The following is a 115,792-nucleotide window of genomic DNA, read 5'->3' as shown; positions in this document are numbered from 1 at the left end:
AAACACATGAACACCAAAGGCGATAAGGTATGTCTATAACAGAAAAAAGAAAATATTTTAACTTATTATAACTATTATATTTATATATTATAACTTTGTTACACTCTTTACTAATTTTATTTGGCATTTCTTTGCAGCAATTTCTAAATACTCATCAACTGAACTACGTGCCATAATTGTTCTACTTGGGAGTGTGAGTGAATAGTGACACTTCTCAGCTCACCAAATTTCTTGGTTAAGGGGCTACTAATATGGGGATTTAGATTTAAAATGTAAAAGGAGCATGTTGACGGCTTCCTTAATTAATCAGACTGGTGCACGGCTTAAAGTTGAGAGTGGCTACTCAGCATAGAAATGAATCATTCGCATTTGGACAGATTTCAAATAAACAAACACTATGGGTGGAGCATGCAGAGCATTTGAAGGCTGTTAATGTACAAAATGAGTCCACAGACTCTGCAGACGTTCATTGTAGCTCTTTTTGTGGGAAGCTGTTGTGATGTGTCTAATGAGTCTTGGCACACTGGTGAATTGTGGTAATGGATTGTTCGAAGGGTGAACAACGCAGCAGCTTTAACCCTGCCCACACTAACAGGATTTGGATGGTTAGTGAGAATGGAATTAGCTAATCAAGGAGAACATGTCGTCCCAAAGCCTCATCCAATCAGCACCTTATGTTCTGCTTAATGGGATCCAATTGAAGGGTAGCCCACTTTGTCTGGGGCCACCAGGGACATCCAGCTCGAGACAGATTGCAAAACTCAGAGAGACTCGGTGTCAGTATTCAGAAGCATTTCACAAGGAAATGTCGAAGCTTTCGTGGGAGTTGAAGTGTCTGTGGCACAGAACAGGTTTTTCTTACACTGATTTTGATCCAACCGTGCCTCCGTGTTTACCTTCACAGTGACCTTACATGCTGCCCTCTGGCTGCCATGTTTTTCAAAAAGAGCTGCACTTGCAGTTTGTTCATTTCAACGGTGTTACCAACAGAGCCGGATCGTCCAAAGTGCTTCTTTCCCTCAAATTATTACATTTTAAAGTTGTTAAGTACAAAAACTAGAGTTATATAAAAGCAAGATATATCCATGCTGCTTTATGAGTGATCATTTCTAAAACTGTCAAAGTAACTTCTAAGTTTCATAATCTCATTTATTGCTGCACAGTACACAGAAAACAAAGCATTGAATAATTGGTTTAAAAGCTGTGTAGTTTTTAACTGTAGTTTTTTTTTATTACACTTGAAAATAAGCTGCATATCATGTTCTCGTGCAAAGTATTAAGTTGTAATGTTTAAGCCAATAAGACTGATACAAAAAACTAATTACTATGAATAGACATTGGAACTGAATCAACATTATGGTAATTCCCATAATAAGCATTTCTGATTACCATTAAAAACTGTACTGCTAAGTCACACATATAACTATTTACAGATAAGGATGTATTGATTATACGAGCTCATTAAAAGTGATAGTATATTTCTGTTTGTTACATGAAATCATTGATTTTAACTCTGGTTTTTACTTGTTATTAGACTAGAATTTATTTTGTCCATCTTTTGTCCATCTTTAATTCACAATTTATACAAAAAACACATACAATATACTTAGACTACCCAAGAGAAATCAGTAAATTGTACAAAAAACATGAATAAAACTATATGCACCCAAAAGAGTCAGAACCAAAAATTAGTAAGTACATAGCTGCCTTTGATTTCTCATGTATTCCACATATATACACAAGGATGTAGGGACGTGGAGGTGTGTTTTATTTATTTCTATGTCAGATTATCTCTCTCCCCAGGGTCTCTTTGAGACTACCTCATTGCTCCCACATAAGCTCTTTCCCTAAACTTAATCAGAGAGGTTTAGGGGGGTGATTGGATTAGCGTAAGCCATTAGCAGTAGTTAATGGTATTTCCTGGTGTTGATAAGTAATACTGAATAATTGCCCAGGCCCAGCAGACAGCTGACACCAGCTCACAGCGACAGGTGGTCCCTGCTGAAGTCATTGCTCGCCACAACAAGCAGGGACAGATCAGCGCAGTCAGTGTGGCTGCGATTTAGACATAAGGAGGAACATTTTAAAAAGTTTTGGGGGAGCAGGATGTTGTTCTGTGAGGAATAACCTTCAGGCATCAGAAGTGAATCCTCATTCGGAAGGTAAGACATTTATGAGATATATGTTTGTTTTTGGAAAGAGGGGGAGAAAATACTTTCATAACAATTTGTAAGCCCACATGTAAACCTAGCTACTGGCAGGTTATGTGTTGTTTCATCTTTCTTTGAGTAAATTCTGGGAAAAAAGCAAGACAAAATATATTTTTTTCTCCATTTTCTGGAGAAAAAGGGCTGTAAGTTCTGACTGCTTTCTGATAATGTACATGTTGATCTTTTAGTCTTGTTTGCATCACTAGCTTCATGTGCTCAAGTTCATATCAGAGACATTTAGTTTACATTTAGAAAACCATAAAATACTGATTTTTGTTGACTGCAGTAGTTCTGAAATATTGTTTAATATTGATTCAGATTTGCATCACTAAAAAGCATCAGCACGTGTCATTTTGATTTCCTGCACCTTTTGTGCCCTTTAGATGAAGCAGAAAAAGGTTTCAGATTATTTTATTATGTTCGCTCTGTTTGTGCTTCGAACAAACTGCTCCGTTATGGGATTAAGAGAGTCCACACGGACATGGATGAAATTTAGAGAACGTGTGATGTGAAACCTCAGGCTAATCTTGCCTTCACAAGAAAGGAGGGATCTGGTGGAGGAGCTCATCAGAAACAGCAAAGAAATGTTTCCTCGCTAAACCCGCATCATGTGTGCCTGAAATTTAAACGCAGGAAAAGACACGATGAACACTCAACAACTCATCTCACACCATGTCAAAGATGTTGCCTGTAGGTCATTTTTGAAGATCATAAAAGTGGTTACAAGTCCCAGGATGGGAAGAAAAGAAAATCCAGTTGAAAGTTTAATTTTACTTTGAGTAGGCTTTTGTTTTTTACTCTATTTCTTTGTTAAGCTCATATAAATGAAGATCTCTTCTTTTTTTTTGTGATACCACAGCATGTAAAGCATGTCTGCTTTTCTGTTTGGTGTTTGTGTTCAGTGCAGATATGCTGAAAATCACAGCGCCACTAATCTTGTGTCCTTGGAATAAATGGATCCTAAATTAATTAAATGGATTGGCACACTGAATATTCAGCAGGATTACCATCAATAATGCAATCTACTGTAATAAGATATTGTCATTTCCTTGAGGTTTTTAGGGCAAATTGCCCAAGGGTTATTTCCTTTTCAATGCTCTTTATCTGATTTTAACGGAAGCCCTCTTTTAAAACAGAAGGTGGGATGCTCTGTAAAATAGAATATGAGAAAAAAAAAGCAACAATCAAATGTTGAAAGTGAAAAAAATGAAAAAGTTGTTTTTGTTTTGCTTGGATGCCAGCAACAGTTCCAAAATAATATGTAGTGTTCCACAGAGGCTGAGTCTCACCACTCTGTGAGTAAATAGTTGAACAATTTAAGGGACATTTCTTTGTGCAAAACTGCAAATAATATGGGGATTTCATCAACTATAATACTCAATATCATTAAAACCTATTCCACAAATGTATGTAAACGTACCACAATGCAAAAGCAAAACAAATTATCGTTGTTGTTTTTTTAAATTTATTTCAGCAAGACAATCCCAGATGATATTTCTAACGGATTACAATGTTTTCATCCAGTGAAAACATGAAACGCATATGAGCTGCTAATATCAAACATCAACAAATGGGAAAACATTTTACTCTCCAAACTATTACAGTCAGTTTCCTTAGTTGAAAAACACTTACAAAGTGTTGTTTAAAAGCTGGTTATCTCTGAATGGGACTTCCAGATTCCAGTGTGTTGCTTACTTGTAAGTCTGCCCGATGAATGTTAAAGAACAAGGGATGCAACACAGCAGTAAACATGCCCCAGTCCCCATTTTTTATGAAATATGTTTTTGGCATCAAAGTATGAATGAGCATTTATTCAAATACAGGTAAATAAAGACAATTAAACATTTCCTTTCAACATTTCATACCTGTTCCTAGTACTATTACTAATTAAATGTACTTTTATTTATTTATTTATTTTCAATAATATGCAAATCTGTTTAACTGTCGCCTCACAGCAAAAGGGTTCTGGGTTCGATCCCCACCCAGGCCTATTTATTTCAATTTCAAACACCATCCCATCTCTGTTGGGCTGTATTCTCAGTATATAACAGTAACTGCTAGCTTAATTGAGCACAGTTTAGTCATACAGCTAAGAGTCAAAATTTTATGATCCACAGTTGTTATGTTGTGTTTTAAGTTTTAATGTTATGCTGCCGAGCTGTTTTAGTTTGCTCAAATGTCTGCTCTTAAGTCTTGCGTAAATCATCGTCTGTGTATCTGTCTCTGTCTCAATAATCTGTTCCCTTTGTGCACAGCTTGGCTCATCAGCACCGACACATGCATCAGCACACCCGGCAGCATGTCTTCACTCCCATCCTGCACCAACCCGCGGCCATCCCACCGGTCATGATGGGAACCCAGGACAGAAACGTAAGGATATGCGTCGTCCACTGTATCTCTGCCCATTCTTTGCCCCTCACTGCCACTCAGCAGTCATTTACCTTTTGCAACAGCTCAACATGCATCCTCCCAGACAAACACCCAGGGCCTATTTTTCTCCCATCAACGCCATTCACAGAGCGACGCAGAAGTCCTTCAGATCAATAGTGAGTCCTGCAGCGATCAAAAGACACCAGTCAGTCTGTCAACACAGTGAATACAGTGTGTTTTCTTTTGAAACTAAAAGCTTGCACCCAGAGGATGACTCCAGATACTCTGAATCTTTGATTGCTTTTATAAACAGTAGATTATAGAATATTCAAAGCCTTCATACTGTTACAGTATGAAACATTATTCTTAAATCGCTTCTTTTTTTGCTCAACCTCAGCCTATCTTTATGGGTTTTGAAAATCCCAGTGTAAAAAACAGTGGTAGTATAATTATTATTTTTTTTTTATGATCTTTTTTTCTTTTCAGACACAAGGGAGATGGGGTGCAATGCATGTCTGTATTGCATGGAGGATTTACTACCACCAACAACTCGAGGTTTAACTTGATCTAAAAAAAACATATATATATATATTTTACCCACATTATTCAGTATTCTCAGAGAATATAGTTTATTTTTCCTCTTTGAAATTAAGTGTGAAATGAGTAAATCATGAGACTGTTTTTATATGATAAGAAATGTTTTTATAGTTCTTATTCAAATGTTTAATTGAGTGCTATTTGCTTCCATGTATTCAGTTTTACTTGTATACACAGAAGGTCTAATCAGGCACCGCCCACCATTACATATGAAGTTAGATTCAATTAGAATTCAAGTTTTAAAACTTCCAAGAAATTACTACACCCGTTTAGATTCTTTTCATAATAATAGCGGTGTACTGTGTAGCAGTGTACTGTCTATGCTGTTTACTACACAACTGCTGCATTGTATCGCTTATTGCACCATTGAGCTTTTTTTGTTGTTGTTCGCTTGTATAGATAAACTTTTGTAAACTGTATTTGATGATCGATTTAACAGAAAATGAAACAAAACCCCAAAAGTCTTCAACAAGAGCTGTTACCTGAGTGTTCAACCACAAGTCTACCTGACTCGGTGCAGCCCAAAGAGTCACACCAACCCTGCTGCTCATCTTTAGGTGAGTATGAGTGTAAGAAATGCCTTTTATTCCAGCTGCGCATACTGTATGTGTTAAGGTTTACTTCTCTCTATTCAGACTCTCCATGTGAGGTCTCACCATTCCGAAACACTGGTGACAGGAGTGAATCTGGAAACATGCCGGCGAATATGAGTGAAAACAGAAGCTGTCCCTCTGATCATCAACCATCTTCATCAGCATCCTGCGACAGCCATGCAGCACCGTTAGGGGATGTGGACCGACCTGCAAAGCGGCTCTTGAAGAAGAAAGTTGACGGGAAAGAGAGAGACATAAGCAACCAAACGGACGTAACAAAAGATTTACCCTTTAGGGACAAATCCTGGCATCCACAGGTGATTCCTGAACTTGATGGAGGACGCATTGGCTCACTCGGCAGGAAGAGGAAGCTTGAGGATGACGGCTTTCTTCAAGTGAAGAGGGTGAAGCAGGAAACCGAAGATAACCAGAGTGATTCTTCTTTGACTTTACACTCTGACCCATCCTCATTAATCGCACCTCACGCACATCCATCCTCACATACCGTACAAGCGCACGATAAGAATATAAGTAGTTTATGTGTCTCAAATCCTAACGGTTGTACATGTACTATCTCTCATCCAGGCACAGAGTTGCATCCCTACCAAACTCTGTCACGGGATCCCACTTGGAGCAGCGGGCTGGATTTCCATTTTAGACAAAAAGCCCTTAAAGGTTATTTCTGTAACTCTTTTTACGGTTTCTTTGCACCACCTCTTTATTTCCCCCTTGCACTGAGGCAGCAGGAGACGGTTCGCCACAGACGGACACAGACACTCCCGTTTTTTTTACCACCACTGCAGATGTCAACTCCCTCATCCTGGCCTCTTAGTAACATCCTATCTGGACCTCTAGAGTCTCCAGAGTCTGCCTGATGAGAAAAAAAAAACGATGAGCAGATACTCCAAATAACAACAGCCACTCATTTATTCTCAAGTTTGTGGATCATTTCCGTGGCTTTTGATTATCTGCTCACATTATTCTTGTGTGAGGGGATTTTCTTATTAGGCGTCAGCCGTCTACAAGTTTAAGAGAAAATTCTGACTTAATCTGTGACCGTCAGCATTTTCTTAATGTTATTATGGTCTACATCACCAGTTATTTATCTTTTTAAAAACCACGAGGTTCATTTAATAAATCACGGTCCCAGTTATAGCTCGATAGTTGATAAATCTCTTTAATTGTAAATCTGAGACTTCTGAAGTCACAAACTTAATTTTACTGTAGCTGCTTCCACTTATGAGTTTAATGTTGGATTGAGTTATAAATGAGTCATGGACAAGACAACCAAAACTAGTGGTCGGGGTGTTCTGATTACAACATTTTGGTAGATGATTAGTCAGAAAAACTAGTGCTATTATTATTTCGTTATTACACAATAAACCAACTGATCATTTAACATTTAACCTAACACTTCATAAGAATAAAAGCCATTTAATGGAAATTAATACAGGAATACAGGGTGTGACAATATGATGCAATTAAAAAGGCATCAACTCTGTCAGATGGTGGAAGACTAAGTGGATTTTATAAGATTCATCCAGCTGATTTAACCGCAGGATGAACGGGTGGACAAATACATTAATGATCATTGAGCAAATCATGACAAAGGGCCTACCAAAGAGGGTTGGGGAGGCGGCGTTTTCAATTCTCACTCCAAACTTCATTGGAAAAAAACTGTTTCATGATTTCTCTGCAAACCATTAACTGGTGGTACTTCAGCAGGGAACTTTCCAAGTAATAAGAAAAATGTAATGTTCTTCATGTGCAACTCTAGTAAGGTTTTCTCATCTCCAACGACACTGAAAACAGTAAAAATGAAATGTTCCTTTTGCTATTCTTGATTTAAGACTGTAGGGGAAAGCCTTTAGCACAGTTTTAGCTCATTTGTTTCCTTCAGGCCAGTGAGCCGCAGGACTGCTGACGGGTGCCCGATTTCAAATTCAAATTCCCCACCTTCAAGGTGCATGGAGCGCAGTCCAGTTTGTCTATTTGCAATGGCTAAATGTCAAAGTGCTCACAATCTTTCCTTACCTGTTGATGGTAGACCATTTGATCAAAAAAATACAATAAAATACTGGATAAATTTAAACTTTGACCTGGTAATAGGACTTAATCAATCCATATTTATTTCTTTTGTCTGGACCAGAACCTGGCTTGTATAAAAAAAAGCAGGAAACAAAAAGACTGACAAGGAATGTTATGTAGAAAAACCATTTATCTAAAATGTACAACATTCAAATGTAGCAATATTTCAAGGCTACAATAAAATAAACATCCTCTGAAATCCTCTGAGGAGCAACGTCTCGCTTGTTCTGTAGTGCTCTGAAGTCCTCCCACGAAAGCTTTGTAGGATAGAACGTCCCCTGAGCAACTCATCAGCACCAGACGGGGCATTTTTCAACTAAATAGTGCAGCACAGTTCCCCACTGCACAGCTCTTTAACACATACAAATATATACAAACAAAAAAAAAAAAAAGCCCAATCTTTATTTCTATACGTGCACTTCAAATGCACACTCATTCCTTAATCATGAACGCAATATGCGAAGCATCTGCACAAATAAGTTACCTGCGATTTTTGCTCTAAAGTGTGTGTTGCGGTTTCTCCAAAAGAGTTAGTGAGAGCCGCAGAGACGAGTGTGGTTTACAAAACCAGTGCAGTAATGACCTCAATGGAACAGAAACACTGCAGGAAGCTGAAGATACGCCGAGATCCAAAAGTGGCGGCTGGTACGCCGCACTTGCTGTAGTGATTGGCCATTGCTGTCAGATCGCCGCCGCCTCAGAACGTCAAATGGCTGCATGTGTCGCCTCTACAGCAGCGAGTCGCTGTTCTAGGATGGAGGGCTGCTTGGATCTAAACGTGACAACTTTCCAACACCAAGAGCTCCTCAACTGATTCATATATCAATTTTACTGACTACAGTGCAATAAAATATGCTCGGATTAATTTTTTAAAACAGATATACCTGAAATAAAAGAAGTACTCTTGTAATTCTGTTGTTGAACGATGTGCGTTTAAATTGCCCGACTTTAAAATACTTTAATAAATCACTGTCAGTGCCTAAAATACTTGAATATCCTTATTTATTTTAGATATTCTATCAAAGGTGAGGTTAGCCGAGGCAAAGAGAGATTGAGCAGTCCAATAAATTATTTGAAAATGATAGAATATATTTATAAATAGAAATTTGACAACTATTTCTCTTGATGACAGTGGCTAACCAGTATCAGTCGGTGGAAAGTGATCTGGGTCAGTGTATCACAAGCAGCGAAACATCTTTAAAGCAGGGGTACACTACCGTATAAACGTAACATGACATAGACCACTTTTTGTTTTATGCGCCACAGGAAAGCTTTGGGGAGAAGAACATCTATCCGAGTTACGTCTTTAGCTCCACTGCAAAATACACAAAAAAAAAAAAATAAAATAAATTGCGGCTATGCTGAGATTTGACCCGGTGCACAATCAAACCACGTCCATGCCAAGGCCCCTCGCGACCTCCGTCAGAGCCTGGACAGCTCCAGAAGTCCCACCTCCATCGCAGTCGTCCTGGGACAGTCCTCCAGGCTCGTCCTCAATGTGAGGAATGGTGCTCATCACGCAGTAAACTGGAGAGTCGCTGCCTCTGGGGCTGTGCTGAGAAGACATGTCCTCCCCTCCGGAGAGGTCTGAGGAGTACGAGGAGGAAGAGCTGGAAGAGGGTGAGGAGGATCCCGTGGGGGAGCTTCGGCCGCTCTCTGGTGTGGCGGCAGCCCTCTTGTTCCGACTGCTGGTTCTCTGACTTTGTCGAAGGCTTTGTGGCTTTTTGGCCATGTTCTTCATGATCTCCTTCGTCACCTCAACAGTCTCAAAGCGAACCATGTTTACTTTTAGGAAGCCGTCTACGTCCTTCCTGTATCTGTGAGGAAAGAACCCAAGCAACCACTTTCACTTTCACTCTTTACTCATTTTAGAATTTAATTCTATCGACCCAGGGAAGCCGAAAAACAATGTGGAGATCAAAATGGCTGTTTTAATGGTAATTGGCTATCAAAATAAGTGACTCACCTGAAGCGGGAATGTCCAGAGGGCCATTTTAGCTCATGTTTCTTACGGAGGTGAAGTGTGAGAGTGTAACACCAAGAGAAGACCTTTTCACAGATGTGGCATTTATATTTTGACATCCCCCCAACCTGTTGGAAAATAATGAGTAATGTTAATAAAATAATATACAAGGTTCCCATATGTTTTCTAAATCAAAATTCGATATTTTTCCGGCCTCAAATTTCAAGAATCTGTCAATTTTTCATCCATCTTCAAGATCCGACAACAAGTATCTAATGGCGCATTTCCACTAGCTCGGCACGGCTCGGTTTGGTTGTGTTTCCACACTTGTTGTGTATCACTTCGTGCCTCCTCGACGTGGGCGGGGTCGTCGTAACACGGCTGCACAACCAGAACAACAATAACAACATACGAGGAGGATAGCATGGAGGAGATCGAGGCGCTCGTGTTGCTGCTCACCCTGTGGCTTTTTGTCGCACAAAAGGCAAGACAAGAGAGCAGAAACAGAAATGGTTTTCCAGTTTCTTTTCCTTTTTCCACACGAATCAAAACAAAATAAACAAAACGAGACCTATACTCTTCAAAACTTCAAAGCAACCCTGAATCTCATGAGTAAGCCTCATTAATCACGCCAGGTTGTAATGATGGTCTGAATGTGGTCGGTTGGTGCTTACAAACCTCGTGGGCTCTCTTGAAGTGGTGGCTCATGGTTTGGAATGTGTGACATGAATAATCGCATCCCTCCACTGTACAGTGATACACGGTGCCCTCGTTGTGAACCTCGGTATGTTTTTGAAGATCACGCTGGTTCTTAAATCTGTCATTTTAAAAAACAATTGAGAGTAATAAATCACAACTGACATGATGGGAAACTATTTAGGGCTGACTGGAGTATTTTGTGGTGGGTGTGTAAATAGTTCTGTATGTTATGAAGGTTTTTCTTAAATATACATGAAAACTAGAAGGTACTTTGAGAGTATCCTCTGTCAATGTTAATGCCTTATTTTTAATAATAAACTGGATCCGCAACAACATTCTTCTCTTATTGATATTCCACCTTTTTAACACAAACAAAGAGTAATGGACACAGAACTCACAGATTTGATTGCCCACTGTTGTTCTGGAAACATCAACATATATGATGCTGCAATTTAGAGATGAATGCTGAACTGAAATAGCTGCAAATTCACTTTTTAATGGAAAACTGATGGAAAAACTAAGTTGAAAGAGATTTACGTTCAAATTTTCTGACAGTACAGTAAATGTATCACACATAATCATCTGTTTATAAGGCTTACCTTTTGTCACAGAAGTCACACGGGAATGGTCGCTCATCACAGTGGCGGAACCGAATGTGGATCTTCAGGGCTGCCAAAGTGGTGCAGGTCATATCACAGAAGGGACACTTCACTTGATTCACTGGAAGTAAAATCAATAAAGCTAGAATGACTGACAGCTAGTCAACAGATGATTAGCTTGTGTCATAATTAATTCCAGCATCCATCACTTTTATACTTCTTCTCAACAAGTGCTCAACTGTATATAACTTTAAACTGAGATGTTCCAAAAAAAAAAGAAATTAATTTGTGGATGACAGCCAAGTTGTATGATGAGCGGCCACTAAACGGTCTTTAAGGTGGGACTTGAAATTTGAAACTTCCTTAATAAACACCCTCAATCAAATAACTAAAATACAGTATATATTTAGAACTTTCACTGGTTTTCCTCTACTTTTTCCTCTACCTTATATCCTAAATGATTAATGTCAAAGTTAAAACACTTGAGTAGACAAAATTTCAAATGTCAATTGTCTCATAATCAGATACAGCTGAAAACTGGGCGGTTATTACCATGCTGACGAATGTGATCCCTCAAAAGCCTCTCACTGGAAAAGGCTTTGCCACAATGTTCACACACCAGCGACTCTGTTGGGAGCACCAGTACGTACAGGAATTTTAGAATACATCAGATTTAGAACACCAACATCTCATATAGGATTTCCCACGGCAAAATCCATCTCACCTATCGGCTCAGCCTGTCGGTGGAGGTGGTCAAACAGTTTTGTGTTGCTGGAGAACATGCTGCCACATGTAGGACAGGCTACAAGTCTCTCCTGAGTGTGACTCCGCATGTGCTCCCTCAACCGGTACCTGATCTTGAAGAAGGCGTCGCAGCCTGTGAGAGAAACACGAAGCGTTACCCAGTGTGAGAGCAAACGCAGCAGGACAAACATCTGGTCATGTCCTTCACAGCCATACCTGCCCAGTTGCAGAAGAGTGCCTGCTGCTGCTGTGAAAGAGACTGCTGCTCAGCACTTTCCACATGGTTGTTCACATGACGGTAGAACCACTCAGGATTATTGAATGTACTCTGCAGAAAGAGAACAAATGAATCCCCAAATAACAGTGTTGTTATTAACCTTTAAATAACCAATGAATTACTTAAAGTGAAAATGCCTACATCACAATGCTCCCACTGGCAAACGTATCCATCTGATCCTTCTGGCACCAGGTTGCTGCTGTGCATGCCTTGGTTGCAGCTGGGCAGGGTAGGACGGGACTTCAGCAGCTGTGACCCGACAAACTTAAGCTTACCGTGGAAGTTGTGGAAATAAGCATGCATCTCCAGCTCTGTGGGGCTGCCCATGGACAGAAATTCACATCCATTCCAGAGACATGCATATTCATCTAAATAAGGAGAGGACATTAGTGTTATAACAAATTGTCTGAAATATTTTGATACAGTACTGCTTTCCTGACTCACCCAGCTCCTCCAGAGTGTCTTTGTCTCCCAGGTAGTCCTTTAGATGCAGGGACATGTGATCACTCAGCTCCTCCATGGTGTGGCCCTTGAAGCTGCACGAATCCCACTCACACACCACCTCAAATTTGTCTAATCTCTTCGTTGTCATCATGGTGGTATGTGAAGTGTTCAGCTGCTGCTGCTGCTCACACCCAGTCCTGAGCAACTGAACACAAAAACACAGAGCTACAAAAGTTTTAACTCTGAGCTACAACGTACTGTTAGTTAGTGTTATAACCAACATGGGCTAAAGTTAGCCGAAATGATTATATAGCATAGTCTTGTGTATAAAGTTCATATTTTGGCTAACTGTTTCGCTACCGCTCAAATTGTCGTATTTGTGTACTGTTAGTCGGACTTTTCCTAAATATGACACATTTCTGTCATTTTAACCACCAATTTATAAACACACATTAATGTAACTAAATATCCCGCAATGTTCTTGAACATGTCTCTTACAAATACTAACGTTACTGCAGTTCTATCCTCTGGGTTTGTTTTTCATCTCCTTCCCTCCTCTGAGCTTGTCTGGTTTTGTTTATTTCCGGTTTGAGCGTCAAAACGGAAGTTCTTCTTCTTCGTCTGTTAAGAGCAGCAAACTGAGTTCACCGCCAGCTTCTCTCTCAGTAAACTAAAGATCGCATTTACCGATAATAGAGCTACTTTCACTGTACAATAGTTCGTTACGGTAAATTATTTTTGTAATTAACGGTAAAACTAAAAAAAGTAAATTAAATGAATGTAATGCAAAATGTGAACATTTACCCAAGAGAATTATTTTCCAAAAATAACATTTTTGAGAGTTGACTTTCAATTCAGCCCAAGAAAAAGTGGCAAGTTGGATGCTGTCACAAAAGCCAAAGGGTTTAACTAACTGTCACTTGAAAAATCCTATGCCTACATTATCAATTCTAGGGTCACACACTCAAACATACAGATGGTTTAAAAGTCACCAATTTAGTCACCAGTTACTTTAATATGCATGTGTTTGGGTCCAAAGAAAAGAGGAAGCTACTGTAAACAAAAGTAAAAGGATTTGAAGAAGTTTATTCTTTATCTTAAATAGTGCGTGTTAACGGATACACCCCTGCTAAATCATACTACAGAGTTCGATGAGTTCTGGGGTTGATGAGGAACTGTTCATTGATTATTCCCACAATCTAAGCTTGGCATTTTAAACCCATTCTCATTTCTTATATAAAAGTAAGTAATCTGTGGTAAAGAGACTGGCGTACAGCCTTGTCCTTTTCACATAAAATAGTTATAACAATGACAGCGCATCCTGAGTTGGTATGTCAGAAATTTCAGAAGTTTTGCACTGTAGAAACAAAGCTTACAGACATTAGCTTAAACGTTTGAACCGTGAGTCCATGACCTCATCCAAACAATGAGCATAGACTCCTTACACAGTGAGATATTAAAAAAAAACATACTGCAAAAGTGTCATCTTTAAATTTCTAATAAGCAGTTCATTCCAAAATGAACTCATTTTATAGTTACATTTCACTGTAAGCTGGAAGACATTTACCAATGAAAAAGAAAAAAGTGATGTTATCTAAACTCTGAACTGGAGTCTATTTGATGGTCAGACATGTATACCCAAACAGTGTTGATTTTTATTCTCATGGAGTTTGTTCCAAAGACCTGAACTTGCTGTGTAAAGCAAATGGAGAAAACCCACACAGGCACTGGCATCTGTAGTTACAACTTTATTTATATAAAAAAAAAAACATTCAACTTTTTGGCATTGCTGACAACCTCTAACTCTTTGCGTGTTTGTTTATTGGTTTATTACCAATCAGTGAAACTTTGAGGGTTTTATCGGGTTTTTGTTGCATTCCTGTGAAATTCCTGTGTTTGGTCAAGTCTGTGCCGTCTAACAATGCCAAGATGGCACCAACATTATGCAAGGGATTTCATAATAAAGAGGGCCGGATTTACTTACTCAGTTCAACCTTTTATGGCAATGCTAGTGTTACAACAGTCCTTTGCCAATCAAAAACAGCTTCAGCAGATCCCTGCAGTGTTTTCAGATATATGTGAGGTAGAGAACCGTAGCATCGCTCTGAAGCCCACTCTCTTGTTTGTAATGTTGTAACATTTTTTTTGTTTTGTATCGCAAGATTTCCGATTTTATCAACAGTAGTAAGAGTGGCTATTATTGTCCAAAGAAGTTACATATCTCACCAGCCTGAGAGTATCTCAGATGCTTACAAAAAATGAACGGTAGGAAACTTAAGCTGCTTTGCTCAGGCTACGGCCACTTTTAAATCAAGATTCACATGATGCTGTGAGTCTGCGACAGATCATCCCCACTAGAGGTCAGAATTTGCTGACAATCAGTGCCTCGTGAGAGAAGCTTGTCCATGAAGGTGTGTGTCTTCTAATGTGAGGTCGGTGAAAAGCACGTAAAGTCACACTTCATACACAAATATCGACAAGCAGGTGTGCACAATTGCTGTTCCTATTATTGTGCGCATCCCATCCATGCATTAGGGTGTCCATGGACTGACTGGTGGACAAACTGGAGTCTCTCGTCTGTGATGTTTATGGGCTGAATGCTCAGATGCTGTTTCCACATTCCCAAATTAACATAAAAGGCTTTTTTTGGTTTGTTTGTCTTGTACACTTGCTGGTAGTTATTCCTTTAAAATGACCAAGACGTTCATCAAATTTACACAACACATTCCTACACAGTGAAATAAATGCGTAATTCCATCTTATGAACACAAACTAAGATGAGTCCCTAAGCAGACAGACAAGTCTTTTAGACACGAACTTCAGCACGTGCAGTGCCATTGCTGAGCTCTCATTCAATATTTTATGCTTGTCTGCAAATACAAGGGCCCATAACCACTGAATTATTCATGCACGTTTATGTCTGGATGACTGATTCACAGAAGAGCGACCACCAGCATCCAAAGAATGAAAAAAAAAAAGGGTTATGTTTCCATTTTAGATTTTCTCTTGGTTCTGTACTATTTTATATATTTTTACACTATACTACCAACTATTTATCATTTGTTTTTGTGGGGTTTGCATCTCTTGTCTAAACTGGGAAGAATAATGAGAATGATGTCTTACTTAAAACCTTCAAGTGGATGTAACAGTTTTGAGGATAGAAACTTCTTAATTTTTCACAATGTAAAGTGAATACAACAAAAGATAATAGACCACTTGAGACTGATTTTCCAGATTTAATTGCCCCAAATTGAACAAAACAGAAGCCATAAATACCATAAGATAGTCATTTGTTCTCTTTATTTTTGCAGTTTAGTCCAAATATGTTTCAATAATAATACAGTTATTAAAAGTCAGCTGTGAACCTTTTTTTAAATTGTATTTCATTCGAAGTATAAATGCCACCTTTTTCTCTGAGTAAATATGGAACCATCACTGTGAGAGCATTTCACTTTAAAATTAATTTAAATGGCTTAAAAAAGGAAAATGTTTCACATTTATTTTCTGCTTTAAACTCACCTTGTGCTGGATTCTCTTTTTTCACAATAGTAATTACTCATTTCTGGACAATGACAAAGCAGAAAGAGATTTTTAGAGTGTTTTTGCTGATTCGTTAAAAATGAAAAAGAATTGCACCAGCTACTGAGCCCTGTTGAATCCTTCTTCTGTTAGTGATCCTCGTGCTGCTCTTAACAAGAGTCCACCTGTGCTTAACTAAATTTCCAACAACTAATAAGGAAGACACACACACATGTTTCCTGGGTCTCACAATTGATGTCAGAGTGAAATCTAAATCATGACGTAAGGAGAATGGTCAGGAGGCTTGCTATATGAGATTGTGTCTGGGAGAGGCCAGAGGATTAGGAAATTTGTCAAAACCACAGCAGCCTCCATTGTTCTTTAATTGCCGTAGTCGCCTTAACGTTACTGCCCAGATTTAGGCATACTGAGTAATGAGGGATGAAAGCATGGGCGGAGTTTGAAATTCTTGCCAGGGAGGTAAAAAAAAAAATATGAGATATTTTTTTTGTGCCCCTCACCACCGCCCTAAACACAACACAAGCGATCTGTATTATCTCCTTGCCCTGCGGTACAGTTGACTGGAGCTGCCTGAGAGCTAGCTGAGAGTTAGCTGAGAGCTAGCTGAGAGTTAGCTGAGAGCTAGCTGAGAGTTAGCTGAGAGCTAGCTGAGAGTTAGCTGAGAGCTAGCTGAGAGCTAGCTGCTGCTGCCTCTGTTACTCCGTCATTATAAGTGCTCGTTGTTGCAGTAGTTGAGCTACTTTTCTCACTTACTGTATCAGTTGGTGCATTAGAACGTTTTAAAAACTTCCTCATATCCATATCGTTTTATTTTTATAGTTAGTAGATTAGTAGGATTATCACATAATGACTAGGCTTGCAGCATGGCTACAGGAGAGATGTATGAATAGAAGAAGAATAGAAAAATACTTTATTTATCCCCCAATGGGGGAAATTCAAATTCGTCAAGTAGCTCAACATTTTTTTTAAATATTTACAATGATTGAATTAACAACAATAAAACAACAATAATAATAGCACTGCACTACTAACTAAATAATAATAAATAACTAAATGGCAAAATAAACAAATAAATAAAAATCAATCAATTTGAGAGGAACTCAGCAGTCACTGTTAAAAAGCCTTATGGCTGGGGGAACAAAGGACCTTCTGAACCTCTCAGTCCTGCAGCACAGAGAGATGAGCCTCTCACTGCAGCTGCTCCTCTGTCCTGTCAGGATGCTGTGGAGAGGATGTTTATTATTCTCCATCACAGAATCTAACTTCCTCCTCATCCGTTTCTCCACCACAGCACCGAGAGGGTCCAGCCTTCTGCCTACAACAGAACCAGCCTTTTTTACCAGTTTGTCCAGGCGCCTACAGTTTGAATGAAAGGATAGTCATGACTTGAGCGCCAACATTTTGTATTTTCAATGGTAAAATGAATTCTGATATATTTACTGTCACTGTGTGTGTTTTATGTCACTTGTAAATATTTATATATTTTTTAAAATATTTTTTCGAATTAATTTGGGAATACAGTAATAAACTCTTTTGACCAACGGGGGTGGGGGGTAATGCCCTCCCGCAAACTCCACCGATGGATGAAAGGCCTTGATGCAACCATCACACATGCAACCAACAAATAATGGTCACCATGAATTAGATACAGACTTCCTTGAGGAGCAACCATCAGTGTAGCACTCCACTCATCAAACCTTTAAGGTGCTGTCCTGACAGAGGTCACTATTTACTAAGAATTTACCATGAAGCACATGAATGACTCTCACACAATGAAAAGAGAAATTCTGTGATCTCATGGAAGAAAGTCTGAACTTATTGGCCACTCTTCTTAACGACGAGGGTGAAGGAAACTGAGCATCATCTCACTGATTCCATACCTACAGTAAAACATGGCAGCAGTCAATGGAGCAGCATCAGGAAAAGTCTGCAAAAATCTTGGGGTAGTGCAGCCACACACTGGACCTGAGCCCTGTTGTGTTGGTGGAACCAAACTACCAGTCTGTTGTAGTGAAGTCAAAATGTCGAAGCTGTTCCTCGTCTATTGTCACGAGCAATGGATTGTGACTGAAAGAATGAAATTGTAAATGTAAGAGGCCAAAATGAGTTTCCTCTAAAGGGTGTCTGAGCTGACCCTTCAGGGTCGGGTGAGAAGCTCAGAGAGGGGCTCAGAGAAGAGTCACTTCTCCTCTACATCGAAAGGAGCCAGTTGAGGTGTTTCCAGCATCTGGTCAGGATGGCTTCTGCATTCATCCCAGGGAAGGTGTTTCAGACATGTCCTGCAGGGAGGAGGCCTCCTCAGGGCAGGCCCTTCTCTCAGTTGGTTTGGGAATGTTCCTCCAAAAGAGCTGAAGGAAGTGGCCGGGGAGAAGGGAATCTGAGGATCTTTGTTTGGAATGCTGTCAAACTGAAAGGGTCAGAAATAAGTGGGAGAAATGGATAGATTCATAATGATCTTGGATGACTAAACAAAAAAGCTGAGAGAAAGAGAGAGTGTGAGAAACGAGTGAGAACTGTGTTTTAAAATGATTCTGAAAATGTGGAAAGATCTGAATTTATTTTTATTTTTTCCAGAATGATGGTCATTGTAAAATCATGACTGTGAACATTTAAGTGAGATTTTGGGCGTCACTTTGCCAAATAATAAAGAAGCAGTAAGTAATAACACAGGAGTCAGAAGCGCCATTTTTAATAAGTTCATTCAGAGCAAGCCGGGAATACAAGCACAATATCACAACACATTTGCAGCGGTATGACACTGTCATATCATCACTTCACTCTGGTCTGAAGCCACACGCAGTCCAAACCAGACAGCATATAGGATGAGAGATATAGCACCAAGGTGTTGGGAGTGCATAGCAGCACCTGTAGTGGTTGGGTCGGATTTTGTCCAGGCAGCAGGCTGAAGAGGTCAGACACACAAAAAAAGCTTCCCTGCTCACACACTCACACAGAGAGGCAGGCTCATGGTGGCTAGCACTCGACTGGGTCCCTCACACAGCGCAGTCACGAAGGCCGCCGAGGGTTTCATAGAGTAGATGACAACCAGAAAGAGAAGGCTGGGCTGACATTTCAGCTTGAAGCGCCTCATGTCATGCTCCCCATGAAAACGTGATTTCATTCAGCAGCATTTTAAAGAGCTAAACTTTAAGTCCTGGCCCTTTCCCTATCCTTCAACACCTGGAGAGATCAGCCCATTCAGAGCAAACATTGTTGAGTAAATATAGTAGGTCTCTCCTTTTATGCCTACATGAATCGTTTTCTAATTATTTAGCACAACTACGGCATTACAGCTCAAAGTAGAGAAGGGAAACAATGCCACAATATGCTGTTGTTAGAAAAACTGCAGTACTCATGTTAAATGAAAGGATTTAGACGGCAATAAATATGTTTGAGTGAAACCATATTGCTGGTGTGTTTATTTTACAGCTTTGAAAGCTACTAGACGATGATTTTAATTATTATGTACCTTTTGGAGTGATCAGAATCTAGTTCTACACATGCATTATATTTGAAAAGATCTTCCTTTACATTTATCTTTACCTGCTCAATTTACAAGCTAGAACGTGACTGTGACATACAGTCTGCTAAAATGGCGCTACTCAGCCAAAATCGGGGTCTTGCATGCAAGCTGTAGCAATTACATTACAGTTCATTTGGTTTCTTAGCAACCTAACTGATGAAACCAGATATCATCCAGAACAATGAAATGAAAACCAGGACTATACAGCGGAGGCACTGTAATTAGGAAACCATAAAACTGAGTTACTTGCGAAAAAACCCCTCATGTGAAAACAGTCTCAGAGAAAAAGCATCTCCTCAACCTTTTAACAATCATCTTTAATACTGATCTCAGTCGTCATCCACTCAGAAAAAGGTATAAATGCCCTTTCATACACATATTGCATGTGTACCGATGGCTCCTTTTAACGTCTGATGTCAAATCGAACTCATATGTGCAAATTATGTGCTCAATAATATAAAGCGGTTCTATACAAAGGAATCACATACTTCCATACACATTCACATACTCACACGCATAGTTTACAGTGAAATTATTTGCATTATTCTAAAAGCTCGACATCAGTGCCCATTCAAAGGTGAAATAAGTATGACAGGACAACAGGTGAAGAGATAAACCAAAGGGAAGAGATTTGCCTAATTCATCACGTAGCCTGTCATCACACATAAAAGGGAACCTTTTCTACTGTTTTGCTTCAGCTAGTCTGTTGCTGATCTCTTTGCTCTTCTTCGTCACAACTCCCTCTGGTTTGGGTTCTGGTGGACACACAGAAGGTTTCTTCTTGGCTGACTGAGAACTAGAAATCTGCTTCTCTTTGGCTTTTTTCATCATCTTCCCTGTTGTGGTGGTTGGTGTCTTTTTTGGTTTGGTGCGAGACACTGGTTTATCCGCCTGCAAGAGAGAAGAAGTGATCGCAGTGAGATTAAACTGATGGTACAGCAGCAGTTTGATATTTGGGGAAATGCATCAATTAGCTTCCTTCCTCAGAGGATGAGAAGATCAATATGACTCTCATGTGTCTCTCCACCAAACTGAGGCTGCAGCCAGCTGCTAATTGGCTTAGCTTAACACAAAAGCTGGGAACCGGGACAGCTAGCCTGGTTCTGTGCAGAGATACTGTATTACAAGGTAGTTTTGTGATGGGTTGGGGACAGAGAGTCTTAGCACAACTATGGGAGGTTACAACATGGTTCTCTTTTCATCAAATAATTGATTCCCATTTTGTTAAAGTTGGTGCTTTCCTTTGGCATTGATGCTGACGTGCTAGCCATGGTAACAAGAGACGGCAACAACAAGCGACGAAAGTCTCTTAGTTTTCCAGTTGAAAGCACAGTATTGATTGGGAGAATGTCGTCTTCTTAGTTTTGTTTTTAAACCTAAATACAGACTTGGTTTTAAGCATGAACACTACGTGGTTAGATTTAGGAATAAATTGCAGTTTGGTTTCAAATATATCATTTGAAATGTTAACCTTGGATGTAGACAAATGATACTAAATGTTGCCCAATTCATTACAGTCTCGATGTGTACAGACAAAGCGTCGGCATGTTCGGGGTTGGGACTGAGAACAGACTGAGTCTTGTTCAAAGCTAAGATAATCCGCTGCTGGCTGCAGCTTTACATTCAACAGGAGAGTGGAAAGGTTTCAATTTGTCTGTCTTGACAAGAAAATGAATAAGTACATTTCTCAAAATGTACCAAAAAAAGACTCTTCATCGAGTTAAAGTCTATTCTAGCATGCAATACATACCTTCTTTTTTTTTTTTTTTTAAATCCTGCCACTTGAAATAATGCCAGGCAAATGACACCATATGGTACAGGTGATCTTTACATATATACATATATATGGTTAGTGCAATGACAAGAAATGATAAAAAAAAATAATAATTTGTGCCTTTTCTTCGAAAGAACATAGAAACTTCTCCTTAAAATCAACTTTTATAGAAAACAGCACACAGAGTAGAGTATATATTAGTACATGGTGTTAGTTTTATGCTTTTAAAGGACAAAATATTTAGTTTCAGTCATTATTAGTGGTGGCAAAACTTCGAGGCTTGACAAGCAGACTTGCAGGTGGATGATTTTTGGTTGAAAGACCAACTGCAAAAATGCGTGCGCTGAGATGAATGTGGCCTTAAGCGAGGCACTTAACTCCTATCTGCTCTTCAAGAGTTGCCACAGCAATAACAGACTGATGGAGGAGCTCCTCGTTGCTATAAATAGGTAGGTGCGCAGCAACAAAGTTGCAAAACATGCTCAACTTTTGCTGAATAAATAAACCATGAATACTCACACGTTGCAAGAGATGGCTGTTTCTGACAGTAATAATGAAGGGCTCTATTTCTGTGATTTAAGGAGCCGTGGTGCAAATAAAGTAGAGTGTAGAGCACAGCAAATTTTCTTTAGAAGCCGGAAAATAACCTAAAAGCACTGCACTCCGTGTTATGGTGTTCAAAACACAATTCATGATTCAACTTTTGAAACAGATTCTTGTTGCTGTGGACCTTGAAGAGTAAAAAGAAATCATCTTGACAGCTTGAGTTGCAAACTGTTACAACACAAATCGGACAAAAGCTCAACAGATAGTATCTGCAAATACCCAAAATGGTTTCCACTACAGTGCCTCGCAGTTATATATATATATATATATATATATATATATATATATATATATATATATATATATATATATTATATGCAAGTCATGGTCATTCATTTGGAGTGGAGCAAAGCACTTTGCTCAATGTAATTTGTAATTTGCACCGTCACCAAAATAGAGCCTCAAACAAATGGGGAGATGATTTTATTTATTTTTTCCCCACCAGGAAACTGGAAAAACGCAGGAGCCATTTAACCTTCCATCCTCCTTCATGAACTCATGTTTATGACTCATGTCAGTTGCTAAAGCTACAAAGGCAGTGCAGGCTGAGAGGTGGGCAGAGAGTGAACACGTGGTCATAATTCTGGGAGAGTTGCATCTAGCAGCTGGGTGATACGTGTGACTACGGCTTGCCAAGATGCATACTGCGTGTCTGTGTGTGAACAGTATGCACATTCGTCTGATCAGTCTGAGGTCAGCCTCCATGCCTTCCAGAAGAAACAGAGAACACACCTGACTACAGCTGGTTTAGAACAGAGCTGCTCTCAGTCTGAGAAGTCCTACAAGAACGAGAGAGGGAGTGGCCACATGAACACAACACTGTAGATACACGATTGACCATTTAAAACCATTTGTTTCTACACTGTTGACTTCATGTAAGCAGACATAAATGTGTGTTAAGATGATCTTAATTTGATCTCGATATTGCTGGGATCCAAAAATGGGATCCTACTTTATATCTCAAACAGAGGGATTCAGTACAGTACACCGAATTGTGTCGTCATTGTTAGTTTTAACAGTTTACCGGCGGATTTATCTACATAACAGCGTCATAAGGATGGTACAGGCTGGAGCTGTCATGATATCAGATCTTTATAATACGATTATTATGGGCAAAAGCATTCACGATGACAATATCATCATGATATCAACAGAATACTTGAAAAACACATATTTATATGTATATATGTACTGCTTGAAAAATTATTCACCTTTTCCTTTTAAATTTTCAACTCTTCTTCTTTTAGTTAAATAAATTACACTTGAATAAGGAGGTAAAGAACTCTGAAAATGATCCAAAATTGAAATCAATAATATTTTTTTTTATCGGCTGTGATCAAATTATGATATCACCATGAGTGTATTCATATTACAAATGCAATACACACCATCTAATATCATGATTATTGGCAATACTAGGCAATATCAGAACCGGGGCTGTCGCTATACACCAGTCTTCAGGATAAAGATATTAAAAGAGGGAAATATTGATAATAAACACATGATAATATCTCGATTTGATCTCTGCTAATAAAACCAGAACATAACTGAATGCAGACTGGTTTGAGTACATTTTCTAAGATTTGTTACCTCATATTTTGCGAGTAATTTAACTGCCTAAAAAAGACACAAATAAAAACCCCAAAAGTAATTTTTTTTTTTGTCTTTTACAATTCTCCGTTGATATCACCATAATATCGTTATCATGAATGCTTTTGTGGCCACAATAATGGTGTGGTGAAAATCTGATGTTGTGACAGCCCTAATCAGGAAAACTCCAGTTATCATTTAAAAAAAAAAAAAAAAGCCTTATATTGAGATCTAGGATACAGCGGGGTTAATATAGTTTTAGAAATGACAATAACGAAGGCACTGTATGTCAGTCTTCATGCTTAGTGGAAATAATTGAATACAGAATAGAAGTAGCAGTAGTATTTAGCAGACATGGACAAAGATCCATGGATCTCTCACCTTGGCCGGCTCCTTGCCAGGCTCGCTGTACAGGCTGCGTATCCTCCTGCGTTCCAGCAGCTTGTTGTCAGTCGACTGAGCCTTCACCTGCTCCCCCTTGAACGTGGCACTGTAGCTGGTTTCCCGACTTGTTTCCTCCCCAGGCGGTTTATACTGAGATGGAGCTTTGATAGCCTTCACCGGTTTCACGTCCTTATATGCCTTGAACTCAGTTCTAAAACAACACAAGGGCAAATCAAATATCCTGAAGTCTGCAGCATGTGCTTGTGCTCTTTAATGATTTTATGAGAGAAGACCAAGCATCCTCATACTGGAGAAGATGGAAACAATCGATGACATCAACGATCCATGTCAGCTCTAACAGGTTTTGTGTTACAGAAATGGTTAAAAATGCATGCTCTCTATGTGGTTATTGAAGGGCATACTGGACATAATGAGCAGCTCTTTAAATTTGGTTTTCATACTCGCAGTTGTCCACTTACATGTACACACACACACACACACACTAAACTGATTATTTAACTAAATGAGAGTTCATGTTGGCCACCGGCAGGAGAGTCCTCAGAACGTATCTGCACATCTAAAGCACAGTACTTGTTTCATAGGCAATTTCTCCTCATTGTAGTCAGTTCTTTTCTGGAATTTTGTCAGAATTACATTTTCAAATAGATCTCCAAAGTTCTGCAAGAGTCCTTCTAGATTCACATGGGCAGGAAGAAGGCTGAAATCTATGTTCAAGAACAAAAAAAAAGAAACTTGCATGAGTTCTGTTGTACCAACAGGCCACAGAGAGATGATTTAACAATCCGCTGTAAATGTGCATATTCATCGCTCCCGCAGCTGTTCCTGAAATATTGACGGATTTGTGTATTATTGTTGGTGTACCGTCAAGAATTTGTTGTGCTTCCCTGTTTTATCAGTTTAAAGTAGTATTACAGTGTGTAATGCTTCAGTGCTTGAATAGCAGGTCAGCTTTAAAAAGTATTTATGTCTCTAGCTGAAGGCACTACCTCTTTTAACCTAAATGTTACAGGGGAGCCAGAGTGAGGCTTTTAACTTCCATGAGTCCCGTATACAATGTGTCAGGAGGAAACTCCTGTTAGAAACCATGTTAAGAAGACACACATTATTACATTCAAACCCTTTCACTGACATCACTCATTCATGGCTGCAGCATTGATTTGGTAGTAAGACCAGAGAGGATAAGGCAGGGGGAAAAAAATCAATGTTGCAGCCCTTATCTGTGGCACTATGATACTTGTTTATCTGGATAGGTTGTAATAAGAGACTGTGTGATCCCAAATATCATCTGATGGTCTTCAAGTGATGCTTTGACGCCAGAGGCTGCCTCTGTGGGCTGCTGTTTCAAAGCCCCGTTGTTGCTATATAAATAAATAGCTAACATTCAGATGGGTTTGAGTTACAGCTACATGCTCACCCTCATACTTACCTGTAGCTGCTGGAAGTCGACATAACCTCCTTTATCTGTCTGTTGAGAGCGTCTGCAGCAGCTCTGCCTTTCCGCTGCTCTGCGCTCGCATCTGCGGACATCTGTCCCTCCGTCTTCTCACCTGCCTTCCTCTCTGCCGACTTTTCCCTCGTCACCCCTCTCTTCACCGCCACATCCTTAGACTCTTTCTCCTGCATTTTCTCTTCGATCTCGCTCTTCTCGACGCCGCTCTCGGCCTCGGCGGCCGGATGCTCCACCTTACCACTAGTGGTGGCGGTGGGACTAGGTTTGGGGATCCATGGGTGGTCGTGCTTCTTGGGTATAGGCCACGGTTTATAGTCCTTCTGATACTGAGTTTTGGAGATGAACGCGGCCGGTGGCGGCTGGTACTCGTTTCTGGGTTTGCAGCTGGGCTCGGGGCGCACTCTCCAAGCCTTGAAGTCTTGGCGCATGACGGACGCAGAGCCATCTTTGCCCGCTGCGGCACCCGTCGCGGGCGGTGCCTTCTCAGCCTCCTGTCCGTCGGGATGATGCTGGGTTTCTATGGCAATGGCACCGGCCTTCTTCTGTTTGGGCTGCAGGTGATGGGGCAGGTGCTGCAAGTCGGCCACATCGGAGTATTTGGTGAAAACCAAAGGCACCGCGATGTCACCTTTATCCAGCTCGGTCCAAAAGCGGTTGATGCAGCAAGCACGGGTAATGCAAGGCCATGCCATAATGTTCAATTCTACGAGGCTGATTGAGAAATACGCACAACAAAAAAAGGAGACTCAAATTCGGGTATAAACGTCGTACTTACGACGTGAAACCTCTCAGATTTGGTCCGGTCAGTATTAGTCCTCGGTTATGCAGTTCTGTTGTACAGATCTGATCTTTGCAGAGACTTAAGGGAAAGGAGCCTGGACGCCTCCCTCTGTCTCCTCCTGCAGGGGACTTGGTCTCATAGAGGCTTTAATACTTTGGGGCTCGCCGTGGAGCGCACATTGCTGTCTGGTTGCGCATCAAAGCGACCCCACCCACTCTAGTGTGATGCCCCGGGTATGCACTGTGTGTTTGCATGTTGAACTATCCTGAGCTCGTCAGCATCTGGCCAGCAGAGAGGGAGGAGACAGTTATTAACCCCGTGCTGCCATGTCAGAAACTTGAAACTACAGCAGATCCAGCAGGCCACTGGTTCTTTTTGGAGGAAATGGCCACAGAAAAAAAAATAAATAAATAAAAAAAAATCAAGCTTTGTCACACGGCAAGCTGAGATTTCCTGATGTCCGTGCTTAACTCAGTCCACGTTTCTAAAGCAGCAAGCAGATGGATTTTGAAAAATGAAAGGAAAACAGGGATATTTCAGATTTTAAAACGTATTTTCTGTTCTTTATAAAGTGTTTTATTGAAGCAAACTGAAACAGCACAATCTGGGTGGCATCAGTAAAATACACAACAATTACTGCTACATCTAGAATATAACCAAGTTCCCTGTTAATGCACACAATGAAGCAATCGTATAACTTTATTTAACATAAAAATTGGATTTTCCTGACCTTTGATACAATTCATTTAGATGCTAAGTGAACATACTTCGAACATACTTGCTCTTTGAAGAGTCCAAATGATGTCAAACTAGGAAATTCTTGAAAAAAAAAGGCTTTAATTAAAAGCTTTCATGCAGAGATGCGGTTGACATGGATGTAACCACTCCCTCTGGTCTCATCACTTGCCTCATAGCAGATGGCACAGCTCCATTTAGATCAACAAAGCTATCTGCCTCCATCATGTGGTTCGATTTAAAAGCACACACTGAAAACAAGCCAACAGTTCAGAGGAACAAAATCAATCGACCAAATGTAACAAATACAAAGAGAGAAGAAAAAAAAAAAAAAAAAATCAGGTAACAATATACTGTTTTTTTTTTTTTAAATACTACAGCTTAATAACAGGAGAATATTCTGATAACAAAACGTGACGCAGAACTTTCAATATTCAAAGAACTCGTCCTTGATACTGTCACAACATTTTAGGGTTTTCTGAATGCCAAACACCAACTGACATCTTTATTAAAATGATCAGTGCTTATTTCTATGTGTTGTTCACAAAGCGTCTCCAAGTGATCCGCACTATTCTGCACATATGAAGCTTCACTTTTTTAATTCAATTTTGTCCCAAAGCAGTCATTTCTGCTAACTGTCAGATCACTTTGTCACATCTTACTCTGCTATTTCCTCAGCCTCAGCCTCAGCCTCAGCCTCAGTTTCAGCCTCAGCTTCAGTTTCAGCCTCAGCCTCAGCCTCAGCCTCAGCCTCAGCCTCAGCCTCAGCCTCAGCCTCAGCCTCAGCCTCAGCCTCAGCCTCGTCCTCTGGGTAGAGCCGGCAGTATTTGTCCACCATGACATCCAGGTCATGTTTGACATGAGTGTTAATGTGGAGCACTGCAAGACTTTTGTTCCACTGCTTTGCAGGCATGCTGTCAAGATAAGCCTGCAGCCGTTCGCTTGCCGTGTCACTTTTGCCATCTTCTAGTTTGAGCACCGGCAGGGCTGAGAGCACTTTGAGGAAGGAGTTGACGTTGGGAAAGAACTTGACATCTGGGAGCTGCAAGGTTTCGTGGATGGTGGTGGGCAGGCGTACCTCTTTTCCTCTGTGCTTCCACTTGATTCTCCAGCAGTGCAGCTCAGCAGGAAGTGTGTCAGGGTTGGGGAGGTCACTGCGGTAAACTTCCGCATAGTTCTCCTCGGTGGTGTTGAACTTCATTTGTCCCATGACAGCTGGAACCAGTGACAGGCACTTAAGAGCTTTGAGGTTGGTGTCGGAGAACATGTCCTCCACCTCCTGCATGATGCCACGGATCACAGGTATGGTCACATACTCCTTGTAATACGGCTCTGCTTGGATTTCCCCCACGTCAGCCGCTCGCTGTTTTCGGAGGAAAAGCCTTGGGACCGACACAGGAATCTCCATCAGGGTGGCCACGCTCACGGCCTCCTCGTACCAGAATTCATGGTAGACATCAATGTTGTCGTTGACTTCATTTAGGGAATGCAGGACGGCTGTCAGACTGTTGGCAGCAGAAAACACATCGAGTGTTTCCCCTTGTAGATTTTTTCCAAAAGCTCTGGTGAATGTAAGAACATTCTTTAAGATGACAACGGTGACAACGACCTCGAAGTCAGCGAGAATTTCTGCTATTGAATAGGCGTCTGCTGTGACAGAACTGTTAAACTGTCCGCTGTCATTTTCCCAAATGCTGTCCATGCAAAGCAGCAATGTGGGCAATATGTCCAGCAGCACATCGAAGACGTTGTGCTGCCCCGTCCACCCTGAGCCACAGGCTTCTTTTAGTGCAGTTCCTTTCTCCTCATTCTTCTGGTAGTGAGTCAAGACGGCTTTCTCTAGTTCAGCCTGAGTCAATGGGCGTTTAAAGAAAGCGCCAATCTTCCTCAGAGTTTCCATGACGACCTGGACATTGGGAAAAGGTAGGTTGTTGGCCAGGTGGATGTTCAACGACATGTGAGAGCAGGGCATGTGCAGTGCGAGTGGATACTTCTCCATGAGTAGTACTGCCACAGCTTTCATCTTGGTGGTGGAACTCCCGGTGGCCTTGTGGGCCTGACCGCGGCAGTCCTCCATGCTGAGCCCCCAGCGGTCAGTCAGCTGGGCCTCAAGCCTCTCTACCAGTCCAGACTCATCTCCATCCCCAAATGAAACAAAGTCCAAAAACTCCTCCCTCAGGACGTTCTTCTGATTCACAAAGCGTAAAAACAGAGGAAGGTGTTTCTCCAAGGCAAACTCAACGAGGTCGCCTGTCACCAGGGAGAAGAAGCGACTTTCCCTCACCTCCATGAGCATCTCTTCTCTCACCGTGTTCTCACAAACGTCCAGCAGCTGACTTTGCTGGGTCACAGAAAGGTACTCTGTGTTTACAGCCGTCGCCTCAAACCGCTTCCTCAAAGCCTCATCTCCAGCATTCATGTAGTAATCTAGGAGGGCCTGGAAGTTGTTGGACTTGAACTCTGTGTCAGATACTTTGTCAGTCGCAAAGGGGATTCCCTGTTTTGCCAACATGACCAGAATTTCAAACGAGGACTTCAAGTAATCACGATACTCCTTCTCTTCTGTGGACAGTTGAGGTTCATCGTCAGTGGCGTTTGTGCCATCTTCATCTGTTTTGGTGACAAGTTGTTCAGTAGAAGATGCCACTGGGAAAGAGAAGAGACAAGACAGGAGCATAGACTGTTCTAAGTAAAAATTAACATTCAAGCGACCAACTATACAAACATATTTCCAAATAGCTTACATCTTCTTTCTCTCATCTTCTTTATATCCTCTTCAGTCTAAAATAAAAAGTTGCAGTTAAGTGTTAAAGTTTAAACAACCACGGCATGCAGTCTCAAGAGTCATTATGTATTTTTCTTACAAGTTCTTTAATCCGCTTGCGATGTCGGGTGTGAGGATTTTTTAGATGGCTTGTTAGATCAAATATGGTTGGGATAGCTGTATCCTTCAATACAGTCCTGTAGGGACTCTGAAAGGAAACATACTCATTAACAACATTCATAAGGGACACCTTTTTTTTTTTTCTTCCTGTGAAACATGTTGACAGAGAACTTGACCAACAATAAAGTGATACTCACAGTTTTACACACCATGGCTGGGTCAAAGTGTTTGGCACATAATCTGTAATGCTTATTCAACTGATCAGATGTTTTGGCCTCTAGATCTGCCCTGCGGCAGTTCTCTACCCAGATTCTACATCTAGAAAAATAAACAAGGAGCACATAAACTGGCTTTAATTGACATTTATGAAACTGTAACCGTATACATACAGGTAAAATATCATTGGAGATATACGGCAATACGAGTACAAAACCTGGTTCTACATTCATTACTGTCCCTCTACTCTACATAATAGAAAATGGTGCTAAATATTTGCTTTATGTGGCTAAATCAAAATGTAAAAGTAGCTAGACTGTATTGACTTGTCTGAGCAAATCCACTAATCTAACAGCCCTTAAATGTTCTATGTACAGAGATTTACACAATTAAGCATAATATTTTTTAACGAATATGCTTACATATGTATTTGAATTTTTTTTATCCAATCCTAAACTTAAAATGCAAATATTTGTCTGTTTTATGTGGGTTATCGCTTCGTTTAATGCTGTTATAATTTCTCAGTCATTTAAGCTCAACTTCAGCAACAAAATCACATGGAGTTAAGTACACAGATGTGACTACTTGAAGTTCTTCAACCCGAGCAACGTTATATAAGCTGCCTTACCTTTCTGGGTCCCTTGGAAAGCGAAAGAAAGCCAAATCTGACTGAGTACTCTTCCGTGTACAATTTGGAGCCGCGCAAAAATTCGGCATGCTTCAGGCTAAGTAGTTAGCTTAGCTAACTCGGCTGGCTATTATCATATGTGGACTTGTATAATTTCTTTTATAATTTCTTTTATGAAGTGAAGTCAACCTTAGCTACTGCTAAAAGAATAAAAATCAATATTATTCAGTCAAAAAGTGTCAGGTAACTGTTTCGTAAAGAACTCTAACCTAACTCTGACTCTAAAAACAATAAACGCACACAACGGTTTAATATCAGCTAGTTCATTTTCCAACTGGATGTCCCGCCCACGACGCACCTGATTGGACCAACCTTAACTCCCAGGCATAACTATTGGTCGCTGGATTTGCTCTATAAACCACTCAAATGAGAGCTAACAAGTTTTCTTCTTTATTGTCGAATGTAGTGACCGTAATGTCTTTGCACCACTCTGTGTCTTTGCGCACACTACTGCCACCCACTGACCAATACATGACATCACTTGAGCCACCGACAAGCGGTTACCGAGGAAGACGTTTCATATTCAATATTCAATATTCAACATCAATTGAATTGTTGTTGTCTGTATGAAGCTGTTATTTGTGGAATGGCTGCTTTTTAATGACTCAAAACTCAAGCTGGAATGAAAATAACGTTGGATGCGTGTTCGACTGGTCAATTTTCTCCAGCCCTCGCAGTCGGTACTTTATAGTGAAAGTATTTACTAGAGTAAAGTCTTCAAAATCTTCAAATAACTCATAATACGTAGAGCAAAGTGTAATGACTAACAAAATTGATTACCGTGTAATGACCACTGAATTTAAAAAACGACAATATGTCGAATGTGTACATGGCTCGTTGGTCTAGGGGTATGATTCTCGCTTAGGGTGCGAGAGGTCCCGGGTTCAAATCCCGGACGAGCCCACTCTTTTTCATATTTCTGTATTGAACTGGATATATTGGTGTGTACATAGCACAATACTGAAGCTAGATCATATTAGCTTTGTTTGAGATTAGAATTGTCCTATAATCATAACTGCAACCGTAATTAATTTATTCACCAGATTTAAAATTATACACATTTTAAATCCACGATGTCAATATGTTTGCCAACAAATCTAACGGTTTTAGATTGTAGGATATACGTCAAAGAGAAAAGATTTTGGGCTCGTCCGGGATTTGAACCCGGGACCTCTCGCACCCGAAGCGAGAATCATACCCCTAGACCAACGAGCCGGGGCATTAACACGGAGTCCACTCTCTTTTATAAAAGCTGCCATATGGATGGTCACGCCTACTGTGTTCTCACAGTTACAAATGATAACGTACGATTATGCATATATCATTTTTTTAAACGGACATGCTCAACTTACGTACACATAATCAGTAGAGGAAACAATAAAGACACACAGAACACTTCAGTTAACTTCTTTTTATATATCATACATAAGACTGTCTTAATATAATACAAAGGGCATTGTCATAAACACAGCAAAGTCTTGACTAGATCTTACAATCTGTGGATACATGGACTTATCCTTTCCCCCATGCTGTTCAATTCTATAGTGCATGTTGCATGTACAAAAAAAGTGAAAAAATGTGAAATCAAAAATGAAAAGGATCAATCCAAATTAAATAAAAAGGATTTCAACTTCTGTTGGGTGTTCAGATATGTCAACAAGTATATGTTTGTGTATAACCCACAAACTCAACAGGTTTATGAAAGATGGAACCATTTTTCAACCATGTGCTTCTCATATAACCAAAAAGTAAGGTTTGTGATGTACATGCACTTACAATATACCCTGTGAAAATTATTAAGGTTTGAAGATCTAGCTTTCCCTGTTTGATTCAAACCCTACCTCATAGTGTTGTCCTGATGTAGTCAAGTACCTTTGCCAAAAGGCAAGGTTTTGCCACTAAGAAAACAGGAGTTCCTGCCCACTGAATGGTCACCAAATTGACAAACATAATCAACATACCAGCAGGAGCAAGGTAGTGAGTTCTATACTTCCTTTATTAAAAAAATATAAATATATACATAAATTCTATTTCAACTATTAAAAAGGGGCTGCATTTCATGACAACTGCTCTAAATAAGAGGTCAATCAGCATGATCTGAAATAGGCGCACACTTACGAGTCACTGCAGTCAATTTTTTTCTTTTTCAGTCTTTATTTTTGGAATGTTTAGTACCAGTATGAGAGCCAGTAATAAAGCCACTGACAAGTTCTAAATGTCTCAAATTCAGCGGGGGTATGAAAAATGATTGCAAATTTGCAATTAACCTTGACATCCAGATAAAACCCCAATCTCAATATAGGTAGCTTTACATTTGTGTTTGTGGAAATGCTGAGTATGACTGCTTGCGATGGTCTCTCCTACAAAATGACGACAGCATGACCTTTGGCCTGCCCTCAATTTGCGAGGTGGCTGTGGGCAGGTTTTCTTCTTTTTTTTCCCCATTATTTTTTCCTCCAATTTCAAAGCTGGTAAAATGAGCAACAGAAGAAAGAAAGCACTTCAAAATCCCTGATATAAAAAGAAAAAAAAAGAAAGGAAAAAAAAAAACGAAAAAGAAAAAAAAACAGAAAAAAAAATCTGGTAACTGACTAATGTTTTGAAGACATGCATGTCTGCCTAGGCAAAGCAATGTGATTGTGGGCTGACAGACACCCTTTTCCCTTTGAATAGGACAACAATCGTGGGGATCTGACCTACCAAATCAGGACTATATCATTCAACACAAACTGATTTGCCACAATTATCCTTACCCTGGCAAGATAATGACAGTCTTGCTTCGTGGCAGGAACTAGCCAAGTTGACCAAATGATGTATGAAAGGCAGCAACACCCTTTGAAATAGTATGATGGGGGCAAAAGAAAAAACGACGACACAGAAATAGAACGCATTAGTCTCCTTTTTTTTGTGTGTGTGTGTGTGTTTTTGTTTTAAACCATCAGCCTCTATCTTGCTACTCCGGAGCCTGCAGAGTAACTACCAAATTCTCTAACATACCAAAGTTTTAAAAGACTCCCAAAATAATCTACCAATTAATATGGAAACAGTTTTGGTAAAACGTTGCAAACAAATCTGGCAAGAATACACAATAGCCAACGGTCTCGACAACGGTCTCCAGTTTTGCTAAAGTAATATATTGCAGCTGTTTGAGTTGACGTTAAAATAAGATCTTGATAAACTTTGCGTCAAAGTGGTGAACTGCTACATTATTGGTTACAGACACCTATATGCTATAAAACAACTGCTTTGGTATAAAAACATATCCAAAGGGAAAATAAATTCTTGTAAAATTCACAGCATAATTTGAGGAGAAAAAAGGCAGTCACTTAACTCGTTTTTTTTCTTCAGTTTCCATGTTTTGGATGGAGAGACTTGTGCAGGTGGTTCTGATGAGGAACTACATGCAAAGGGGGGGGGGGACCCAAAACAAAACAAAAACATAAAAAGGGTAGACTCTGGAATAGATAGTTTTTTCCACTGCAAAATCCTTAACCAGTGAATTTCAAGGAAGTAATGTTTAGGAGGTTGTTGTGTACAATAAGACCCTGTTATGTGGGGCCCTGCTGAAGACGAAATCTTTGTCGAGAAAGGCCTCAAATTACCATTCTTATTTACCTTTTCTAAGTTGTTTTAATTTCCTTAAAGAATTAAGGGCTGTCTAGAGAGAAAAATAGAGAAAAGCCATCTTAATTCAAATGATAATGTCCAGCTCCATCCCATTCCAAGTCCATGAGTCATAAGGCCAAAGGGTTATCTAGAACCAGCCACTGACTGTCTTCCTTTCACTGGGCTGGATCCTTCAGTCTCCCATGCCCGTCGCTGCTCTCGCCTGTGCCGGGCCCGGTAGCAGCTTGCAGGACTACGGGGCCTCGAGGCCTGAGGGGTGGTGCTTCCCTCTCCTTTCCCCCCCGATTGGTGTCAGTATCCACCTGCGGGGGTCTCTTCTCCACCCGGCCAGCACACGCATAGGGACTCCACTGCTATGTGCTCCCCTTTAACAGAGTCACACAATACCGACCAACAACAAGAAATATCACCGCAAAGACTTCCCCTCATTGTCAAGCTACAGGATTTACAAGCAGCTTTTATGTGAAATTTCACTTAAAAAAAGGGCAAAAATAATTAACAACCAGTGGAACAGTAATGTCAGGCAATCCACGGTTTGGACCGTAAGAGGACGCCAAGCATTTCATCACCAACAGCTAGCTGCGAAACAGCTTCAAACTTTGCTCTGAAATGCTCCTTAAAAGATTTTGCCACATAATACCATATGGTGATTATTTGGTGGTTACATGAAACTGGTGAAATGGTAAGATGGGATGTCTCAATCTCACTATGGTTATTCCGCAGTATTATTTTGTGCCTAATGATTGCAAAAGAAAAACTGATGAAAATTACATATATACTTTTTAACAAAGGTTTTTCTCTGTAGTAGCGGTTCAGTGATATCTCCCTTCTGACGTGAGCAGCTTTTGTTCTCAACACACCTTGTAGTAAAAAACACCACCTTAAAAATGACGCACAGGGGGAACACACAGCCAAATGTCAGTGCAGTCACGAGCTGGCCATAGAACTCTGCTGCACACACACTCCAGTCATTGGAGACTCCTCCCGGTCCATGCCTTGCCTCATGCCTAGGTGGCCTTCCGCTAGGTAGTGGGCAGGCCCTGTGTTCGTGCCCATGGAGAATGCAGGGTGCGCTGCCATGCCAGTCTCCTGCCGTGGGTTCGAGAAGGCACCTAGCCCCATGCTCAGCCCACCATTCTGACCAAAGTCAAGGGCTCCAGCGGGCAAATGGCGGAGCTGGTAGGCCTGGTTGCCATGGTTCCCAGTGGAAGAGGACGATGTAGAGGAAGAGGAGGCAGAGGAAGACAGGGAGGTCATGGACAGATGGCCATGAACCACCTCCATGGAGTCCTGTGTCGAGGAGCTGTGTGTCGGGGAGGTGTAGTGGCGTGGGCGTGGACGAGTAGCCATCATCTGCCCGTGGTGGTGATGAGCATGTGAGTGAGGATGCAGGGCCTTGGGGTGCTGAGGGGGAACATGGAAGGTGGTCTCCTGGACTGGGTGGGTCTCTCCAGTGACTGCCTCTGGTCCAACGCCACCTCCCCACACCAGAGGGGGTGGGTAAGGCTGTCTTGCCTGTAAAGCAAACGCACGACTCAGTTGTGAAAAACAGCTGAACCATTTGAAATTAATTAAGTTGGCACTGCCTGAACGTTCTGAGGTGCAAAACGCAGTGGATTTGCTCTGCTTACTTTTCACATTTTGTGAAATTAAGTTTAAAGGTTCACAATTAAACAAAAAAGATCAACTTCTCATCATTACAGGCCTGATGCAGACACTTGATGACCTCAATATTATAGCTTTATAGCAACACAGCAATGGGTTGAGGTTGAAGGTAAAATCTATGTTTTAAGTGAGTTAACAGTCAAATTTATTGACAAGAAAAGATTTAAAATAAAGTTTAAAAGCCAAACAAAAGAAACGTAAAAAGACTTTCTAATAAAAGACCAATTTTAATTTCCCCCAACTCATTATCTTTATTTGGTGTCAGATCAAACTTGAGATCTTTTGATGGTAACTTGCTGACCTGTGGACAGAGGCTGTCACCATCGATGGCAGGCATGGTCGTGCCAAAGTGTCCTCCACTGTGCAAGTGGTGATGGGTAGGGTCTGATCTTGCTCTGCCACTGGTACTTGTCCCAGATGATCCTCCTAGGTATTAAACAGTAATATTAAAAAATAAATCTTCAACAGCTACATATCAAATGTCACAAAAGGAAGACCTAATGTTTATCGTCAGACATCACAGTGGATTTTAATGGCCAATAACTATTGTGGTCAATAATTTGGACCCTTAAATTATGATGTCATAACATATCGTTTTTATATTATCTTGAAACCAAACAAATGACATACTGTTGTGTATTATGTCTTCAGCAGCTCAGGAGTAAAAACTGACCATTACCTGAACTAGAGGAGGTGCTGGAGGTGGTTCCTGAAGACTGGGATTGCTCTAATGCGGGGCTTGTAGATACACTACTGCTTGTATTGGTCCCCTCGTCCGCAGTCTTCTTAAAGAAGCTGTGCTGCAGGGCATAGTAGGGCTGGATGCGGCTCTTAGGGTCATAGTCCAACATCCGGAGGATCAGGTCCTTGAACTTCAAGTAGTCAGCAACAGCATGGCCAGACTCCCCTGCCCGCCGGCCACCCGGACCCCCTGTCTCCACACCCAGGATGGAGTGGAGCTTCCGTGAAGCTGGAGGCTTATACTGTTTAGAGTACACAGACATTAAAAGATTAACTTGCATTTCCCTTCTTTATCACAATGTGTATGTCACCGTTTCACAATAATCACCAGTCAGTCGGCGTCAAAACACTGAGCTCACCCTTTTGCCATCTTTGGTCTTCTTTACACTCCATGTACCATCCGAAAGCTTCTCGAAGAACTTCCTGGCTTTTGGGGCTAGGTCCATTATGTGATTGGGCGGGATACCAAGAACCTCAACTATTTTGTTCATCTGGTCCACCTAAGAAAAATGTTCAACCCCATTACTTAACCTAACAGCTTGGGATTATATAACTGAATTCTCATTACATAAGAATTCAATGTTAACTTTATTTGAAAGCTTGTTATCAAGTTAAAACTGTTGCCATTTGATATTCTCAATCAAAATGACACTCCAGAACACAAGTAGTGTTTCAGATTGTTATACCTCATTGGCGCCGCTAAAGAGAGGTTCTCCAGTGTGCATCTCAACCAAGATGCAACCCAAGGACCACATGTCGATAGCCAGGTCATAGGGCATTCCCAGCAGCACCTCTGGGGATCGGTAGAAGCGACTCTGGATATACTGGTATATCTACACAAACAGGGAAAGAAAAATAATAAAAAGAGACAGTGAGACTGACTATTTACCTCTTTACCTTGAATCATATCACTCAACTGCAATACATCTTTGTGGGACATTCTTGCATACATTCATTTAATTGCTGACATAGAAAGTTGCACTTAGATACCCTTTGTCCCAGTTGGCATGAGCTGCCAAAGTCCACTATTTTGATGGCACTCCTCTTGGGGTTACAGAGGAGGATGTTCTCAGGCTTCAGGTCACAGTGGATGATGCTGAGCTCAGGCGTGGCCAGGAAGAGTAGTGCCGTGCATAGCTGCTGGGCAAACTTCCGGGTGAGATTGAGTGAGACGCCACGGAAGTTGGTATTTCGGAGCAGGTCGTATAGGTTATAGGACAGCATCTCAAACACGAGGCAGAGGTGGTTCCGAAACATGAAGTGACGCTTTAAGTGAACTGAAAAAAATAAAAAAATAAATGAACCATGTTAATCAAACTTGGGAAAAGCTCATTAATTGTATTTTCTTAATGTGTTTTGTCAGATTGAATGTAAAGTTCTAGAGTGGATTACCAATGTAGTATTTCATCTCGGTATCATGTTTGTTCATGAGCTCCAGGAGGCGCACTTCTATCTGGGCTTGATTGAGGAAAGCTTTCTTGTTCTTGATGATCTTAATGGCAACCCATTCTTGCTCTGCTCGGTCATATGCTTTGACAACCTGATGATGCCAAAAAGAACACATCTCAATGTCTACAACTGTTAAATGTGAACGGTTTATAAAAGATTAAACATCAAAATTTCAAACTTTTAATCACAGAAAATAAAAAAATCGTAGGTGGCCTAAAATATCTTTAGGTTATTTATACAAAGCAATCATAATCTATTTAAATATACTAATACAACCCTTTCAATCACATCTGATCAGATCATGTGTGCAATTTATGATTAATCACCTGTCCAAAAGATCCTTTTCCTATCAAGGAATCAATCTCATAGCGGTCCATCCACTTCTCCCCATTCTTGACGATGTAGTCATAGTTATCATCGTCATAGCCATCATTAAAGACTTTCCTCTCCTTTTTGTGACTGGAGTCTTCACCCTGACCCTGTTGGTGCCGTCGCTTCTTTTTTGCATAATACACCTGTCAGTTAAGAACATATATCATGTAATTACATGTGCAGGTTTGACAGAACTTTGCAAAGAGGTACAGATACAATATAGAATCTTATCTTTTAAGAGTTTTATTTACAAAACACTGAATAAATACTGATTTGATCATCAACATGGCAGTTCAACTTTCTGTCAATTAGCTTAAGTAATCAATAGTTGCACCTGTAGGTATATTTAAAGAAAAGAACAACGAACCTCATTGATGTGTTTGTATGTTTTGATAAGGTCAATGGAGAGCTTCCTCAGAGGAGCTGAAGTTGGGTCACGAAAGCACTGGGGCATGTGCCTCTGAAGTAGCAAAGGTTAAAAAAACATTAATTTTTTTTTTTTTTAAAACATGTCATGAATAAAAATGCATAGCAAGTGGGTAATTAACAGCTTAATAATATAGTGGTATCATCACATTTAATACAAATAATTTTGCACAATGTAACATGATTAGACTGAAAGAGACATTTGACGAGCAGCTACTCTGCCTAGTGACAGCCAAAAAAAGGGGAAGCAGACTTTCATATCACATTAAGTATTGCAATTCTTGAAATTCTTCTAACACCACCATGTGCAGGGGGGGTAGGGTTAGTATACCTGATTGGCAGTGAGCTGTGGTGTCTGGTCGCTGTACGGTAAGACCGTAACAGATTGGTCAGTGCTTGGCTGGTGGCGGTCACTGTACTGCTGGTGCGTATGGGGCATTGGAGCAGCCATCTGAAGACCAGCAGTGTGTAAAGAAAAAGAGGGCGCAAGCCGGACGGACGAAGGTTTGCATGCTGAAGTCTCTCCTCCTGGAAGAAATTAACTCTGTTAGGAGTTGCACATTAACTTAATTCAAAAGCACATACAGTAAAAGAGAAAGGAGAAAAAGGGTAGTAATATGGCCATGATTCAGCTTTATTTCCTCCTTTAAACAAGCAATTTTTGGTCTATAAATGAAACGGGTAAAAGCTATCTTACTCAATGTGCAGATTATAATATGTGTAGACATTATTTGCTGTTTAATGTAACAAATAATAATACCCTTAACACAAAAATATAAACATTTATCATTTAGAAAAGGAAATATTTGCAAAATGCAAATTGAGCATTTCTAGTATTTACATGTATATTGAAAGAATCAAGCCCATGTCTTAAAGAAAAAAATATATTTGATTAGTAGTTGTCAGGAATAACAAGGATTAGTACATTGTTAAGATAAATGTAAGGTTAATACATAGGGTCTTTTGTTAAGCATGTAAAGTAAAGCAAATGTATCAAAAGGATAACCAAAAAAATAGAATACAACAGGAAGATATCAACCTTTGTGAAGAAAAGGGAGAAAAACAGCAGGTTTAACAGTGAAAAGGGGTGAAAATACAGCATCTCCACAATGTACAGTGAATCATCCTTCATTTTCAGCCAGAAGGAATCAAAAAATTATTAAATAGCATGTTCAGCTATCAGCATCTCTCACCAGACAACACAATTCACCAGTGCTACACAGTAACCACTATTCAGAATCCCAGCAACAGCACCTAATTAGCATAGCCTATCACCACAGAGATACAGCGTGATTTGGCAAGCCCATCAATGCACAGACCAATCACAACGCAGTATGCAAATAGCCTACTTTTGTTGCCAGGGCAGAGCTGCTCCCATTTTCCAATGAGAAAACAAGAAATAAACAAGAAATAAAATTGAACTTTGGCACACTTAGACGTTGCTTTCAACACAAGAGCCTGACAGCAAAATAGCTGCACAGCCCAAAACCTGCACTCCATCTAAGAGCGTTAGAAAGCTGACCCAGCTTTGGAAAAGCAAAAAATACACATCCACTGACAGAAATAAGAGGAACTGTAAGATGATAGAGCACAGACCAACACTGCATTTTAGAACTAAGACATAGGTTATTTTACCATCACTATATAACCTTCATTAATATGTACAATTCCAGAAATAATAAACATAAATCAGACAGTGATTTTTACTTAAATCTTTACAACTTTCCTATTAAACCCAAAGCATTAAAAAATAATAAAGACAGCATTTTCATGATGACTAATGTCTGTTTTTACTGCTTGTTCTGCTGTTTAAAATAAAATGTAATAAAAATGTCACTACTTTGAGCTTGAGCCTTAAATAAAAAGTTTAATAGCAAAAGACAGAAGAAAAAGAGATAATTATTGTTCTGACCAGTCTAAATGTTTCTACACTTTGGACTTTTCCGTACTTGATAGGGTCCAAAATTTTCATAGAAGCCAAATTCAAAGAAGCAAAATAAGTGAAAGAGAAGATCATAAGTGAACTAACTCCCCAATAAAGGGTTAAGGGCTTAATATACAGCAGCTAACCTGGATGCATCTTCTGTAAAATTTCATATCATCCTGGGAGGAGAGTCCAGCAGCAAACCACAACCCACTACAAAGAATAAAAACACATTATTATCATTTTGCATTTTAAGTGGGATTTAAGGTCATTTAAGTTAAGAAGAAGGGACAGAGGACCACTTAAGAAGCGAGGACACCCCAAAACTTTTATAAGTGTGTTGGGCATGACTGTATTTGTAGATATTTAACAGCATAAAGCTCACATTTAAAATGTGGTTTAAAATCTATAAGATGAAATCATCAAAAGGTAAGCTGCTTGTGGTTCAGTCACAAATAGTTAAGGCCAGGCAATTCAGTTTTCACAACAGAAAACATATGAAGTCACTATAAAGCTGTTAAAATATAAAATAGTTTAACTGATAACGTAAATTGACATGGTTGTGGGCCTTGAATAGGCTCGCTCTCCTCTCAGCATATTCATAGTGAATATACTTTTCAATCACACTTACTAAATAACTGGGAGGGGGACTAAGCAATAAAATACTATTATAAAAAAAATAAAAATAAAAAAAAAGCTTTTTTTTAGCCAGGACCAAAGATAACAGACTATATTTACTGTACAGGCCTATGCAGATTTACAAAAACCTGAAAAAAGGAGTTTGATCTAACACCATTTTATAAACAATAGCTAACATTTGACTAACGTATACGTTTAAAATAAAAAGAATTAAGAAAATAGCAAAACTCAAAACTGCTGGAACAATTGAAGCTCCTGTAGATTAAAATAAAGCCATTTTCAAGTAGACTTGTAGTTCTTTAGACTCTTCTTAACATCTGATTATATTTAATGTTCAGTACTGACATATGAACAGTTCCTTTCCTGGCTCTAGTCATTATGGCATCAACGGGCCTATTTAGGTGTAAATATAACGACAGCTAGCTTGATATTAGTAGCCATATTAAATCAGAAGTGCTGTTTAAAGACCTCTGAAACAAGCCTGTGTGCCATCTTTTCACGCCCAACTGATTAAATCCATTCCAAAGCAGAATCAAACGTAACCCATCCAAACAATTAAAAAGCCTAACGTTCGTGTAAATACAGTCCCCGAGTAGCTCTGTACTTACAGATGATAAGGTTGATCTCGTCATGGTTGAAATTTAGGAAGCATATTCAGTTTTAATTTTCGTCCTCTCTTGCTACATTATCGTTCGTGTAGGACTCCAATTCCTCAAATAGATGACAAACCTTTTCAGGATCACGTTACCGTTAGCAGTCTAACTAGCTAACGTTGTCGCCGTTACCCTGAAAACTGCGGGACAGGCGAGCATATCTCTCACCAGTCCAACGTTAGCTAGTGACGCTGTGTGCAGCCAGCGGGTTGTGGGGCCCATTCAGCTGGTTCGTCAACAAGTCAACGTTAACCATTAGCCAAGTTAGCCGAATTAGCTACGAGGCCATGTTAGCATCTAAACTGCAAAATCCAAACGTCTCTGATATTAATATAGTTAGGCACTGCACTGACAGTAAATCAAATCGTGGATGTAAGCTAACACGGCTTCAATCTTACAATGACAGTCTAAAATAGTACGGTTAGCAATAACGTTAACACCGTGCCAGCATGACTCTCCGTCCAAACCCACAAAGTCCGTTGCAAATAGCTCACAGTCAGCAGGACTGCAGCTCCCCTCCAACATAAAAACCCGTCCCTTGACCTACTGACTGAAAGCAAACGTTAACACAGGCTTCAAAAAAATGTTAGCTAGCCGCCACACCATAAGCTACCATTCTCAACTACTGCGTCCATCATTGTTAACCATTCACGCTGCAAAGAATATAAATCCGCGAAAGCGTCAACGCAGCTAATAAATGCTGAATAAAACACATGACATTTGGAATTACTTACCTCTGATGGCACGATCTTCATTTAAAGTCCAATAACCTGTATGATGAGGAAACTTATCCAGCTTGAGATTCTCCCCTCCCTGCACGGTTAGCGAGTAAATCCAATCCCCGTCCTCTGGCCGGCAAACTCTAAAATAACTCGCCAGTCACATCTAGTACGCACTTCATGACCCAAGCTTTGACGAGCAACATACGTAATAAAAGTAAATTTAACAAATGTTCCTATCAGCTGTTGACAAGCAACATGCTAACTAGCACGCACAACTTACTAGCTAACCTTAGCGAGCTGGCTAGCTAGTTGACAAAATGAACGCAGCTAACATTAGCTACCTGCCCTGGCTAGCCTCAAGCTAACAATTCTAGCTACCGCTAAATAAACGTTATGCCAAATACTGATTAAACGCTGTCTTATCAAATTTTGCGTCGGTCAATTCGATAACTGCGACAATGCAGTTACATCCAAAGCATTTTAATCACGGAACAGAAGCCGTGTCCTCTGATAATTTTGGTTAGGAATTTTGTGTCAATTTTCACAAAATGGCGCGCGGTCCAAACCTGCGCAGTGAACCGGCCCGGTGGACCAGAGACACGGACAACTGAGTTAGTGCGGCGCCGCCTAATTATTTCAACTATGTTAAAACGTCGGCCTCTTGATCTTCTTGATTCGATCCACTATACGCATTTCGATATCCAAAAACGTCAAACAAATATCCACTGACAGCATTATTCCGGCGGGAAGGGAGAACATTTGAAAAGACTGAGCTGGGAAAAAAACCCTCCTGACAAAATGGCGATGCTCTAGCTTGTTGCCATGGCAACTGTCAATCAAAAAAATAAAGTACCCGGATGGACCAATGACGAATAAAAACTGAACTGGCCAGAGTTACAGGACACACATAACTCCAGCGGCGTCTCTGTCTTTTAACCACATTTGGCCTGTTGCTACCAGCCGGCAGTGATGTAAATCGTTGACTGTGCTTATTTTTGCAACGTGAAATTGCCATTAAATATTTGGCTGTAGCTTTGCGATACCTTTCTTCTCTCACCATGATGTATCTCCACTAAACATGCCCGTCATCCAAATCCTATGACAATAATAATAACAACAATACTGACAACAATACTCAAAGCTCCTAAAATGCTAAGCCATTCAGGCGACTTCTTTACGTTTGTCACCCTATTAATTCTACTTGAAATGGCTGTTAGAATATTCATTTTATGAGTTATGTAGGCTGTTAAGATTTGCATTGATTGAAAACAGTATGCAGACAACGTAATGCTAGTACAAATAACTCAAGTTGGGACAGGAGTGCCAAAAGACTAGAAAAGTCGTATCTTGTTGGAAAAAAAAAATAATAAAAAAAAAACAGGTGGAACATCTCACTAGATTATAAAATTATTTGTTGTTTTCAAAAACAGAAGAAGGAAAAGAGCAGCCCAGAAAGGGTCTCAGAAGAAAAAGATGGGGAACCCCTCACTCTGTCAACTGACTTTGAGTAAATTGTTTAACAATTTAAGGGTAATGATAAGAAGAATAGAATAGAATAGCAATAGAAAAATACTTTATTCATCCCCCAATACTCAAGTAGCTAAAAAAATTACAAATATTTACAAAGATTGTATATTAGACACTAATAATAATAATAATAATAATAATAATAATAATAATAATAATAATAATAAATTACTAAATAGATCAATTTGAGAAGAACATGTCAGCAGTCACTGTTAAAAAGCCTGGCTGTGGGGACAAAGGACCTCCTGAACCTCTCAGTCCTGCAGCGCAAAGAGATGAGCCTCTCACTGCAGCTGCTCCTATGCCCTGCCATGATGCTGTGGAGAGGATCATTTCCTCCTCAACCGTTGCTCCACCACAGCACTGAGAGGGTCTAGCCTTCTGCCTGCAACAGAACCAGCCTTTTTCACCAGTTTGTCCAGGCGCCATAGTTTTTGTCTGTAGTGCATGCATGATATACATGCATATCATATCACTACAGACATTGAAGGACCTGAGCCGTCTCGGGAAGAAGAGACGGCTCAGGTATTTGCAGGTCCGAACAGTCTCTATCTGCCCTCCATTGATTAAGATTGTCATATTGTATTTTAACATTTTATCATCTATGACATCATTATCAGATTCAGAGAATCCAGATAAATGTCTTTACACAAGGGACAAAGCCAAAAAACTGGCACTGAATTGCAGTGATCTTCAGACCATCGGACAGGCCTGCATTGAAAAACCTACATGACTCTTTAATTCATTTCACTGCATGAGCTTGACAACTAGCATCGAGTAAAGTTTTAACTCACTCATATGAAGACAAAGAAATGATAATGCTACCTTGTCTGGGCCTGACTTCTGTGACAATGGATGGACGCGTAGTGGAAAACTGCTCCGTGGTCTGATGCATCAAGATCTTTTGATTATTTTTTAGAATCAGAGGAGAGGGACCATCTTGCTTGTAATCCGTTGTGCCATTGTGACAACAGAATTTAGTTTGTATGCTCTCGTTTTTCCCATTCTGAGATAGACTCATGGAAAGAGTGTGAAGGCATTTGTAAATATTTAAAATGCATTTTGGGAACATTGTGTCATACATCTAAGGAAACCTTGTTGCCTCCTCACCTACATGATAGTGTTCACTAAAAAAAAAAAGGAAAAATTTATCAATGCAGTTCAGATTAATAGTGGTGCTGTTTGAAGCCACTCCCAAAACAGACAGAGCTCATCAAAACTGAAGCATTGGTAATTTTTTGTTAAAATTTTTCAGCATTCAGACAAATACGCTGTCTGACCTGGTAGACATGACAGTAAGTCACGGATCATTTTTGAGTCATGCCATTCAGAGAAAAATAGAAGGGAGAGTATCTTAAAGGATTTTCTTTGTAAATATTTACAGGCAGTAACAAGCTACATGTCAATCAAGTCAAGTCTCAAGTGACAGGAAAGGGTGGGGGTGAATGGGTTTCATGGGGTGGTAGTAAAAATTGAGTTTATTAAAAGCAGTGATGATGATGTCATACATTTATAGAATAAGGTAACATGAAAAGAAATATGCAAGAATCTAGTTCCACTGTGGCAAACATGGATTATTTTGTTGTAAACAAATGTTTTGAACAAGTTACATTGTAAAATGGTTCTTTTTATGAACACAGACAAAAAACAATGTTATCATGTTACATATCAGTGCTGTGCAGTAGAAATAAATTATAAGTGTTGAACAGGGTTGAACCAGAATGTTGAAACACATCACATTTTACCCATGTGTTTTCAGATCCAGAGCCTTTGTTTGACAGCTTTTTCTAAAAAAAAAAAGAAAAAAAAGAAAAGGCCCCTGTACACATTAACTCTGTTTTCTGATAATAAACCAGTTGTTACAGGGTCTGAAAAGAGATTTGGTTGTTCATTTTTGTATTTCTGATACACCTATTCAGCACTGTGAACACAACAAATAAAAATTCCATTCACTTTCTAAAAACCTACCAAACGTTTTTCAAAGCTTGAGATAAAATTTGTGACAGAATATGATAAAATAATCTATCGCTATAGTTTATTTAAGCTTTTGTGAGGAATTCCACCTGTATGTGATTCAGTCAGTTAGTATGAGAAATGGATGGGGAAGTTTGCACATGTAAATCATTTTTAAATCAAAATATCGGATGTTAACCGTAAAGTATTGGGTCATGTTTTTTGTTTTTTTTCCAAGCTTTTAAATCTTATCCAGGTTTTGTTTGCTGCAATCTTTTGCCTCTGTTACTGTCCGTAGCCCCTGTGGACTGGAGTTGAGGAACACTGCTGTGGGTCATCATAATTCTGGTGTATGGCAGTCATGTGTAAAATGAAGGTATGCTCCATCAGTTCTCAGGTTTTACATAATAGCACATAAAAAAAAAGACAATCTGTTCCTCAAAAGGTCTTGAAATTTGGTAAATATGATCTCAACTCAACAACAACAGATGACATATTACACCATAAAAACAAAGCCAAAATGGAGAAGCAGTTTGTGGAAAAAACTAAACCAATTATTTTCTATACGGCATCGTTGTGGGAGAACTTTGGTCCACTCTTCTTTACAACGTTGCTTCAGTCGCTAAATTGTCCCACAATACAAAAGACAGCAGAGTGCATGCTTGTTGTCTCTTTGTGGCCCTGTGATGGACTGGCAATCCATCATGGGTGTATGAATACAGCAGCTGTGGAAAATGTCTGGATGGATAGATGTTCAGATATTCAACACAACATAATCCACATCTCCATACTATGTGATGCTAACTTTCTACATGTTGCTAATGATTAGTTGGCCACAAACACCCTATGGGAGTAGGAGGTGATTGCAGAAGAGGTTATTGAATTAGAACTCAACAATCAGTTTTTCAATCACTTTCCTTCTTCCTTCCACCTCACAATTCTTTACTTTTCTTTTCTGCTCTTGATCACTAATAGTTAGTGTTAGGTGTTAAAAGTACATGGCTAGTGTTAGAATTAAAGACATATATTAGGTCTACATGTTGCAAAATACATGTTTAGACAGTCACACACATTTCTCAATTTATGCGTCTCATTTCTAATAATGTCTTTTGAATACTGCCCTACAGAAAACAGCAGCCCAGGAATATGTTACCGCCTGGACAGTAGACAAATATATGCATTTGCCATGCCAGGTTCTTTTTTACAAAGAAGAGGCTTTCTTGTTGTAACCTTGTTAAAGAAGTGATCATTTTACAGTCACTCCCTTATTGTACTCCCATGGACATTTAACATGTTAACTGAAGGGCAGCCGTGGCCTAGTGGTTAGGGAGGTGGACTTAAGATCAGAGGGTTGCAAGTTCAAATCCCACCATTACCTCTCCCTACACCTCTATCCTCTATCCATGGCTGAAGTGCCCTTGAGCAAGGCACCTAACCCCACATTGCTCCAGGGGCTGTAACCAATACCTTATATCTAAATAGCTGTAAGTCGCTTTGGATAAAAAGCGTCAGCTAAGTGTAATGTAATAATAGCTGAGGCCAGTAGAGTCTGAGATGTAGCTCTTAGGTTTTTTGTCAATTTTTTTCTGAGCATTGCAACTTCTGACCTCGGGATGAACTTCCTGGGATGTCCACTCCTGGGAAGATTGACAACTGTCTCGAATACTTTCCACCTATGAATAATCTTTATCACAGTGGATAAAGTTCTAACTTTCCCAGATTGATAAGCAGCAACAATCGCTCCGCTTTGATCATTGTAGATGTTTCTCCCCCTTGACATTATGTTAGCACACAACTGAATGCTCCAGACCAGCAAAATGCCAAAACTTCTGCTTTTATAGAGTTGTTCACTCTTACTGATGAACAATTAATCAAGTGAATTGGATTAGCGGCACCTGGCTGCTACTTACCCTCTCAATTCCTGTGGGAGCAGTAAGGGTGTACTTAGTTTCTCACACTCTGCTTCTATACATTTTGACTTAGTTTTTGTAAACTAGATAATGACACAATGTAATATGCCATGAGTTGCTGTTCAGCTGAGGTTGTATTTATCTAAATTAATATACACATTCTGATACGTTAAACCTTAGACATTAATCAAGGTGTACTTTCTTTTTACCTTAGCTGTATCTCCCTCTCTATTTAATTTGACTGTCTGATACACACTCTGTAGGTTTTAGCTTATTAATGGTAACATGTTTGGCATTTGTACAGGACTATAAACCCTGTACGTTGATCTGGGCCCGCTCCATGCTTTGTGAAAATGATTCAACAGATTTACACATGAAGCCGAACAGAAATAGTGCACTCAACCCTTATTATGGAACTTTCTTAATTCTTGGGAAATAAACTGAGGCCTGTTGTCATTCAACATTTTCTCAGGAAATTCAGATAGGCCTGGCTTCTCATATCTATGGATACCTTGTAAACAGGGTAGACAGTGAGGGTTTTTGCAGTTATCAGATCTGCTTACAGTAAACACTTACAGCAGTATCTTTTTGTGGAGAGATTTATGCCCTCTAGATTTATTTTTGAGTTGATAAAGTGCTGACATATTGTGCTTCACCAGAATACTAAAGGTCAATGGTGACACCAAGGTTTCTTTCCAGCTGGCTTGTGGAAGGCATTTGACATTTTTCTATAGTGTGGTATGACACATCTTCAACTCGCTTGACTCCCCTCCACTCTTCTCTACTTTCTACTGCAGGTCGCATCCAGTCAAGATGGGTTGGATCAGCTGTTTGGCATTGTAGTGCTGTTTGAAACTCTTATATTAAACACAGACCTCTAGCCCATCAGTGGACTCTTACTTGAAACTGTATCTGAAGCATCAGTTGTGGAAGAAGAATTTAGATAATTGATTAAAGTGGAAAGAAGTAACGCTTAACATTTAAAATGCACCACTAAAAGTTAAAGTTAAGTTTCTGAAACTTTCCTGAAACATGTGATTGCTTTTGAATAAAGAGCATTTATGTACATGCTGTATTTTTCTGCTGTAGATGTTTAAAGTTCTGTGACGCTGTCTCTTATAGTATAATATATGCACTACCGCCCCCTTCTGCACCAGTGAATTATGTCTGCTGGCACAGGCCAGCAGGTGGTAGCTGGCTTTGTAGCGCTTCCAAGTTTCCCCAGATGCAAGTGTTGTGAGGAGACAAAGCAGGGAGCCTCTAGCTGCTTCTATTTTTTTACTTCAGTTTGGTGTACAAGAGCCCTAAGACCTGTATTGGCGCTGATGGAACCAATGATAAAACAAACCAACCAGATAACCTGGCACGGTCAGCACCAGTAAAAACCACTTGGATACACCAACTTAGCACGTCATAAAATGAATAAATAAAGTGCAAGAAGAGTAGCAGCTCAGCAACATGAGTCAGTTTGTCAATGCATTCATTGTCAGTGCATGTGCTAGTTCAGCGCACAGATGGCCTTTTGGAAAGAAACTGTCTCTGACTCTAAAGGTGCGTGTTTTCTGCTGATCTGTGTCATCTTACACCATGACACAACACAGAGAATGAATGAATCAAGACAAAACAACTCAACTGTTGAACACCCAGTGAAAACAAGAACACGTCGGTTTAAACACGTTCACATATTCACATTTAATTTCTGGGATTGTTCAATGTTTATAGAGAGGCTTGTAAAACTAAGTCGATTTCATGACATCTTTGCTTCAAAAAAACATTGACCCTCTTGACGAGCAGCCACTCTAGCCCATATCAGGATAAACCTGGCACGATGAAGTCGGCGTGAAGAATGGATGGGTAGTTGGATGAGTTTAGCTGATATTGTAATATCATGGCTGAATATTCATGAAACTTTTGGTGAAACACAACTCAGCAGAGACTGGATCTGTAGAGGCTACAATGCAAGAACACAATATCTCTCATGGTCTTTGGTCGTTTAAAAAAAAGAAACAGTCAGCAAATGTTTTGTTATATCTTTGTATCTGTATTTGTATGATTCTGTACATTAAATCTGAACAGAATGGTTGATTGTTGGTAAAGTTCAAACTTTCAGCTGTAAAGGCTCATATCACATCATGTTGGATAAACCAAGTAGACCTTGTTGTATTATTTATGGTACTGTAAATTTTCTATAACCTCATCAAGGATTTCTACACCAAAAATAAAAAAGAATATGTTTATTATTGTTTGTTTTATTTCAAATCAAATTTCATGCATTGAAAACTCTCAAAAATACATATAAATATGCACTTTCTTTCTCTTAATTTCTTCTTTATTTCTTTCCTCTCTGATCACTCCCATGTCTTTTGAGAAAATTTTTCTATCAAATGTTCCATATACCACTTAAACAGACAACAAAAGTACATCCAAACAAATCCAGTTTGATCTGAATATGAAGACTGGAACTCAACCATCTTGGTGGTTAAAACCCACATGATGGATTAAATCATCTTTTAAATGATTTCAACACTGACTTTTTTTTTTCTTAGATATTTATTGGATCATTTTTAAGAGATTGTTATCATTCTTTGGAAGTTTTATGCCACTGCACCTCACAATTACTTTCCCCTCCTTTCCCAGATCAGTCAGTAGCAGTAAATCATCACTCTTCCAGTAGATGTAAGTTGAAACAAATGCATCGCCCTATAATCATGACTTCTATAATTCCTCACCCTTTTAAACCCATTTTTTAAAAAACAATCTTAGAACACTGAAGCACAAGCTTCGTGAGAGGTGTATCTTCTGTTTGGCCATAGCTAAAGCAACACTATTTAAGCCAAGGATATTCAGTGCAGATTATCTCAGTGTGAGTGGTATCAGTGATTGACTGACCATGAACGGTATCTCTTAATCTATCAACATTCAGCATGAAACCACGGCACAAATCACATCAGTCACCACAGAGGCATTAATAAACATAAAGCAACAATGTTCTGCAAAAGGAATGCGTGACCAGAGTCTAACCAAACCTGATGTTCAAGCTGATAAATCTTTTTTTTTTTTTTACCAGACACTCTGGGACTGTGGGAACAAAGATTTGGTAGATTGTTTCAAATTGGGATGGACATAAAGTTTGAGTTAAACTCACAAGTTTCTTTATGTTAAGTTTGTTATCTAACTTTTGATTACAAAGTCCTAAAGTTTCATTGGCCTGCATGATTGCACAAATATGTTCACGTCAGCTGGAGGAGATCTCAAAAAGCACATTTGTGGTGAAACTGCAGCGATGAAACTAAAGAAAACTGGAAAAGCTTGTCAATGAATTTATTAGGTGAAAACTAAGCTACAAACCACAGAGTGAGAGAATGTACCATAAGCTTTCCTTTATGTGACATACAGCATATGTAGACAAAAGATCACCACCACCACGCTTTGTGCATTCAAAAAAGGTTTTGGAAACCATTTTCATGATGATAATTAAATGCTGTACTTGTTTGTTGGGCTTCACCATTATCGCCCGACAGTCAGTGTTCACCAACCCTCAGCGTTCATTTAAACATTTATTTAGGCCCCATACTCCTCAGGGAAATTTGATTTAATGTATTTCAATTCTTACTTTTTAACTTTAATGATTTTTGTTACTTTGGTTTTAAAGTACATTTTACTTGATTGCAAAATGTGCCATTGTCACTAATCTGCCTCCGATATTTTCTAAAGAGAAAGAAAGAGTCCAGTGAATTATTAAAGTCACTGTCAGGAAATAAAAGCAGCTGATAATCCTTAAATGAACTGCATTCCGCTAGCTTTTCTGCTCAAGGCGCTTTACACGATTAGCCACTACACATGAACACAACTTTGGGGGTAATTTGAGTGTCATGTCCAGTGTCATCCCCAAGCGTACTTCAACACTGGACTGGAGAAGCCAGGGATCGAACCGCCCACCTTTTAGGGGGCAGACCTCCGGAGCCACAGGAGGCTCTTATTCATAAAAACATTATTTTTGCAATAACTGATTTAATAAATTGTTTTAGGTAATTGCATCACTGATTTTTGAAACTACACAAGTTCTATGTGTCACATTCCTGTTTTTTTTCTAATTTCCATCTGGGTCAGATTCTTAAATTCCAATAAACAGATGACACTAAAGCATCAAGTTCACAATTCCAAAATTGTGAACTAGTTTTCACTTTTGTTTCTGACTAATGACTTAAATATTTGCAACAGTTTTTCATATTTTTCTTAATAATTTTTGGTATTGGAACCCGCAGGTTTTCATTTGTTTGTTGCTTTATGTAAGAATGCATCATAATCAATTTCCTCACAGTATCCTCACACAAGTAATGACATTCAGCAGTTTTAAAGATATCCAATGTGCAAACTGTTGAACAAACAATCATTAAAAGCACTACTCTTTTTGCTGTGTTATCACGTATCATCAAAAACAAAAGCCCACCTTGTGGTTGCATGCTCCCGGTCGGTGCTCAGAGAAATCCTCATCCAATAGACCTCTGTTCCAACAACACCAATCACAGTATGTTCTTTTTGCCACATGATGGCAGCAGAAGCTTATTTTAGCTGGTACCACGCTGCTCACAGTATTTAGTCCATGATACCAGCATTTCTTACAGTAAATGTCAGCAAAGACTTGCTCCACTGATTCTGGGACCAATCCTGCTGAACAGAGAAGCATCTTAAAGGTAAAGGACTTATTGTATACACACAGACAACGCCTAAAGGCCACCGAACCCACGTGTAACTTAGACTCCAAATGAGCTGCATTTCAATATACTGTGGGGAAAACGATGTGTCTTTAAACTGTTTGGAAAGTAATTTTACATTTTACAATAGAACAATGAAAACAGGTAGAATTCTGTCATGGAAATCACTGCATGGGCTCAGTAACACTTTAGAGCAATTTATGGCTAAAAAAAAAAAAAAATTATTAAAAAAGATAATAGAGTCAATTAAAACAGGTGCTGTTAACAGGTGATAGTAAACCTCATTTGGTACATGATTTTGGTGAACTATCACACAATGGAAATGGACATTATGGTCAGCTGAATCAGTGTTTAAGATTTTTTTTGTAAGAAATTAATGCTGTGTACCAATGTCCCAAAGCCAGTCTTCATGATACTATGGGATATTAATTAATTGTATCAATGCTCTTGGAAAGGTTTCTGTGAGGGTAACATTAATGTAGAGGTGTTCATTTAAATTTTAGAAAGATATGCAGCCTTCAGGACAATATCTTTTCCAGGAACATCCATGTGTTTTTGGATCAAGATAATGCAAACCACATTCTACACACATGAATGCATGGCTGTTGAGGAGGATATGCATTGTAGACTGACCTGCCTGCAGTGAGCAGAAGTTTAACTGAACTAAACAACAGTTTGTATTAGCGGCAAATGTAGTTGAATGTTGTAGCAGTTAAATTAAAACTGTTTTGCTTAATCTGACTGAGATGTTATTGTAAGTTATATCGTTCATAATAACAAAAGTGAAGCATCAGTTTGTGAGCAGCATGTCCAAGTAGTTATGTTTCTTTGGAAGCTGCGGCCAAGCTTAGCCCAAGCTAACTCATTACCCAACCATGTCAAAGTGGATGTGGGGGAGTTGGAAGGTCCAACAATCACAGCCAGACATATTTGGAGTAGGAGGTAGAACGGGTTTGAGCAACCTCTGATGCAGTTTTATATACAGGCATACCAAAAAGTTGAATAGAAGAGATAATTAACAAACAAATAAAAAGCTTTGATAAATAGTGTTTTTCACTTTATTCTCAGATTATAGACACTGACTACACAGCCCTACATAAAACACACACATAAAAAGGATCGGAAATGTCTGTTTTCTCCTAAACGTGTTCTATTTAAACTTTGTTCTATTATCAGTTGTGTGAAAATCCCAAAATTCTGATTGTTTGTTGTTTATACATTTATGTATGTATGTGTGTGTGTGTGTTGCAGCAATAGTGTATTTCGACTCAAATATGCAAAATCATTAAAAAAAATTCAAAATCTTGTGAAATATTTTTCTACCCCTTATGCAGACATAGTTTCAATATAATGCTTCAAAATATATAATTTATTTCCTGAATATGTATTCTATTGCATTTTCTATCCAATATTTTGTAAAGTTATAACTAAAGTTCTGAATATACACAAATAAAACAAACATTCATTAATTTATTTTTTCTATACCCATCCATCCATCCATTTTCTATACCTGCTTATTCAAATTCAGGGCCGCGGGTGGGGTGGGGGGCCTGGAGCCTAATCCAGGTGTCATTGGGCGAGAGGTGGGGTACACCCTGGACAGGTCGCCGGTCCATTGCAGATAAAATGAACAAACCTCAGCTTTACCTCAAAAGATGCTCATATAGAAAAATGTGACAAATTTAGAAGACATCATGTTCCAAATGTACACTTTATTTTAAACAAAAGTACAAAAACAAACATCAGGTATTTACAATACTTGCATGGCAATGTGTTCATTTTCTTTGGTCATTCTTCCAATTTGATGTTTTTTCACAAGGTAAGTAGGCAAGAAACAGCAGCTTGGAGGTCTGAGATTACTACATGCTGGATATATTATTCAACCAGACACTGAGCTACTGATGACTGAACTTAATTACATTTTTGTACCGTTTGCAAGCAATTTATCAACAGTTTAAATCCAAGATATGAGTTCTGTGACAGTTATTGGCTTTGCCTACCAAGATATTTCATCATGTACAGTATAAATAGCAAAAAGAAAATTAAATTCACACACTTCACAACTACATCCTGGCCTTTTTTTTTTTTTTTTAATTAGCAAATTTAGTAAATGCTTTTTAATGGACCAAAATTGTGACATTTACAGTTGCACTTTTTCAATCGTATTCTACACAAGTTTGACATGATATATGAACCCTTGGGCACGTCACAAACTGAAGCAGTTACAGGTAGATTTTCTAAAGAAGGCAAACATATTATGAAGGCTACTTTGAGACACACATCCTGTCTACTCTGTGTCCTCGGTTACATGCCATGACTACATAATAAACAGACATTCCTCAACACTGATGGAGCACAAACTGATAATATCTGATTTACAGTCTTGACAGATGAAACATCCTTTCCTAACTGAAAGCTCAAGGACATTCTAATAGAAGAAGCATGGCAATAACGTTAATGCAAAACATGTGCAGCAAAACTGAAGTGAGCTGGATGGTGCTGTACATTCTCCCAGTAATCTACCTGCTTGTGTTGTGCGGTGGTAATGTTGAACGTACAGTACTCGTAAGAAAAGATAAAGGCAAAATTAACTGTCATTTTCTCTCATTGTTACACACGATCAACCAAAAATTAAAATAAAAATCACGTAACACCAAAAAACTTTGTGACACACCACCTAATTCCTGCAACGCGACATGAAAATCATATTACCGCCTATAACTAATGCTGAGTATTATAATATACCCTTAGCCCTTTCAGGAATTTCACCTCAATATCAATTTTTTTTCCCCGCCAAATCATCTAACTGAGATAAATGCACAAATAAACAGATTCACTACTACTGCATACTAATGTTGAAGGCAGAGGTGGTTTGAGTGTGATGACACGAAGCTAGGAAGCAATGGCATTAATGTTCCTTGGTCCCTGCTATGTCCTTGAGAGCCAAAGAGCCAAACATAGACTAATGCAGGCCTACACATCCTTACAGCAAAGGCAACTGGTCTAGTAGTAACTTTACTTGGATCAAGAAAGAAAAAAAGAAAAGAAAGAAAAAAAATCTGTTCTCTCACTTTCTCAAAAAACTAACAAACATGAATCCTAATAGCAGACAAGTTTACACATGTATCAGTAGTGCAGACAGGTTATGTATATCACATACAGTATCCATTGTTTTTTTTTTGTTTTTTTTTCATAAATGGAGGGGCGAGGTGTTGATAGGTGCAGGGGATGTCTGGATATGTTTTTGTAAAAGTCTCCCTGAAACCAAATCCAAGCTGTCCTCATCCCAATGTACGCTCTTTTATTTCCCCAAGACAGAGGGACCCGAGGGAAATGTGCAAAAGTTCTATATTCTCACTGAAAGAAAAGACAAAACCAAAGCAACGTTATCTGAAAAATGAGACATTTATTCACCTTTACATCAGCTGATGTTCTGTTTTGTTCAATACCTTTCACTTCCCCAGTTCATGAACAGTTGCCATTTCTTTACACCTCAGCTTTTTGGCTGTTCTCCTCTACTTTCTCCTCCAGTTTTTTCTCTTCCTCTGAAGATCCATCCTCCTTCTCACCGGTCTTCCAGCTTCCTTGCCTGTCAGGATTAAAATTTTGTTATATGACGTTCCACTAATCCTTCCCTCCACAGCTATATGTATAAAAGAACAAACTGTTCAGGGTACAGGGTAGAGAAGAAAGAAAAAGCTTTTTCAGTGTAAGACTGATATAGACACTTAGCTAGTTGTAACCATAATGACGAAGTCAACAAATGAAGTTATGTTGATTTTTGATTGAAAGTATAAAACTCATGATAATGCAAAATACAGACTGAGATGTTATTGTAAGTTATATCGTTCATAATAACAAAAGTGAAGCATCAGTTTGTGAGCAGCATGTCCAAGTAGTTATTATATGCTTATGATAAACCAAGAGGGGATTCCCTTAATTTGGCAAATGCAAGTGGGTACAAATGGCAACTGCCCTTCGGCTCCGGACACCAAGGAGCTGTAAAAGCACAGGTTAAATTAAGTGTCTTATTATTATTTCTTAATATATATTTTTGATGGGAAACCAAACAGATAGAAGAGAAGCTCAACACCACAGTCAGCGGCTGTTAGCTTAGCTTGGCATGAAGACTGACTCATCTCGTCTGTGTCTGTCCAGATGCAACAAAGATATCTTGCTGGTTATTTCAAGTTTCTAAGCTCAGCTAACCCTCTCCACCTTTAGTGGAGCATTGGGGGAATTATGGTGAAGCTTAACAGATCAATAATTTGATTTACAAAGGAAGTAAATTAGGCTTATATCAGAAGCTTTATGTCAAATTTATTTTAAACTCTAAAATCATTAGGGTATACATTATACATACAAGTAAATAAAATCTAAATAAAACTTCAACTTAATCATAGAAATTGTTTCAACAGGGCAGAACTGTCACCCTTCATCATTTTCTTTTTAGACAAAGTATATTTTGTAAGAGGCGATAAAACCGGATATAAAGTGGTTTTAAAGTGCTAATGACTGAAAAAGAGGAAGCAATTAGGAGAAAATTGCGACATTTTCTCTGTGGGCAACTGGCACAACATAATTTACAAATTCAATAATCTCATGGTTAGAACAATAATCATAATAACATTTGCAGAGAGGTTCAAATGAAGTTCTTACTTGGATTTTTTCATGTAAACCCAATATGCCAGACCTATGACCACAGCAGCGACGAGGAGACCAACAACAACTCCAACTACTAGTTTGGTCTGGTCGCTGTCCGAGTCGTCTGTAACAAAGACAAAACTCAATTATCAGAGATACAATACACATTTCTGCATGAAAATTAAACCTGAATGTATGCAGGGGATTAAAAAATATCCATGTGCTATAAATGCATTGATGAATGGACACATCTGCACTGTGCATGATTATGAATTATTGATTTGGCTGTTAATGACAAGCATCCAGTTTCAGTTTGTCAGCCAATGGGACCAGAACAATGTTGACATCTTGTCAGGATGCTGGTAGCTCCATTCCTCTTAATCATTTATTCAAAAAAACACTCCGGCCAAACACTGATGCACTCGTAATGCTGAAGATAAATATTTGATAAAGAGCCTTTTTTTAGTGAGCAACATCTGATTCCCCCGTAGTCTTGACTCACAACCCTCCTACAGTCTAACAGTCTAACCTTCTAACAAGCAAGAAGACTGCTACAACTTACCTTGTATATCCATTTTCATGTCCTCAAATACTGAAATAAGATATAAAATAAAATTAACGTCCAACCAAAATGTAAAAGAAAAAAAAAAACGTTTGTCAACCAGAAAATGTGCTACTTTACGTCTATTCTAGTTTTGCATGCAGAGGAAACAGATTAAATCCAGCATCCCAACATACACAGACTGAGTGAGGTGGAAAACAGATGTAAAAAGCTGTCCCAAGCAGGAATGAGTAAGCAGGAAAAAGCACAGGATGATTTTTAAACACTGTATGCTTTTGGACTACAATGTGGACTAAGTGTAAAGTGCATGCATGAGTAATGGTGAGATCAAGGTTTATCAATTGTGACCTAAACAGGCAAACATACTCCAATAAAACAATAACTTGAAAGCAGCACAAATTAAACTCTTTGTGACTTATACTCTCTAATATGGGCTACAGCACTAAATAAAGTGATTGGTTGGATATACAATGTTTTTGTCAGCCCTAAAATGAACACCTCAGGCGAAAAACCATAAATTAGGAGGTCATTCATTTGAATGTAAAGTATTATGTTATGTCAGCATGCAGACACAGTGAGTTAGTGGGGAAAGTAGGAAAAACTTTAGAAAGACAGATTTCTGAGGAAGACTTTGAGAAGAATACAAAGCAGAAATGTGTAAGATGATACTATCACTGTGTACTTACAAGGAGACACATTTATAACTTTTCTATCAGTGCCATACACATTGGAAACTGTACAAGAGACAGTTAGGTTTTCAGAGGGCGCAACTGTGATCTTGTGTGTTATCCTGCCATTGACGAAGGGACTCTCAGTAAGCTGAATAATAAGAGAGAGGGGGAAAAAAACAACACAGACGTTAGAGTTCGCTCATCTATTTGCACCACTAGGGAGCGATGTTGGACAGATAAGTGCATCAGCTTTTCCATGACAAAGAAACAGCTTGTGCCTGTGGGATAAAGACTTTTGAGTCTCAGAGGAAAACCCCAGACACAAAGACAAACTGCCAACACCCATTTCACATCCTCTACATATACAAGCAAATGTAGCGATACTGTAAATCCAACGAAGGAGAATTTGTTCCCGGCTTTAGGGAACGCAAGTAAAGTGGAGAAGTGTTACTTTAATTGTAGGAATGCGTTCCGTAAGTGAAAAGGTTCTGTGCACCTTTAGAATCGATAGATTAATGCGCACAGCTTTGTGGTTTAACGTAATTCATGTGGCTGGAGACCAGCAGGGAGCTGAAAAGAATCCTGCAGATACCCTGAGGTTCAGATGTAATTCACACTGTTTCTCCGAGATGCTCGCCTATCACATGCACACAGGTGCCCCACAAAAAAACAAAAGAGAGGAAAAAAAGCAAAAACATCATGTTCTTGAAAATAAGGTGCAAAATATTGAGTTTAAACCTCTAAGAAAAAAGAAAAAGTCCCAGGAAATGCTTGGACCAGCTTGGGAAAACAATGCAGAATAACCTCCATGGATGTAACAAGGAGGGATTATTCTCTCGTTAGGGGAAACAGTAAAGTGACTGACTCAGGACACTCTAACAGACTGCCTTTGTTTAATCCTACCTTCACATCACTGCTGACGGCTTTTCGAAGAGACACTTCTTAAGAACTAATCAGGCCCACCAGAGCTTTACCTTAAATATAATCACAAACTACGCAGCAGATGTTGGTCTTAGTTTCAACTATTGCAAGTTATGCACTGGCTACTTTTACTGTAGATGCTTTGGTCTAAAGATGGTCAAACCTGTTGCCATCTGACAAAGGAAGACCACTTTCTAGAATGAATTGCTATGACAACCGGTATTGATTCACAAATTATAAAATATAAAGCTTTTTGAAAGAAGAAAAGGAAAAAGAAACACTAAAAGCATTCTTACTGTTGAATGACTTGGCAATTTTGTTTCAGATTCAAGGTAATCAGAAGGGGGGAAGTGAAGAATAGACAGGATGCCACTTGTTAAAACTGATATCTGTCTTGTTAGTTCAATAAAAAATCTGTTACAACCAACTGTGGTGGACGCTAACAAGCACATGGGGGCAACTTCTCCCGATAGTCTACCTCTGAAAAATTGGCTTGTCCAGTCTTGATAGGTTGCAACTGTCCTAGATGTCAATGATGATAAAAAAAAAAAAAAAAGTGCTGTTCCGTTTCTGTAATTAAACCTAAGCTGCTGCTGTTTCAGGTACATTTTACATGTTCTGCAATTTCAACTTCCAAACAAAAGGCAGCCAACATATACTCTTTCCATACTCTTTACCATTGTTGATATTTCAACATCGGTATATTTCAATTAATCATTACTTTCCACAAGGCAGTTTTTTTCTTGATGGACTTTGGATTCTAACTGTCTGCCTACACATATGGAGTTTTCATCATATAAACCAGCTTTACAGCTGGTAAATTGCTTGAAAATAACGCAGTCCAAAAACTTACCTTATAGGTAGTTTGTCCTTACTGTTAGATATGACCTAAATCAAACATGTGTGACTTGTTTCAAAAAGAGCCACAAGGTGTGTACTGAGGTTGGATGAGTAATGATGTATTAAAACCCAAGACTAACAGTTATGATATTCCAAACTCTGAACTCATTTTCTCTTGCTATTTAGTGTGGTATTGAGACCCAAGCTATCTGGTTAGGGCAGCATAAGATCATAATTTGGGCTAAAATTCACACTTTCACAATGCTGAAGCCACTTTAAAAAGCTTCCAGGTTGCCATGGCTGAACATCACTTGCATGTATTTCAACAAGTGTTTTTTTCAATCCAAATACATGTGACAATAGCAGTTTGATTAATGCTCAATGGTGCCATTTTTTGGGGGGTTTGAAGACAGCACATAAATAAGTTATTTTTATATAGGAGAAGTGTGTGGGGATTTCAGGACATCCAGTGATAAAGTTGCATATTGCAACAAATGAAACCGATGCCACGCCCTGCTTTTTCAGGCATTGAAAACGCATTGAAAAGACCCTCTTGGCCCCCCATGACAGACTTCATGGAAGAGGCCTATCTGTCACTACAACGGGTTTGTTCTAAGTCTATGAAAAGACGGCTCTTATTTTCACCTGATTCTGCAAAGATGAAAGCCTACCGACCACCAGATCACCATAAATGCTACACAGTGGAACGATAAAACAATGGAAGTTTGCTGAAAACAATAACCTTGTTGCTCTGTTGTCATTAGCGCCTATTGAATGTTTGCCAGGGTACTAAACCCCACCTACTATCATACAATAATTTAAGATGCTGCCAAATTCAACAGATCACAAAACTTTAGGGTGCAACTTCTTCAGATTGTATCAGTGCATGTTAGCTACACTGCTTTAAAATAGGTGAAGTGGCCTGTGTGTTGGAGTGGCAGTGCACACCGAACACCACAAGGAAGCCTTCCACTGGCAACAACACATGTCCGCAGTTGTGTTCACATTCTCAACTCGCTGAAGACTCTGGCATGTACACCTGAAGCAAACTTATCTCTGACACCAGCATAGATAATGACATTTTGCATTCAGTGTTACATCAGATTGAATTTTGTTAACAGCATCTATTCATAGATACATTGAACTGAATCCCACAGAAAAAAAAGAAGACGAACATCTTGTCTTGTACAAAAACTGACTGTGAACTGCTTGCAATGATCTCTCAAGAAGAATGAAAGACTAAATATTAATTACAATTATTATATTGATGCAAACGTAACAGTTAATACAGTATGATTCCTTATTCTTTAAGGCTGAGGGAAGAGAGTACACACACACACACAAAACAACAAAATTAAAAAATAAAACTTTTGACAGTTATGAATAAATGTATTTGTACTTCTATAAAACTGATGGATATTATCATCTGAAATTGCTATTATTATCCATGAGTGACTTTAATGAAATTCTGATGAGTGTATGAGTGTGCATACCAAGCTGCCATTGATGCTCCAGGAAACAGCTGGCTTTGGGGAACCTTCAGCCTCACAAATTAAGACTTTATTCTTGCCGTCTTCAGTGCGCTGTTTGGACAGCTTCTTGATAACTGGGGCACCTGCAACAGCACGCAACTCTTCAGAAACTTCTGAATTAGAAAATGCCTGGTCATGGTTGTATTTCATTTTCATGAGAAAAAAAACCCAGAACGGCTTGCACTCGGTAGGGCTCAACTTGTGGCTGTGCAACAAGGTGTGACATTTTGAGCTCAACAACTCTTTATTAAACAGTTAGCATGTGAAGCGACTCTCCTGCCTTAAATGTCACCTTGGTGTCATAAATTAAGTGGAATCCTGCCGTGCGTGAGTTGTTTCTGTTATTTTGGTCACAGTTCATCCACATTTTGGCTCAGCATCTGCCACTTTGTTCAAACGTGTTTTGTCTAATTTTGCATTTCTTTCATGGGTAAACGCGAAATTACTTAAAAGATATAGTTGTTTGGAAATATGCTGGTGTTGATTCTTTGTCATTGAGGTCATGTCAATCCCGAGTCCTTTAAAGTAAGGCAATTGGACTCCTTTTTTTTGTTTCTTGTGTTTAATATCTCACCTGAAAAGCTTTTTCTGATAGAATTGAAGAATGTATTTGGATGAGAGAGGAAACATATTCAAGAACCACAACAAGAAGTCCAATTGACCTAAATTCAAGCACTTATTTTGTGACGTTGCCATATTTACCTCCCGACCCAGAGTTAGTTAAATGAACAGATGCCACTCTTTTGTCTTGTGTTGAAGATGAACTTAAAGCTTGGACACAAGAAGAAACAGCAAGTATGGCTCTGTCCAAAGGAGGAAAAATCTTACCAGTCCCTTCAAATGCTCACCAATTAACAAGCTTTATCTTGGTTGTTTAATCATTGCAGAAAATAAGCGTAAAAACGAGCTGTGACTGTGAATAACAGTCTAGATTCTCCAGTGAGTGCCAGGCGGCTTCTGTAAAAGCTTTGATTTCTGTATAAATTACACAAACACGATAAAATTCATTTGTGAGCTTTAGAGCTATTTTGAGGCTTTTAAAAAACTTTTTCCCCTGTCTCTCGTCTCAGGCTGAGCGAACTGGCAGCTGGCTGAAGCTTTATGTTTGCTATTCATACATGAGAGTGGTATAAATCTTCAATGCAACACACAGCAGCTTTTAAATCCTTACCTTCCACAACAAGCTCAAAAAACGCTTTTCGGCTGAGAGGCCCCATGGTCACCTCACACTCATAGAAACCAGAGTCTGAGTAAGCCAGCTTTGTAAACTTGGGCTCTTTGTCCAGTTTAGCATAGTCCTGGTTGAAATGAATAGAATATCAGGACTTTCAATTACAAACACAAACATTCCTCCATAGATTTAAGCTTTGCTCTATGAAAGATTGCTTTTACCTTTGTCCAGGAGACCTTTGATTTTGCAGAAGAATCAATCTGGAGAGTCAGATCCAAGGGGTCCCCGGCAGGCTTGCCGATTCTCCCAGCGGGGCTTAAATTGATGTCAAGGTCTAAAAAGAAGAGAGGATGGTGAAAAGATGGTTCAGAGGTTTGATAAGGGTTGAAACGTTTCTGTTGTTAACAACACAACTTTGCACTTGGCTCACTGCCCTGCAGATGCAGCTTGTTAGAAGGATTGCAGTTGACACAACACTTTTATTCACAAATCACAAGAGGACAGTCTGGCGGGGGGAGATATTAGGACTTCCTTTTCTCTAACAAATCTCGCTCTCATTGTAATACATAAGTCTCCAAGCAGCAAAGGAAATTACGCTGACAATGATGCAGGCATGTGGAGAAATTTCTTTCTTACAGCTGACTGTGATGTTCCTAGATGCTTCCATTGAGGGGTCATCAGTTAGGGAGCATTTGTATTCTCCAGTGGCGTTGCGCGAGACATTCACGATGGTGTAAGTGTCTGCGTTTTCCACTTTCACCAGCTCTCCCTACGAAAGACACACAATCAAACAACTGCAGGTTAGCTCAGTTAGTTGATCTTTGAACAAAAACCAATACTACTTACAAAAGAAAGGGATTTCTGAGTAACTGACGAGATTATGATGTGTACCTTAAGGTGAAAGTTGAAGCTGGTAGGAGCTGGATTGCCATCTGCCACACATTTCAGAGTCATGTTGTCTCCTTCTACGACTGGCGCCTGACTGTTGACCTGAAGCACGATGTTCTCCGTGGAATCTGTCCAGAAAAGTGGTGGATGAGAGGGAGTTACAAGTGGAGCGTGCTCCTGAACAGCAGACTGACCCGCTGTGGCGATACGCTACACAGAGCTCCATCTTTTTGCCTCAGTATTGCTTATGACCAACCTCAAAATGCAGCTGAGTGAATGAAACTGAATTACTGCCATAATCTGAGGGACTCGGCCAGACAATCCTTTAAAGGCTCAATATTTCTGCTCCATCTGATTTAAACTTTTTTTTAAAAATTCTTGAAATAGATAAATTCCACTTTGGATTATAGTGAGCAGGTTACTTTAATACTTAATGCAGAAATCTGTAGAAATCCCACTGCAACGTTACAGAATCACTAAATTTTTCAACGTTTAACTTCGAAACTACCAGTTCTGTGTCTCTCCAGGTAACAGCTGCAAAGAGTTAGTGTTCATCCTCTGATGGGTCAGTAGCTGCTGTTGTGTGTTGTGATGATGAAACTGTTCATCATCATCAACTGAACAGGCAGATTATAGAGGATGCCCATCAGCAATAAACTAATGACTAAACCCACCAACAACTGCCATTATTCTCTGCTTCCAGTGCAGCCCGGGGATATCTGGATAACAGATATCTGGGCTGAGACCTTTTTTGTACGCCAATCTTTTCTTGAACGCAGATAAGTTTAAAAAAGCATAAAAAACAGTCAGTTCAGAAAATAGTCAATGGTTTTGAGACTGTATTTCTGCAGTGTGACTTTCTTTTCCTTTCCATACGACTGCTTTCATTCAAGCGAAATACAAACAGACACGACAAAGATTGAAGTCGCTAAATTATTGTTTCCAAATTCAGATATCAGTTGACTGACATCATTCTCCCGTTCTCTCTGACTGTTTTGGTAAATTCTTATTAGGCAGCTGTTCCCACCCAGAACTATAAATCACATCAGCAGCAACATAACCCCTTCAATAATTGAAGCTTAAAAGCAAACAAAGACAAAAGGCGCCGATGTTTCAGTTGAGTGAATACTTTTTCGTTTACATGTAAAAAGAAAGTTTCTTGGGAAATAATGCACAGAAACTAATAAAAAAAAGGATTCCTAAACGGATCAACCTGCTGTAAAACAACATGGGAATTGGAAAATTTTTATTACAGAACTTAAAAGTATTAGGAGTTATATTTGTACACATCTGTACACATTGCAGGAACTGCAGACAACAGTAGCTTAGTGTTTTTATTTCTAGCTTCTATCTCAGGCACTGCTAAGTCCAACACGCAGGTCTGTAGAGCTGCTTGAGAACTTGTTTTTGGTAGACAGCTAGTGATGTTTACATATGGTTTGTAGATTTTAACTAATTATTAGAAGAATGAAGCAAGTCTACCCTGTTCCACAATCCAAAATAAACTTGACTTTTTCTTCATGCAGATCGCAGCACTGAGGTTGTTATTTCACAAAAAAGCAAAGGAAAAATGGGAAAATGGTGCCATGCAGGAAGAGGAAGGGAGAGGGATCCCAGAAGCTTTTACCAGTAGTCGACATCTGGTGCGTCAAACTACCCTTGAGGCTACGCAGCTCTCTGGGGAGCTCCACAGCGAGTAGTTACCATCAGGGAGTCCCCTGAACTGTTTGGTCTGAATTATTGGTGCCATGTTTTAAAAATTTAGGACACATTCAAGCAGCAACTGCTTCTGATCAATTTGTGCAAATATATAAAAAATTAAACATTTCCTTTCTGCCATAAGACACCATGTTGAGAAACAATAAAGGGAAGAAAGTACCAAACAGGAAACATCTTTACTTGGGAAAAGGAACAGTTATAAACATTTTATAACACGATAACGCCTAAATATGAAGTTACAGCAAGGAACCACTACTTCAGCTTAGTTTGGCAGAAAGACAAAACAAAGGTAACACCGCTGCCTCGTAGCAACTTTAAATCTGATTTATTCTAATCTTTACTTAAAGTATAAAACTGAGGCAGATGTTGGGCCGTACTCAGTTAGCTGCTTCCAGGCTTTAACGAACCATCTGCTGCATGTAGCGTCATATTTAGCTGCGAGAACTAAGACTGGTATCATATCTCTCAATTAACTCACCAAGAGGCCAAAAAAAATAACCCATAACCTCAACTACTCCTTCAGCAAGTCTCTTTATGAGGCTTTGTCATAAGTGTTGATCTTCATCAGGATCCTAACCTGTAACAAAAACGAACTACTTGCTCTTTGGCAAACAGCTCAAATTTACATTAAATAGTAGAAAAACAATCATTATCTGTGAGGATATTGAAAGTTCCGACTTTCTGATATCGAGGAAAAGTGCTGAAATGTACTCGGACAACAGCTCAACTTCAAACAACAAAAAAGTGTGTCAAGTGACTCACAGGTGATGGTCAGAGTCAGCGCAGGGGACACCAGCTCTCCAGTCGCAAAGGACCCAGTGCTGCAGGCGAACTGGGCATCCGTGTCTTCCTTCTCAGCAGAGTATTCCAGTGTGGACTTGGTGGTTGAGAGGCCAGAAGCAGGGTCTACATCCAAAGATTGATTGATGACAATCCCTGGACACAAAACAAACAAGCGCTGCCTGAAAACTCTAACGAGGAAAAACCATGTGCAATGACCAAAACGCTGAAAAAACACACACACACACTGTCAGCAACAGCAGCGCAGTTCAGAACTGCAGAATATTTTACACCAACTGTGCCAGACGTAGATAATGAAAACATACAAGGAATAAACAACACGATCTGTTATTATTCATAGACATGAAACAATATGAGGAATACACACTTTTCCCATCAGCCTCCAGAGGTTTATTGTTCTTCAGCCATGTGATTTTTGCAGCTGGATTAGTATCTTGCGCGACACATGTTCCCAGCTGTGAAACAAAAAGATTAAAACTTAATAAACATAGCAATAAATTCATTTTAAAAGGAAAAACTCCAATAAAAATCTGTTTTTCATTTATCTTTTTAAATGAGTGAACACATGAGCAAATTCATTTTTTTTTTTTTTTAAGTGCCTCCGCAGCATTTGAGGAGTAAAGAGTTTTCTGCGCAGAAGACCATGAAATGCCCAAAGCATTTCTAAAGCCCCTCCAATCCTCTGAGTGCTCTAATTGCAGAAGGGGGCTTTCTGCTCTTCACTAATTCATGAGGATCACTTCAAAGAACTCATTACAGTAGCAGCATGCATGGTCTCTGTTATAGGCCTCAAGATACCATTGTGCAAGTAAGGGATTTCCCTTGATGAGTTAGTGCTTAAAACAATGTTGGCATGAGCGACATTTAGCATTAAAAACTCCACCTTAGTCAGTTTGCCTATCGCCAGCTCCTCGGCTTTGTCAGATATCTTCAGGCCTGCAGGCACCTCTGTAACACATAAAGGACGTGTTAATGAAGAGAGTGTTGGTGGAAGCGAGGCTGCTGCTCCTGTCAGTCATGGCGGTGCTTTTTCTGGGTTTTATGCTTGCCTGTGGAGTTTTCGATTGCTTTTTTGAAACAACTTGTTAGAAAACATGATGTTACCATAAAATATTCGCTCTTGACAGAAGACACTCCCCCCTGAATAGTCTGAAACACCTTGTTTGCCTTTTTTCTCCTTTACAGAACATCATTATTCACAATGTAACATATTAGATCAGTACATCATGGGGAGAGGGTTTCAGACAGGGGGTATAACAGCAGAGTACAGTATGAGAAAAACTATGTATTTCTTAGAAAAACTTGTAAAACTATCTGAGTAGACCTGACAAATCATATCATGGATCCTGTAGATGAACATAACACGTGCTGTTTAAACAGGACATGGGATGGAAAAAAAATCCCTTTTTTGAGCTTGAGGGCATTTATTTGAGCATCTGAAGTTACTGCCAACTCAAAAACTTAAAAAACCCCAAAACACTGTCATTTTGTTTGGGGCCCCCTGTGTCTAAAATGATCTAATTCAGTGAGCGGCTCAGATTTGCTGTGGATTTCGAAGTTACACTCACAGCTCAGAGTAAAATGATTTACCCACCAAATCTTTATCTCCACCTAGCTTCAACTTCAAATTGGTGCTGCATTCTCTGTACATCAGTAGTTCAATGGTTTTTTTTGCTCTTGTTATTTTCCTTTGCTGTTAACAGATAATTCTCAAGTTATGGACAGTGGGTATTGATCACACTTTTAGCAACGATCCCATTACGAGTCACGTGCTGAACTGGCCCAGGTTGATAAAACCCAACATCGCAGAATGTTAACTGCCAGCTGGCAGGTTTATACAAGAGTAAAAAATCATGTTGTAATTCCTCCGACCGCGAGATATCAACTTCTTAAACAGAGCTTCACTGTTGCTCCATTTTTCTGTGTTTTAATTTTTCAGAGTTGCTAGCTCATATTTGTAATGGCAGGTTCTGGTATAATGCTGCATTCCGTTACAAAGGGGAAGCCAGAACTTCTACCTTCTACCTGAGAAAAAAAAATGAACAGCACTCAATTTAATGTTTTATAACCAGATTAGAAAACAGGACCTCTAACTGTCATTGAATGCAGCATTATACCAGAACCTGCCATTACAAATACGAACAACAGTAAAGCTTTGTCTATGTAAGGAAAGTCGAGGAATTACGACATGATTTTTGACTCATGTATATACTTGCCAGTGGCAGTTAACATTCTGCGGTGTTGGGTTTTATCAACCTGGGCCAATTCAACACGTGACTCGTGATGAGAATGTTGCTAAATACCAACTGTCCACAATTTGTGAATAAAATTGCCAGACAAGTATCAGTTTAGAGGGTGGCGGTTTGAGATCTCTGGCTATTTACAGTATACTCTCTGATTCTGTTACAATGTGCTTGTTACAGAAAGAGACAGGCATAGGGGTGCAGAGGGGTGGAGTGGGTCACTCCACAGCTTAAAGTCAGCCAGTGTGACTACAGGAGTAATTTTGTGGCTCAAAACGGAGCTGCAGTGCTTTCTCTATTCTATTCTATATTATGCCAAGCTGTCAGAAAATGGCACAAAATGTCTTCTTTGACTAAAATGTCACCAGCTTGTACTCACTCAAGATCTCTAGATTAATTGGATATTCCTTTACGTCTGTAGCAGTCACTACCATGCAGATAAAAGTTCGCTGGTCGCTCAGTTTGGCTGCAGAAAGCAGCAGGCTGGAGTTCTTGGCCATGCTCACACGGTCCTTGTATTCATCTGTGGCGGAGACTTTGGCGTCCTGATTTGTCTGCCTGACCAGCAGGTCACCTGAAAGCCCCTGTCCTTTGTCCTGGAGAAGAGATCAGAGTTCACTTGTTACATGTCTGTCACTTATAGCTTCCAATTCAGATAAAAGCACACAGTGATTTGTTCCACACCCTGTGGCCATACGGTTTGCAAGGACAGATGGATGTACAGCACATGCACTCAGACTGGGCGTGTTTCAGACATGATAAGTGGGTGTCAGACGGATGTCACCATTGTGAAACCATTGACCTCCACTGTCACTTACATATTTCCATTTAGTCATGATGATATCCTCTGCTTTAATGTCTTTGTTTTTGCAAGGAATCGCGACTGTTTCCCCATACAGGCTGGAGACAGAACTCGAATCAGTGACTGTGAAAGAGAAAAGAAAAGGTATGCTTGTTAATCTGGCAAGCTTCAACACAGTAATACTTTTTTTTGGCCAGAAAATATAAATGGGTTATTTTAAAAGCCTGCAACAGTACTACTTAGTCTCTCCCTAAACACACAAAGGCAGCAAATTCTATGGAGTTCCTATAATTTAACTGCTCCTTGCCTGCCCTAAAATTCATTCAAAACATCGCCATGGAGACAAAGTGCTTGAGAGGGGGATGGGAGGAGGATGCCAGCAGAAGTGTCTCAACGGGCTGCAATGAGGGGTTAGAGCCAGAGGGCTGCAGGGAAGAGGAGGCTGCCACAGCCTGACTGAAAATGAGGTGTTGCTCACTTTTCTGACATTCACATTTACATTTCAGACCTCTTGGAGTTCAGGCGTAGGTAAACGTATGAGTGGGCGTGCGGAAGCATAGATCTGACGGCTAAAATTCTAAACAGCACAACAGCAGATTGGTGCATGAGAACAAAGAATTGGCTAGGCCATCTCTATCCGTTGAATCAGTTACAAGTCATGTTTGTGTATTTACAGAAAAGAAATTTGAATATTGTGCATATTCAGCTCTGAAAATGTGTGATTATACTTGTGGACAAAAAAAGTTTGAGTTTCCCTCAGTTCCCCTTTTAACTCTTCGGTGCTTTAAAGGTCTCTGAGCGGTGCAGAGTTGGAGTGAATTAATTTGCTGTGTGCGTGATCCTCATTTGAATCCTGTTTGAATGAAAGTAAATGCTTTTACTATGGTTACCATTGTTCTCTTTAGGACAGAGTAACGACCGGGACCCTGAGGGAGTGTGCAAACACTGTGATGTCAGGCTGAGGTGGCGCGTTTAGAGGTGTTTTGTCCCCTCCCCCTGTTATCTTGTTTCACATCATGACTTTTATAACTACTAACTATGAACAGAAAATAGTTATGCCCCGCTTTGATGTATTACTAAACGAAAGAACCAACAAAATCAAACAGCTTGCCTCGAGTTCTTGGCAATCATCTGAGCTAGTTTACACATCAACATTTGTCATTCATTATTATGAGCTGTCAAACAACTCACTGCTCACTGCTCACTGGCAAAACCTGTCTTTTAAGCTCCCATATGAAGAAGATTACAAAAAACAGAACATTTAATCAAATGATTTTAAACGAGGCATGTCTGCCCCAGAGCAATTCAGATTTTTTTAGGTTGATTCTACAATTTTTATGTGACTGGCATGACTTCATTGCCCTGTGGCCAATTGTCTCACTTTAAAAGGCTGGCTCTGGAAACACACTAACTTCCCCTGCAGAAAGAGATAGATGACATGACAAGACTGATACCACTTGGCGACAGGGAGACAAAGCTTGTCTGGTCCTGTCTACAGGCAAACTCTGAAGCTCACTGATAAAAGCGATATACCTTGTTTATTTAATGTATAAAAGCCACAAGTCATGATTGTGCAGGGGCCGGGGCCAGGCTACCTCCTCGCCTCTATTCAGTTTTTCTGATAAGCTCACATTTTCCTGGCCGAAGCTATCTGATGGACACCACAGTCTCAGTGCAGATTTTAAAAGTAGTTCCTAAACTTTTCTTCATTTTCACCTGATGTTTAGTCGTGTTTACGCTTAAACAAGTACTTGGTTAGGTTAAAAACATATTTTGGCTTTCTTCTAAATAGACCCTCCAACATCATCTACCATCTGCAAAAGAAACAAACATGTTGAAGGCACCGTGGAAACCTCCAACTGAAAGTCATTACTTTGCAAGTTTTGCATGGGGAAATGAAATAAAATGCTCAGTTATTGACCATTTGCATAAATAGAATGACTTCAGTATTATCTCTTCTTCATGCCTCACGAGAAGAGCTGAGCATTATAGCCCAAAAAATAATTACACTCTCTTATTTTTAGACAATTAGCAACATACAGTATATGTGGGTACTTTCAAAAATACAGCATTTACATATGTTTGTTTTTTAAAAGAGTTGGGAAAAAAAAAATCAATCCATTTAAATTCTTTGAAATAATATTGCTATGAAATAAAAACGTGGTACACCACCCAGCCTAATTTGAGGCGGGGCAATGAAATAACATCTAAGATGAACTACTTCTTATAGACACCACGGCTCAGTGACACCGAAATGCCAATTTCTGGAGCGATTGAATTTTTTTTTTTGTGTTTTTTATGAACTGAATGTCATTTTTTCCCCAGTTCATCTTGACACCTGCAAAAAAACGGGCGGACTTGACGGAAATAAAACATCAGGCACAGAATACAAAATGCACGCGGAAAAGGACAAAAGGGCTGGAAAACAGTGTGAGGTGGAGTATATCAGTGGTGGTGTCTATAATAAGTGCTGACAGCTACATCCATGAAGAAGAAACGTGCTACGTGAGCATGAAAGCAGAGTAACCTGCCCCCCAAAAAGGAAACTATTTAACAAACACATAGCAGTATCGGAACACTTCTCCCACATACGTGCAACCTCTGCATTTAAATGAGGCTCGGAGAAACTCACCACTGCCAGCGAGTCACAAACGAAACATCGCCACATTCACCTGCTGACAGTTTTATCTGGAATTCTTCAGCAAACGCAGGGATTAGCTCTGTCACTTGTCACTAGATCACAGCTCTTTTCTCCATTGATTCCTTTCATTGACGCCTGAAATTAGTTTCACGAAAATCAAGTTCACAAAAATTATTCAAATCTTTTTGAAGCAACAAGTCATGCGTTTTTTAGCCTAAATAATTTATTTTAAGAAGTAAAAAAGTTGCCCTCTGAATTTTTCACCTTCGAATTGTTCCCATACTTTGTCTTGTATTCATGAAAAGGCTTGAATTCTTATTACTTTTCGCATTTGCTGAAATTTTAATGAACCCTAATACAACTGAAATGTAGCTGCACTTAATGCTCTCACTGAGAATATGCACAATTTGTTGCACAGGTTATGTGAGTCTACACTACACTCACAGCTCCAATTGCTAAAAAATCTTAAATTTGGCAACTTGGTGCACACCACCTGAAACAGTCCTGCACACAGTTTGAACACAGCATGCTGATGCACACTCTGTTATTTGTCTCTCTGATGTAAATCTAATGAAACGTGCCGGTTTCTGATCCTGGCAGGAATGATTGCACATGCTAGGTGGGAAAATAGAGGCATTGTGAATACATCAAGAGATAGCTGTTAATGAGCTGTCTGTGTAAGACGTGAGGACATGTTTTGCACATGTGTCAAATTTAATGGCGCCTTGCTACATACCAATTTTGGAGGTATTTAGACTGCCAAAAATAATCTGTCAGTATTTTGATCATGTGATACACCTGTGTATGTTGGTGTCTGAAATATTCAATGTCCAATGAAGAAAATCTGAATCTTTTGCTGAATCTAGTTGGCATTCAGGTGTGCATACGTTGTGTCTTAGTACCGAGAGCCAAACCTCTCAAGAGAAAATGCGGCACAACCTGCTAGGATGAGACTAACAATTGCTAAAAAAAAAAAAGAAGCGTAAGATATACTGAACATACATTGCAAGCAAAACAGTATTGGAAAGGTTATCATTCTTCCTGCATAATGGACTTCTTACATTTCAAATTCAAAAAGAGTTATTTAACTATTCAAATAAAGCTGCCTTCAGTGTCTCCGACAACTTTAAAAGAGTGTGCAGTAAGGGAAAAGAATTATCTGTACAGATTACACTATTACACAATGAAAACTAATCGCACATGGTGAGTTACAGAAGGCAAAGCTCCTGCTGCTTACTGAGATAAGGTAATCCTTCACAACAGAAGTAGGTGAGCGGTGAGTTCACAGTCACAAACACACGTTCACACAATGCAGACCTAAAACCATCACCTCCAACAGTTTTCTATACGAAGAGGGCGCAGTGGAAAGTAATAAGAGTTCAACACTGAGTTTGGCTTTATTATCATAGTCTCGCCCTGCTGGTGACTGTGTGCAAACAAAAATAATACTTTGATAAATATATTTAGAGTTTCTTCTTTTTCGCCAGCAACCAGCCAACAACCCAAAACCAAATATACTCAGTTAACAAAAGCTCAAAAATGATTGTATTGTTTTCTCCCTGAAGACGGCTGGAACTGTTATTCATTTGTCATAATAGAAGAAAATTTTCTATTGACCAGCTAATCAGCAAATCGACTGTGGGTGTCAGCACTTCAACTGACCTTTTGGTGAAATTGTGTTAACAACAATGCTGCAAACCGCCACAACTTCTGCTTTTATAGAGGTGCTCACACTTATAGATGATCAATTAATCAAGCGAATTTGATTAACAGCACCAGGCTGCTAATTACCTTCTTAATTATTTTTAAGTTGAAGGAGTGTTCCTAGTTTTTTCACACAATGTTTCTGTATTTTGGCTTAATTGTTGGTAGAAAAAAAATAATAAGGACACAGTGAGATATGTCACGTATTGTTGTTAATCTGTAGTTTTAATAAACTAATTTTAAGACCTTTGAAGGCACAGATGATTTTTTTTTTTTATCATGTCCTGATACTTAAAACCCTCAGAATGAACGAGTGTATGTATATCACGGGATGCAAAAGACTGTAAATGTCACCTTACTGCCAGAAAGAAATTCACAGAATCAACTAAATCAAAATCCTTAGAAACTTATAGAACAAACTAAAAATTGTTATATTCAACCATGTTAACAGCTAAAACAACAAAAGTGTGTTTTTTCTTAATCTGTTAAACAGAGTTCAGGTAACCTGACGTGCCAGATGGTTTGTTACATCAAGCCATCTGGGAAGTCATCATTGGTATGTGTTTGGAAAAGGGCACGCCATTCAAAAAATACCTGACAGGTGATTAGAAGAACCATCTGTATTTCACATGATAACTTTAACTAACAGAGTGGAGCTTGTAGGTATCCAATTCTAAATGAGAACTTTCAGATTATACTTTTACAGTTACTCCTTGCTTTTCTTTCTCAGGAAACACTCTCCACTTCTGCCATAAACATCTTCACTAACCTCTTCAGTTGCCATAACAGATGCTGAGGGGTCATCTGGCTGCTCTAAGCTTGACAAATGGATTCAAATCTCTGGAGTATTCAGCCACCTCTTAAAGATATTGGTTTCCAATCCACTACATCTGTGTTTTTACAAGTAAGGGCACTATGGTCCTTTGAACCCGAAATAATTTGGCTCCCCAGGTTTCATGTGAACTCCTCTTCACTGAAAAAAAAAAAGCAGAGCTCTCACACTGGACAAAAAAAAAAAAAAAAAACTTTAATACGGTTGCAGAGGTAAATCAGCAATAGGCAGGTGAGTGACAGAGACAGGAGGCAGCACCACAGGAGATACTTTCATGTTCCTGATTAAGGTGCCTCCATCCGCAAGAAGAGACAGGTGACGACAGCTCAGATAGAAGCTCACCGGGGAAATCAGCTAGCTTGCCACACTAGTCTCTATATCCCTGTTTTGCTACCTGACACCTACCTCCCATTTGTATTGGTGTTTGTGCCTGAGTGCGTGCGTGCCTTTCAGCTATGACATCCAAAAGAAAGCAGAGGTCCAAACTTATTAAGTGCCAAAAATGAAGATTGTGCAGAGAATCGAGATCCCATGGCGCATGTCCACAAAGACTTGATGGCAAATAGCCACGCTTCAGAGCCGGTTCAGCAGTGAGGGGGCAAACAGAACCTCTCCAGCTAGATCAATAATACTGGAAGAAAGGCCAGATTCTCATAGGGAACGACACTTGCCTGAGGAGAAAGAAATCAAAGAAAGCCTAACCTTCCGTGACTTTCTCCTTCCAGTCCTTGTCTTTTCTTTTAATAATTCAACAAGTCTTGAATTTTGATTAGCCATATCAAGTACCCCAAATGAGAGGGATCAGTGATTTAATAAGCTCAATCTCTAAGTGCTACCTGGCAAGATAAATTGTCGTCACACAGAAAGGTGACAGAGGGTTTTTAGAAAATTGCAGTCTACTGCCAGGGTCCCCAAAGCACCCTTGTAGCTATTTGGTACCATCTGAGCTCTATAGACTGTTTTTTTAGTCAGCTCCTTCATTCTGAACGCACCCCATCAGCTCATATCTTACTGACTATGACAGGCACATGACTATATTGGGATTCTGCTACGGTATCAGTTCAAGCTCCAGAAGCGTTCCACACCAGCTAGCTGTAGAGAGACATTTAAAAAAAACAAAAAAAAAACACAGCTACATCCTCAGTATTTGTGTCTGTCTCTCTCGAGGGAAGAGGTGTAATCATGTCACTGATGGAGAACTGACAGCACAACATTCCTCTCACACGGCTTCTCTTTTTGTTGCTGGCTGTACCGTTCCGAGCATCAACACTGTATGCTCTGTAATTTTGCTCTTTCCTTCCCACTGTAATTGCCTGTCAATGTCTTTACAGCATAAAACTAAAGCCATCAGCTCGTATTTTTCGTCTGTCAAGAGCCATTGGACAAAAAAATACCCACAGCAGTTCACAGCTGAGTGATTTCTAAACATGTAATGACGAAGCGCGCACGACTTTTATGAGTAGGCTGCAAACTTTTTAGGCATGCTGGCAGCATATTAAACAGACATGCAAGTGAGTTGGCCCACCAATGTAGTCCATGCTTGAGTATTTCAGAAACAAATGGATTTTTTCGGCTGAATTTGATGATTCCATGACTTTTCCTCTGGCACCACCATGCAGGTTTCAAGGGAGCCTCACTAATTATTGTCAATCCTGCAAAACAGGAGCTGATTTAATCACGAGTGTCATTTTCATATTTTACAAACTAGCAGCTTCTCTTGATAAGTCACTCTATCTTTTTTGTGGCTGAAGTGTCAAAACATGTTGATAAAATAGCTATTTAAAGCGGCACTATGCAACTTTTTCATGGTCATAAAATTGCTTGGCAATCATCAGATACCTTGGCTGACCTGTTCTGATGAAAACGGTGACATTTCCATCTCCATCTGGTGGCCCTAGCCCGAAACAGCGCTTGCAACTTTGCCTGTGGCGCCGCGTGCTTTGTTTACCTCTGGAAGTCTCGCGACACACGAGAGCCGAGAACTACTGCTTCACGGCAGGTCTAAAGGGCTCTGAGCCGAGCCAGGGAGCCTGATAAGACACACCTCTCTCCATTAGCTGTCGACGGCTAAATTGAATGTGGTTAGCTTCTAGAGTAGTAATATATAATATGACTAGACTGTCGCCTTATTTTCTACGGAGCTCCCCCTACAGCTTTGGGGTGTGTATTGCATGGTAAACAAACCCCGTATTACTGAAAGTTGCATAGTGCCGCTTTAATTCTTCCTACGCTCCTGGCACCTTTTTTATGCAATCAACCCTCGTATGCCCAGAGACATACTGTTTACTACTGCGACAAAGAAAAAGCAAAAGGTCCTCTCACTGGAAAAGCTGCCACCAGAAGATATTTGGTGTTTTGCTTGAGAGAATAAATGCCTATAATTGTTTATCACTTATGAAAATTAAGTCTTTTTTGCACGATTGAGCAGCAGGGTTGAGTTTATTGTTGTCCTTCAGGGTTGACAAAAGCAATTTCATGTTTGTGATGTGCAGATTAAAAACCACTTGCCTGATTGTGCCACACCATCTGTTTCAGGGCACAGAAAGCTACACAACACCCTAAAGATGTGACCCTCTGCCTCCTTGACCTTCAGACTGAAAAGAGCCCATTTATGACCAAAAGACTCAAGACAGAGCTTCCATTTTGTGACAAAGTTCCCCAAAGGCTCTATCTGCAGCTTAGCTCAACAAGGGCTGTCTGGTCTTTTTTTTGGTTTTTAATAAGTGATCCACTCTCTGTGGTCTCTTATCTATAACTTCCATAAAAACCGTTGACTGAAGTTGACTGCATTTATTAGTTTTATGATGGAAAAGATCGTACTATTGTTTGACATTAATATAACACTGCATTGATGCATGGCCCTGCTCTGAAAAATGGTGAAATTAGTCTCAAAAATAGCAGGCCAATTTATTTTCACACTTATCAAGTGCTGCCCTATATATTCAGTGTGCCACGTCTACTCAAAATGTCTCTGTTCAAAACATTGACAAAATTCAACTCGCCTTGGTTAAAATTGCATTTTGTGTTTATTCTGTTTTCATTTTATTAAATATATACGTGGAAATAACATAGTTGATTGATCGGTTCTAAAACTGTTAAATAAACCAGAAAATGTTTTCATACTTAATTACCCATTTCATGAGTTTAACCCAGAGTAGTGATCGAAGACGTGCAGCAGCTTCATAATGAGTCATTCATATGAATCTGGTGTTGGAGCAGAAAAACATGTACAACTTGTAGAGCAGGGGGCCCAGAGGACCAGGACTAGGGAAACACTGACCTAAAGTGACAATATCAGTAACAAAGTATCTGTTGTACTTGTTAATCTAATTGATCTCACTTAAATTTGATATTGTTTGTTTGTTTTTATCTCTTATTCAGGGCTGAAAAAATGTGGAGATGCCTCAAACTTGAAGTTCCTCAAATGATAACTTGAGGCTTCAAAAGCAAGTTAATCTACATGCCTTCTCTATTCTATAATGGTGCTGCACTAACAGCAGCCACATAGTGCGATACTTCATCTTTACTTATGTAACTTCACTATTCAGTGTCATCATTCTTAAAAAAAGTTGCGCAATGTGAAAGTTATTTACATGTCGGGGCAGCTGATTGAGCTTTCCAAAGCCAGAATAATCACTGCAATAATCCCTCAAATCCAGATTAGTTTAAGAAGAGATGAAGAAGAGAAAGGGCAGGAGTGAAAGACAGAGAAAAGAAGTGGACGTTGAAAGTATTTCTTCCCCTAATTCTCATAGTGAATGTGAGATCACTGGCAAACAGAAGGGACCAATTTGGAGCGCTGACGAGGACACAACAGCAATATCGGGAGAGCAGTTTTATGTGTTTCACCAAAAGATGGCTGCATGAACATATCAATGGACTCTACCGCTGTTACAGAGACTTCAGACAGAGAAGTAAGAATAAAGAGGGAGGGATCTGCAGCCACTGCTAACAACACAGTGAAATTATGTACATGTTACTGAGAAGGAGCAACTTTGAGGCCCAGATGATAAACTGTTAGGCGTTAGTTTCCATTACACCTGTGATAATACTGCTCATCTTTTTACAACACAGCCTGATATTCACACGGATGTTACTTTGACACCTTGCACCGACCGAAAATAATTGGTGATCACAAATCAAGACAACACCAGATGTTTAAGAATGATGACACTGTTCCCATTCTAAGTGGTTCAGAGCTCTTTCGGTGGTATGAGGAAGATCGAGTATGTATTATGCATACAATGGTTATGGTTGATCTGTAAAAATAAACCTGTTTATGGCCTGGCATACAAATGATTTTGGTCTCTATAGCCATTTTTCCTCATAGTTAAAAAGTGTACTAAGGGTGAATTAATTGATAAATCACCTTATTAAATTGTACTTAGACTTACAGTTATGTGTTATTGTGCAGCTTTGAGTAACAGCAGAGTGCGGCAACTTAATGGAAGCGCCTTGTGTCCTCGGGTTTCAGGTCCATCACAGGCAAGTCACGTCTGGTTCCAAATACCCAAGAAGGTGACAGCTTAATGCTAAACTTGAGATTTTAAGATGGTAGTTCACAAACTAATGGGAGACGTCAGTTATTTGTTACATAAAGCTTTTGCCACAGTTTTGTGACTTGATGTGAAAATGTGTTCAAGTCTAAGATGACATTTCAAGTTTCCTTGTTTGTGTCTCACTAACAGCCTGGAACCAAATATATCTAGCTGACAATAATTATCATATAATAAGAATTAAATCTTTTTCCCTTTGAAGACAGCGTTAGTTGATATTTATTTGTAAAAAAAAAAAACTTTTTACCAGCTACTTTGCAAATCGACAGCCTGCTTCAGCACTGCAGCTGACCTTTTAGTTAAAAACAGAACCTCATAATCCAGACTGACATATTAATAAGTAAAAAACTCCTCACAATTTTCAGCCAACACAGTGAGAGCCATGTTTGTCCCCTCCAGGCTAAACAATTCTGTGTTATTGTAAGAAGGACGATGGACAGCAAATAGAAAATTATGTAAAGTGTGCAACACACTGTATTATTGTTTGAGTCTATAAAACATTATGTTTCCCCTCCCTCACCCCAGCAACAAGGACACATTTTGAGAACACTGCGCTCCAAAACCAACCAAAGCATCCAGGCTTGGAAAACACAACACCAAATCACAGAATTCATGACCCTTCTGAATGTGTTCCAAGCACAACATGCAAATCTAATGTGGGTGTAAGAGGTTTTAAAAAATATACGAATGCAAAAGCACACAGACTTACTATCATCATCAGGGCTCTTAATGCATCCTTACACTTCCTGAGCAATGAATAGCTTAACCTGCTTTAAACTCCTCTCTTGCCAGATACAAAGTGTATCTCCCACTGTGAAAAAAAACAACATATTTTCTATAGACACATAGATAGGTTTCTCTTCCCCTGAAGCAAAGAAAACAATGTTCATTCCTTGCGTCATGTGTGGCCAACAGACACCTCTGGACCACAGCAGGCGGGAACAAGGCTAATGCACTGCCTGCAGTCTCACCTGCCGAGTTCCCATTGTTGCTTTGTGACTAGAAATGCTGCCTCTCTTTTCTCTGGTTTCAGATTTTTTTTTTCTAGGAAGGCCCCAGAACCTGTGCAGACCTGCTGCGGAGGGATCGGGTTGCTACTTCTGCCTCTCATGTGGGATTGAGAGGAGAGGACAAAGAAAGACAGGAGGGCTTGCGAAGGAGGAGGAGATTGCTTTTTGTTTTTGTTTGTTTGTTTCCAGGCATTTAAACCCCTTGAGTGATTACTGGCTGTCTCCCAAAAGATGCATAATGTTTTCAGATCTGCGATGCTTTAAAGACCATTAGAATATTTATTTCTAAGCAGTTTCTAACTATGACAGATAGGGTCATCTATTAAAACAACAGTTTTGATTGTTTGAAGGTACTTTTCTTTACTTCTGGTTATTCTCACTGATTCAGAGTGGGTTTTCTTAGTTGTAAAACGATGATGTCACGTTTTTTAAACACGCTAATCAGGTCACTTGGAAACGCTGAGGCATTTTTTTGACAATAGAAATCCATTTCATCACTCAGATCATTTGAAGGGGAATTTTAAATTCAAATAAGGCAAAGTTTGCTGATTTGGCTAGCCCCCACCCTTTACCCTTTTTTTCTTTGAGACTATTAGTATTTTATGGTTAATTTCAAAAGCATGAGTGACACATTCTGGTGAACATGACTCATATCATGGCTTGTTTGCTTCTGCCTCTCTGATTTCCTGCAATTCCCAGAATACCTGTTGACAATCCGGCGAGAACAGGTGGAGACACTTTGCACCTGCTGCGGGTTATTTGTGTAGGTGGAGAGAACAACAGCATGAGTACTGAAACAAGCGCAAAGAAAAACACTAGTCCCGCTCTGCAGCTGGAAACACGCGATTTTCTCTGACAGCAATACATTCTGCAGCATTAAGCATGATCATTTGCACTCTGCATCACTCGGTCTGAGCAATGAGGAATGCTGAAGGAATAAAAAGCACAGATACTCTTCTTTTTGTGTTGATGCTTCAGATTGTAACGCTTCCCATTAGATTTCAGTGAGACTGCAATAAACACTTCAACATAATATCATATTGCATTCAGCCTATTATTTAAGATAATGAGAAATACAGCATCAAACAAGAAGATGGGCCCCAGACTGGCAGGTAGAAAAAAAATCCTGAAACCTTGTGCCCTTCATTTCCAGCAGAGAAATCCCATACATCAGACTTATACATCAGAATAAAAGTGCATATATGAGTGCTGTATAAACTGATCTCACTTGTGCTTTGAAGGTGAAAGAAACAGACATAACAAAGACTCATTTCATACAGGAAAAAAAAGAAAAAAAAACTTTCAAGAACATCTTGCATTTTTCCTTTTGATTAGTGAGGGAGTTTAATACGAGAATTTAAAAGGGAACCATTGTCAAGCATGTTAATAAATGATGTTCAAGTTACTTTAAATTACTGTCTTTCGCTATAGAGGCTGACAGCACAATCAAAGCAGACAATTCAGCTTTGATTGTGCTGAAATTGCTCCACGAAGCACTGAAAAGAACTCAAAGAAAACTGGGAGAAAAAAGTTTTACTTGGCACTGAAGTTAAAGAAGCACAAATAATAATAATAATAATGAAGGCCATTTCTATGCAGTATCAGGAATGAAAAAAACACACGCACACATTGGCATCTGTGAAAAAGGACCTACATATTTTACACAGGGCTTATATCACTGACAGTATACATATTTCTGCAGGACGGCCTGAGAAGAAAGATAAAAGCACATTACTGAATGGTGATTATCTCTCCAAATGACTTGCCACAAGATTTCCTAGGAATTGATCTTGTTGCATAATCATTAGTCTTTAAAATGTTCTCCTCTACGCACTCTACCACGTGTCCGCGAAAAAACCTCTTAAAAAATGTCATAAATTGCATCAGCAGATGAACTGTGTGCGGGTGCGGGAACCCCTCTTATGATCACAGCTGGCTGGAGCCATTGGGTGGTAAGTGCACTCTGAAACCATTTCCATTATCTTGTGAATTATGTATTTGAGGGGCGCACGCCGCAGGACCCTGGGAGGGAAGACGGGTGGCTATGAGATGCCTGTGGGCAGACTAGGGGCTCATCAAAGGAGAGCTCACTGTCCTGACTCCTAAAGTCCACCAACAACTCCCATTAATGATGTACCGTTAAAGACACCATTAGGCCATTAACAAAGCACAGCCCCACCGCTTCCTACTTATCCATTAACCCTTCCTAATGCATTTTAGTGGCCAACATGACTTCATGCTTTTGTTTCCGGAAGAGCATGCATTAGCTCACCCAAGTGTCTGGCTCATGAGCGACCATGAAAATAAAAGACTGTCACAGAGAATAATGGATCCACGTGTCTTAACTCAGTCCCCAATGATGGAGCCTCTCACGTAAGAGTTAAAGCCCGAAATGCCACCCCTTGTACCATCAAAATTTTTTCCTAAAAATAGACAAAGCAAACCACATGGGAAAGGGTGATTATCAAACTATTTCAACCTGCCGAAAAGATAAAATTGGGCATTTTTCACCCTTAATCCTTCTGCTGCCCAGATAAGGCTAACTTTAATTAGGTTTGTGACGTGGAAATGATCTTACAACGCCTTACTGAGTCATAATTCCCTCAAAGAAATAGCAACGTACAGATGGGTCAGTTAGGGGCTTCTAAAACCTTTTCAGCATCTAAATTAACAACCTGAATCTAGAAATTGTGTTTAAAAAATCAATACTGAATACATACCATACTGAACCAAATCTAGTTTTTACTGTAAGACCGATTGCTCAGTGCTTTCATCTATAAAACTGAAGTGTAATCGACCACTCTGACTCTGCTTTTTTCACCTCTGTATTTAAAAGCATCACAAAAATGACACCTATTTAATTTCCTTGAGAGTTGATTCCAAATATTGGCTCTGTGCGAACGATAGAAAGGCTGAGGTCTATTAGCTCCCATTTCAAGTCGTTCATTCTTAATTATTTCTCAGTAATTTAAACATGATAACGTCCTCACGTGCTAAGGAGCCTTCAAACTTTATTAAACTGGAGGATCCAACATGCCTTATTAAATTTGCTCTGCCTGCCTGTGCCTGAAGATGGGCTTGCATTGACATGCAGCTTCACTGCTCTGATCGCACTGGCTTGTAGTTTAAGTTAGGTATTCTTTCAAAGTTTCTGAAATATTTCAACGTGTAACTTTTTTCCCGCCAAAAGTTGAACTAAAGTTTGGAGAATTATTATTTTTTTTCTAACTCTAAACAGACTGTTGCTTCAGGAGCACTGAGGAAAACATGACTTTGCATGTTTTTAGCAGATGCCCAGAAAACAGCTCTTATTCGTGGTCCTTTTGTATATTTTTTGGACTGCAGCACAAAAAAAACAGACTCGCAGCCAGATCTTTGATAACAGGTATCTGATCGCATGGTTCATGTGCTCCCCTGGTGCTTCTTTTGAATTTGAGATGAGGCCCAGATAAGTGCTCGCAGTTTCTCAGAGGGCAAGACTTGCTGTTTGAAAACTCTATTTTTAGCCAGTGTAATTAAAATTACAGACCCTTTTCCTCTAGCGATCACAGGGAATAATCATCAGCCCAATTAGGGCTTAAAAATGTAAATCACGGTGATGATAAAATAAATGTTTGCAGTGTGATAGAATAAATGTAGGGGCTACAGAAGTGGAGTGGATGCTGTTATACTGCAGATGAAGCCAGCAGTGGGTGACTGTTTACACTGATGAGCATAGTGCTCTTTGAATTACTGAGAGTTTGAACTGATATAATCAAATATAAATGCAAAAAACTAATCCTCAAGTTCTTAAAAGATTCCCCCTCATTCAAATGAGTTAATATGCAGCTCTAAAATATTCCTGACACACTCAAAACAACATTCTTGACATCAAAGTGCACCTCGTTTCACCCGGCCTCTTCATGAGGTATCACATCAGACAGAAGGTATCATTTTTTTTTGCATAAAGTCCATAGAGCTGCCAACCTCATTCGCCTGAAGCAACCGAGCCAACCAGAGCAGGAATGACTTCCACAGTAAGTGTCCAATCTACGGATTACAGATTGAACATCACTTATAATCAGTTTAATAATAGCTAAAGGGGTGCTGCAGCACCAGGTGAAAAACAGGCAGGACGGTTCTGGAACAGTTGGCTAATTCATTGATTTGTAAGCAATCTAAAGAAGTCACTTCTGGCTTTGGAGACAGAGAAAAAACATTTTATAGATGAAAATGGTTGTCACAAATAAAAATAAAACGATAAGTTTGTTGCAGATGACACTTGTTGCAGCCGAGACTCATCACTGTAGCCCAATTACTATTTTATCAGTGCAGATGTTACCTCGTATGTATTTTTCACAGATCAGCAGAAAAAGATGCTTGTGGTAATTTAGGAATTGTGCCGTGACATAGTTTATCCACCAATGCAGCTGACACTTGCTTAAGTGCCAGCTAGTTTGTCAAATACATTACCTGAAAGCTGATAAACAAGAGCAGCATGGATTTCCTTTTTCAGTTTAACACTAGCATCCATTATATGATGTATAAATATGCAAAAAAAACACTGATTTATACATTGAAGACAAGTACTGCAGAGTTGTTGGACTGCAGCCGTATTTTATTTGAAAAGTGATTTGATGTATAAAATGTATTGTTTTTTCTTTTTAAGTAAAAGCTGGAATTGCAAAACATTCAGTCATATTGTATCATTATAACAGAGTTGCCGAAATGTCCTTGGGCAGGACACAGAACCCTACATCAGCCGGCATGTTCTTTGCTATGATTGTAGGATATAATAATAAGTGCTGCAAACTGTATAAGGATATTCATATGAATGTGTGTGTGGAGCGAATGTGTTAAACACTTTTCAAAGTGCTTTGTACATCCTAGACAAGGTTAAAGAGCGCTCTATATATGCAGACAATTTATAACAATGTACAAAAGCTGCAGAAAATCCTTGTTTGAGAAGCTGGGATTAGTTGGCATTTATGCTTGCAATGTGACAAAAGGTTTCCCTTTTTCAATAGGTAAATTATTAGTGATTGATTTTTGTTGTTGAGCCAGTAAAGTCACACACAAAAAAAAGATTAATCAAGTGGAAATGTCAAAACATCTTTGATCCATTCATTTTTTGCATTTTTGTTAAGGACCTTTGGGAAGATATATTGACGTGCTGCTGTTTTCCTCATCATCTTCCCTCTGATATGACAACACGTATCTATACTGAAAATAACTGTTAGTTTCAGCCCTCACCAAGACTCTCATGTACAACATACTGAAAACAGACAGTGGCTCCATTGGAATGTCAAGACGGAAACATCCACGGAACCATCAGACCGAGAGCCCCCTCCTCCTCCTCATGGTTGCGAACTCAGTGAATTACTATTTTTTTCTTTTTGAGATATTAGTCCAGCTGGTGGCCACAGATTCATCTATTTACACAACTGCAACCAGCTTTTGTTCAAGCTCAAGCAGGTCTGTCTGCGTGAGTGCTGCCTCTGCTGTAAAAGCAGCCCCACCCAGTTGGTCCCTGCCCCCACACCTTCCTTGGCAGAGAATGCTTTTGAACAAATGTACCCTCTTGATCATGAGGGAGCAGTTGTGTTTACTATTATGCTATCTGTATGGCCATATTACATGTCGTGTGGTGCCCGAGGATAGCAATCAAAACTGCTGCCACAACAGGCTCCCGTTGAGCAGGACAGTGAAATAATAGAGAGGAAAAACCAGGCCGGGGCCCTTCGCTTTTCTCCATGGGCAAACAATATTGTATTCATCAACCTTTAAGTGCTTCATTAGACTCTGCATAATGTGTGGAGTAATTTTCCAAATTCAAATCAGATGATTTATGGAAATCTGCGCAATGGTTTTATTTAACAGACAGAACCTCTTTCAGCGTATTAATGATATCTGCCTTGTTAAACAACAGAAAACATTAGCAGGTAGATATTCTCATTTGTTCAGCAGATGACTCTCTGTAATTGCTGAGGCGAGGCTGATACTCTCACATTAGTTGAGCAGAAAGTCGTGTGTATGCTGTTGAGCACTCATAATGACAGAGCTGACCTTCTAACCCTTCACTGTGAAACAGAGCAAGCAGCGCTCTCCATTACAAAAAGCCTGGTTGGTATTATGATTTCAAATTGTGTCCTGCTCCAGCTTTTGCCTCTAGGGGGTTCCTAAAGCCTCTGCTAGCTAAACAGAGCAGAGACTGGTGGGAGGAATACATGGAATGCAGATAATGCATACAAAGGATTATGTACCTGCGTGCACATCAAAACTCTGTGGCTCACATCTAATACCCACGGACCACCGTCTGCTTTGATGGAGCGCTGTGAAAGGCTCACGATTAACATGCACTGTTACTCCTCCTTTAACTTCAGGACTTTCAGATTTACATGGCGGGATGACTGTGAACTGGAATTGGCTTGAAGGCTTTACTAGCAGGAGCTTCAATGGCGCCAAAAAGTTTTCTATGAAGGATTTTCTTTTTTTTTGTTGCTTATGGGTTATCCAGTTCACTTACATCCAAAGGAAACTGTCTTTTAAATGACAAGGTCACAATTGCGTTTCCTCTGTAAGACTAAATAAAATATGGAATAAAAGGGCCACAACAAATCCAATCTTGCTCTTTTGTCTGTGCCTTCCTTTTGTTTCTGTAAAATGAGATAACCAATCTCAGTTTATGTAATTCAGCATATGTCACAGTCACTCCGGGTACCCAGGACCTTTAATAATTTCATTAGCAGTGGCTATTAAATTTTCTTCTTCCATCATGACATGAGGAGAAGCTATGCATCAAGGTAAGTGCTTTTAACCATGAGCCTCGTTGTTGCACGGTTTCACCACTCTCCCTCTGACTCATGTCCTGTGCACTGCATCCCAAACATGAGCAGCAAAAGCCCTGGAGATTCATCTGATAGTGAATGCTTTTGGCTGCAGCAAAACACACAAAAACGTACAACAACAACAAAAAACAACCTGTCAATAAACAAAGATGTGCCAGTACTGAAATATCTGCAGTGTTGCCCGAAGAGCTCAGCCTCCACGGAAATATTCCACACACTTCCCCCCTTCGAGCAAACTGAGTCAACACAGTGCTATGAGAGTTCTTTGAAACAAAGATCTGCCTCTACTGCAGGGTCAGATAAAAGCAAGAGCTCAGGGGCATGAGCTCTCATGGAAGCCCAGAGAAGTCTGTCAATTGTAACCAAGCAAAAACACCTCTAAAAACTAGGAATACCTTCCTGAATTTGACCAACTATGAATGATGCAGATTTACATGTCTGTTGGAGGGTCATGATAACTGGACAGCTGCTAAATTGTGTGCAGACATTTGAGGTTCTGAAATAAAGAGGTCACACTTTGAACTTTTGAGCGGTGTAGCTAAAAATTCTAACGAACCCTTGAAATAAAGAAAATAGTAATAGTCATTTAACGGCACCGACAGTGGCGGTGTGAGACGATTGGCTGCCACAGCCAAGTTAAAAGTTTATCTCGAATAACCTCAAAATTTGCAAAGATAACCCCAAAAAAGTTGATTACCAGAAATGTTAATAATACATTTGTAAAGTTAACGAGCAAACGTTAATCGGCACATTCCGATCAATAATTCAATTGATTATACATATATCAATTGGTAAGACAAAAGTAAAGGAACTCTAAGATCAAATGTCACAAAATGTGTAAAAAAGATATGCGGTAGTACCTGGTTGCTCCATCAGGTGGAGCCTCTTACAGTTCAATGAGTTGGAATCAGCGGTATGTTCTGCTTATAACAGTCACAAATTTATAAAACAAGTACAATTCCTTGCGGCCCATGTATAAAAAAAAGTCACCAGCCCAGCTGTGCTACATTGATGAACTCATGTTGAAGATTTGCAGCAGAAAGTTGTGAAAATGATCTGGCAGTTTAACTGGTTTAACTAGTTACCAGAGGTTTATGCTAACCTAGGAGCCACTAATGGTGCTAATGAGCATCCGCATTCTGAAATGCACTTCCAACAAGTAGTAATTACGTGTACTGTCAATAGCTTAGCCATGGCAGTAAATACCAGCTGTCGTAAGGTTAGTGAGTTGTTTGTCCACTTCAGTTTCAGCTGAGCATCTGCAGCAGCAGGACTAATATTACCTGCAGTGAGCAAGTCAATCCATCACATATCAAGTAGACATGTCTACTGTTTGATATGTAACTACTATAACTCAAATCTAGTGACCAAACAGGTGTAAATTACAGATAATTTACTCCTTAAAACAGAGGCTGGTGTCTTTTGTTTAAAGCTCTGGATTTGTCAGTTGTACAACAGCAATTTTAAATGATTATATTATAAATGGAAATGGGAGATTATAAAGTTACCTTTTTATTATTCTCTGATCAGTTAGTCAAAGAAATACTCATTATATTAAGCTACAGTCAAAATAATCATAAGTTCAAGGTCTGGTCCAGACAACTGTTGACGTCTCTTTCCATAAAGCACCTTGAGCATCAGTTTGTCTTTTATGACCAAAGCTTGAAAAGCATCTTAGCATGCAGCTCAAGGCAGAGTTGAGCAAAAGACTCAAAAAACATTAACAAAAATACGTTCTTGCAGGTCATCACTATCTTTGTGGGTTGTTAATATAATGAGCATATACACCAGCAGATGTAATAGCTGGAGACATGAAAATGCATTAGCTACAAGACATTTCAATAAGAAATGTATTCATTCAAGCATGACATGTGTAGAAATGCAGCCCAGAGCAGACAGATTCATCCAATTTTTAAAAAAAAAAGACCTGATGGGAAATATCATTGTCTGAAAAAACAAACAACATGCCTTTTAGAGCAAATTGTGGCTGTGATGTTTGGAGTTCCTGTTTGTATTGGCTCTGTTTATATGAGTGTGATGAGCATGCTCTGGCAAGCCCTCAACAATAACACAGGTAATCCTGAGATTTCCTTGTTAAAAAAGTAGAAATTCTGAGCTGCTTCCCCCTACACAACGCATTATTTTGTTTAGTTTTCACTCTAGGCTTTCTTGCCAGTCTTACACTGAATTAAAGTTATGATCATGATAAGATGAGTAAATAGTGCCTCATCTCTTCCATCCATTTATTAACAATTAGAGGCAGCGGCACGGGTTATGGTATCTTTATTCCTCGGAATTAAGCCATTTAAAGTTAATTTAGCAAATAGTCGTATTGCAAGTTTTATGTGACAGGGTCCCGTGCTAACAAGCTGCTTGAGTTTAATATCAAACCCCCCTGCTGTTTTCTTTTGTGACCACTTTGCAGTCGAGTCACAGAAAAGTTAGAGTGATACAAAATTAGCTCCTTTTATTAATTTGCAATTAAACACATCTCTTTGAAAATGTGTGTAAAATTGGACCTGTGGGGTGCGTAATGCTTAGAAATCCCCCAATGGCTACTGACCTCTTAAGACGTCCCATTAAAAAAAATGAAGTATTGCATCCAATTACCAGGCAAGCATCTCTTAACCTCGCTCGTAAAGGTCTGTCAGTGGAGCAGCTAAATACTTAACAGCAATACAGAGTGTTTTATCAGGAAACATCCAACACATCCACAACTCAGGCATCTGCCAAAGCATCGCTTGTGGGGTAATTGCCATCCAAAAAGACACTACTTGACTTCTTTGAATTAAAACTGAAGTTGAATGAGAAGACGTCGTGCTGCTGGTGCTACTGATGAGACAAACTCATGTCACTTAAAGCTGTTGTGAGGATTACATATCCTTCCATTTAACCATGAATTTTCCAAGCAGTTTCACATTAGGAAGGACATGCCCTGAGGCCAGAGAGGAAGTCTTAACTTTTCATAGATTGGAATGCAAAAAGGACTTGCTTTGAGAAGGAGAAGGAGAAAGGGATTATGATTTATGCAGGGTGTTTTTATCTTTTCCCAACAGTTTTAGCTTCTCCCAGCTAATTATCTCATTTCGACTACTACTTTTGTATAATTGTTGCATCTAATTCTTTTGAGATAATTGACATGCTGACTTATTTTAGGTAAATATATCAAAATGTTTTAACAAGCCTCTCTTGGTAAAACATTATCAGCTTTTATCAAATAATGATTTCAACACTTGGCTTAAAGGTTTTAAGGTGTTAACTGCAAACAGGATGTCAAATTCAAAAGAGAAATTAAAGAGAGCGTGTATGGTCATTTTTTCCCCAGAAGCACATTTTGAACATTTATAAAACATTAATCAGAACTGTATTGACAGACCCAAAAACATGAGCTAACGACTTGACCCCGTTTCATGTTTGTTACTTAGAAACAAACAGAGAGACAGGCTTTTAATTCCAATCATACATGCACTTTCTCATTCAGAGAGTCTCCCTGAATGAAAACTCCAGTCTCCTACAAGTTCAACTGTGACGGTATAATCAGACACAGCTTCAGGCAATTCAGACTGCTACAGCAGTCTATGAAGGAAGGATGGTGGACATCAGCACCACACAAAGAACCAGCTTTTAGAATGGCAAGAATGTGAATACGGAGGTCAAATGCCCACACAAATCTGCCCTATTGAGACCCAAGGGCGGAACATGATGGGCAGCAGCACGGTGTTTTGTGAATCAAACAATAATGGCAAGACTGCGTCAGAACGAATAGAGCGACTTCTATGTTTTGAAAAAGAGCTTTGACACCAACACAGGATGATTCAGACATGAAAACGAAAGACAAAACTCCAAGTCATTTTATCAGTTGCCCCAGGGCTTGAAATGAAAGTTTCACCTATTGCACAAAAGCTGTGTCAACTTGCCTGACTTTCTTGAACCTCTGATGAAGTCAAAATAAAGGTTTGATACAACAGAGAGCTCCAGTCTTACGGAGAGACTCTCATAAATAGGCAGAAGTAATGGCTTTATGGGAGTGAAGGCACAAATATAAGAGGTTCATCCAGACTGTCTTTATGGGCCAGTAAAAGGACCTGCTGCTGGTACACCCAATGACACATTCTGCTGTCAGCGGTGGTGCTGATTTGTCCGGATTTATCTATAAGGTAAACTGTAATGAGAAAAATGGAGTCCATTAAATGTACTTTACCAAAACAAAGGCGGCATTAGCACCCATCCAGCGGTTTCCCACATATACATGTGCCAATTTGCTGTATTTCTGGGCTACTCTCAGGAGCCAAATCATTACCATCCCAGATAATGGAGGCCACTTAAAGAATTCATTAGAACAGTGCAATGACTCTAATGGGGAATTTTGAACAAAGATCCAGGCCCTGTTAAAGATGGGTGTGGCCACAGGCTTTTCATATGGAGGGGAGACTCCCCCTCCCCTCCCACTCCTCCAGGTTGCACATGTGAGGTGCGGGGACCGGCAGCAGCTACACTGTGCCCTCTCCAAGGGGTGTGTGCTGTTCCATATTAATGACAAAGAGAGGAGCGGGAGCAAGAAGTCGCTATCATACTCTCATTCGTTTAAAAAGAGCCAGTTTCACAATACAGTCGGCAGGAGTCCACAGGAATCCAGTGAAAGCTGGGGGATGCGTCAATGACAAAAGACAGAAACAACCTCACTTTTTTTGTCCCCGAAACAAGGGCTGCCCAATTTCAGACTGCCGTTCGTCTTTCACCAAAACCAAGGCCAGCTTCATGCATTTCAATAGGAGTATTCCCGCATAAAGAAGGAAGCAGCCCTGCTTAGCACACTCATCTCTCTCCTGTTGTTAGGTCTTTCTTTAAAGCTGAAACAATAGAACTCTGGTCCCTCCCTTCGGATAACAACTAACCATTACTTTGCAAGGCAAGAAACAAAGCTGAGTGCGATTAGGAAAATAAGGAAAAGGCAAAAAGAAAACTGAGACGTTACGCCTTTTTGGTATAACATCATACAACCTTTACTCCCTTTAAAATGATCTAATCTCAGCAAGTAAACTATGACACTGCCACCATAAAAAGTCAATAGTGTGCTAAATTCTACCAATCGTTTACAACCTGACCGGCAAATTACACAAGAAATGAGCTGCTGAAGAGGCAATTTTACCTTAGATTATAAAAAATTGAATATGTCTCACATTGTGCCTCTGAAAGTGGGGCGAGCCAATCACCAAAGTGTAATTAAGATTCACTTGCTGCTGTTTTACTGATAATCCTGTGAGTAAAACTGTCACGGGCGAACAAAGGACCCTTTTCCTCATTGAGTCATTGCTTGAGAGTGATTACTTTTACCACCCAAGTCTTTTCATTTTCTGAAGGCAAAGACACTCATACATCTCCCAGCTTGGTGAGTCCAGCAAAGAAGGAATTGCTCTCTGTGACATGCAGGAAACTCTGTGAGTTCATGTGGTGACTCATATTTTCTGAGTGGGAACTTGCTACATCTAATCTAAAGGTGACGGTTGGAATAAAGATAATATTACAACAAATCTAGAAATGTACTCACAGTGTTTTAGAACATAAAAAACTAGTGAATAATGAGACCTAAAGTTATCTTTTGGCTTAACGTGAGTGATGGGAACAAGCTGTTCTTTCAACAACTGTACACACAAACAGGGATCACAAAGAGACTCCCTCTCCCTCACAGCCTCAAAAAACAAACACTCCTCCACCTGTTCAGTGTCCTGCTGGGGGTGGAGAGAAGTGTACACTCGCTGTGTAAGGGAAGACAAAGACCAAAAGAAATCATTACTGCCTGTCTGTATTGAGCTGTGTTACATCAGTTTTAATAACTGTGCCCTTATTTGCACCATCTAGAACTATGGATTAGTCTACCTTTAATTCTAGGTGTGCTATATAAATGAGCAGGCCCAAGGCAGCACACCATATGGTAAGGATGCACATGTTATAAGCATCATTTCTCTGGGGACCAGCTGATGCATCGGCCTGATTTCTAAGAAACTCGCATCCAAAGCATCTTCTCTTCTCATAGAAGTAGAGCAGCCAGGTTAATGATAGACTCGAATATGAACTTTCCCACTTTCAAATGTGGAATAAAACCTGCTCTTTGGTGCTTTATCAAAGACCAGGCAACATCCACGTCTTAAAGTCATCAAATCTTCAAGTTATTTTCAGATTTATCTCTTCTTTATTTTTGGTCACTTGTAATTCAAAACTAAAGTTGCATGACAGTAGTTAATCAAGCTTGATGCTCACATCCTGGCCATAAAGCACTGCTGCCAGGGGCGCTGTTAGGAATTCTGCACCCCCTGATGGGACATGACACTGCGCTCTCCACCCAAATGCTGCTCTAATTTACAGTATGACCTTGCCTGCCCGAACAGGCCTCTCCTGTTTAAGGAGCCTCCCTTTTCTCTCCATCAGCAGCACCCCTGCCTTCTGTTCAGGATTCCACTCATTTCTTATTCCAATCAAGGCCAGAGGAGCACAAGGTGCACAAAAATAAGCTCATTCTCCTCACTGAACATCTGTCTCTTTCTCATATCTCACTTGCTTTGTGCTTCTAGGGTGAGTAATAGCATTTGTTTCACTTTGTATGTGGTCTTTTGAATCCAAAACCCAAGTGTACTAACTGTGCGATACGAGAAAAAGCTCCACTTCACACTCTTGGCCCACACAAAGGACCAAGAGTCCTTTAGAGCCTTTTTAGGGATATTATGAGCTGCCAAATTTGGGTTAAGCATCCAGCGGGATAATAACTTGTATAGATGTCACATTTGGGAGCATTTCAAGCACTCCTATTATAAAAAGTGCGAAGAACAGTTGATTAATAGAGGTTTGTTCCCTTTGTTAGTTTAAGATGCTGTTAGTCAGATTACAAAAGTTTCACAGCCCAATTTATTCCTTTAAATTGAGCAGATCGGCTTGTTTTCTTACATTTATTCAATCTTGAATTGATTATTTCATTATGCTCTCCACATAGTCAGCGTGCCATTTCAAAAATGCAATCAATACATAGCTGTTTGAAGGGATGAAGGGTTAACGTCAAAGCCTAGAATGAAGTAAAGATGCAGGATTTCTATTCAAAGCCACGATTCACTTGAGCTGCCACACTTCTCATGACTGAGTCTGAATTTTGCATGAAGGAACACAATACTTTGCAAGTAACAAAGAAATCTCTTTCAAAGAAGAAAGAACTGCAAACAGTCTTCAAACGAGACAGAACGCGCACGAAAACACTCGCAAAAAGATACATGTGAAGCAAACATGCAATTAAAGCTGTTCTCTTCTTTTCCTGTGAATTAACCTCACGACATTTACCAGGCAAGTCCTGACATAACCTAGTTAGAGATGAAAGAGTGGCGAGTGAATGAATCTCAGGTGAAATTGGGTGACCCCCTACACAAGAGATTAGTCCATTAGCAAAAAGGAGAGCCCCACTTGCCTGACAAGTAATACCAGCTGTGACAGCGGGCGCTTGTCTGTCTGCTCAGGAGGGGCAGTGGGGTGGGGGCTGGGGGTGGAGGAAGGGTGGAGTCAAGGAGTGAACAAAAAAACAGATGCATCTTTATGGACTATTTGTTCCAGGACTAACTGTTTTTTCTGCTGTATCTGGCTGCTGCCACGTTTCACCTTTCGCAGCCAGAGCATTGGCTGATAGTTATCTCGCCTTTTCAAATTAAATAAACAAAAAGCTTGTTTTCAGCAGGTTTTTTTTTTTTTTTTTTTTCTAAATCCAAAACTCTAAACCCTGCCACCTCTATTGACCAAACTGGCAAGAGTTCACCTCTTGCACTCTTCTTCTCACCATCTTGTAAGCAAACACACATGTTTAGGCCATCAGCGAACACACAGCAGTGCAGATGACCATAAAGTCAACCCTCATTACCGACTCAGAGCACTCTCCTCCATTCTCAAGCACACAGCACTGCAGCAGCACAGCGGTGTAAAAACGCCTCAAAAGGGTTGTTCGTTTCCTCTCAAACAAACCACCTGAGCTTGACTGAAAGGTGCTGCATGGTGTTAATTTACAACAACAGGCGCCACTGTAGTGTGACGAGGCGAAGGAGCACAGTGGGATCAACTTCCCCGCCCTTTTCCTATCCCAGGAAGTGTACCGAGCTTATGGTTATGCTTTTAGCCTGACTGAGTGATGTGAACACATGGTGCTGCTACCTGTGGCCTGACTAAACACACAATATGGAAATCTACAAAGAGACATGAATATCCCAAAGCTACAAAACATCTGCAGCACACACGCAAACAAAACCCATACACACACACACACACTAAGAAACACTAGAGGAAAAATAATCACTACCCACTAATACATGGTTGCTGCATTGGACTCATATCCAATGTTTTAAATCAACTCACTAAAACTTGGGCCCATTCACTTGCACAACCCATTGCAACTGCCAATATCCTGTGTGTAATTACTAGACACAGCCTGTAAGGTATGCATTCCTCACAGAGACAGCCCACAATTATGATAAATCATACAGGGGAAAAAAGCATCGTTCAGCTCAGCAGCCTACTTGTTAACGACAGAAAATATGACAAAATGACTCATGGTAATGACATCATGGCAAGAGCACATGAGAAGGTTTGGTGATGAGGACCTCACAGAGACAGAATGGGCAGATAAGCAGTTCATACACAGTAAAAGTCACTTTTTAATGATTTGGGCAGCAATTTCTACCTATACCGTATAACGAGCCTTCTAATGAGGTGAGAGGAGTTATAAAACTATTTGGTATTGATTTTTTTTTTTAAGCTCTTTAGATTTTCAGATTTAGTTTTACATCAAACGGAGGTGACCGATGCATTGCAGATGGTGTACAACATCAGCAATTCATTTTTATTTATTAAAGGGAGGGAAAGTCAACCCTATTATACGCAACCACGTTAATGACGCATCTATGACTGAAAACTAACAGAAACTGTAGGAAGCCGAAGAAACTTATCAGTGAAAACATTTCTGTTCCTCCCGGGATGTGGTCGATAAGCCGGGCTGAAGTTGTGGAGGCATCTGCAGGGACTCTACCCGTTTACCTGCGGCTTCCGCCGGCACCACTGCCCAGTTACCGAGACAATAGCTTACCTTCGCAGAAAAGCGCGCTGATGAGGAGGGCACACACGCAGCTGGCGGACAAGTGCATCCTTGCGAGTCTCTCAGATCCTCAGCCGGCTCTGCTTGATTCAGAGGTTTGTAGAGAGGAAAAAAAAAATACTTGAGTTGCTTGATTAACAGGTGGGTTAAATTAGGTAGTCTTCGCGCGCCTGAAGCTGTGAAAGCAGTTCAGTTCAGTTTAGGCTCTTCCTCCAACGTGGCATGCGCTCTCCAACTCGCGCTCACATCAGTTCTGGTGGAACAGGTAATTGCGAGGGGCTCACAGAAGAGCGCGAGGGCGGAGGATACTGTCTGCAGCTCCGCCCCCCGATACCCTTCCACCCCCACACCTCCCCCCCTCCCTCTCTCCCAGACACAAGTGCACCCTACCCCACCTTTTTCTTTAAGATCCCTCCTCCACTCGCGCCTTTACTCTCATCTCATGCTCCCCATTTTCACTCCCACCATGCACCCTCATACATGCACCCTCATTCTCACTTTGCACACACACACACACACACACACACACACACACACACACACACACACACACACACACACCAGCACGCACACAAGCACGCACACACATGTACAAAGAGAAACCTTGAGTCAAGCATCACCTCAAATTTAAACAAAACCTCCCACCTGCATTCAAAACTTAACCAGCCTGAGAGAATATAATTTAGCAGCAGATAAATTCGTTGTTGACTAAATCAATTATTATGTCGAAGAAACTCGACAAAAAATAAAAATAGAGAAAAATGTCAAGGTGACATCTTAACACTTTTTTAGCAGTCTAAAGCTTGCCAATAAACTACTTCGTTTAGGGATTTAAAGGAGGAAAACAGGGTGGACAAAGAGAACGTTTTCCTACATTTGAAAGACTATTCACAAATAAAAAAAAAACAGTTTTCTGTCAACTGTTTCAAATGCTAATAGTGTTTTGTCAATAAAATGCTTTCAATGCCTCGATGCTGAGAGTCATGTAGTCATGTAACCAGAGATTAAATGTAGAAATTCAAGATGTGGTTCCACTAGTGCTGCACACATATATAAGCAGTAACATCAGATTGAATAACTCTTTTATTAAGTCCAATTCAATTTGTTACCCCTCCTCCTCCTCCAGAGCACGCACGGGGAGGACAGTGAAGTGGAAAAACCCTTATTATGAGAAGAGACCTCCAGTGGAACAAGACTCAGGGAGGGCGCCCATCTCCCTCAACCAGTTGACACAAACACCACCAGGGCAGGGATACCTGCTAGGGAAACGAAGAAAAGAATATAGGAAAGATGCCATGGTAAAAAATGTAATGGGTAACGAGCTCCTTAAAAGGTACTATATATCTAGATACAACATGTAACATTTTACAGGGAGTTTTAAGATTCCCAAAAGTAAATTGCAGGTACATCTGACATGCACGGGCTTCGGCGTGAGGAAACCCACATCCAATCTTGTCAAAGTAGAAGCCTCTTGTAATGGAAAGTGCCAGAACCTTAAACCTGTTTTAGTGCAGTGTTTGAGTAGTTTTTTCTAGCCCCCTTTTCTGCTTCCAACTTGTACTCTCACACACACTCACAGATGCACGCACACGCGCTCATGCTGAGGTGTATTTTCAATCAACCCCCGCCTTAGACTTGTTTCATGCAGGAGAGCGTCACGCTGCTTTGTGCCCCACAGGCAAAGAACACGAGGCTGATGGTAAAGCAGGCTATAGGATGGTTAATTATAATGAAGAAGAAATGTCCACATTAATTATTAAGTATTAATCAATTATTAAAATCCTAGCTCATATTTCCTTTCTTTTCAATTATTTCACAACACAGTCAAGAGCAGTACTAGTATAATACATAATAACTCGTCAATTTATAGAATGAATGGCTCTGACAGAGCTTTGAATTTCTGCACTTCACTTCACCGGGTGTTGTTTCAGTTGTCTATATTTACTTTGATATCATGCAGCATGCTCAAGTTAGGTTTCCTGTATGATGACACATACTTTAGGTCATGACTCCAGATAAGTTCCGTGGATAAACATGCTTATAAAATGCTATAACAGTGACAGTATCTCAGTCAATTTCAGAAGTAGGTAAAAATAACATTGGAGCATGTAAAATGTCATTAAAACCACACTTGCTGTAAATAAAATGATTTACCACCATGCTGTAACTGCATGATCAGGTTTTTCTGATCACAGAATGTGTGTTTGTGTACGTGCTCAGTATGTGTTGAGCTGGAGGAGAAATCTGTTGGGGCGAAGAAGTAAGTATTCCTCACCCCGGGTGTGAAATTCATGTAGGTCTGTGATGGTTTGTGCAAATGGAGTGAGGGCACAGGCTGTGAAAACCTAATGCAATTTGATTAGAAGTTAACTGCAAAGCAATATTTTTCCTGCCTCGGTGCACTGAGAAAGAGAAAAAACGAGACTATTTGCTTTTTTTGTGTGTGAGAGTGTGGTGAAAGTGAATCAGACTGACTGATGACCAAGCCTGGAGCGTTGTGTTCAATTACCAGACAATAACAGCTCTGACATAATTGGGATTTCAGGTGAGGTTGCTTGAAATATTGAAAATAAAAACAACCTGTGAGACGCCTGTGCTAAAACTTCATGTCATGCTTTTCTTTTCTCCGGGATCGACGCAGCTGAAGCTCAGGTTGATTTTGTATTCACAAGAGAGCATTTTCAGTCAGTCCGCATGACTCGGGAGAGAGATTACACACAGAATAATGAATTACAATATATCATGTCATAGTGGAGGAACTGTACCAGCTCCTGCTGTCTTTCATTTGATGAAAGAATGAGCGCTCCTATTTTGACATCTTGTGAGACATCTCGTGGCACGGCTCCCGCTATGAGCATGGAAACAAACAAACTTGTGTTGCTGCGACTCAGGCAAAGAAAATACAAATTTCTGACTTTACGGGATGCTGCAGACAGCAGATCTTTTTCTTTCTTCCCCCCACTAACTCACGCTATAGATCCACACTAATTGCCAAAGGTGCGTTTCAGGTATAAAAATAATTCAATCCAGCTTTGTCAGAATGATAACCAGAACTGACAGTGCAGCTCGGGTTACACACCAAACAGGATACACCTCATTTGGAGCCCTGCAGTAGTCAGTTCTCTTTTGCATTCCTTCATTTACTCCCAGTTGAAGCAGCAAATATGGCACCGGCTAATTTGGCTACTCTCCAGGCATTATGACAATCAAATCATGCCTCCATCCCACGGAGGTGTTGCCCCTTCAGAGCCACTCGTGAGAGGCAAACGAGTGATTAGTCTCCTACAGATTGGGCTTCAGTAAACTGTGTCAAGAAGTGAACACAGTGACCCTGACATTTTCAGTATGGCCAAGGGAGGGAAAGAGCCACTTAATGGCTCGTCCTGCACCAGCCAGCATCCCCACTTTAGATCGATAATTGCTTCATTAGTTAATCTGATTGAGTGTGTGAGCAGTTTGTAGTCGATGCAGAGTTACCTCTCTTTCTGTGAGGAGTCTGTGTTTTATTGATTTCATTGTTCTCTGTAAAGCCTAACTTTTCCCCCCAACTAATCCCCACATTTACACAGAGAAAGGGAGAATGGATCTCTTTGTTTGAGCTCCTCATGCCATCCCAGCTTCTATTATATCAAAACCAATCGATAGAGACCGCTTCTTGATAGCAACAATAAAACTAATGATGAGAACATATCTCATCTGTTATGCTTCCACACTGGATTGAGAAGTGTGAGAATGTCAACAATCTGAAGACATGCAAACAGCCTGCTTACATTTCTAAACTGTAAAAACAACTCTTACTTATTATCACTTATTGAGGTGCTTTAATGAACCTGAAAGAAGCCAGTTTCTTATCTATATATGCACCATTTCTTTTGCGTTGTATTTGTCCACCCAACAAATTAAAGTCCTGACACTCATTGTGGCTCTGTTTGGGTTCCCAACCAACTGTTGTGGAAAATGGCGGACACCCCAGCTGCTAAGCGCTGCACATCGTGCTGCCTGCTTTCACCAATGATGCAAATGAGAGCTGTGAAAGTGAACCAAAACAGTAAGGCTGCTGGGCTAAAACACTGAGGGGAATTGCAAATTCAGGTGCAGATTCATAGTGCCATATGTTTGTCTCTCTGCCTGTTTATCAGCAGCATTATGCGATATCTACTAGGCTGAATTTCATGACACTTGAAATGACAACTGTATTCAGACAGCAGGAAGCAGAGGCTAACAGAGCTTCACGGGAGAAATGTCTGCCCTGAAAAGGACCCTTTAAGGAGGTACTACCTTTTAGACAACCTTGAGCTTTTGGGCAGAACATTACTGATTGGTTAAGTATTCCCAGCGTTTTATTTCCACCGTTAACTCAAACTCAGACATTCATTTTGTGAGCTCCAGAAAGGATGAGGAGACAGAGAGAATATGACAAGAAAGCAGTCAAATCAAAGCCATAACTCATTAATCTCTGGATGTTTCACTGTGGCAAAAATAAAATAAAAAAAACACCTAAGACCCTTCAAAAGTATATACATTAAAACATGTTTGAGTTAATAAAGCTGAAGTGCACTTCCTTGTTTGCAGGATGATCTGAAACTCAAAGCACTGCCACTTCTGTGGTGGACATCTGAGGCGGCAGTAGTCGTGATAACAAGATGCAAATAAAGATTTAAAGAAAAAAATGTTAATCTCTGATCTATTTTCCAGTACTTATGCTCCTAGAGTACTCATAAAAACACTACAAACCATATAAATGTGTAACAAAGACATATTTTGTGTTATTACAGCTCAGGTGGACTTCCTGATTTTACTTAGGCTCAGCATGGCAGCGAGGAGACTCCAGCCAGCACTGACAGGGTGGAGTGACACAATTAAGTTTGCCTGATCTGCACTTAGCATTATACCTAGGTAAAATTTAGGTCTAAACCAGGGCTGAAATAAGAGCCCAGTCTCACCAGAAACTGTAAAATATGAGCGGTTGTCCACACATCCAGTACATAACAGATTCACAATCCAGGCTTCAAAATTTGCATTATAAAATAGACATGTTACATGAGTATAAAACTTCTTAGTCCACAGCAATATCATTTTTTAACCCTGACAGTCACGCCCATGGGATTTCTCCCCATGTTTTTAGTTATGTGTTAATCATGTCTTAGTTTTTAAGTCCATGTTTAGTTAAGTTTTGCCATGTTTTAGTTTTGCCATTGTTTTATCCTCCTTTCCTACCTTGATACCTGATTTTCCCCCCTCATGCCACGCTACGTCTCCACGTTAAAGTTAAGTATTTATTCCATGCCATGCTTAGTCGTTTGTTTTGTTTTTTCCTTAGTCATGTTTTTTGTCCCACAGTTTAAGTTTCTGTCAACTGGCTCAGCCGTGCCTTTTGTTTAACTTTGTTTTTGTGAAATAAACCCAGTTTGCTTTTCTACATCCTTTGAGTCCGCATCCGTGTCCTACCCACCACTCCAGTCCTGACACTGACAATGTGTTGTTTAACATCCTATGCTAATTATATACATACATTCTAACTCCAACCATATACTTTTAACTCTGTAACCATGACCTGGTGCGAGCAAAGTAGAAAAGCAAACAAACAGAGGAAAAGTATTTGAACCAATGATCTCTCTCTTGAAATGTTGGTGCCTTTTGTCCCAATCAAGAATGGCAACTTTTGACATGATCACATCATGAACTTGAATGTGTGGAAATGTCATCAGAAGCACGATGGGAGCTGTATCGCACTAAAGAAACAGCAGAAGCAAAATGTATTGATATCATATGATCTTTTAGCCTTTATTGTAAAACTGCTACATGTTTCTTTCCGAGCACCAGCATAAAAGCTGTTTAGGCTGAGCTGTTTTTGGTCGAAATCCAAATACTTCTACAGATCAGGATTGCTTTGGTCGAACCCCTGAAATGTCACTGGATGGTGGAGGATGAGCTCTCTGGGTTTAAGAGCAACTCCTTTCACATTTTATGCTGTAATTTTGTTTGTTTGTCAAAAATGTTTGGTGTATTAAAGCTTCCATTTCCATTACAGTTTGTCTTTTAGTCTTTTAGAGTTTTTAATAGTTTTCACAAGCACTCATCCAACTGATGAGTTGTACCATAAAGCATAACTCATTTGTTTGAATTCTATCAAGATTCAGGTAATTGCATTGTTATGAGTGGGAGTGACAGATGGATTACCTAATGGAAATTCATATATTCATTGGGTTCTCATGATCTTGCTTTGATACATCATCTGTGAGTCACTTCTGCCTGTAAAAGCCCATGATTACACCATAGTAATTGTAGTCTTATTCACAGTTCTTTGAGTTTGGTTCTTTAACACTGTTTTGTCAGTTATTTTAATAGAGGTACATATAGAAACAGAGAAGCAGGAAGGTAAGGGCAAATGCACCTTTGTACTCCCTTTATGAAATTACCATTATAGAAAAAAAAAGTCCACATATATGATTTGAAAAGTTGATTTGACCATATTTGGATGCTAAAATGTACTTACAACATATTCATGATTTCAGTTTGTTAAAGGAACAAGGACAAGCTGCAGGATTGTGGCCACCTGTAATGGTAAAAACTGTTGTTTATTTGCCATAACTGGTGCATATTCATACATATAATTAATTCATAATTATTAATTAATTCATATTCATAACATATTCATATAATTTTGAATTATAAAGTATGAATAAAGTATTTTTCTATTCTACCATATTCTATATTTTGCCGTTGACATTATATTTTTATAATCACGATGCATGTCTTGTCATAGCATGTAGGACTTTCAGCCGAGCCTTAATGGATTAATCCTGCTTTGTGGAACTGTCTTGCAAGTTGGTGCAAATTCCGCAAGACAAATCCCGCTGAAAGCATTGCGCTTGGAGCTATAAAGTCAGTCATACAAGCCTACAGCCTGATGCCACAGAGAAACTGATATAGGTTTAATAAGATTTTGCAGAGTGAAATCTTCAGCGCACTGAATGAAATAAAATGAAATAAAAGATTCTGCTGTTGTACATGAATGTAGTTAGATCCTACAACAGCTCCTCTAAAGAGGAAATTACACTTATAACTTGCTTTATTCCGACAAAGCAAGCTAATTTTCATATCAAGACTTCAAAGATGACAGCCTTAATCAAAAGAGATAATTCTGAGGAAAAACAATATTTTCCCTGCTATTATGTCATGTTATTAGAAGGAGACAAAGTATTAACTGAGAACATTGAATGGAGTAACATTTAGAAAATTAGAATTGGGAGGAAATTATCAGAAAACTTGAGGAAACCGGGAAATTGATTGTGGATAAAACATGTGAAAAAGAATCAAGAGTACAGAAGGTTTATGGGAGGAATAATAGCATTCAGACGAATACCAGGTGAAATGCTTGCAGTCTTCCTAATTTCTGCACTACATGCGGCTGTTGTTGTTTGAAATATTTGACCCAGTCTGGCAGACTTGGCTGCTGGTTGTGTCTGTTTTTTTCCCCTAAATTACCTGGCTGTGAGTGCTTAAATGTAGTTCACTGGTAACATGAAAGGCAGAGAAATTAGACCGGTCTGCGACAACTCAGGCATCTGTCAGGTGTCTGTATTGTTTATTTCTCACCTGAGCCTGAAACTATTTGTTGCTTTGTCAGTTAATGGCGGCGGCTTCTCGCTGGTAGAAACAGCAGTGCTTTAATGCCGCCTGCTGCAGGCTGACGCTTTGAACAACAACCCGGAACAAACATAAATGGCACACTCTTGTTATCCCTTTTTAATATGGAAGTGGATATTTTGGGAATACGTCTCCTGCCACTTTCTCATAATGAGGCGCAACACTCAAATGTTCCATGAAATTAACTCTTAAACAAAAGATAAGTCAAGTTATGGCAGTTCTGCTGTTATGGTTTTAAAAAAATTTGAAAACGGTGTCATGTTTCAAAGCTTTTGGAATACTTTGTCTGTGCTCCATCACTTGCTACTGTCTTTTTCCTCTTTTTGTTTTTTTCAGCAATACTGACGTGAAAGCAGGTTGACATTCTGTTTGTCAGGTAATCTTTAAAGCAGAAGCAGCAGATACCAGCAGAAAAAAGATACAATCTGATGATATGTTGGAGTGAAAAGAGCATGTGAATAATATCAAACAGGAGACGGGCTTATCAAATATGAAAGATTAACTTTCTTTTCCAACTCGACAGAATCAGCTGGTGTCAATTGTGGTCTGAGAAATTACACAAAAAATATGTCCAGTGTAGAGGAATAAGAAGTCCTGCTTTCAGCTGCTGAGGCCTGCATGTTCTGTTTAGGAGCTTTACATACATTACAATAATCCTGCTTCCGTTTGGCTGTTTGAAAATATGTCACCACACATGGTTTAGCTAGTTTTAGAGGTTGTTCATTCAGCTGTGTGAAAACTAGTCTATTGATTGATTTCTGTCACTATGTATATATACATATATATATATTAGTTTACTCATAACAGCTCTAACAAATGCTATAAGCAGTACCACAGATTTTGGACCAAAGAAGTGACCTCCCATTTAGAACGTCATACAGAAACACAAGAAAAGAGGACAAGCTGGAAAAACAAAACAATACTGAAAGCACTTTGTCATCTCTGACTTCAGATCTGATTATGACAAATTGTTGCTACTTGAGGGTCCAGCATTTGTGAGGGACCGATACCATGAATAGAGAAAAAAATGTTTTACAACATGGCACCTCACAATTCCCCACTGTAGTTTAGTGCCGGAAACCCCGAGAGGTTTTCTCGTGTCACTGAGCGCCTGAGGAGCATGGTTATTTTTACTGACATCCAAAGTGAAATAATGATGTGAGATTCTATGCTTCCCTTTTCAGAGTCTGACACTCATTTAACACTTAATGTGAAGAAGTTTCATGAACCTAAACTTTCATTGAGTGATATTTTTATGGGACGGCACAAATAAATGCAGCCTTCGCCGAGAAATGCTCCGATATTTTCACCAGCGAGTCGCTTAAAGGCAGTTCATGGCTTCTGCGTCTGCCTATGCATCAGGTCTGCGTGACATAAATCTGTTTATATGCACATGTCTGCGAGAGCCCCTATTGGTTCCTCTACGGCCAACTGCGTACAGCTCACATATATATAACTGTGTGGACTGACTATGTATGTGCCCAGATCCGTTTAAGGAGCAGAGGAACAACATGGATGCTTGTTTTTGAGGAGCGACTTTGCCAAAGATCACAGCTATCTGAGCCTCTGCTGTCTACTGTAGACAGACAACATGTCCAGGCATGGAAAGCTTAGGTGCAGCTGACCCAAAAAGTAGTATGAATTAGACCACATGCTTGTCTGCAGAGTCTTAATTAGTATGCACATGTGGAATCATGTACTTGGCCCCAAACCCAGTTCTTCCCCTTGGCTTCTCTACTTTGCTCTAACTCTCATATTTTCATTCTTGTAGGTAGTTGCTCCTTTTGCCGTGGAGATTAAGCAATAGCAGACATCTGGCTATCAGAACAGACTGTAGCCTAATCTAATGCACAGTTAAGGGTGAGAGGTGACCACTACGCCTTGATGACTGAAAAGAAAAGGGGCTACTTTTACAGAATGGAGGGGTAGGGGGGCTTTGTCTGTCTCTGTTTGGTGTTAGCTGTTAGCTCATAAACAGGACAAAAACAAACCGAAAGAATTATCAGTGGATTGCTCACTTGGAGCGAGTCCTCACATTACCTCAAATTAACAGCCATCTGAGCCACTGTGAACATGAAATTATTGGTTAATGAAACTTTAAATGTCAGAGAAAATGTTCTAAAACCTTCTCCTACATTAAAGAAAGAAGTAATTAATGAATCCTAACTTTTCTAGTTTAGTTTTGCAAACTTTTGAGGTACAAGCCTATATCTAAAAAAGTTGGTATCACTTCGATACTATTGTATTAGATAATGTAGTATAAAATATATATGATAAGATGCCACAATGACAAAAGGTTTTTTGAGAGTTCTTGCAAATTCTGGAGTTTGCATATCTGCTTCAAACCAGAAAGCTGATCTTTTTTGTTCGTTTTAGCTTTCTGGTGATCAGGCCTTCTCTGCTTATTTAAACATATTATTATTAAATAAATATGGGTCGGTATCAGTTGTCTACAGCGTAGCTAGTTTCAGTAAGGGAATTAAAGATCTGTAGTTTGAAAAACTTCTCCAAACTTCTCCTCGTCTTCACTAACAGAAAAATGGGACTTTTTATTCAGCTGGTGTGCCAGATTTCTGAATCCACCACTGCTCAAAGTCCTTGTACAGAGACTTTCACTCACAAAGAAAACACACAGCATGCATTGATGATGCTCATTTATTTTATGATAATCATTTGCTCAAAGGCAAAAAAAACATTACAACTTTACCGCTTGTTGTTTTATGTCCATAACTTATAGTTAAATGCTTTGCCACATTTTCATATAACACATCCGTCATCAGACGATGGTCGATTCCTCACCAGACTTTTCTGATGGCTTAATGTTTGTTAGATGTCTCCCTGGCAAATCAGACAAAGCCATATCCTGCGATGAACGGCCTGTCAGTCTAAATTTCCAGGAACAGAAACCAACCGACCGGCCTGTTCTTGCAAGCAGAGCTGGGTTACAGAAATTTCCAGTATCTGAGAAAATTAAACTTTGTAAGAAGTCATAATGAGCTGTGGTTTCTCTATTTCCAAACGATTCTTCCTGTGTGAACACTGAGTGACTCTGAAAACACCACTTAGATGAAGTTTGCTTTCTAACTGACTTCCTAATGCCTTGTTTGCCGGGTGTGAAAGAAGCACCTTACAGGTGCCAGCTCACACTGCTGCTATAAAGACAGCCATTGTTTTGGGCAACAATGCAGATCTAGCCCTGCCTTCAATAGTCCAACACATAGATCTGATTAAGACTGTTTAAACACAGTCGGCTGACTTGGAGAGGAGGGACAAGTAAAGCCCCCTGACTCTGGAATGTGGAGGGATTGGAGCATCTTTGCCCTGAAGGTTTAATGCAGTGTTCTGTTTGTTGGTCAGAGATGGGCTGACATTATCTCTTTAGTGCCCTCAGGCTCGGAATAGCAAATCGTAGAGTTTATGCGCACTGGTGGTGACCTACATGAACACAGTGCAATTAGCCCCACCCACATTTACACCACATCTCCAAACAAACAGATGTTACCATAACAATTAGCTCTGTTTCCACCCAGCTCTCCCTCCACCTCATGCCGTGTCCATGACAATGCAACTTGAGCTGCAGAGAGGCAGAGCTTGGTGGTGCAGGGCTGGCTGCTGTTGCAGCTCGCAGTAGAGCAGGACATGGCGTTTGCCATTGTTTTCTTTCCAGGCCTATTTGAAAGAATGCAAATAACTCTGAAACCAGCCCGAGGCTACGTCACAGACCACAGAGTCACTTCAAATCTAAATTCTGGCCCTGCATACCTGGCTTGTGTGTGTTTTGTTCTGTTGTTCGTGTTCGCATTGAAACGATTGAAATGTTATCATAATTCTTCAGAAAGCTGCAGAATAAAAGGTTAACCTCTCTGCATTTCCATCTACAATTCTGTAAAGCAGTTATTAGAATAAGCAATCAGCGGCACCAAATCCTCAGGGCTGCAATTTAAAAAAGTACCATTCAAAACAAAAAACTAATTCTGAATAAGTTGTAATACACCCTGCTGACATGAAGGCCAATGGACACTAAAAAAACAACTTTTGACAAACAACTGTAGCTTGGCACTTGATCAACACCATCTAGTTTCTTTCTGGAGCCTTTTACATTAGAAGGTGGAGATGGACAGTGATACTTGAAAGCTTGTTATACAAAACCACAAACATTTGAGGATGTATATCTATGAAATTAAAGAATTATTTTTAGAAGGGCTACCAAAACAGACCAAAAGTGAATTGGGGCCAGGGATGTTTTGGACACAGCACCTTGCAGCTGTCAGTGGGGTTTGACTTTAAGGCATATGCACAATGACTTTTATGTCTGACAGCAGATGGCTTGATCCTTTTGTTCTTCACCGTAGGCAGAATACATCATAAACCAACGGTCACTGCTGGGCGCAAGCTATCCATTTTAAAGCACACACAAGCACGCCACAAAGCCACCTCTGTGTGTAAAGAGGCAAAGGTGTACAACGTCAGCTTAACTTGGACATTTTTCAGCACCGATGTTACATGACCAATGCAAAACATGCTTGGCAATCCAGCAATTTATTTTTTCTAAATCTGTTTCCACAGCAGAAATTCTCATTTAGCTTTAACCAACTCAGTGAGCTTCACACTTCTCAAATGTGTTAAAGAATTTAATGAGAATATTGAGAATTTTGCAAATTTGCACATTTTATTCAAATGTTTTTATGTGCAAATTGAAAATGAGCATAAAAACTTTGTTACTGAAATGGTTGGCTTGTGTATGCTTTGGGACACGCGTTTATTAGCACCGGGTGGTCCATATCATCCAAGAATTTATTCATGGTCATGTGATAAAACTATTAAAACAGAATGATTCCCACTAAAGTGAACTTTTCATTAAGTTGCACAGAATCTCATAGACATGAATCAGCTTTTTGATTGAACCTCTCCAGGCTCCATCTGCAAGCCCCCAATTAAGAAATAATCAACACAGTTCAAGTCACTCACTGAGTGTGAATTTTTCTTTCTTTTACTTTGGGCAAAAATAACTACCTAGTGTGAACTCACAGGGTTTTTACAGGGAAGTTCATGATTAAAGTTGACATGTCCCTGTGTTGCAGCCTTCACTCTCGTGCTTACTTTCTCCATACTTAATTCTAAACAATGACTCTTTCCAGCTAAATTTTCCCCTTTTGTTGTGTGCATTTCATATGGAAATTAGCTTTGGCTCTCCATTCAACCCAAACCTGCTCTGGCGAGACAACTGTAAATTTCATGACTTCTTATTAGTGAAGCTGAATGGCACTAAATAACCTTATGAAAAGTAATGGAAGTGGCAGCAGGTCCTGATTTTTCTAGACATGCATGTTGTTTAATAGAAATACCTATTAAGGTATGGTACAACCATGCCCCTGTGCACAGTTTGAAGTTTAAGTGACAAAAATGCATTATGCATGAACAACCATTAATTGTATACCCTTTAATAGAAATCTACATTATTCTACAATTAAGTCAGTTTTTAAACTAAGAACTTTTTATGTGATTTCTTAATAGTAAAGTATCCTTTTCTGTCTAAAAGCATGTTACATTTTTTTTTAACATTGATGCATGATCATTTTGAAATGATGGTATTACAAGCATGTTGCAGCAGGAATGTAGCAAAATATTAATTTGGAGTCCTGTATGTTCACACAACACAATGAAAAAGCAAAGCTTGAAACAACTATAACCACAACAGAAAGATTATCTGCATTTATTTGTCCATCCATCTATTTTCCATACCTCTAATCCCATTCAGAGTCGCAGGGGAAACTTAAGCCCATCTTTCCCAGCTGCCATCAGGTGAAAGGCAGTGTGTGCCCCGGAACAGTCGCCAGTCCATCGCAGGGCCAACATAGAGTCAAACAAGAAAAACAACCATACGTACCTACACTCTTTCCTGCAGTCAATTAAGAATCACCAATTAACCTAACATACATGGTTTTGGACTGTGGGAGAAAGCCGGAGGACTCGCCTACGCAAAAACCTGCGCATAAAGAGACAAATAATGCAAACTCCACACAGAAAGGCCTGCAGCTGAGATTCAAATTAGGAACCTTATTGCTGTTAGATGATGATGTTAACCACTACAACATCTTACAACCCCACATTGTTTTGTAAAAACATTAATACAGCCAAACTCCCCCAAAAAGCTGCTCTTATTCACATATTTTGATGTTTCTTTTATTAGACGGCTAAACACTTCAGAAGAACACTGCATTTCCAGACTGCAAATCTAGCACTGCTCTAATAAAATCCTGATTTTATAACCACAGCTTCATCTGGCAAAGTCACCATTCAACTGGCTTAAAGATGACATGTTAGATTCGGTACATGTACAATGATCTCCCACAGAGAAAGGCAGCGGCAGCAGCAGCAGAATGGCTTAAATGTTTTATCACACTGCCAACGGCTTTGTGGTGTCTGACATACCTCAATCAATAAACTGATTCCCCTCCAGTGCATGTATACTTGCACAAAGGAGGGTTGTCCACTTAACTGGTTTACTTTTTGCACAATTTCGGTTCCCGAGCTAACAACAGCTAAGATAGCTCAGTCTCACCAGAAAACATTTAATACGTACATTTGTCTACATTTCTCATACATAGCAGAGTCAGTGGTTGTTTATGATAGTAACACCTTTAATTTAGCATTTATGTGAGATGGCAGGGATATTAATGCATGAACATTTAAAATGTGGATGCGGTAACCATGTACATTTTTGTGAATGTGTAGCCATGTATTTTGTAAGCTGTAGACCTGACTAAATTAATTCTAACATTTAACTTTTAACCTTTAACAGCTAACCCTAACCATTCGCTGGTGGGAGAGCAGTAGCAAAAATAAGGTATTGTATGTGGGAAGGAAGAGAAAGAACATGACAGCCGAAAATGTTGTATACGATGAGTCTCACATCTGTGATCTCTTATATGAGGGTGTTAAGGCTTTATTTGTATAGGGAATATGTTAAAGGAAGCATAGTAATAGTCCAATTTACAATTCTTTATTACGAAACTGCAATATTTTGTGTTGTTGACAAATGTAACTATTTCAATAATTGATACATTTTCAGAGTAGGCCCTATATTGCCATTGTAGTGGCAGCTGATGAGACTAAACCAAAACAATACAGTCAATGGTCAGAAAACCTTAACAGCAGCACGTGTTTAGTTACTTGTTATAAGACAATAAAACTCTGCTTTGCCGATGGCAACAGCAAAACAAAATTATTATTTTTTCATTATTATGTGTAATGGCTTTTATGTTTAACATAGTGTTCTATTCTCTCCCTAATATAAAGATATTGAGTTGTTCAGTCTTAAATATGAACAATTTTCAATGCTGTGACTTTCACGTGTGGACACAGCTAACATTTCAAACTGATTTGCTGTTGCCATTTAGACACAAGCTTAATATTACTGAAATGGAAAACATTTAGGAAGCTGTAAGTGTCTCTGTGGCCCATTATTAGCTTGTCGAGCTGCTGTCAGACTGAATCAGGAGGTACGGCTTATCATGCTATGCAGAGAAAATTTCTGCAGTTTCTGAATCAACCATGCAAATGTCAGAGTCACTGTAAAGAAAAAAACAAACGTAGAGCCCTGAAAAAAGAGTCCTAGTCCTATTTTTAAAAGTCTCATATTTGAGATATTCATCATAGGCTCTGCATGCTTTAGCAATCCCCATTACAGCTGTTACATATAACCCCGCTGGTGCTTACTAACATACATTTTATTTCTGTGATTACCAAATCTTCATAATTTATTGTGTTAGTCAGTAATTGATTCAGATTAACCTTAATTTTCATGCAGGGTCAAAAACAGCCCTAACAATCAACTAAATGTGCACGTTGATCCACTCAGAGACTGCTTGCTGCTGCAATTAAGTGCAAGCAAATGCATTCGCAATGTAAAACAAGATTAGCTTCCTCTAGCAGGGCTGGGCAGTTCTAATGGTTGATGGGCTGCTCCCATCATCCTACCACGCCTCCAAGCATGCACAGTACATAATATATAACATCAGCACTAACGTTTCTGGTGCCCAATAATTTTCCTCTGCTCAAACCATGTTATCAGGGAGTCTTTTAAAGAATCATGATGGCAGCTCTGCATCTTCCAACCCATTAGCTACAGATCAAGCATACTTTGCATCATTGGCTATTCTCCAGAGCAAACCACCAGATTGTGGATTGATTTCCCATCGTCCAGGCAGCCATTATTTTCCATTCATTTCAGAGCGCCATGAAAATAAGCTTGAAGAGATTTTAAACTTGCTCAAGACAAGTAATTAATCACAGTGAATGATGTGCTGCTTTTGATTTTGTCAGTGAAACATTTGCATCATATACTTCTAAAGGCTGCTTTAAGAATTGCCCTCATGTGCGTTCAAGGACTCTGACATCTGAGATCTGACATGTTGATTGTCAAACCAGAGCTGACATTAATGGATTAGTGGACTGAAACTCAGTCAGCTATTATTTTGGCCATTTTTCAAGAAGGTAAGTCAAATATTTGCTGGTTCCTACTTCTCTAACACATTGATACTTTTTAATCTAGGCTCTAGGGAAGTAAAATTGGTCCAGACTGTGTGGACTGTGGAAAAATGGATATATTCACTGGGTCTGAAATGTAAGGCCTGTGTGGAAATGTCTCCAAGTGCAATCAAGCTGAAGGTCACATGGTGCAATAAATCTCCATTCAAGGGATTGTTGTGGTGATGTCATAAGCTAATTTAACTTCCTTTAATAAGTGAGATGGTGCCCTTTTGAAAGCAATACCGTAATTAGGAAGATTAAACAGAGGTTTGTTTGAGGGTGAGACTGGCTTTAATGACATGAGTGGTAGAATGAGCACAACTGACAAGCTGTTGGAAGGAGACAGGCCAGGAGGTTCATCCACTGGTGAATTTGTGTTGCATGTTGTTGTGATTCATTAGTGTGACTCTATTGTCATTTGTCAGTGGAGTGGGCAATACTTTCTCCACACACAGCCATGCTGTTTGTCAGTTTGTTGACAAATGATGGACTAGTGGACTATAATTGTGGCTATTTCAGCACTGAACTTGACTCTCTTTTTTATTCAGTGCATGACTTTGTTTTTTTCACATGGCAAACAGCAAAGTTAAAAAAACTTGGGGTTTTGTTAAAGAGCAAACTTTATCATATCAATATATTGTTCTGTTATTTGAGCAAAACAGAAATGGTTTTACAATGAAAAGATAAATTAAACAAGGTTTCCTTTTTCCGAATTACAAAGATCCCAAACAGGGATGGGATTAATCTTGGACCACTAATAAACTTCTTCAAGTAGATAAACATTGATTAAGGATTTCTTTTAACTTTAATTTGATAGCCGAAGCACAAATGTGTACAACTATACAGGCCTTTTGCCATTTCATATCATCAAATACTGACATCCAAAGAAAACTTTGCATCAGAAATCGTATCATGTTTGTATTAAGTGTTTCCAATAGGTTTGTTGTTGCACTTTTTAATAAAGTAACTCCAATAAAAATGTCTGTACATTGATTTACTTACTGATTCACTGATTCTTTTCTATTATTATATCGAAGAAATGGAAATTATTCACGCTGGACTTCATTGATTTTCATGTCACAGGTTGTTTTTTTAATATTCATTAAGTAGATGTATTATTTCATTCATAATCTAGATATTGGATCCACTTATAGGTTGAGCAAAGTTTTGACCAAAGGAGGGAGGACAGTTAATATCCCAGTTAACATGAGGTATTCATACACCTTGTTAACTATAGTAATAGCGTGAACTGGTAGCTTCACTTTTTCTTTCAAACATGTTCACTTCTGGCTCCACAAAGCAGAGGCTTATGACGTAGTTGTTTTGTAATCATTCTGTTAAGGCACATGTGATACACACTGGAAACTGCAACAACAATCTAAAGAAGAACAATCCTACCAACATTCACTTTAGTGCCATAGTTAACGTGATTTGAGTGCTGACAGCCAAACTGAATACATATTCACTTGCCCCGGCCTTCAGAATGAAATATAGCAACCTGAAATGATTAGAATTTTACTTTCCATACTGCATTAATTCATTGCCAAATACCTGCATGACTGTAGACTTGGGGATAAAGGTGATCAGTTGGAGTCATACCCACAGAAAACTGCAAGCACCAAGGACTGATTATTTTTATCTTAGAATACTATGATACCTCTCATTTGCAGAGATATGTATTTCCAGCACGCGAAGCCTCATACAGATAAAGTTTGTGGACAAAATTACACAGTCCCAACTGAGCCTCTCACACTAACATAAATGTCAGCTGGACCTGAATGGATAGCTGCACACTTATTGACCTGTATCGTATCATAACAGTCTACAAGCACATTATTTCTGCTTTGGGCTGTTGGTCAGACAGTGGATGCTTCCAGCAGATTCGAGAGATTAACCAAATTAAAGAAATAAGCATTTATATTAAAGCTACATCTTATAACCAGTTTGCTAATTTAGTCATACTATAATTTGATTTCCCAACAGCAGCACAGCTCATTATTGCAACATCAGATAACTGCTTTCTAACGCTCTGACTATTAGTAGCTACCCATTTGGTAAAAAATGGAAACCAAACATTGTCTGACAAACAATAAAGATAGCACTTTGGAAAATTGTCAGTCATAATCTAAACCATATGTCACTATAAATGGCCAATAACATTGACATACCAGCATTTTCCTTTTGTAATATTAAAGCTGTTAATATCGCTTCCAGCCCGTGTGGGAAATCGACACTTTCATTTCATACTGTCACTGTGCATGGTGGAGAAAGAAGTGAGGGGCAATGCAATTACTCACTCATGTCAACCCTGTTTTCTCATCGGGTGTCTGTATGGATTGATAATGAAGAGCACTGCCTATCTCTATCTCTAATTAGACAGCCTCTTTAAATCTTTCTGTATCCTATTGTTAGTTTCCTACAGGAACAAGTCACATTTTATTCATCTTCCTGCAGCCTTGGCAACTGCCACAAGGACAACAAATCATTAATCTGGTCTAGTACCTGAACAGCATAATGGCATGTTCACATGCCTGAAAACACCTGTCTGTGCATTTGCTCCCTAACTTGCTCCCTGTAATTACTAATGTGTGATATTGACCAGAATACCAGAGGTAAAGCTATTCATCCTTTCACAGTGGAAGGTCTGCTTAATTAATGTGAGTTGAAGTTCCTCCGTGTGCAGCACACCTTCAATAATATCTTTGCAGTGATTTAGTTGAAATCAAAAACTTGCTTTGAACTTACATATCACTTTTAAATTGACAGTTTGCCACTTTGGAAAATTTGATATCTGCTCTCCTGTATGAAGAGATCTCACATCATGTCTGTACTCTGAATAACAACTCTGAGATTTTTAACCTCTTTAGCTTAAGGCAAGATAAAAGAAAAAAGAAGGTATTTCTCAAAGGTCGCCTTACTCCTTTAACACACTGCATCCTGGTTTCTTTCATGATTGGAAAAGAAATATTTCACTCACCAGCTTCATAGCTGATCTGAGGGCTTGTGACATCAAAAGATGCCACAAGCCATCG

General features: G+C 39.5%; 6 protein-coding genes and 2 non-coding genes across 14 annotated transcripts; 2 read left to right on the top strand and 6 right to left on the bottom strand.

The window, feature by feature from the left end:
- Positions 1-4,478: 4,478 nt before the first annotated feature.
- LOC142388230 (uncharacterized) lies at positions 4,479-8,627 on the top strand. The gene is made up of 5 exons (XM_075473262.1): positions 4,479-4,580; positions 4,664-4,756; positions 5,067-5,135; positions 5,617-5,734; positions 5,813-8,627. Exons 1-5 carry the CDS (start codon positions 4,488-4,490, stop codon positions 6,643-6,645), a joined length of 1,206 nt encoding a protein of 401 aa, XP_075329377.1. The 5' UTR covers positions 4,479-4,487; the 3' UTR covers positions 6,646-8,627.
- On the bottom strand, positions 7,971-13,175 carry LOC142388229 (histone H4 transcription factor). 2 transcript variants are annotated; one of them, XM_075473261.1, is made up of 10 exons: positions 13,083-13,175; positions 12,585-12,789; positions 12,282-12,508; positions 12,080-12,191; positions 11,844-11,996; positions 11,672-11,746; positions 11,120-11,240; positions 10,500-10,638; positions 9,825-9,949; positions 7,971-9,675 (listed from the first exon to the last, which is right to left on the bottom strand). In XM_075473261.1, exons 2-10 carry the CDS (start codon positions 12,733-12,735, stop codon positions 9,243-9,245), a joined length of 1,536 nt encoding a protein of 511 aa, XP_075329376.1. In that variant the 5' UTR covers positions 12,736-12,789; positions 13,083-13,175; the 3' UTR covers positions 7,971-9,242. The 2 variants fall into 2 exon arrangements, with proteins under 2 accessions (XP_075329376.1, XP_075329375.1); XM_075473260.1 differs by having other exon boundaries at positions 13,093-13,175.
- Positions 13,176-18,740: 5,565 nt separating this feature from the next.
- map6b (microtubule-associated protein 6b) lies at positions 18,741-26,530 on the bottom strand. The gene is made up of 3 exons (XM_075473259.1): positions 25,449-26,530; positions 23,999-24,212; positions 18,741-20,538 (listed from the first exon to the last, which is right to left on the bottom strand). The coding sequence occupies exons 1-3, from the start codon at positions 26,162-26,164 to the stop codon at positions 20,329-20,331; spliced, it is 1,140 nt and encodes a 379-aa protein (XP_075329374.1). The 5' UTR covers positions 26,165-26,530; the 3' UTR covers positions 18,741-20,328.
- A 276-nt stretch (positions 26,531-26,806) lies between these two features.
- On the bottom strand, positions 26,807-31,059 carry thap12b (THAP domain containing 12b). Its single transcript, XM_075473258.1, has 5 exons — positions 30,717-31,059; positions 30,070-30,190; positions 29,853-29,960; positions 29,733-29,769; positions 26,807-29,634 (listed from the first exon to the last, which is right to left on the bottom strand). Exons 1-5 carry the CDS (start codon positions 30,803-30,805, stop codon positions 27,647-27,649), a joined length of 2,343 nt encoding a protein of 780 aa, XP_075329373.1. The 5' UTR covers positions 30,806-31,059; the 3' UTR covers positions 26,807-27,646.
- Positions 31,060-31,607: 548 nt separating this feature from the next.
- Positions 31,608-31,679, top strand: trnap-agg (transfer RNA proline (anticodon AGG)). Its single transcript has one exon. It is a non-coding gene; the product is annotated as a tRNA-Pro (tRNA).
- Positions 31,680-31,919: 240 nt separating this feature from the next.
- Positions 31,920-31,991, bottom strand: trnap-cgg (transfer RNA proline (anticodon CGG)). The gene has a single exon. It is a non-coding gene; the product is annotated as a tRNA-Pro (tRNA).
- Positions 31,992-32,172: 181 nt separating this feature from the next.
- Positions 32,173-43,819, bottom strand: dyrk1ab (dual-specificity tyrosine-(Y)-phosphorylation regulated kinase 1A, b). 5 transcript variants are annotated; one of them, XM_075473252.1, is made up of 13 exons: positions 43,007-43,819; positions 41,127-41,193; positions 40,406-40,424; positions 39,388-39,584; positions 38,998-39,090; positions 38,585-38,773; positions 38,202-38,349; positions 37,800-38,086; positions 37,496-37,642; positions 37,169-37,309; positions 36,748-37,051; positions 36,370-36,494; positions 32,173-35,918 (listed from the first exon to the last, which is right to left on the bottom strand). In XM_075473252.1, exons 2-13 carry the CDS (start codon positions 41,151-41,153, stop codon positions 35,331-35,333), a joined length of 2,265 nt encoding a protein of 754 aa, XP_075329367.1. In that variant the 5' UTR covers positions 41,154-41,193; positions 43,007-43,819; the 3' UTR covers positions 32,173-35,330. The 5 variants fall into 5 exon arrangements, with proteins under 5 accessions (XP_075329367.1, XP_075329368.1, XP_075329370.1 ...); XM_075473253.1 differs by lacking the exon at positions 43,007-43,819 and adding an exon at positions 42,228-42,533; XM_075473255.1 differs by lacking the exons at positions 40,406-40,424; positions 41,127-41,193.
- A 10,972-nt stretch (positions 43,820-54,791) lies between these two features.
- Positions 54,792-96,839, bottom strand: LOC142388224 (CD166 antigen homolog A-like). Of its 2 annotated transcripts, XM_075473250.1 has the most exons (16): positions 96,570-96,839; positions 69,910-70,016; positions 69,471-69,687; positions 67,732-67,796; positions 67,216-67,303; positions 66,810-66,983; positions 64,332-64,456; positions 64,077-64,209; positions 63,662-63,774; positions 63,441-63,567; positions 62,231-62,352; positions 58,992-59,124; positions 58,306-58,335; positions 57,759-57,867; positions 56,549-56,688; positions 54,792-56,456 (listed from the first exon to the last, which is right to left on the bottom strand). In XM_075473250.1, exons 1-15 carry the CDS (start codon positions 96,625-96,627, stop codon positions 56,586-56,588), a joined length of 1,704 nt encoding a protein of 567 aa, XP_075329365.1. In that variant the 5' UTR covers positions 96,628-96,839; the 3' UTR covers positions 54,792-56,456; positions 56,549-56,585. The 2 variants fall into 2 exon arrangements, with proteins under 2 accessions (XP_075329365.1, XP_075329366.1); XM_075473251.1 differs by lacking the exon at positions 58,306-58,335.
- Between the last annotated feature and the right edge of the window lie 18,953 nt (positions 96,840-115,792).

The sequence above is a fragment of the Odontesthes bonariensis genome, chromosome 9, assembly GCF_027942865.1.
Source record: "Odontesthes bonariensis isolate fOdoBon6 chromosome 9, fOdoBon6.hap1, whole genome shotgun sequence".
Lineage (NCBI taxonomy): Eukaryota > Metazoa > Chordata > Actinopteri > Atheriniformes > Atherinopsidae > Odontesthes > Odontesthes bonariensis.
This window is presented reverse-complemented; position numbering and strand designations above follow the sequence as displayed.

Coding starts and splice junctions, on each gene's coding strand:
- LOC142388230 (XM_075473262.1), top strand. CDS start 4,488: ATGCATCAGCACACCCGGCAGCATGTCTTCACTCCCATCCTGCACCAA. Junction 4,757..5,066: donor AGAAGTCCTTCAGATCAATA/GTGAGTCCTGCA, acceptor TTTTCTTTTCAG/ACACAAGGGAGATGGGGTGC. Junction 5,735..5,812: donor ACCCTGCTGCTCATCTTTAG/GTGAGTATGAGT, acceptor CTCTCTATTCAG/ACTCTCCATGTGAGGTCTCA.
- LOC142388229 (XM_075473261.1), bottom strand. CDS start 12,735: ATGATGACAACGAAGAGATTAGACAAATTTGAGGTGGTGTGTGAGTGG. Junction 12,192..12,281: donor GCCAGTGGGAGCATTGTGAT/GTAGGCATTTTC, acceptor CTCTTTCTGCAG/AGTACATTCAATAATCCTGA. Junction 11,997..12,079: donor ACTCTTCTGCAACTGGGCAG/GTATGGCTGTGA, acceptor TTTCTCTCACAG/GCTGCGACGCCTTCTTCAAG.
- map6b (XM_075473259.1), bottom strand. CDS start 26,164: ATGGCATGGCCTTGCATTACCCGTGCTTGCTGCATCAACCGCTTTTGG. Junction 24,213..25,448: donor TCGACTTCCAGCAGCTACAG/GTAAGTATGAGG, acceptor GTGTTGTTTTAG/AACTGAGTTCAAGGCATATA. Junction 20,539..23,998: donor CTGGCAAGGAGCCGGCCAAG/GTGAGAGATCCA, acceptor TCTCTCTTGCAG/GCGGATAAACCAGTGTCTCG.
- thap12b (XM_075473258.1), bottom strand. CDS start 30,805: ATGCCGAATTTTTGCGCGGCTCCAAATTGTACACGGAAGAGTACTCAG. Junction 29,961..30,069: donor CAGCCATGGTGTGTAAAACT/GTGAGTATCACT, acceptor GTTTCCTTTCAG/AGTCCCTACAGGACTGTATT. Junction 29,770..29,852: donor GCAAGCGGATTAAAGAACTT/GTAAGAAAAATA, acceptor TTTTTATTTTAG/ACTGAAGAGGATATAAAGAA.
- dyrk1ab (XM_075473252.1), bottom strand. CDS start 41,153: ATGAAATTTTACAGAAGATGCATCCAG. Junction 37,643..37,799: donor CATGCCAACTGGGACAAAGG/GTATCTAAGTGC, acceptor CTGTTTGTGTAG/ATATACCAGTATATCCAGAG. Junction 36,495..36,747: donor CAGCACCTCCTCTAGTTCAG/GTAATGGTCAGT, acceptor TTTAATACCTAG/GAGGATCATCTGGGACAAGT.
- LOC142388224 (XM_075473250.1), bottom strand. CDS start 96,627: ATGCACTTGTCCGCCAGCTGCGTGTGTGCCCTCCTCATCAGCGCGCTT. Junction 66,984..67,215: donor TCTGGAGGCTGATGGGAAAA/GTGTGTATTCCT, acceptor TTTTGTGTCCAG/GGATTGTCATCAATCAATCT. Junction 62,353..63,440: donor TTTTGAGCTTGTTGTGGAAG/GTAAGGATTTAA, acceptor GTGCTGTTGCAG/GTGCCCCAGTTATCAAGAAG.